At 47.4% G+C, this 144179-nt stretch overlaps 1 long non-coding RNA gene and 3 other non-coding genes across 7 annotated transcripts; 3 read left to right on the forward strand and 1 right to left on the reverse strand.

Moving 5' to 3' along the window:
• Positions 1–16041: 16041 nt before the first annotated feature.
• TRNAC-GCA (transfer RNA cysteine (anticodon GCA)) lies at positions 16042–16113 on the reverse strand. The gene has a single exon. It is a non-coding gene; the product is annotated as a tRNA-Cys (tRNA).
• Positions 16114–17745: 1632 nt separating this feature from the next.
• Positions 17746–17817, forward strand: TRNAC-GCA (transfer RNA cysteine (anticodon GCA)). Its single transcript has one exon. It is a non-coding gene; the product is annotated as a tRNA-Cys (tRNA).
• Positions 17818–24250: 6433 nt separating this feature from the next.
• Positions 24251–105313, forward strand: LOC144891117 (uncharacterized). Of its 4 annotated transcripts, XR_013622710.1 has the most exons (6): positions 24251–24317; positions 24566–24696; positions 44267–44429; positions 93084–93210; positions 104513–104592; positions 105051–105313. It is a non-coding gene; the product is annotated as an uncharacterized LOC144891117 (long non-coding RNA). The 4 variants fall into 4 exon arrangements; XR_013622712.1 differs by lacking the exon at positions 104513–104592; XR_013622711.1 differs by lacking the exons at positions 104513–104592; positions 105051–105313 and adding an exon at positions 96211–97567.
• On the forward strand, positions 96990–97061 carry TRNAC-GCA (transfer RNA cysteine (anticodon GCA)). The gene has a single exon. It is a non-coding gene; the product is annotated as a tRNA-Cys (tRNA).
• Positions 105314–144179: the final 38866 nt, after the last annotated feature.

Raw genomic sequence — 144179 nt, forward strand, 5'->3', positions numbered from 1 at the left:
GAGAGTCAGAGAGATCATTGATGAAGACCAGAAAAAGCACGGGGCCCAGAACACTGCCTTGGGGAACTCCAGCCTGAACAGGAAGAGGAGATGAGAGAAACCCATTCACGGCCACACGTTGACGACGACTAGAGAGGAAGTCCGCCAGCCATGCGTGGAGATTTCCATGGATACCAAAGGAGGAGAGTTTGTTGAGCAGAGCGGGGTGCCAGACCGTGTCGAAGGCACGTGATATGTCGAGGGAGACAGCTCTAATTTCCTGTTTGGCATTGAGGACCTCCATCCATTGTTGAGACAGCAGAAGCAGCATGTCCACAGTAGAGTGACCTGGTCTGAAACCAAATTGATGATCAGAGATCAAGCCATTGGAGAAGAGGAAAGATTTCATATCCGAAGCAATGATGGATTCCATGACTTTGCTGATAATTGGGAGACGGCTGATTGGTCTGTAGTTGCTAGGATCTGTTTTTGCACCTTTTTTGTGCAAAGCGGTGATGTTGGCTGATTTCCAAGCAGATGGCAGTTGACCTTGAGCAAAAGAGAGGGTGAAGAGAACAGAGAGAGGGTGAGATAGAGCGGCAGAGCAGGATTTTAGGACCCGTGGGCTGATGCCGTCGGGTCCAGTTGCAGAATCAGAGTCGAGGGTTGACAGAAACTTTTCCACCTTGTCAGGAGGAAAGGACACAGAGTCCAGGAGCAGCAGGGTACGACTGGGTATGGTGGGTACAGAGAGGGATGGGTTTGGGACACAAGATTTAGAGGCAAACACAGAGTTGAGGCATTCAGCTTTTTCACGTGCGGAGTCAGCTGTGTAGCCGTTTGAGGTAAGGGAGGGGATGGAGGGGGAACAAACACCAGAAACGGATTTGACCAGACGCCACCAGGATTTGGAAGAGGGAGACAGATAAGAGAGAGCTGCCACATTTCGAGTAAGAGCTGCCACATGTTGATGAAAATCTATAGCATTTCGAGCAGAAGTTGCCACATTTTGAAGAAAACCTACAGCATTTCGAACAAGAGGTGCCACATTTTGATGAAAACCCAATGTCATTTAGAGCAAGAGCTGTGTCACATTTTGATGAAACTCGATAGCATTTCGAGCAGAAGTTGCCACATTTTGATGAAAATCGATAGCATTTCGAGCAAGAGGTGCCACATTTTGATGAAAATCTATAGCATTTCGAGTAAGAGCTGTGTCACATTTTGATGAAAATCGATAGCATTTCGAGCAAGAGGTGCCACATTTTGATGAAAATCGATAGCATTTCGAGCAAGAGGTGCCACATTTTGATGAAAATCTAAAGCATTTCGAGCAAGAGGTGCCACATTTTGATGAAAATCGATGGCATTTCCAGCAAGAGGTGCCACATTTTGATGAAAATCGATAGCATTTCGAGCAAGAGGTGCCACATTTTGATGAAAATCTATAGCATTTCGAGCAAGAGGTGCCACATTTTGATGAAAATCTAAAGCATTTCGAGCAAGAGGTGCCACGTTTTGATGAAAATCGATAGCATTTCGAGCAAGAGGTGCCACATTTTGATGAAAATCGATAGCATTTCGAGCAAGAGGTGCCACATTTTGATGAAAATCGATAGCATTTCGAGCAAGAGGTGCCACATTTTGATGAAAATCGATAGCATTTCGAGCAAGAGGTGCCACATTTTGATGAAAATCTAAAGCATTTCGAGCAAGAGGTGCCACATTTTGATGAAAATCGATAGCATTTCGAGCAAGAGGTGCCACATTTTGATGAAAATCGATAGCATTTCGAGCAAGAGGTGCCACATTTTGATGAAAATCGATAGCATTTCGAGCAAGAGGTGCCACATTTTGATGAAAATCTAAAGCATTTCGAGCAAGAGGTGCCACATTTTGATGAAAATCGATAGCATTTCGAGCAAGAGGTGCCACATTTTGATGAAAATCGATAGCATTTCGAGCAAGAGGTGCCACATTTTGATGAAAATCGATAGCATTTCGAGCAAGAGGTGCCACATTTTGATGAAAATCGATAGCATTTCGAGCAAGAGGTGCCACATTTTGATGAAAATCTAAAGCATTTCGAGCAAGAGGTGCCACATTTTGATGAAAATCGATAGCATTTCGAGCAAGAGCTGCCACATTTTGATGAAAATCTAAAGCATTTCGAGCAAGAGGTGCCACATTTTGATGAAAATCGATAGCATTTCGAGCAAGAGGTGCCACATTTTGATGAAAATCGATAGCATTTCGAGCAAGAGGTGCCACATTTTGATGAAAATCGATAGCATTTCGAGCAAGAGGTGCCACATTTTGATGAAAATCGATAGCATTTCGAGCAAAAGGTGCCACATTTTGATGAAAATCTAAAGCATTTCGAGCAAGAGGTGCCACATTTTGATGAAAATCGATAGCATTTCGAGCAAGAGCTGCCACATTTTGATGAAAATCTATAGCATTTCGAGTAAGAGCTGCTACATTTTTATGAAAATCGACGGCAATTCGAGCAAGAGGTGCCACATTTTGATGAAAATCTATAGCATTTCGAGCAAGAGGTGCCACATTTTGATGAAAATCGATAGCATTTCGAGCAAGAGGTGCCACATTTTGATGAAAATCTAAAGCATTTCGAGCAAGAGGTGCCACATTTTGATGAAAATCGATAGCATTTCGAGCAAGAGGTGCCACATTTTGATGAAAATCGATAGCATTTCGAGCAAGAGGTGCCACATTTTGATGAAAATCTAAAGCATTTCGAGCAAGAGGTGCCACATTTTGATGAAAATCGATGGCATTTCCAGCAAGAGGTGCCACATTTTGTCATGGGTGTTCATCTAGTTTGAAGAAAAACATATTCATGGGAGTGCAAAAAAGTGCTAATGTACTCAAACCTTATGCTCTTGTTTGTCCTCTGCTCTTGAATCTGTCTGCCTCTGGCTTCCTTCTTTCTGCCCAAATCCCAGCAACATCACTCCAGAGTCCCAACCAAAAGAATGGTGCAAAAACAAGTTAACTGCAGTATGTATATCATTCGGCTTATTTCCAATTATAAGCGAAATCATGGAATCCATTATTGATGCTGACATAGAGTCTTACCTCTTTTCAAACATCGTGTTGTCTGACCATCAGTTTGGATTGTGTCCTGTCTACTCAACTATGGACATGCTGCTATTCTTCTCTCAGCAATGTTTGGAGGCTCTCAATCTCAAACAAGACTTCAGGACCATCTCCTTGGATATCTCCTGGGCATTCGACATAGTTTGCCATCCTGCTTTTCTTGCCAAGTTACATACAAGGCCACTCTTATACCTGAAATTCTGTCTTCATCCACCCAAGCAGTCAACGCGTTACTACAAATGAAACCCTCTCCTCTCCTCTACCCTCGCAGTGGAGGATGGAGTGCCACAAAGCAGTGTCTTGGGTTCCGTTTTGTTGCTGTAAAACCTCCAAACCTCTCCGACATAAACAACCTTCCCGATGATTTCTTTTCGATGATTGTCGTACACTCTTACAGTGCACCAATCCCACTGATAGGCAGGCAGCAACTCACTGCAGATCTGAAATTGATTAGATGCATATCTGATAAATTGAACACGCCTTTCAATCCAGGTAAATTTCCCAGTCTCACCCAGTCACTCCAGGAAGATCGACAAACGAACCCACCTATGTATTTCCATGTTCCGGCACTGGAAAAGGTTCAGTCTCTTGAACTTTTGGGCCTGATCATCAGCCATGACCTTGCCTGGGCCGACCACATAGCAAAGCTGGCATCCATAACCAACCACAGACTGGGCATCCTCTGTCAATGCAAGTCTTTCCTTGAAAAAAAAATCATAGCTATTCACAGTCTACAAGGGCAACAAGGCCTTTGTCTGTATCTCAATGAAGTACTGTTCTCCCCAATGGGCTGGCACCCCAGCACCACATGTCTCTCCTGAAATGTGTGGAGAGTATTATTTCTCCTGAATTGTTTAAAACTCTCAACCTTATTGGAATCTCCTAAGATGAGGCCGAATCACAAGGTCTGCTGATTTCACATCATGGGCAGGTTGGTGGTCTCTCTGTTTTTTTACCGCCTCTTCTCCAATACTGCTTTCCACTGCTCTTTTAGACGTCCACCCCTCCCTATCTACTCCATGATGCATGCGTTCTTCCAGTAACCCTTCCAGTTCCTGGTTAAACTCACAAAATCGAGCCTTACTGCCCATCTCCACTTAGTTGTTCCTCTTTTCTCCCACTTGTGGAACTGCCTACCTGAGACAGTTCAATTCCTCTCTGCCCTCCAGGGCTCAAAGCAAACGCTGCACAACCATCTCATGCTAGCCCCATCCCTGAACACGATCTTTTCTATTCCAATAACCCACCAAAGGGCATTCGAAGCGAAAAGCGCGGTTAAAGCAATTGGTTCATGTGCATCAGTCCGTCTGTCTGTCTTATCACTTTATGATCGAGGAGCAACTTACTTGAATCAAAAGTTATATTTTGAACACGAATCAGAATGTCACTAGGAAGACAAGTTTCTCGTTTTACAGTACTTTGGCTCTGAATTTGTCCTGACCGCACATGCGCAGAGAGGAGTGAGATAATTTTAAGTGGTGAAGCCGCTTCAATATTTGGCTATGTCTGTCCGTCCATCAAAAATGAAGAAGAAGAACAATTCCAACCCACTGTGTTTAATTATAATGGGTTCCAAAGGGTAATTCTAATGGTTTTCGTTTGTTTCTAGGCTTTGCCTATTTCATATCAAATGTGCCAAACTGAACCACTTCCATGCGATTTCTTTTACTCTGTCTGCCTGTTTGACAGTCAATCAAAATTGAAAATCATTCTAAACTGGAAACTTACTGTTTATAAGGATGTTATAAAGGACACAAACAACAGGCATGAAAAACTAATGTAACGTGTTAGACAGGATGATGTAATAGACACTGGGTAAAAATGGTGCTAAAGCCTGGAATTAATTTATGTATACACCGTTTAAATTGAATTATATACTTGAATACTGCATAACACAAAATCACCTCCATAATACTTCCAAGAACCGTGCAATATATCGATATATAGCTAGAGAGGGCGTGGCATGTTGTATTGGGGTGAAGAAGAGGCTGCTGATTATGGCTGTGTGTGATGCCAATTGACACTGCATTCTCTGGTGATCAATAAAGCCTCCATCTTGATCCTAAACTGTGACTCAACGTCATCGTATTACAGTGTATAAGGGTGATGTATAAGACTGCTTCAGCAGCGCTGAAGTTAAGGAATTTTTAAAACAATCTTTAAAGTTTTCATTTTATTGAAATTGAAGTATATACTTTAACACTGTGAGGGGTATCGTGTTCTATGAACTCTCTAGTTCCCTTTGTTTGGTGTACAAAAAACAAACTTTTTTGTTATTTTTAAATACAGGTAGATATGAGTATTAGAAAGGATTTTTTTACAATACCAATTACATATGCTTATTTATTGAAAAATAATAAAACGTTGACATTTCTTGGACTATTGTGAGTTTTGTTGTCACAGTTTGTTTTGTGGCACCTCTTGCCCAATTCTGTTACGTGGTCCTCCCGGTAATTACCTGGTCTTGGTGACCCCCGGACCGTGGGAGGAACCCCGCCAGAAAGATATATGATTTATACGCTTTCGTAACGCAATCAATATGAAAGACACAACAATGCAAGTCAATAAGAAACCCCCACACCAAGGATCCGGATTAATGGATAATATATTCCCAATCAATCAACAACAATCAACCCTCAATCAACAATATTACTAAGATGTAGACTCATCAACAATAGCTCTAAGATGGCCATCTTATATATTCCTCCCTTGAGCCCCACTCACGGCTCCCTCCATGGTCAATGTCTCTCACAATGTCTCGGGGCCCCTGTAGTTCGATCTCCGCACGCGGGCGGTGGAACGGACCCTTCCTGACGTGCTTCAACCGTGCACGTCCCGTACCGGGAACGGCCGCTGCAGCGGTTAGAACTTTTGTGCATATAAATATAAGCGGTTAGAACTCGTTGGTTAGAACTTTTCTAATTATAATGTATGTTTCTAATAATGTTTCTAATACACTAATTATAATGTCCTGGGTTTAACAGCAAGTCTCGTGGTTGTTTGTCCATCTCGTCCACATGGAATCAGGTGAAATACCCAACGTTGAGCCCCTTTACTCTTCGAATGTCTCTCTCTCTCACTCGGAGAATACAACTTGGTTAATTAGTGCAGGATTGTTTAGAAACAAGAGAAAGATGGTCCAAATGACCTTTTTCTATACAATCTTACTACAATTCACCAAATGTCCGTCTGTCCGTTCGAAGGTACCACAAAAACGGCTCAACCGATCGCAACGATATTTTTGGTGGGTATTCCTGGGACCCCTGGGAGTAAAATAGGCTATATTGTTTTTCCAAGTTTTCCAAGTTTTCCAATTTTCCAGTTTTTCCAAACACGATGGAATAATATTTACCGATATGAACAGTGATGTGGCTTTTGTTGAAATTCTACAAATACTGTTTAGATTTTGATGCCAATTATGAACCTGCCGCGAATGCGGAAGTGGACAGATGACCGCAATGCGCGGGTTTGATAAATATACAAATACAACCGTCATTCAATGGTAATGTTAAATCGTTAAACATTAATCATGTTAATCGTTTTGTTAAAGTATCAATTGATGATTGGAATATTGAGTGAATACAATCACGATTTTGAATTCGTAATTGTGTTCACCCAACCGTACAGAACTTCACATCAGGATTTAAATATTTGTTTATGTCACGAATGTTGTTAAAAGTTTTTTTTAATATTAATGTTATTTCATTTGTGATTGGAGTTATGCTGTTCGGAATGAAAAAAGAGATATGGAGTTCAAGTGAATGACGAAATGCCGTGACGGTTTCTACTTTCTAAACATGAATTCGCGGATCGCCATATGCAGATTCGCCATTGACTGGGTATGGAACAAACGTACCCGTTTGTTTGCCAACGGTTATGTTTTTCATGGAAGTCCTTCACGAACTTGCTGTCCATGTCTGATGTGCGACTGAAGGTGCTACAGGAATGTGGAATTTATTGGTTTCATGCTTTAGCATTCGCCGTTTCTGCATTGTCTGTTTGCTTCTGGCGTCCCACCCGTGCGTAGCACGGGTACCTCACCAGTATTTTTTAATACATTGTTTGTATGGAAAGGAGATTTGAGTATCTGGACTCATACTCGCCGGATTAAAATACGCACCGAGTGTATCTAGATCATAATTTTGATCTCTTGTTGAGTCAGTCCGGCCATAAAACTTGTACTTTTGCCCAGAAGGGGTGTGGTGCATTATGGAGCATGCCGTCTTGTGTATGACATAAAGTCAGGTGTTCAGTCTCGATTTAATGAAAGATTTGTGATAATTTTCAGGGATAAAATATTTTCTAAAAATAAATTTCAGGCTTGTACATAATCCAATAAATGATTTGGTTGAAAGAAATATAATCCTCTTCTTTAATTTCACAATTATACCCACCATTTTGTGTGATCTCCCAGTGCAAACGGTTCTAGCCCAAGTCTTTCACCAACAAGCTGGTCAGGCATGATGTTCTTCTGGCACAACTCCGTAATTTGGCCAGGTAGTTACCAATAACTTACCTACTCTTTGCGAAAGACACGGTGAGATCTTTAACATCCACCATTGGTCATTTCTGGTCGATAGGCCCTCCAGCTTAATATACTTTTGATGGACGGTACACACATTGACGAATCTTCCTGCATGCAAAACACCAGGATCACAATGTATATATATATATATATATATATATATATTGTTGCGGATATGAGGACTGTATTTTTTTGATTGTGTTGTATTGTGGTAAATTGGTGATGAATATTGTTTATTCTGCGCCTCCTGCCTCCGGAGCTGTGTAAAGGTCAAAGGGCATCCCATAATTAGTCCATAAAGCATCCACACCACAGCCAATCATAGAATACCCCTGTTCAATAGTTATATCTTATTATGTGTTTTAGGGTAAGGCTGTGTCTCCCATTAATTGAAATACTCCATTGCACCAGTGAAAGAAATAGATTCCCTTCATTCCCACTCCCAAAACTTCCATTCCCCCTTTTCGTCAATTGCCATTCGCATTGCCAACCAACAATTGCCGCCATTGGCCACGAGGCAGGGTTGGGGAAGAAAGGCAGGTCCCCACCTCGTCATAGAGGGGAGGAGTGAGTCAGCCCCACTCAACCAACCACGAACAAGGGGTTGGACTTGGAGAGGGTGTGGAGAGAAACATCGAGGAGGTTCGCGAAGGTTGAGGGGCGGGGCCTATATAACCCGCAGCTAGGGCGTTTCCCGAGGAGATGAGCTTTTACAGAGAGACGAGAGGGAGTCCAAGCCGTTGAGACGAGAGGGAGTCCAAGCCGTTGAGACGAGAGATGAGCTTTTACAGAGAGACGAGAGGAAGTCCAAGCGGTTGAGTCCAAGAGAGGCGCTTTGGGTTGAGTCCAAGAGAGGCGCTTTGAGTTGAGTCCGAGAGAAGTCCAGAGTTGAGCTGCAGCTCGAGCCACCGAAACTGCATTTACTGCAGCTCGAGCCACCGAAACTGCATTTACTGCAGCTCGAGCCACCGAAACTGCACTTACTGCAGCTGGAGCCACCGAAACTGCAGCCACAGCAGCGTGAGGCCTGGACGGCAGTTTGGAGCAGGGCCGCGAAGGAGCGGCGGCTGCCCAACGAGTCGATCGGTTACAGGACCAGTTGGACCTCCCTATCCCGTCAGCCATCCATCTCCCGCCAGTCCTATCATCATTCCCCGCGTGAGTCTGTCCTTGTTTGTTCTGTCCCTGGGTTAATTAAGACTGTAGGTAAGCTAGCGTTGCACTGTGTATCTAATATCTTCTGTAAATAAACGTGATTGCTTTCTTCCTGCTTATATGTGTAAATAATAAATCCAATTACTCTTCTGTACGTCTTCTTCCTCTTTGTATTCGGTCGCTTTAGAGTTTTCCATATTGAGCAGCCGCGGTGCGATACGGTGAACGTTTGGGTGGAATCGGGTTCTAGTCAGGGAATAACTGTTCGGTCGCGATAATACCACCGCTCGGTAAAATAACATCCTTTAACCGCGTCCGTAACAATATATATATATATATATATATATATATATATACATATATATATATATATATATATATATATATATATATATACATACATATATATATATATATATATATATATATATATATATATATAAATTAATATATATATATATATATATAGGATTATATACTACTCAAAAGAAGTTAAGGGTCAAAAATATTTGTGCATATAAATATAAGCCAACGAGCTAAAATGGTGACGACTAATGACAAAATAATTATTTGATGGCTCAAGAACAGAAAACACAAAACAAAAACTTTTGATGAGACACTAGTTTATTACCCTGATGAAAAAGAGTCATGCACCCCCCAAAATGATGTTCACACAAGTCGCAGAAGCTTCAGTAACTGGTGTAGCCACCGTTAGCATTCACACATTCTTGACAACGTTGGCGCATGCTGTTCATCAGGCGTTGGAAATAACGTTGAGGGATCGCTTGCCATTCTGCGACTAATCGCTGAGCCAGTTGCCGGAGGTTGACGGCAGGGACGTGATGTGATCGAACTCGCCGCCCTAGTTCATCCCACGCATGCTCAATGGGTGACAAGTCGGGTGAATATGCAGGCCAGTCCATGTGCTGAACGTTCTGCTGCTGCAGGAAGTCAGTCACCACCCTGGCACGATGAGGTCTTGCGTTGTCGTCCTGGAACCAAGCTCCTGGTCCAATCCGTTGCAGAAGTGGAATTACCAGAGGTTGAACAATCTCGTTGAGATAACGCTGACCAGTCAAATTTCCGTTGACGACTTCCAGAGGGGTTCTGTGTTTCATGGATATCCCCGCCCACACGGCCATACCATCACACTTCCTCCTCCAAATGGTAGACGTTGAGCAACGTTGAGATCAGCAAATCTCTCTCCTTGACGACGATAAACACGGGCCCGGCCATCATTGAACTGGAGCGAGAAGCGGGACTCATCTGTGAACATTGTCTCTGCCCACTGACCTCGGTTCCACCGGATATGACGTCTGCACCAATCTTGGCGAGCCCTTCTGTGACGGTCAAGTAGCAGTGGTCGGACTGCAGGACGCCGGCATCGCAAACCTCGGTCTCGCAGACGATTCCTAATGGTCTGGTCGAACACGTTGGTGCCTCTGGCAGCTCTGAGTTGATCCCGAAGATGCCATGCGGTCACAAAGCGCTGTCGCAACGCCGTTATCAGGAAGCGGTCTTCTCGTGCTGTTGTTGATCGGGGTCTTCCGGAACGGGGAGAATTGAACAGCATTAGTTGTCCTGAACCTCTGCCAGAGTCTGCCGACAACGCTTTGGCTTACATTTCGACGCTGAACCACAGTTCTCTGAGTTTGGTCATCTTGTAGCCAGCCAATGGCCCTTCCCCTGTCTTGGATGCTGAGTTGTCGTCGAACCATCTTCAAATTTCAAGTGATGATGAATGGAAAATGCTCAGCCATTTTATTGCTAAAATTGGCATGCATGGAATGACACTCATGCAAAACACGTGCAAATGGTGCATGAGGTGTCACAATGGGTGTTTCGAGGCAGTTTGTCAGTTTAGTCTGACTAAGTTCGTGCTTCAAATCCATGAAAAGGAAACCTGGGTTAACTTTAAAAGTTTCTAAAGATAAGTGCAATGATTGCATGTCCCATAATAATGTGATGTCTATAGTCCAAATGACAACCCAAAGGGGGAATATTCTCACCCGATCTGGCTTAAAAAGACATACTTACAAAAATGATCAAAAAATTTCCTTTGACCCTTAAATTCTTTTGAGTAGTATGTGTATATATATATATATATATATATATATATATATATATATATATATATATATATATATATATATATATATATATATATATATATACATACATACATATACTGAACATCAAAATAAATTTATCACTTTCATTTTTTGAAATGTGCAGCTTTACAAACACGTTTCTTCAATTGTAATGGCTGATTATGCAACGGGAACTTCACTTCAATCACCTGGTTGATCAACAATGGCATGCTTGAGTGGTTCTGTATAGGGATCTTTCCCTTTAAATAATGACCCTCATAATGAAATCCTTCAGTTCTCATGGTTAGATATTCATTTACTGCTGTCTGCAATCACTCTGGAGGCTTCTGACAATGAAAACAACAAGAAATTTCAGATGCCACACCTGACATCTGAACAACGTTTGAGGGCAATTGGGATGCTTGAGGCTGGTGTAAGCCAGCGAACAATTGCTCAACGTCTTCGTCCAGATTTTTCCTCCATGTTGCTGATGGGCTTCAACGGGTATGGCGCAGAGGTGGGGAAAGGTATGCATCACGCTGTATTCGCCAGATCAATCGTTGGGGAGGACCCAGTGTGATGGTATGGGCCGGCATTTCCACCCGTTTCAGGACACCTCTGACCGTCATCGAAGGCAATCTCACTCGTCAGCGTTATGTCAATGAAGTTTTGAGACCTCATTTGCTGCCATTTCTCCAGGCTCATCCTGACATCGCAGTTTTCCAGCAGGACGACGCTCGACCCCATGCTGCTCGCCTGACCACCAACTTCCTCCAGGAACAGGGTGTTGAAGTGATGCCTTGGATGCCTTATTCCCCTGACCTCAATCCCATTGAGCATTTATGGGATGAGCTTGGTCGACGTCTTCCATCGAAGAGATCAATGGCTGTCAATCGGCAAATGCTCATTCAATGCTTGCAGGAGAGTGGGACAGACTTCCCCAGAACCGCATCAGACGCCTGGTACAGAGCATGCGTCGGAGGTGTACAGCTTGCATCACAGGTCAGTGAGGACACACGATATTGAGGAATGCTATCATTCTGTCCTTGACTGTTAGGAGTGTTGTGTCCATTCCTGTGTCATTTTGTTTTGACTGTATTCAGGTGATTGCCTTTGTGTTGCAGTGGTGTGACTTGTTGCACCACCCCTTGTGATGTTCATGCTTTTTGCTTTTTTGTTATTGAAGCAGTGAAGCAACCTCTTGTTTATTGGCATGTGTTTAGTAAAGATACATAGCTGAACTTTACCTCTGTGTTCAAATATTTTTCATTTTTGTGTGGAGGATTTCAATGAGTGTCCTTCTAAAGATTTGATAAGTTTCTTTTGATGTTGAGTTTATATATACTAGGGCATGCCCGTACTATATATATGCCCGTACTATATATATATCTAAAATTATATCCCCCCCCCCCCCTCTATTTACATGAAATGGTTTGGTCCATTCGCAAAGCCAAAGCGAACGGCTTGCGAGTTCGGTGACAATCCCCCCCCTCTATTTACATGAAATGGTTTGGTCCATTCGCAACGACCACAGAACCCCCCCCCTCTATTTACATGAAATGGTTTGGTCCATTCGCAACGCCAAAGCGAACGGCGAACGGCTAAATCGCCATAGCTCGGTAACTACTTGTCCGATTAATTTCAAACCTTGAAAAGGCACATCCTCGGGTCCCCAGCAATATACCTGGCAAGTTTCAAGTATATCGGACCGGTAGTTGTCGAGAAAGAGCGGTCGCATACAAACATACAAACATACACACACACACAGATTAGTGGAATTATAGATAGACTAGGGCATTGCCCGTACGTGGGTGCCCGTTCCTTGCCAAAAAAAAAAAAAAACGCTACCCGTACGCTCTACCCCGCCCGTACGCCCGTAAACAAAAAAAACAACGCTCTTCGCTTCCGCCCTTCGCTCTGACTGAATTGGGAGAAATAATGCGCATAAGAAATCGAATTACGTACCGTAATGGCGGTCAGCTCGTAACGCGCTCAGCTCCGCTCGTCTCACATCGGCCACGCCTACGCAACAAAGCGTTCTGTGATTGGCTGCCGGAAAGCGTGCTGCCGGACAGTCTTCACTGTCCGGAAGTTCGCAAATCGCAGTTACGATGAATCGTTTTAATTTAATCGCAGTTTGAATTCGTTTTAAAACATAGTTTAACGGCAACATAGTTTTCCAACGTGAAATAAATGAATACGCTGTCAAATGTGCCGTCCGAGGCAGAGTCTGATCGCCACGTTCGGCACACGTGATAGCTCGCTGCTCTCTGATTGGTTGAATCGTTTTTTGGACATAGCTCGTTAAGTAATTGTCCGATTAATATGAAACCTTGAAAAGGCACATCCTCGGGTCCCCAGCAATATACCTGGCAAGTTAAAAGTATATCGGACCCGTGGTTGTCGAGAAACAGCGGTCACAGACACACAGACACACAGACACACAGACACACAGACACACAGAGATTGCTGGAATTATAGATAGATATATAGTTGATATGTCATGCAATGAAAAAGCAAAACTTTCCTACCTTTAACATCCTACATATCGGTCAATCTACCATATAATTAATCTTTCTTCTATCCATGGATGTCAAGTTAAAGCGCACAGTGAAGGATGCTTGGTCTGATGATCGGGCTCTTTTTTTGCTGGAGAATCTTCAGATGGTAAAACAGTAAGTCTTGTGATGTGTCTGTCTGTGTGCAGAGGAAGCTGGGAAGCATAACCAGTAAACACACAGCTACAGGGAGCCAGGGGAGAGTGATTCAGGCCATGTCTGCGGAAGCATGGGCAATCGTCCGAAATGAGCCAAGGCTTTTGACTGGTAATTGTCGCTCCAGGGATGAAATTAATTTTCCTTTGGGGGCGACAGAGGTTTAAAGTTGCAATAATCGAGGGGCTGGATGGATAAATTGGTTCAGGGAAACCTCATGCAGCCTGGAGGCTGGTTTGTCATGGCCTGGGTGGCTATGGAGAAGCGATGGGCTCGAAACTTCAGTCTTGGTGCTACCAGGTGCACGTCTTGCTAAAAGTACATGAGCAAAAGAAAGAAAGGGTGGGGAATCCTCATCCAAAGTTTGTGAACACAAAAAACACAAAATTCACCACCAATAACTTGTATCAATTTTGAAGATGATAACCTGATGATGGATTCCTACAGTGTAACGGATAAAAACTATGTATCGATACCTTTATACTCTACTTGACTTTTAACCAAGATAACCACAGGAGATATTGGCTGGCAAGGTGTCCATAAGGTGTCCATAATAGCCATAAGAGGGGCATGGGTGTCCATAAGGTGTCCATAATAGCCATAAGAGGGGCATGGGTGTCCATAAGGTGTCCATAATAGCCATAAGAGGGGCATGGGTGTCCATAAGGTGTCCATAATAGCCATAAGAGGGGCATGGGTGTCCATAAGGTGTCCATAATAGCCATAAGAGGGGCATGGGTGTCCATAAGAGCAAAGCATTCACTGCATAAACCACACTGGCATGCCTACAAAGAGCAGAGTGAATTGGCGAACGACAGATAAAGACAAAGGAGAACAGATTGAGATATGGTCAAGAATACAACTTGCAACGTCTACAGTTCTGAGTCTATTGCCACAAATATGACGATGAAAGGGAAAGGAAAAGAAGAGAGAAATAGACAGATGGACAAGCGCAGAGGGAGGAAGACATACGTCGAGATGGAGAGAGACAAACAAATTCAATAAGAAAGAAAAAAAACAACAGACCATATTTGAAGGCCATTGCATACAAGAAGCATCATAAAGAGCACATGAAGTTGTCACATGGCTTTGCTGGAGTGGAGGAACGGACATAGACTGAGACACAAAGACGAACGCTGGCTGCGCAGGAAGCTTAGAAGGAGCCGAGAGAGATTTAGGGAGATTTGGGGAGAGCAGAAAAGGATGGCTGCTATTATTATTTATTTTATTTATTTGGATTTTCAACAGATATATAAAAAAAACTTACTGTTGCCTCCAGCTGTTTTGGTTTGAGACCACCCACAAACCGGGGGGAAACTAAGAGCCGGTAATACCAGGAGGTAACATTTGGAAGCTTAAATAATAGCAGGAGGTACATTATGGAAGCCTTAATAACGATAAAATGACTGTTATGGAGGGAGAGAGGGGGAGAGAGGGGCACTTGCTGTTTTGCATTTCCTTCTCTGTTTGTGCCTCTTGTTTATATTTTTCTGTCTTGGCAGAAAATTAATAAAACTGCATCTGTTGCTTTTGCATCGTCTAATGGCTATTTGTGTTTGTATTTCTGCTTAACCTTCAGACTGTATTCCATGCAGTGATAAATGATGAGGGGATTTGTGGTCACGACCCCAAGCCATCAAGAGGAGCCATTACTGAGCTGTGTCCACTTCCAAGCAGATCTAAGATTTACCTTTCGGATCCAGTTTGGATAAGGTGCAATCATTTTGAATTTTGCGTCTGATACTTTGATGTGCATTTTGGGGGGAGGAAAAGAAACACAAATTGATAACCCACTTTTGTTAAGATTGTTGCAACTTCGGATTGAACGGTCAACTTATTAATATTCATGGTGGACGGGAGTGGTGCAGGCGAGGAGTTGGTGGGCCTGAGAAATATGAAGAATTCCTTTAAACTTAATGACTGCCTGATTCATATTGCGATCGGGATCATTAGCTGGGCATCATCTATCATCGACGTTTGACCATTCAATGGTCATTATGCTGCCGTTCTGGCACATTATGAGAATGAGGTGACGCATCTTGGAGCACGCTGTCCTTCAGATGAAGCCTGAGAGCAGGCTGTCCATTCCGCACTAAGGTGATCGATATTACAGGCATCACGGTATCTCTCGAAAGAGGCAGGCCATTGAGAGCAGGTGCTTTAAGTGAGTTTCACCGATAGTCAGCGACAGTGCTGGCATATGGACGTGGCACGGACTTGATGGGCCAAACGTCCTCCTCCCATGTCTAAACTTCCTTGGACAGTATATTGTGAAACACATTACCTGCACAAGGATGGGGGGATCAGGTAGATGTGGAGACAAAGCAATATACATACAGTGAGTGAAACAGTTAGGATGATCTCATCATGAGAGTCACGTGCATAATGCATGTGATTCCAACAGAGAAAATGACGCCATTTAATTATATTTTCTGGAAAGGAGGGGGAAAAAAAACTAAGGGGGCACCCGGATTTGAACCGGGGACCTCTTGATCTGCAGTCAAATGCTCTACCACTGAGCTATACCCCCACATGCTATTACATCAATTACCTTACTAAGTATACCTGATGCCAAGGCCTCCACCTGCCTGTTGTGCATTCACAGCTTCAGTCGGTCTCAAAATCAACATGCCGAGTTGTGATGAAACTTTCACATTCTGTCAAACATCTTTATCAAAGTTTAACCACAGATGATTCATCTTCGTGTTCTTCTTCTTCTTCAATCAATCAACAGCTTCAGAAAACCCAGGTTCGAGTTGTCGTCTCGGCTTGGCCCTGATTATTTTGACAGTTCGTAATCAGATTTTCGGTTTTCACTTGAAAGCATTCTCTTATTTATCCTTATGTGTAAATGTATTCACTTTTGCATTTCTCTCATAACCCTAGAAAGGTGTACCCTTGGGTATACCCAATCTGTACCTGAGGGGTTGGGGACACAATATTTGGAAGCAAACAAAGAATTGAGGCATTCGGCCTTCTCACCAGCGGAATCGGCTGTGACGTCATTTTAAGAGATGGACGGGATGGAAGGGGAGCACACACCATGAGAGACAGACTTAATAAGGTGTCACCAGGTTCTAGAGGAGGGGCACAAGTTTGAAAGTTCATTCTTGAGAATGGACAAATGGTGTTTTCTGCTTCTCCTGAGAGTGGACACACACTTGTTCCGAGCTTTGTGGAAGGAACTGAGATTCCCTTCGGTTGGATTTGCCTTCCAGAAGAGAAGGCAAGTTGTCTCAGAGGAACCACCTCACCACAGGATCCAGTGTCCCTTGGATGGGAAGAAGGGAAGGACAACTGATGACGAGATGGGGTGGATCTGTGCACGAGAGAGAGCAGGTTTCTGTGGAAGAATTCCCAAGCTGAGTCAACATCAGGGGGCAGTAGATATGGAGGACCAGTCCTGAGGAGAGATGACTGCTTGAAGTCCCGACCAATCTGCTCGAGTGAAATGCCAGACTCGCCGCCATTGAGGCAGCTCTCTGAGAATAGCCAGAGAGTTGTTGACTTTTTCAAGGCTGAATATTGTGAAAATACAGACGGGTTGTCCGTTGACGACCTTTTCTATATTTTGAAACAAATTTTGTCGAAATTATGTTTTGCCTCGAGCTCCACAAGTCAAATGTATCGGATGCACTTCCTGTAAAAACCGGAAACATCGCAAAGGCCAACATCAATTATGGCCGTTGTTATGGCGACCAGTTGCTCTTTAACCCCATAGGATATAGGGAGCCCCCTATATCTATACCCATCCGTACAGAATGGTTACACCTAGGTCCTAGGGGTATACGTACACCTATCTAGGGTTAATGAGAAAAATGGAAAAATGAATACATTTACACATAAGGATAAATAAGAGAATGCTTTTCTTATAAGAGAATGATAAATAAGAGATTACGAACTGTCAAAATAATCAGGGCCAAGCTGAGACGACAACTGTAACCTGGGTTTTCTGAAGCTGTTGATTGATTGAAGAAGAAGAAGAACACGAAGAGGAATCATCTGTGGTTAAACTTTGATAAAGATGTTTGACAGAATGTGAAAGTTTCATCACAACTCGGAATGTTGATTTAGAGACCGACTGAAGCTGTGAATGCACAACAGGCAGGTGGAGGCCTTGGCATCAGGTATACTTAGTAAGGTAATTGATGTAATAGCATGTGGGGGTATAGCTCAGTGGTAGAGCATTTGACTGCAGATCAAGAGGTCCCCGGTTCAAATCCGGGTGCCCCCTTAGTTTTTTTTCCCCCTCCTTTCCAGAAAATATAATTAAATGGCGTCATTTTCTCTGTTGGAATCACATGCATTATGCACGTGACTCTCATTATGAGATCATCCTTAACTGTATCACTCACTGTATGTATATTGCCTTGTCTCCATGTCTACCTGATCCCCCCGTCCTTGTGCAGGTAATGTGTTTCACAATATACTGTCCAAGGAAGTTGAGACATGGGAGGAGGACGTTTGGCCAATCAAGCCCGTGCCACGTCCATATGCCAGCACTGTCGCTGACTCCAGGTGAAACTCACCTAAAGCACCTGCTCTCAATGGCCTGCCTCTTTAGAAAGATACCGTGATGTGTGTAATTTCGATCACCTTAGTGCGGAATGGACAGCCTGTTCTCAGGCTTCATCTGAAGGACAGCGTGCTCCAAGATGCGTCACCTCATTCTCATAATGTGCCAGAACGGCAGTTTTTAGTTAAAAGAACAACTCCAGAATCGACAACTACTTGATGGCGAGTTCACCACCAACCGAAGGATTCTGGTGCCCAGGGTGGAGGCTTTTGTTTGCGAATTGTCTCGCTTGTGTGAAACAGCCACATATTCTGGTCTACCTGGAAAGGTGGTGGCAGCGGAGGGATGGATGGGTTTAAATGGGAATTCGATAGGTAGCTTGATGTATTGGAGACAGAGGCCGCGGGTATCGGGATATTTGCTTGTGTGAATGGTAGGTAGTTTGTGTGTGGATGGGTGACAATACTCGGGTGCAGAGCAGGCACGATGGGCCGAACGACGTCCTCCTGTACCAAAGTACCTTGTGTGTTGTTTTGGTAAATTTTACCGCTTTTTGGAGGAATTTCCCGAAGTACATTGGAGTCAACATCCATGATAACAGGGGTGATGGGATGACAGAGAGGTATGCACACCAGAGGTTCGAATGCTAGAAGTACTCATCCTGCAGGTACACACCCGATAGGTATGCACACTGGAGGTACGTACACTGGAGATATGCATTCTAGAGGTATGCACACTGGAGGTACGTGCATTTTCGAGGTATGCACCCTAGAGGCACGCATCCTACAGGTACACCCCCGATAGGTATGCACACGAGAGGTAGGCACACAGGAGATAATTATGCATTTTAGAGGCACACACACTGGAGATACGCACACTGGAGATATGCACACTGGAGGTATGCACACTGGAGGTATGCACACTGGAGATACACACACTGGAGGTATGCACACTGGAGGTACGCATCCAAGAGGCATGCATACTGGAGGTGCGCATCCTAGAGGTATGCACACTGGAGGTACGCATCCTAGAGGTATGCACACTGGAGGTACGCATCCTAGAGGTATGCACACTGGAGGTACGCATCCTAGAGGCATGCACACTGGAGGTACGCATCCTAGAGGTATGCACACTGGAGGTACGCATCCTAGAGGTATGCACACTGGAGGTACGCATCCTAGAGGCATGCACACTGGAGGTACGCATCCTAGAGGTATGCACACTGGAGGTACGTGCATTTTCGAGGTATGCACCCTAGAGGCACGCATCCTACAGGTACACCCCCGATAGGTATGCACACGAGAGGTAGGCACACAGGAGATAATTATGCATTCTAGAGGCACGCACACTGGAGATACGCACACTGGAGATATGCACACTGGAGGTATGCACACTGGAGGTATGCACCCTGGAGATACACACACTGGAGGTATGCACACTGGAGGTACGCATCCTAGAGGCATGCACACTGGAGGTACGCATCCTAGAGGTATGCACGTTGGAGGTATGCATCCTAAAGGCACGTACTCTGGAGGTACGCATTCTGGAGGTACGAACAATGGAGGTGCACATCCCAGAGGTGCACACACTGGAGATACGCATCGCAGAGGTAGTCCTACGTACACTGGATGTACGCATTGTCGAGGTACGCATTGTAGAGGTACGCACACTGGAGGTACGCACCCTAGAGGTACGGTATGCACACTGGAGGTACGCATCGCAGAGGTACGTACACTGGAGGTACGCATTGTAGAGGTAGTCCTACGTACACTGGACGTACGCATTGTAGAGGTACGTACACTGGAGGTACGCATTGTGGAGGTACGCACACTGGAGGTACACATACATGATTCGAAGCTGTTTCGCTTGGGTTCGAATCCCGACCCAGCAATAAACTGTCATCCCAACGTTTCATTAATCATTCAATGTGTGTGCCGTCCCTCGGATGGACGTCTGCCACCATTAGTTGATGGACGTTAAAGACCCCACGGTGTCCTTCGTGAAAAGTACGGTGGGCGAGCTATCGCCGGTACCACGGACAAATTCCGAATTCCTCCCCAAACAACTGCTACGCCGGCAATGGCAAACCACCCAGTGTAACCCTTCCTCAGGAAGCTCCTTCGGGGGACACCGACGCTCTGTGACGGAGCATAGTCCATTACAAAGAGAGGGAGAGATCCATAATAAAGCTTCCGAACCTCCACTTGCACCGACCATCGATTGGTTTTGATGACGTCAGCACCAGGGATTATTTTTTTCCCTCGGAAAGGTTAAGATTACTCCGCCGTTGTATATCTACACTCTGCGCCACCACACGTCTTCACCACCGTGAGGAAACAATCCCTGAAGCAATACCCTGGTGTCCGTGACAATGAAGCTCTTTATTATTGATGGTACATTTTTTTTAACCCAGCCGCGGTTGGAAATCATTGCTTGTTGGACGGTTCAATGGATTCTATTTCTTGCTTGGACGTCGATGAAAGAACGTCTCCAGGATGGTTGTTGGCGTGATGGTTGTGAGTCCACGTGGTGCGAGCATGTCTTTCAGAGCATCCTCGAAACATTAAAGAGAGAAATTATTTTTTGAAGAATACCATGACAGGCACTAACATCAGATGCGTGCTGGTGCTTCGGGAGGGCAAGAATCAATAAGACAGCCATTTTGAATCGAGATCCAGCGTAATGAGAAATAATTAATTCCACTTACCCTTAATTTCCATTTCACAGGTTGAAGATGAGGTTACCTTCCATTAAAGGTCCAACATGGAAGGCTGATTGCGATCAGGTGTAGCCATTCCAAGAATCTCTAAAAAAAAAAAATGTCTCTCTAACTTCATGATAACTGGTTCAGAAGCACGACGTCTCTAACTCCAAGTCAATGTGCGTGTCATCAACATCAGTTGCACAATATTGTTACAGGTCTGGGTTCGAATACCGACGAGGTCTGCAGGGTGGTCTCCGGACCCGCGGCTTACCCTCTAACCCTGAATTCCATTGCGACAGGTTGAACTAATTAAATCGAAATAGGGTCCTCACACCCACAGTTGTGTTACCTTATTTTAATGATTGAATTTTTTCAACGAGGGAACCACACCCTCAACGCTCTCCCGAGCACCTATTAAGGCCGAGTGGAACCGCGAGTGCACCGTTGGCTAATCGGCGAGCGATCAGTGGGGCATAAACTTCCCATCTATCTATTATGTACGCTATGCCACATGCTTGCAATGCCAATCACGCTATGCCAATCAAATGAAAGAAAAGACACGGTCGAGCAGATTTGAAATTCTTGTTTAATCTTAGTGTTTCCATTGGGAAAAGTGTCAAGGGTCGGCGCTTTAAATAACTAGTGGGACCACAACTATTGAGGATGCCTCTTCGTGGTGGTTGCACCCTTCAACGCAAGTTGGGGACCAGATCTTCCCCATTCTTCTCTGCTGCCCAGATTCATCAGGGCAGCGTGGTCAAGGTCGGAGCACCGATCGGTCCACATGGACCAGCCCTTTCCTTCTTATCTTTGTCTCTTCTCTCTTTTTCTTTCTCTCTCAAACTCCGTCGTGGCTCTGGCTTCGTGAAGGCGGGGGTACACCATCCTGGATGTGGGGGATCTCTGGGTCGCTCCTGGGAGATCGATCGGCTTATTTCTCTGAAATAGATAGAGACTTTATAAGCACCCTGTATTAGTATTGATTCATATTTGCTTTGTTACAATGTTGTCATTATTTTTGTTTTTTATTTTGTAATTATAATGCCATGCCAAGGAAGAACCTGTTAATCTGTTCTATACACCTTAACATGGTGCGCGTTTAGAAACATGGGAATTCTTTCGGATTATTTGTAGTTAATTAGCCTAATCAAGTCAATAGATCATGACGATCATTTTGGTGTCAGATCATCCACATCAGAACGCTCCATTAGAACTCCACAAAAAACATTCCTCACACACACAAACACACACACAATACGTCCATTTATAGTAGATGATCGTGCACATCTCTTTGGGATCATTGCCTTTGGTATTTCATAGAGATATGTCATTATTACTCATTCACCAAAGATGGACAGAGATTAGGTTTTCACCCCTGTTTGTGTGCGGCATACCTCAAAAAGTTGTGGACGGATTTGGACAAAACTTGGTGGACGAGTTGAATAGGTGGCAAGAACAAGCCGATTCGATTTTGGTTCAGGTTCGAATCCAAATCTGGCCTATCAGTGGGATGCAAAACGTAACCTGTTTAGCCTGGCAGAGGTATGCAGTCTACCAAGTGTCGTTCTAGTTCCAACTTTTATTTATTACCTCCGCCACCAAAGGTGGATGGAGGTTATGTTTTGACCCTTGTCTGTCTGTTTGTCCGTTTGTCTGTCCGTTTGTGAACAAAATATCTCAAAAAGTTGTGGACCGATTCGGACGAAATTTGGCAGAGATGTAGCGTATGTGACAAAGACGAATGGATTACATTTTGGTGAAGATCCGGATCCGGATTCGGCTAGTATAATTTTTTAAGTGATTCTTCACCTTTGGGAGATAGGGCCAAAAACAATACATAGCAGGATATCTCAAAAGGTTGTGGATAGATTTGGACGAAACTTGTTGGACAGGTTGTGTGTGTGACAAGGAAGAATCGATTCAATTTTGGTGAAGATCCGGATCCGGATAGTATAATTTTAAGAGTGATTCTTCCCCATTGGGAAATAGGGCCAAAAACAATACATAGCAGGATATCTCAAAAAGTTGTGGATGGATTTGGACGAAACTTGTTGGACAGGTTGTGTGTGTGACGTGGAAGAATCGATTCAATTTTGGTGAAGATCCGGATCCGGCTAGTAGAATTTTAAGAGTGATTCTTCACCATTGGGAAATAGGGCCAAAAACAATACATAGCAGGATATCTCAAAAAGTTGTGGATGGATTTGGACGAAACTTGTTGGACAGGTTGTGCGTGTGACAAGGAAGAATCGATTCAATTTTGGTGAAGATCCGGATCGTATAATTTTAAGAGCGATTCTTCACCATTGGGAAATAGGGCCAAAAACAATACATAGCAGGATATCTCAAAAAGTTGTGGATGGATTTGGACGAAACTTGTTTGACAGGTTGTGTGTGTGACAAGGAAGAATCGATTCAATTTTGGTGAAGATCCGGATCCGGCTAGTAGAATTTTAAGAGTGATTCTTCACCATTGGGAAATAGGGCCAAAAACAATACATAGCAGGATATCTCAAAAAGTTGTGGATGGATTTGGACGAAACTTGTTGGACAGGTTGTGCGTGTGACAAGGAAGAATCGATTCAATTTTGGTGAAGATCCGGATCGTATAATTTTAAGAGTGATTCTTCACCATTGGGAAATAGGGCCAAAAACAATACATAGCAGGATATCTCAAAAAGTAATGGATGGATTTGGACGAAACTTGTTTGACAGGTTGTGTGTGTGACGTGGAAGAATCGATTCAAGTTTGGTGAAGATCCGGATCCAGCGAGTAGAATTTTAAAAGTGATTCTTCCCCATTGAGTGACCAACCAGGCGGAGGGATGTTCGCTACTGAGTGCCGTTCTCGTTTCCACATTTTTTTATTAATGAAAAAAAGCAATTCCACCTTTTATTCATTTATTTATTAGGAAAAAAATAATTATCTGTCATGTCTTTTTGGTGTCTTTCCCATGATGGTCCTGATTCAACGAGTCTGTTTATCTCTTGTCTGCTGGAACTTTCAACTCCTCAAACTTTTTCTTTTTTCACTTCCTACATTGGAGTAGCAAGACTCACAAGGACTTATATTTCATCGATCTCCATCTTCGTGCTTTCTATGTCCAGTAAATCACAAACTTTCCAACCTGAAAGACAAAAGAACATTTGTTCGACAACCGTTTAAGAGCAAGAAAATACAGATGAGAGAGAGAGAGATAAACAGATAAGAGCCGATGAAGTCGAGCAGGATGAAGGTATCAAGCGCATAGCATGAATGAGAAGGTGGTTCCATTCACAAAAATGTCCAGCTGCCCATGGCGGGGCCCGTTTGTGAGTGTTTGAAGCAGCGAGATGTTCGGATGTGGGATCACGTGGTGCCGGCTGGAGGGACAAAGCTTCACGGTCGGAAGAACAAAGCTTGTGCTGCCCTTGGCTCCGGCCCAGCTTGGCTTTCTGCCGGAACAGAAAGCATCTCGTGCACGGAACTGTTATATTTAAGCTGAAGCTTTCTTCCTCTGCGCTCAGGCCCAGGGTAAGCTCGCTATCCGCTTTTTGTAGGGTACAATCGGGCGGGAAACATACATTGGCCGAGTTTGTGCCAGAAGAGGTAAAACTGTCGAATCACGTGCTTTTATCCTATATCCGACCTTTTATAGCTGAGAATTGATGACTTAGGACTGGGAAAGGCTTCAAAGTGGTCCATTTATTGGAAACACACAGATGATCTTTGTGACTCCCTCCCTCCTCATTCCTCCCGTCCCATCTTCACGATACCCGAAGGAGGCTGCTCAGCTGATCATCAGGCGTCGGAAGACGGGAGGGTGGATCCTCCGAAGTCAATGGAGATGCTGGAGGATCAAAAGGAAGTGACGCGGTGACAGTATTCACGACGATGACCCGCGACCCTATTTGTGAGTGAAACCACGTGACTCGCACCAGCTGATCGTGCTCGCCTCATAACCGTGACCGAGTGATATGAAATCGATTACGTTCAGCAAATTGTTGATAGAAGGGGGTTCTTCTTCAATGGGGTCTACTGTACATGGGCGTGCGATGTGCAGGGGAGCAAATAAAACCTGCTTCCTGCGGTCAACCCTTCAGTGAAAGTGTAGACGCTCACAGAAAGCTTTGGCTCACAATATGAATAGCGAGTTGAAGAAGAAGAAGCCTACCTCTTTTCGCAGGCGATTTATGGTGAAGTAAAAACAGGCACAATGCCTCTTCAGGTAATCCTCACTCTGCTTCTAGCTAGGTGGCTAACACAGAAAACCGTCCACATTGCGATGCAAGCATGAAATTTGGCAGTTATGCTCTTATATAGATACTCTAAATCCAGTCGATTCACCAACTCGAAATTCAACATGGCGGCCATGTTTCTTCAAAATGGCCGCCGAAATTGATAAAATCTGCCATGAAAGTTTTTCATATTGAAATTGAGATGTACTAGTATCAACACAATTTATCTTAAATTTTAACTACCTCTTATAGCCGGCGAAGCCGGTGTTGTCAATAAACGAGTACGTATTATGTTGAAAACCTGATTATGCCTTGGCTCGAGAATTCTGAAGCGCAGTGGAGGCCGCCATCTTGCGGATGCGGAAGTATGCATAACAAATTTAAAACGTTCATTAGGAGTTTCTTTCACCCGTCATCGTTTGATTCACAATCTTATGCACCTCCAATGTATTGTTGCGAATATGGAATTTGGCCTCCATATCCGCTTGTAAATATTCCCCTATTTTCTCCGATACTCCCCAACTCTCCCTTACCCCATTCCCTAGTCCCATTGTCTGTAAACAACACCCATTAGAGCCGATCTTCCCCTTCATCCCCCCATTAAATGTCGTGCCCAGGTCCCCCGCACCACACGTAGACAATTATAGGACATCTTGCTAGTTATTCTTAATCTATGTCAGTTAAGGACTTGTTTCCATTAATTATGACTCTTCGTTGCACCAGAATGTGATTATATAGCACCTGTTAGGAAGTTTAGGACCTCCCCATACCTCTCCGCATCTCTTCCCCATGAAGAAGCGCCAACTACAACAACAACAACAAAAGAGGGGGGCGGCGCGGTGACGGCATGGGGAGTGGGCGTCCTCCTTCCGGCTCGGTTAGCCGCCATTGACCACGCGCTCCACGGGGTTACCACGAAGGGGCTCCCTGTCGGCCCCTCGTCAAGGGCGGAGCCGGTAACCCCCGCACCCAATGAGAAGCCATGGGCCGATGCCATCTGGGGCGGCGCTAACGAGCCGAGGGCGTGTCACTCCCCGCCGGATATACGCGGCCCCGCGCCGGACGTGACGTGAGATGCGCCCCGAGCTTGGAAGGACAAGACGCCACCCTCCCGAGCGCTGAGCGACCTCCCCGGCATCTCCACCAAAGTCGCGACCCACGAGCGCTGAGCGACCTCCCCGCATCTGCTGGACACCACCGTACGTGATTCTGTCCCTGAGCCAGGTGCACCTGAGCCATCGACTGCCGCTTTCCTTGCCATCAAATCCCGTGTGAGTCAGCGTTGTCCCGTTTATCTGTGGTCTGTCTAGGGTTAATATAAGAGTGTGTCTAAGTGCCTGTCTTCCTATGCTGTCCCTCTTGTAGTTGTAATCTAACCTTTTTCCGTACGAATATACTTGAGAACTGAACCCCTGGTGTCGTATTGTGTCATTATAATCCAGCCGGGTGTCTTCTTTTTCTTATTGAGCCAGCATAGCGCGATTAGTCAACCCCGGGTGCAATCGGGGTAACTTGTACGGATACGGCGGCCATCCCGCTCGGCCCACCATACCATCAAAGTCGTATCTGTAACAATTGGTGTCGGGAGTGAGATTCGAGGCCCGACCAAATTTGGGAAAAAAAAAAAAACGAATAGAGGAAAAAAAAAATTTGGTCAAAATTTGGAGCGGCCGAAATTTGTATTTGTTTTACGAAACTCGAATTTTGCAAGTCGCGCTATGGCGGATCAAGACAGCTGGGGTCCGGTAAAGGAGAGTGAGGTAGGGTCGATCCAGGACCAAAATGAGGGACAGGAGGAGAGCGAAGCAGTGAGGGCGGCAGGTTCGCAAAATAGCGCCGTCACGCACGAAGAAGCGGGCGCGCAAAATGGCGCCTCGCTGATCACCGCGCCAGCGACCGTGGCAGCGCCCCCGGTGGATTTGAACTTGTTTTTTATACAAATAAAGGCGCTCATGGTCCAGACAAGTGAAGACCTGAGGAATGACTTGGGAAACCAAATGGGGGTAATGGGAAACCAAATGGGGGTAATGAGGGACGAAGCGAGGGCTCGGAGTGAGCAATTGGGGGTAATGAGGGACGAAGCGAGGGGTACCAGTGAGGGGTTAGACAATAATTTTGAGGAGTTAGACAAGAAATTTGGGAAGATAGACAATAATTTTGAGGGGTTAGACAACGGGATAAAAGAAGTGAAAAATGGGTTAATGGGGGTAGAAAATAGAATGGCTGCCCAGGAGAATCAGATAGAGGGAGTGAAAAATGGGTTAGAGGGGTTAGAAAACAGTATGGAAGGCAAATTGAGGGACATGAGGGACCAAGCGGAAAGGGAAGTTAAACAAATGGAGCAGCAGATAGAGGGGGTCAGAATGGGGGTAGAAACCAAACTGGATGCTCACAGGGAGGAAATAGAGCAGATGAGGGTGGCATCTGGGCAGGAGATGCAAGTGATGGGAGAGCAGATCAGAAGAGGAGTGAGTGAGGAGGTCGGAGGAGTGCGCGAGGAGGTGAGGCACTGTAAGGAGCGCATGGAGAAAGAGGTGAGAAAGGGGACTGTAAAATTGCAAGGTGGTATAGAGGAGTTGACGCTGGGAGTAGAACAACTGACAGTGGGACAAAAGGAGCTGGGGGACCAGGTAAAGAAGAACACAGCGGTAATAGAGGGTTTAAAATCGACACAGAAGGAGATGAAAAAGGACGTAGGGGTAATTAAAAAAGAGTGCCAGACGGTACATGAGGACCTGACGAGGAAAATGGACAAGGTGGTAGAGGTAATGGAGGTTAAAGAGCGGGAGGTGCGGGAGCACATAGAAAAAATAAAGTGGAGTTAGAGGAAGAACTTAAAGGGGCGCACGAAGAGATGAAGGAGATGAAGCAAAAATTAGAGGAAGTGGAAGAAGGGGTGAGCGAAATTAAGAAGCGACGGAGAGAGGATAAGAAAGAGATAAAGGAGGAAGTAAAAGAATTGGTCCAAAGTCTGTGTTCGGATCGTGATGATGTGCTCATTAACCGGATGAGGGATTCGCAGGTGATGGAGGAGAAGCGAAGAGAAAGAGGACCCGGTGTAAGTGGTGACCAATATGGTCGTGCGTATGATGCGCCAGGTGATTTAATAAGCTTGGGGGTCGAGATAGACCCGGATGTTCGTGAGAGGCCAAGAGTGAGGTGTATGGCTGGTCCGGAGGGTATGGAACGAGAGGTGCGAGGTGTGGGTGAGCAAGGTTGTGGTGGTATGGAATGGGTAGCGGGTTGCGGAGGTGTGACCCATGCATCGACACCAACAGGGGTAGTTGTTGGAGGGACCGGGGAGGCACGAGAGCCCCTTGGGGGTAGTGTACTGTGGGGGCCCGGCCGGTTCGGCCCCGCGCTGACCCCGCAAGGGGCGACGCACGGGGTCCGGCCGGCGGGCAACGACTCGCATACGAGGTGGTCCCACAAGGTCCCACTCGCGCCGTATGACGGCAAGAGTGATCTACGCGCGTACCTGGCGCAGTTCGACTGTGTGTGTAAGGGTAACGGTTGGGGTGAGGACGAAGGTGGAGTACACCTGGTGGCCGCATTGCGCGGCGCAGCGGCGGAGGTGCTGACGGCATTACCAGCGGGTGCTCTCACCCTGCCAGCCCTCCGCGACGCCCTAATTAATCGATTTGGAATAGAACAGCAGAGCGAGCTTGTTAAAGCTCAGCTCGCGCTGCGAAAGCGCAAGCCCCAGGAAGCCATCGGGGAACTTGCCCACGACATTCGCCGCGCAGTGGGGATCGCACATGCTAGCATGGCAGCGGATTCCCGGGAAAGCCTGGCGCTGGACCATTTTATCCAGGCCCTCCCGGATATTGAGCTCCGGCAACAGCTCGCCATGTGGCGCCCGCAGACTCTGAGCCAGGCGGCTGACGCTGCGGCCCGTTGGGAAGCAGCGAGGCCCCTGGCCCGGGGGGGCGAGCGTCTCGCAATGGCGGTCCGCCAGATGGGACCCCCGATGGAGGGCGGACCCCTTAGGGGGCCCGCCCCCGACGTGGGTCCTGACCTGGCGGGCATGGTCCGGAGGCTGGTGGACCAGCGCCTGGCAGGACCTGGACCATGGCAGGCGGCCCCGGAGGTGGCCCGCGGTGGACCACGAGCGGGTAATCCAATTCGGACCTACAGGGGGGGGAATTTGGAATTCCGGAGGCAAGCACCTTATCAGGTGAGGTGCTATACCTGCAACCGCCTGGGTCACCTGGCGCGGCACTGTCGAAACGCGCGCCGGGATGATCCCCGGCAGTTGAGGTCCTCAACTCCGCCCAGGGGGGAGCGGGTTAGCCGACCCCAGACACCCCCCCGCCAGACCCCGGGAAACTAGAAGGTGTCGGGCACGTAGGGCGGTGTTCGGCAGCAGAGGATGGAGGAGAGCCCTCATTGACGCGACAGGTCATTTATTGTGGCCAAATTGGAACCGGTAGCCTGACAATTAGATGCAAAATTGCCGGCGTGGGGGTAGACGCCGTCGTGGACACAGGAGCTAGCGCCACGATCATCAGCCCTGTGGTCCTTGATTCGAGCGCAGGTGGCTGGGATAAGATCCAGCGCCTGCAAAATTATAGTTTGCAGCTTGCTACCGGGGTAACGGCCCCGATCATAGGGCGTGGTTCTGTGACCCTCAAGTTAGGGTCGGTAAGGAGGGAGATAGATGTTTGGGTGGCGGAGGTGTGCGACCCATGTTTAATAGGGTTGGACCTGTTGACTGCCAGCGGTTGTAAAATCGACTTGTGCCGGGGGATCCTGCAGGTGGGAGTAGAAGAGCTGCCGTTAGGGGGAGTGAGCACGGCCGAGAGAGCGGAGCTGGAGGCTTCCGAGGCCGTGACCATCCCCCCCAGGGCCGAGGCGATAGTGCCGGCCCGGTGGGCAGCTCGCCCAACATGGCAGGAGTCCTGCGGCCTGGTCGAACCGGTGGCAGCGCAGTCCATACCGGGTTTAATCGTGGGCCGCACCCTTGTAAAAACGGACGGACCGGTAGTGGCCGTCCGAGTAGTAAATGTGAGTACAGAACCACGCACTATAGTAAGGGGCACGAGGGTAGCTGGCTGCACCCCAGTGGAGGAAGTCGCGACAGTGAGGGGCGAGAACGTCCAGCCGAGCCGACCCCGGGGGGAGCCTTCAATAACAAGTAGGAATTGGCCCGATCCCATTTGCGAGATGGTAAATCGTAGTAGCGTAGAGTTGGGAGGTACCCAGAGGGAGGCCTTACACAAACTGGTTGGGTCCCATTTGGACCTCTTCTCCCTGTCCACCGAGGATATTGGACGTACGGGCCTGGTGAAACATCAGATCCACACCGGTGAGGCCCGGCCTATTCGTCAGGCCGCCCGACGGCTCCCTTGGAGCAAGAGGGCGGAAGCTGACGAGCAGGTTGCAAAAATGCTCGACGCAGGTGTGATCGAGCCCTCGGGAAGTCCTTGGATGTCACCTGTTGTGCTGGTCAAAAAGAAGGATGGGACCACGCGGTTCTGCGTGGACTATCGCCAGCTAAACAACGTGACACTCAAGGACTCATATCCCCTGCCAAGGATTGATGACACCCTCGATGCCGTTGCGGGCTCCAATTGGTTCACAACTTTGGACCTCAAGAGTGGGTATTGGCAGGTGGAGATGGATAGGGCAGGGAAGGAGAAAACGGCATTTTCCACAGGTAAGGGACTGTATCAGTTTACTGTGATGCCGTTTGGTTTGTGTAACGCCCCCGCCACCTTTGAGAGATTGATGGAGCATGTACTAGGCGGCATGCCATGGCAGTCATGCCTGGTGTACCTGGATGACGTCCTGGTACATGCCCAAACGTTCCCCCAGGCACTAGCTAATTTGGACCAGGTGTTCGGGTGCCTCAGACAGGCAGGGTTGAAGCTGAACCCGAGTAAGTGCACTTTGTTTGCAAGAGAGGTGGCCTATCTAGGTCACGTGATTGGCCGCGAGGGGGTAAAAACAGACCCAGACAAAATTAAAGCGGTAGAGGAGTGGCCCGCACCACGTACCATCAAAGAGGTGCGGGGATTTTTGGGACTCTGCTCCTACTACCGGCGCTTTGTGGCGAAATTTGCGGAGTTGGCCCGTCCCCTCCACCGGCTTACGGAGAAGGGGACGCGATTTAATTGGACACGGGAGTGCCACGAGGCCTTCCAAAAATTGAAGGGGTGTCTAACATCCGCACCCCTTCTAGCTTACCCCACTAGTGACGGGACATTTACCCTGGACACGGATGCGAGCCAGGAAGGATTGGGCGCAGTTTTGTCTCAGACACAGGAGGGCGTGGAGAGAGTGATTGGTTATTATAGTCGGGCCTTAAGTAGGCCCGAGAGAAATTATTGCGTCACTCGCAAAGAGTTATTGGCTATGCTGGCTGCCATGAACCATTTCCACCCGTACTTGTACGGGCGGAAATTTTTGGTTAGAACTGACCATTCCTCCTTGCAATGGCTCCTTCGGTTCAAGGAACCGGAGGGCCAAATTGCAAGGTGGTTGGAAAAGTTGCAGCAGTACGATTTTGATGTGGCCCATAGGGCCGGGAAGGCCCATGGTAATGCGGACGCACTCTCTCGGCGTCCTTGTCTGGGGGAAAACTGTAAATTTTGTGCGAGACACGAGGAGAGGGAGCAATTGGGCGATTCCGCCCCGATTCTCGTCGTCCGGGCAACCCGGGTGAGAGGGCCAATTTTGCCACTAACCGCGGACGAGGAATTTGGAGAGTTGGCTTGGAGCACGGCCCAGCAGGAGGATCCTGTTCTGGGGCCGGTGTTCCAATGGGTCAAATTGGGGCAAAGACCAAAGGGGGAAGAGGTCACCCCCCTCGGGGCGCAGACAAAGGCATATTGGGCTCAGTGGCAGACCCTGGAATTGAAAGGCAACATCTTGTATCGCAAGTGGGTGGAGGTTCCCTCTGATCGAACTTCCTGGCTGGTGATAGTCCCTGACAAATTCAAGAACGTCATATTGCAACAGGTGCATGGTACCCGCTCCGGCGGCCATTTGGGCAGGACAAAGACAATATCTCGGGTCCGCCGGAGGTTCTATTGGGTGAATATGGGGCGCGACATACAGGACTGGTGTCGGAGATGCGACGCCTGTTCTGCCAAAAAGGGACCAGCACGGAGGATGAGGGCCCCCCTTCAATTACATCAGGTGGGGGCCCCCCTTGAGCGGGTGGCTATGGATATTCTAGGACCGCTGCCCCGCACCCGCCAAGGTAATAAGTATATCCTCGTTGTGATGGACTACTTCACCAAGTGGCCGGAGGCCTACGCCCTCCCCAACCAAGAAGCAGGGGTGGTAGCGCAGGCCTTCGTGGAAGGATTTGTGTGCCGGCATGGGATTCCACAGGAGTTGCACACCGACCAGGGACGAAATTTTGAGAGCAAATTACTAAAAGATGTGTGCAGTCTCCTGTCAATTCGAAAAACCAGGACAACGCCTTTAAGACCTCAATCTGACGGGATGGTGGAAAGATTCAACCGAACTTTAATCCAACAACTGGCACTGTTCACCACCACCCGTCAGGATGACTGGGACGAACATCTCCCTTACTTGCTCATGGCCTACCGAACCAGCCAGCACGGGGCCACCGCATGCAGTCCAGCGTTGCTTATGTATGGGCGGGAGTTACGGGCTCCCGCCGACTTGCTATGCGGTCCCGTGCCAGACACAGTGGTTAACCCGCCGAGGGAGGGGTACGCACGTCACCTAGAGGAAGGCATGGAGCTAGTCCATGCCTTCGCCCGCCGCCAACTCCATCTGGCGGGGGAAAAGATGAAGCGCAGGTACGACGACCGGAGCCAGGGGAGTCAATACGCTCCGGGGATGAAGATTTGGTTCTTTAATCCCCGGAGGCGGAAGGGAAGGTGCCCAAAACTCACCTCCCCCTGGCAAGGCCCAGGAGTCGTCCTGTCGCAAATCTGTGACGTGGTCTTTAAGATCAAAATGGGGCCACGAGCCCTCCCTCGGATCGTCCACGCCGACCGGATAAGACCTTACACCGGCGAGCAGGCGCCCCCGTGGATCGCCTCGGCTTTAGATGCCGAGGCGGGACCCAGTACCTCTGAATAAGGGGGGCTTATTAGTGCCAGAGGACTGGGGGATTGAGGAGCGATAGGCCCGGTGGGAGAGGGTGGCATCCCTGCCACCTTTCCCATGTGAGGGGGGCAAAGGAGCACTAGATTATGGGGTGTATGGCAGTGAAAACTAGCCCGGGTGGGTTAGGATATTGTGTGTAGGGATCTAGAAGATGACATTAGGTGACGTTAAGTTTAGTTAGTGACTGATACCTGTAGTAGGGACGCAGGTAGATTAGTGGGGATGATAACGGAGGGAGCGCAATAGTTTAAAGGGACGACTGGGAAGCGCAAGTTTCAGAAGGGAGTAGTTAGCTGAGATGATGCCGTGTGTGTGAGAATTGAACAGGTGTGATTGCACAGGTGTGCAACTGGACAGGTGTGTGGAGCAGTGTATGAGTAGTGAGTGTGTGGATCAGCGCGAATGCGCTTGGGGAGAGAAGGGTGCAGGTGGCACCAGGTGGGAGAGCACAGGTGTGCAAGTACAGGTGTGTGGAGAGAGTTGGAGTAAGTGGTACGGAGTGGTGTGCATGGTGCGAAGGTGTGGATGGGGGAAGAGTGGACCCCCTTTCACGAGTACCCGGGGCGGGTAGTGTAAGTGTTAGGTAGAGGGTACAGGTAAATTGTGGTTGGATATTGGCACTTGTGGTGCGGTTGCAGAATGGTGTTGTGAATGGGTGCATTAGTGTTGTGGAAATGGCTGGGCGTGTAGCCTGTTAGTGCGTGTAGTTGGTTGGGCACTCCACCACTGTGAGGATGTCGGCCAGGTGAGGCCGCAGGTGGGCTCTGGGAGCCGGTAGAGTTGTGGATGGGGCCCGAGGATCCGGAGGATGGACCCGGGTAGCCCAGTGCCAGAGAGGGCACCGAGTGGGGAGAGTGCCAGAGGGCCTTCCCCTGGTAGTTAGGTTAGGGTAAGGAGCAGGTAAGCTCGGAGGCAACTGCAGTGGTGGAGGTGTGCAGGTGGGTAGACCCACTGGGAGAGGTACACGTCGCAGCCCAGAAATTGTACGAGGGCACCGGGAGATGAATCGGGGGAGTGAGACCCCAAATTGAAAAGCACCACAGTTTGGCCAATGGGAATTGGTTTTTAGAACCCATAGTGTAAGAGGGCCAATGGTTTGGCCGGAGAAAGACCCCGGGTAGTGTAAAGTTGTTAAAGTCATTTAGGAAATAGTTAGGATTGAAGAACCTGTCGCACCATACGCAGCCACTTACCTGTGGTGATGATGATGACTCCACACCTGTGTTTTCTTTGTTTGTGTTGCAGAAATGAGAATTGCTGTTGGATTTGTGAGACGCATCACGACGTGGATGAGACATTGGGGTGATTCCATCTCTCCCTCCCTAGGAGGGACTGATGATGAATTGGTGATGGCAAATTTTGATGTTGAGTTGAAAATGGCAAATTTTGATGAGAGTTGAAAATGGCAAATTTGATTGGTTAGGAGGGAGAGAAGACGAATTTGGTATATGGGAGGAACGGGGAAGACAGTAGGGATGTTTGTGGATTTGTAAAGTAGATGTTTATGGGTAGTGTTGTGTTTTGTTGATACAGTAAGGGGTAAGGGAGGGGCCATGTAGGTTACCTGGTGGGGGGGGCGTACGGTAGGAACGTACCTGTCTCACCTGGTTCCCATGTGCCCCCAGTGTGCATCACCTTGCATTGCGTGCACTTTTGCGCCCTTACCACCTTGCTCACTTGTCTTGTTTTTGTCTCCCACCTCCGAGGATCTGGCTTTGGGGTAGAGAGAGAGGAGAGAGAGGTGCTGGCGACGCAGTTGTGGGCCTGCACTTTCGCTGCTTGCTGCCGGGATCGATACACCATATGGACCGCAATGTTTGTGGCCACCCACGATGGACCGCAGTTCGTTTGCGGCCAAGCACCACCCGGGGATGGACCTATGGGTCAACGTGGCACCTATGCCATACAGGTGAACCACTTTTAAGTAACACCAAGTGCACCACAAGAAGAGCAAGAGACACCTGCAGGGTTAGGGGTTGTCGAGTTTATTTTTATTCCAATGAACAATGGTGACTGCACCGATTGGTGGTGGGGTGGTGCTTTTGATGCGCGGGAAGGGTGCTCTGCACGTTATTAAAGGCCGTCGGCCACAGAGCACTCGTGGGTTGGTGTATCGATGTTGGCAAGCGCGCTCTCTCTATGCATAACATCTGCATGTGTTCCTCCAAAAACAGGTCCTGGATCGTAGTGTAAATAGCAGCGTAGTCTTGTAAATAATGCTCCCTACCGGCTGTATGTTTAGTTTGAGAATTCTTTCCGGATTCGGTTATCCTGTGGGTGTGTTTCTGTGAGGAGAAGGGTGCAACGTCGCAGGGGGACATATTTACTCATTTGTGAATATCTGTAAAACTGTCGCACTCAGGGTAGAGTTAATAGTAGAGGGAACTACATTGCGTGCCACACTAAAGTAGGTAAAAATTTATCGGGTCGGGACGCCCCGAGGGTAGAGAAGGGTGCAATGTTGCGAATATGGAATTTGGCCTCCATATCCGCTTGTAAATATTCCCCTATTTTCTCCGATACTCCCCAACTCTCCCTTACCCCATTCCCTAGTCCCATTGTCTGTAAACAACACCCATTAGAGCCGATCTTCCCCTTCATCCCCCCATTAAATGTCGTGCCCAGGTCCCCCGCACCACACGTAGACAATTATAGGACATCTTGCTAGTTATTCTTAATCTATGTCAGTTAAGGACTTGTTTCCATTAATTATGACTCTTCGTTGCACCAGAATGTGATTATATAGCACCTGTTAGGAAGTTTAGGACCTCCCCATACCTCTCCGCATCTCTTCCCCATGAAGAAGCGCCAACTACAACAACAACAACAAAAGAGGGGGGCGGCGCGGTGACGGCATGGGGAGTGGGCGTCCTCCTTCCGGCTCGGTTAGCCGCCATTGACCACGCGCTCCACGGGGTTACCACGAAGGGGCTCCCTGTCGGCCCCTCGTCAAGGGCGGAGCCGGTAACCCCCGCACCCAATGAGAAGCCATGGGCCGATGCCATCTGGGGCGGCGCTAACGAGCCGAGGGCGTGTCACTCCCCGCCGGATATACGCGGCCCCGCGCCGGACGTGACGTGAGATGCGCCCCGAGCTTGGAAGGACAAGACGCCACCCTCCCGAGCGCTGAGCGACCTCCCCGGCATCTCCACCAAAGTCGCGACCCACGAGCGCTGAGCGACCTCCCCGCATCTGCTGGACACCACCGTACGTGATTCTGTCCCTGAGCCAGGTGCACCTGAGCCATCGACTGCCGCTTTCCTTGCCATCAAATCCCGTGTGAGTCAGCGTTGTCCCGTTTATCTGTGGTCTGTCTAGGGTTAATATAAGAGTGTGTCTAAGTGCCTGTCTTCCTATGCTGTCCCTCTTGTAGTTGTAATCTAACCTTTTTCCGTACGAATATACTTGAGAACTGAACCCCTGGTGTCGTATTGTGTCATTATAATCCAGCCGGGTGTCTTCTTTTTCTTATTGAGCCAGCATAGCGCGATTAGTCAACCCCGGGTGCAATCGGGGTAACTTGTACGGATACGGCGGCCATCCCGCTCGGCCCACCATACCATCAAAGTCGTATCTGTAACAGTATTAATAAAATAATTTAAGACCAACATCGGCCCGCACGGGCCTGGTTATCTTCAACGAAACGCGTCACCAAACACTGGACCCAATGAGAGTCGAGCATTTGCAAAAATATTTCTAAAATGAAATCACTCAATGGTGGCCGCCATCGACCGGATGCGGAAGTTTGCATAAAACAATTGCGAAAAAGTTCAATAGGAGTTTGTTTCACCCGTCGTTCTTTGATTCACAATCTAATGAAACCTGTAATTAGTATTTAAAATACGTTAAGACCAACCTCGTTATCTTCAACGAAAATCGTCATCGAACACCAGAACCAATGAGATTCGAGCATTTGAAAAAATATTATTACGTGTTTCGGAGGGTGAAAACAGCGTCAAATATTCTAACATTGACGAAGAATTATTTTTTAGAAATCTCGCGGCCGTACGGGATAGTTTTTCACGGCCAGAAATATGGTATAAGCGATTTACATATTTAGTTTAGAAATACGGATAGTTTTTCACGGCCGGAAATATCCGAAGTTGAGACGGAATTCACCGAATTAATCACTGCAAGCTAACGTCTTCTGGTGGAGGAAGCTGCCGTGCCCGGAGAGAACCAGTCCTGCCAGCAACTGAAGTTAGAAGACTACACACATACTGGGAAAACGTATGTTAAGCCCAGTAAAAATTTCTTAAAATAGGCCTTAAGCTAGCACATCGTATCGTTACTTCCTTAAGCTTCTTGTGACATTTATTGTATGCAGGTATTGGGGAGGACTGTCTGCTCTTCTCTTTTACCAAGTCTTACCAGGTGCGGTACCTACTACACCTACCTACTACCAACTACCTACCTACCGACTACCAACTACCTAACCTACTGATGCCATGGTGATGGGTAAAATAGTGGCAAGAGGTATGCAGGTATTGGGGAGGACTGTCTGCTCTTCTCTTTTACCAAGTCTTACCAGGTGCGGTACCTACTACACCTACCTACTACCAACTACCTACCTACCTACTACCAACTACCTAACCTACTGATGCCATGGTGATGGGTAAAATAGTGGCAAGAGGTATGCAGGTATTGGGGAGGACTGTCTGCTCTTCTCTTTTACCAAGTCTTACCAGGTACGGTACCTACTACACCTACCTACTACCAACTACCTAACCTACTGATACCATAGTGATGGGTAAAATAGTGGCAAGAGGCAAGAGGCAAGAGGGATCCAGGCTTCGCCGGCTCATTGCGGCTTTGCAGTCGGTACTAGTAGCCGGCAAAGCCGGTGTTGTCAATGAACGCGTATTATGTTGAAAAGCCAGATTTTTCTGGATCCTTTGAGAATTTCGAAGCTTTGACGCACCAAATCGCTCCATGGAGGCCGCCATCTTGCGGATGCGGAAGTATGCATAAACAATTGCGAAAAAGTTCATATAGTGGGGCGGCTTAGCCCAAATATTCAAAAGAATTGTGCATTTTGTGATACAAGCACCAAATTTGGCACAAATGTACATTAATATGTTGCGAACATTTTCAGATATTGGGCCACTTGAAATTCCGTAATTTTTTTTTTCAATTTTTTTCAAATTTCGTAATTTCAAATTTTTCGGGTGACACCGTCACAATTTCGGTCTTCGAGGCCGGCCGATAGGCAAAGTGTGACCGGAAGGGACGAGGTTCTCCTGACCACGTGGCCCTCGATCTGGGAAGCGAGAGGCGTTCCATTAGTGGACGCGCCCCTCACGCCCGACTTTTGGGCGGCCCCGGCAGGCCGTTTGTTTTGACGTTCCGTGACAGGCCCCGCACCCCCACCTCCGGGCCGACCGGAAGCTTGTGCTGAGTACATCATACCTGAACAACTCAGTGAGGCAGAACACAGCAGTGCACACCAGGGTGACCCCTTCAGTGCATAAACCAATTAACCTGTCCACTGCAGGGCATATAGAAATGAAGTTATTTTCTGCATATAATAATAATATAAGTTCAGTTCTATATAACAATTTCTGTTATCACCACTACCACTACAACTACCACTACTACAAGCTTTGTCTGGAATTTTGTGGACTAACAGACAAACAGACATACAGACAAGCTGGGATCAAAACATTACCTCCTTCCACCATTGAGTGTAGAGGTAAACATCATGGAAATTATATCATGCCCTAGATTTAATTCATGCTTACCCGTGTATTTGCTTCACTGGTTCACAAGGTCTTTTGCATACATGTAATTCAGACTCTCGTCTTCATTGCTGACCACACAATGTTCGCAACATATTAATGTACATTTGTGCCAAATTTGGTGCTTGTATCACAAAATGCACAACTCTTTTGAATATTTGGGCTAAGCCGCCCCACTATATCGGCCGGCCTCGAAGACCGAAATTGTGACGGTGTCACTCGAAAAATTTGAAATTACGAAATTTGAAAAAAATTGGAAAAAAAAATTACGGAATTTCAAGTGGCCCAATATCTGAAAATGTTCGCAACATATTAATGTACATTTGTGCCAAATTTGGTGCTTGTATCACAAAATGCACAACAGGTTTGCTATGCTGCTACACTAATAGATAATATGTAGTTCTGTGATTTTGTGTTGATACTCATCTATATATATATATAAAACACAGTTTGTGTGTGTGTGTGTGTGTGTGTGTGTGTAATGTTACCGATAGACTCCTAAACGGAGAGGCTTACGTGCTTGATATTTGACATAGACATTGCCATTGAGCGTGGGACGAACATGGCCGAACTCAAAATATTTGACGATCCATATTTTTTATTCATATTTACCTCAGCGCATTTCAGCGAAGTACCCGCTAACCCGCAGCGAAACCCCACCCTCCCCCCTCCCCTCCCCCTTCCCCCCCTCCCCTCCCCCCTCCCCTCCCCCCTCCCCTCCCCCTCCCCCCTTCCCCCCTCCCCCCCCTTCCCTCCCCCTCCGGCCCCTCCCCTCCCCCCTCACCCCCTTCCCTCCCCCTCCGGCCCCTCCCCTCCCCCCTCCCCCCTTCCCCCCTCCCCCTCCCCCCTCTCCCCCCTCCGACCGCCTCCCATCCCTCACCCTCCCCATCCCCCCCTATTCTCCCCTCTCTTCTCCGAAGCTGCCGGCTGAAGAACACCAGCGGTTGCCAAGCACCACGCACCCATTGCTCGTGCACCGCGCCCACCGCGTAGTCCGAGGCATCGGTGGTGAGGGCGATCGGTGCATCGGGCGCCGGGTGCGCGAGCATGGTGGCGTTAGCCAAGGCGAGCTTCACGCCCGCGAACGCCGCGTCCATCTGCTCGGTCCAGGTAACGTCGCCTTTGCCCGGCTTCCCTCGGAGGGCCTCGTGCAGGGGGTGCGGGAGCTGGGCGATGCGGGGCAGGAACCTATGGTAAAAGTTTACCATGCCCAGGAACTCCTGGAGCCCCTTGATCATGCGGGGGCGCGGAAACCCCTTCACCGCCTCCACCTTGGCCGGTAGGGGGACGGCCCCGTGCCTGGTGATGCGGTGCCCCAAAAAAGGCGATGTCGGCGACGCCGAACCGGCACTTGGCGGGGTTCACGATGAGGCCGTGCTGGCCCAGACGTTCGAAGAGCGTGCGGAGATGGTGTAGGTGCTCTTCGCGGGACGCGCTGGCGACGAGGATGTCGTCCAGGTAGACGTACACGAAATCCAAGTCGCGCAAGATGCTGTCCATTAGTCGCTGGAACCCCTGAGCTGCATTCTTCAAACCGAAGGGCATCCGAAGAAATTCGAAAAGTCCGAACGGCGTGATGACCGCCATCTTCGGGATGTCCTCCGGCCTGTCGGGGACCTGATGGTAGCCGCGTATGAGGTCCACCTTCGAAAAGAAGGACAAGCCCGCCAACCGGGTGGAGAAGTCCTGAATGTGGGGGACGGGGTAGCGGTCGGGGGTGGTGGCGTCGTTGAGGCGCCGGTAGTCCCCGCACGGTCGCCATCCCCCGCCGGGCTTTGGCACGATGTGAAGCGGCGACGCCCAAGCACTCTCGGAGCGCCGCTCGATGCCGAGCCGCTCCAGCGTAGCGAACTCCGCTTTAGCTACCGTGAGCTTCGTCGGTTCGAGGCGGCATGCCCGGGCGTAGACCGGTGGCCCGGCGGTGGGGATGTGGTGTTCCACCCCGTGCTTGACGGCCCCTGCCGAGAAGGTGGGCCGCGTGAGGGCCGGGAAACCTGCGAGGAGGCGGGTGAATTCGTTCGCTGCTGGAAGCGTACAGATGAACCTGGCCGGAACCGAACCGCTCAGCAAGCCGCTCGGTGAGCCGCTCGATGAGCCGCTCCGGGAGCTGCTCAACGAGGCGGGCAGCGTGCACGCGAGCGAGCTGAACGTCTCAACCTGGACAAGCCTTCTGTGCTTGACGTCCACCAGTAGACCATTGGCACACAGGAAGTCCGTGCCGAGCAGTGCCATAGGCACGTCGGCAGTGACGAACGACCACCGGAAGACCTGCCCTCCGAACCGCAGAGAAAGGCAGCGTTTTCCATACGTGCGAATGGACGTACCTTTGGCAGCAAGCAGCGCGGGGCCCCGGCCCGCGGACTGCTTGTCGGACATACCGGCGGGAACGACACTCACCTGCGCTCCCGTGTCGCACAGGTAATGGCGCCCGGATAAGGTGTCCGTGATGAACAGTAGGCTGTTTGCACGGCCGGCGCTCAGTGCCACTACCGAGGGCCGGCCGGGCGTTTCCCGACCTGCCGAATGAGCATGGCAGGCGACATTGCCGAGCCTTGTGGCCGAACTGGGCGTGGAAAAAAACACCAGGTTTGCGGCGAAGGTGGCGGAGGCCGCGGTTTTCTCCGCGGCGGCGGCGGTGGGCGGGGCGTGGCAGCGGACACGAAATGCGCATCAGCCTCGAGATCCACGAGGTGTGGTGCATCAGCATCAGGGTCAGCCCCGAGAGCCGCGACGGCCGCACCAAAACTCGCCTGGGTGTCCAAAGCCGCGAAGAACCTGTCGGCCTCGGCAGCGAGAGCTCGGGGTTCTGTCGTCGCAGAACCGGCCAACGCGAGGCGGACTCGTGCCGGCAGCTGGCATTGAAACAACGCCCGGAATAGAGCGTTCGGGGTTTCGTCGCCCAACAATGACAGCATATGGTCCATGCGGACCGACGGTCGCGTGTCACGGAGCTCGGGGAGGTCCAGGAGGCGGTCGGCTCGAGCGTCCACCGTGAGGCCGAACGTGGCGAGGAGGAGACGCTTGATCGCCTCGTACCTGCCGTCGGCCGGTGGGTTTCTCAGGACCGACACGACACGGGCGGCCGTGCCGGGCCTGAGGGAGGCGACCACGTGGCAGTACATGGTCTCGTCCACCGTGATGCCTCGAAGTCGGAACTGGGCTTCCGCCTGCAGGAACCATACTTCAGCTTGCGCCTCCCAGAACTCGGGGAGTTTGATCGTAACCGCGTTGTTTGCCATTGCGATGGCGTATTCGGTCAGTCAGCGACGGCTGATCCAACGTCGGAGGGTCACCAATGAAGCGCGGTGCTACGCGCGCTTACTTGTATAACAAGAAGGAAGCCGACAACGCGGTAAGTTTAAGAGTCTTTATTATAAGAGCTCAACTGTAGCACTGGAGCGTTCCGGGCTGCGTGCCCGGTGTATATCCCGCGGCCACGCCTACCCCTCGGGCGTGGCCGCTGCCCACTTGGTGCGCGGAATGATGCCCTCATGCCGGTGAGCTTTCGTATCCACCACACTCGTATCACAATGTGAACGATTCACCCTAAGCTACCTAGGTATTTGCGGTACTTCGTTTGCACTCACAATTGAGCAAAGTGTGGAATCTGATGTCCTCATTTGTTGTATATCTGGGTTTTATTCGACCTGTTCTGCCAAGGGAAGTGTATATTTATTACGTATGCAAAAAAGCAGAACTTTTGATTATTACCTCCCACCCCCTTTCCACACCCCCATGATGTTATTGATCTCATGAGTTACAACTACTATCTTGTGTTTATCTCTATTAGCTAGAACTACCAACTCCTCATCTCTCTTCTCCCACACTTCCCTCCCCTTCATTGTCTCTTCTATATCCTTCCTTTTCTTCCTTTCTCAAATTTTTATTTTATCATTGTCGCCCTCCCCGTGTGCGTACGCAATGCGTATATGATCCCCATCCTCCAATTTCTATCTTCTGGTCCTATATGCGGGTTTGCTTGATGACAAAGCACCGATGCCTCATTTGAAGCGATAGATGGCGCTCTTCTACCGATCTGTTGTGAGGCCTCATCGAGTACATCGGAGTTGAATGCCTAGAAGGGTAAATGAAGGGGATGAATCTGTGTGGAGTGGTGGATCATGATACTAACCTGGGGAGGGGAAGATTCTTTCACTATCTTTCTGCCCGATTGGATGCCCTTCGGATACAACTAAGGTTGTGGACCCAATGTTCTGAGAGCTTCTGGGATCAAAGTAGCCAAATGTTGACTATGGACGGTGACCAGCTGATCATATTTGCATTGTCATTGAATTAGGCACTCAATAAGCTTAAGGAATTCTTCAGATCTCTTTAAATTTAAAGTTGAAAAAGTGAGGGTGGAAGAATAAAAATTGAGGGCTTCGACCGACGTTCCATAACACGGTCAAGGATGTGGTTGTGGACACCTACTGTAATACTCGTAGTTTGTCTTTTTTGTATTAAAAAGTGTTTTCTTTTTCAAAAAGAGAAAAACCAAGTGTATCTTGCAAGACCATGGATTTTTGCTTTAGGACCAGGAAGCATGTGTTTATTACATGAGCCTACATTTATCCAGCATTCTTCTTCATTTGATACTTGTTTGTTCTGTTCCACTTTTACAAAGAGAACATCCTATGAATGTATTATTTCATTATTAAGAAAGCAATCTTGCTTCTACAAACTATCTATATTGGTATTTGGTGCTGACAATCTGCCAGTGCTCTCAGAGCTGTTTTGTGATATTGTGATGTATATTCACCGACAAAATAATACAGTAACTACGTCTACTCGTGCATGTCTCATATAAACAGGTTTAGTATGCGAGAGGGCATTGTACAATAATTTTGGAGCTGAGATGCTGATCTTAACTTAAGCAATGAGTTGGTTAGATCTCTGTCATGCAACAAGACAGTTGGTGGGAGAATTGGAGGTCACGTATGAACCTGGTCTATTACCGAGACATTTGTCGATCATTATGAAGGCGTGGAGAGAACGATAAGACCGGACAACTTTGAAGAGTTGGTTTTGTACATGTAGCTTGGATGATAGGCGTCTGAAGAGCTTGTGGATGAAGAATTGCAATACGGAGGAGGTCGAAAGGGATGCTGATAGCAGACAGAGGAAGTTGTGTTAAGCAGAGCCAGATTAACTAAAAAGAAAATTCCTCGGTTTTAAGCTTTTGTATCTCGGCACTAACACCCATTATGTGTAGTCTGCGCAAACATAGTGCATCCATCGCAGTTACCAAAGCTCCAGCCCATTGAAGGCAATGTGTTGTCCATAAAACGTATTATTCAGGTGCCCGGTTAATGAGCGCTGTTTGGTAGTGCATGAGGTCTTCAACAATAATACCTTATACGGTACTTATACCTAGAGATTTCAAGATATACTCATGATAAATTTACTCGGACTGCAGGTACACGAGGATACACAAGGGACCTTGGAGCAGGAGGAAGCTATTCGGCACATCATGCCTGGGTTGTACCAACACCAGATACCATCATCCATCCACAGAGAAGCACTACCGACAAGTCCTGCCTATATCCCCATACCCAACTACGTATCTCTAATGAATCCAGGTACCTCTCTAATTCCAATCTAAACCTATGCACCTCCTCCAATGCCACTACCTTTCCGGTTAGACAAATCCATGCATTGATCACTCTGACTGACAGACTCCTGCCTTAAAACTGTCCTCACTCTCATATTCTTTACCATCAAGCTGTGCCCTCCCCCCCCCCCCCCCCTGGTCTTATCACTGCCCACTCTGCTGGGAAAATGTCCAGCTATTCTTGTCGTGTCCTCGTCAAGGAGACGTTTAATACTAAGTCGGCTTCTCCGGGGCCAGCTAAGACCACTTGACCAGCAGCAGGTCCTCCTAAAACGCTTCTGAAATTTTCACGCGCATGAAAAACAAAATTTCTCTACCATGCAAATAATATAATCCACAACCAGCAGCTCAAAAAAGAGGAAGGACAAGAGACAAAAAACGAACCTACTATGCACACTTCCGAGACAGTCACAAATAATCGCTCATGTAATCAATAGCAGCTGTTAGGAACAACGACAGACAAGTCTGAACAGCGCTTATGATCAATTATCTGGATTGAAGTCACGGGGTTAATGAAGCCGGGCGGCGAGAAAGCTGTGCTACGCTAAACATGAAATGAAAGATCGATATGGAAACAAGAACTCGCGACAGAATGCAAACGGGTAACGAGACACTAATATTATCGCAATACCATGATGATTGAGCAAACACTCGGGCTAGCAATTAAGTCGAGTTAGCTTTTTGGGAATTGCTAATGATAATACTGTTTACTCTTCCTGAGCCTGCCTTCAGTCCAGTTCTGGAAGAAGACTCGGATGGAGAGATTTCTGCAATTTCTGCAAACCCATCTCTCTCTGTTCCCACATTACCCAGTCGAACCCAACTGCTCCTGGACTCTGTGTCCTTCTCTCCTGACAAGGTGGAGAAGTTTTTGTCAAACCTCGAATCTGATTCTGCAACTGGACCAGATGGCATCAGCCCACGGGTCCTAAAATCCTGCTCTGCCGCTCTATCTCACCCTCTCTCTGTTCTTTTCACCCTCTCTTTTGCTCAAGGTCATCTGCCAGCATCTTGGAAATCAGCAAACATTACCGCTTTACACAAAAAAGGTGCAAAAACAGATCCTTGCAACTACAGACCAATCAGCCTGCTCCCAATTATCAGCAAAGTCATGGAATCCATTATTGCTTCGGATATCAAATCTTTCCTCTTCTCCAATGGCTTGATCTCCGATCATCAATTTGGATTCAGACCAGGTCATTCTACTCTGGACATGTTGCTTCTGCTGTCTCAACAATGGATGGAGGACCTCAATGCCAAACAGGAAATCAGAGCTGTCTCCCTTGACAAAACACATGCCTTCGATATGGTCTGGCACCCAGCTCTGCTCACCAAACTCTCCTCCTATGGTATCCATGGAAATCTCCACGCATGGCTTGCGGACTTCCTCTCTGGTCGTAGTCAACGTGTGGCCCTGAATGGATTTCTCTCATCTCCCCTTCCTGTTCTGGCTGGAGTTCCCCAAGGCAGTGTTCTGGGTCCTGTGCTTTTTCTGGTCTTCATCAATGATCTCTCCAACTCTCTGGAAAATCCTCTCTATCTCTTTGCTGATGACTCCACTCTCTGCCGCTCCATTCCTCATCCCTCAGATCGGCAGTCTGCAGCCTCCTCACTCTCTGCAGACCTGGACAAAATCATAGACTGGTCAAACAAGTGGAACATGTCTTTCAAGCCTGACAAATCTCACACTCTTACTATGTCTCTCCAAAAAAACAGACTGGAAAACCCTCCCATCTACTTTCTCAACAATCCTCTCCAAGAAGTTCTGTCGCTCAAGCTTTTGGGTCTCACTATCTGCCATGATCTTTCTTGGGAAAACCACATTTCCAAGCTGGCCTCCAAAGCCAGTCGCCGACTGGGCATCCTCCATCGTGCAAAGTCCTTCCTTTGCACACCTGAGCTCCTCACCACATACAAGGCTTTCATCTGCAGCTCAATGGAATACTGTTCTCCCCTATGGGCTGGTGCTCCTGCCTCGCACCTTGCTCTGCTTCACGCTGTTGAAACCAAAGCTTTCAGAATCATTGGATTCTCCTACGATGAAGCTAACTCCGAGGGCCTTTCACTCACTCACCGCAGGCAGGTTGGTGGTCTTTCTGTCTTCTACTGACGGCCTTGCTCCCCCAGCTCTCTCTGTGCTCTGTCCCCCAAATATTCCTACAGGTCGCACAAGATCTGCCAGTAACCCTCTGATGGTTAAACTGCCAAAATCTAGGCTCTCTGCTCACCTTCACTCTTTCATTCCCCTTTTCTCCCGCCTCTGGAACAAACTCCCCCCACTCCCTTGAATCCCACTCCTCCCTCCAGGTCTTTAAAACAGCTGTTCACCACCATCTCTAATCTTCCCCCATCCAAAACCTTGATCTTTTCTACCCCTGCTAATTCACCTCAGATCCACTTTTTTGAAATTCCAACTTCTTTCCTGGAAGTCCTTGCCATGTCCACATGTTTTATCCCTCTCCCACCTCCCCCCAAGCCCTCTCCCTCCCACAGTTCTCTCGATGTCCCTGCTCTCAAATGTTGTGTTTGTGTCCTTCCCCCTCTCTCCCCATCTTGTCTACCGCTCCCCTTATTTTGTGTTTTATGTGTCGGTTTGACTTTTTGTGTGATTAATTTTAGCTTTCACGAGCCTCGATCTTGTATACAAAAAAAAACAACCCAAAAAAAACATTGGCACCCATCGCATGCCCTCTAACTGTGACGCAAACGAGCGGGTACCATTCGAGGAATATCTGATGCTCGTACACCCTCGATGGTACGAGCATCAGGTAAACTGCAAGGGCCTAACACAACTACTCCAGGAAGCAAACCCTCATGGGGTCAAATATCCTCCTCTTTGCATTCTCATAATTGGACAATTCACCCTCATGCGTTATTGATGACGTTTTGTTTTGTTTATTTATTGATGACTGCCGTTCATATCGATTTTATCTTTTAACAAATTCAATCACAGCCTTAACTTAGTGCCTTTTCCTTCTCTTGTCACGTCAACAAATTAATGCGCAATTCTTCACTTCCAGGTGGACTCTATTCCTGAACTTCGTTACTCTCGGATGAAGCATCTTGTCGCTCCGAACTGTTTTTAAGGCCGAAACAATCATCAAAGTGGACTTGAGTTACCCTAACCATGAAATAAATGCGGTATTGAGGTATCCTGATATTTGTTATCATATTGCGCATGTTATTAACATTTTGCACGAACAGTCTATATCGGCCCGATGAGGCGCAGGAAGGGTGATGCAATTTCCACGAATCTCTCTCACGTGAACACTAAACAGTGCTCCTTTTGTGTGGTGGCCCTGGAGATGTCTCATTTGCTCATTATCTGTCAACTCGCTGAGGCAAGCAATAATGGAACCCGATAGACATGTTCCGTCGACGTTAATGTTCGGTTTGGCACATGTTCTATTCCCAACTTGCCCAACTGGATGTTTATTTATTTATCAACTTCTGGTGGTGAAAGATCAACACCTCTCTACCTAATGATGTATGTGGCTCCGAGCGAATATTCCATGAACTTATGAGAATACCATGGAATTATTATATGTTTAGGTATAAAAGATAGGAATGAAAAACAAGAATTACCTTCCTGACAGCTCATATGTCAACGAGGAAAATGAACCACAGGTAAAGTCTGTCACCTATGAGCGTCATACTGGTTTACTGTAAGTTCACTGCAAAAACACTAAATAGGTAGAAAAGTGAAAAGTGTAAACTTTTATGAATAAAATAAGTCTTCATTGTACCAGAACGCTGAAAATTCAGCAACTCTAGAGGTTTTTCGGTGTCTCTTTACCTCCGCCACCGAAGGTTTGTAAAATGGTATCTGGTTATGTTTTCACCCCTGTCTGTCTGTCTGTCTGTCTGTCTGTCTGTCTGTCTGTGAGCAGGTCATATGAAAAAGTTGTGGACGGATTCGGATGAAATTTTGTGGAGAAGCTGCGTGTTTGACAAGGACGAATTGTTTCGATTTTGGTGAAGATCCGATAATTTTATTTTTATTTTAAAGTAATTCTTCACCATAGAGCCATAAACGATACATAGCACGGGATGATATTTCAAAACGTTGTGGACAAGTTATGACAAAACTTGGTAGATGAGTGGGTTTGGCGACAAGAACAAGGTTTGAATCAGGTTCAGGTCGGAATTTGGTTCAGGTCTGAATCCAGATCCGGCCTATAAGTGGGATACAAAAGGTAAACTGTTCAGCCTGGCGGAGATATGCGCTCTACCGAGTGACGTTAAAGGTTTAAAATATATCAGACCCATGGAAGACCTGACACAGGGTATGATGATTACATACGGACAGTGGAGTAGAAGGGAACAGGCTGACATGGAACGTGTCAACAAATATAAGATCGGCAGGCAGCAGCCTCCTCACTCTCTGCAGACCTGGATAACATTACAAACTGGTCAACCAAGTGGGACATGTCTTTCAATCCTGAAAATCTCACACTCTTACTATGTCTCTCTGAAAAGACCGACTGGAAAACCCTCACATCTACTTTCTGAACAATCCTCTTGAAGAAGTTCTGTCACTCTTTCTGTCTGTTTCTGTTTGTCCAGTTTCTGTCTGGGTCTCACTATCTGCCCTGATCTTTCCTGGGAAAACCACATTTCCAAGCTGGCCTCCAAAGCCAGTCTCCGACTGGGCATCCTCCGTCATGCGAAGTCCTTCCTTGGCACACCTGAGCTCCTCACCACATACAAGGCTTTCATCCGCAGCTCAATGGAATACTGTTCCCCCCTCTGGGCTGGTGCTCCTGCCTCACAACTAGCTCGGCTTCACGCGGTTAAAACCAAAGCTTTCTGAATCATTGGAATCTCCCGCGATGAAGCTGATTCTGAGGGCCTTTCTCTCTCTCTCACCGCAGGCAGGTAGGTGGTCTTTCTGTCTTCTACCGACTCCTCTCCGGCCTTGCTCCCCCCCCCCCCCCAGCTCTGTCTCCCCAAATATTCCTACAGGTCGCACAAGATCTGCCAGCAACCCTCTTCTTGTGAAACTGCCAAAATCAAGACTCTCTGCTCACCTTCACTCTTTCATTCCTCTTTTCTCCCGCCTCTGGAACAAACTCCCTCACTCTCTTCAATCCCACTCCACCCTCCAGGTCTTTAAAACAGCTGTTCACCACCATCTCTTATCTTCCCCCATCCAAAACCTTGATCTTTTCTACCCCCGTTAAAACACCCCAAATCCCCCTCTTTTCATTCCCCAACTTCTTTCCTGAAATTCCTAGAAGTGTTCATTTGCTTTATACCGTGTACCCCTCCCTCCTCCCCCCAAGCCTTCCCCCTTCCACAGATCTCCCGATGTCCGTGTTCTCTACTGTTGTTGTGCTTGTGTGCTTCCCTCTCTCACTCTTGTCTCCCGCTCCCTTCATTCTATGTTTTATGTGTCTGAGCATCCTTTCATGTTCAATGTGTTAGCTCTTACACGAGCCTCGATTCTGTATGTATATATATATATATATAAAGATTGGTGAAATTATTAATTAAAGGTCTTTGGTCGGTTTTTGGATCAGTGATGTTCTACCTTGGAGGATGGAAGAAAAGTCATTTCACAGACAGGTGAAAAGGGGGACAAAGCGGTGAAGGAACATGGAAAGCCTGGACTTTATGGGTATTGACAGGGTTGAAAAGGTCAATGAGGTATGGCATTTGAGTTACTTTTATACCTGTGTGTTTGAGTGAGCCAGATGTTCATAAGTAATGATGTTCAAATTCCCATCAAGGACCTATTGATACCACTTTTGAATGGACTCCTATTGATACCACCTCCAACTATCTTATATCCAAAGGTCCATAACATATATCACCAAGTAGCAGGAGATAGAAGCTTTGCTTCAAATTCTAAAGATGCCAACCCACCAATCTGACTCTTCATTTCTCACCTGATGTAAATCATTTTTCTGGCCTGTTGTCAGTCGATTGCCCCTTTAATGTTGAGGCTATTAACTCCACCCTGAACCCTAACTCACTTACAAAGATTGACTTGTAGCTTCCTGTTTTACTTGCTGTGACACCGCTCGCTGTATGTTTCACATGTAATGATCTTCCAAAAGTCCATGTCGTGTCACCTGGCTGGTCTTGACTCATACAGTTCTCCAGGTTGTCAGGGACACTGGGTGTTTCGGCACTAAAGCATATTTGCTTTTGGGGTGCACGATGACCATAAAGAATACGCAGGAGGCAAGATGTCATGGTGGTGAACGGAGGAGTATCAAAGTCAGCAGGTGTGGTGGTTGTGGTCAGGGTGTGGCGGTTTGCCGGGTGAGGTGAAAGCAGCTCTTTTATAGGTCAGGAGGGTCAAGAGAGAACGGAATGAGATTGTGGTAGGTTGCGCAGGGGGCGGAGGGCCGTGGGTGGGAGATGGCGGGTGCTATGTGAACCAAGAGGTGAAGGTTAAAAGAAGGGCAGGATGAGGTGAGCAAAGAGGGAGCAGAATGGGAAGTCTGGTGAGTTAGGGTTAGGGGGGCATGGCGGGGTGAGCGGGTGAAAAGGCGAAGTTGGGGTTTTAGAGGGAAATAGCTCCAGGCAGATATCAGGTATCCCTGCAAACAATACGACAAACAACGGAAATGAAGAAAAGGAGCCGACATAGATTAACCAATCAGCCTTCTTGTTAAGGTTGACACAAAATAAGAGATTATATTTAACGATCACACTCGCACCGATTAACGGCCGGTTCAGCCTGCGGCGACGGTATCGTGTTTCTCTCCGTTAACGCTCATTTGCTGAGCTAACAAAGCCGCCATGGCGAATTACACGGAGGGGTAAAGGCAGAAAAAGGAGGACCTTCGGCCAATTATGACCAATTAAGCCCCGCAGCCACGTGCCCGGGCAGAGCGCGCGCGCAGCGCACCAGATCAATATTTGCGCAGAGGCCGAGCGATTGTGCCCGACATGAGCACGCGAGGCAGCTGCTGCTCCCAGTGCTGTTAGTTTATTTACTTAGTCTTGTTATTCTCCTAATATCAGCTAAAAGTACGTATAACTGCACGTGGGCACTCGGATTGTTTGGAGCTTCAAAACGAGAAGGTCAAAAATTTCATTTAAAATGTATGTGCAATAATATGTGTTTCTATAATTGCAATTGATGACGTCACACACGATGCATCATTGTACGAGTTCAACAGACACTTGTGTTTTAAAATGAAATTTTAAAAACTAGCAACGGTACCCGACCTACGGGCGGAGCTTCAATTGGGAGGCCCAAATGAAAAGGCAAAATATCAGAAATTGAAGGCTTTTTTTTATTTTAAACGATTTATATAAACATCCGTTGAATCATATCACACGCAAATCATCAAAATGTAAACAGTATTTGTAGAATTTCAAAAAAAGCCACATCACTGTTCATATCGGCAAATATTATTCCATCGTGTTTGGAAAAATTGGAAAATTGGAAAAATTGGGGAAAAAAATTGGAAAAACAATATAGCCTATTTTACTCCAGGGGGTCCGAGGATGAACCACCCAAAATTTCGTTGCGATCGGTTCAGCCGTTTTTGCGGTACCTGGGAACAGACGGACAGACAGACATTTGGTGAATTATAGTAAGAAGAGGAAACTTTAGTTTACGTCAAAGAACGATAATGCTCTAAGTGCCTTCTCGTACCATCACGTACGTGCACAGATGGAAATCGGAAAAGGAAAATCATGTTTTGAAGGTGGAACTACAAACATTGCGCAAGTGAAGAAAACAACAATAAATAGAAAGCATCTCAAAATGCAAAGCCCGTCCTCGTCCACTTTGTACAAAAACTTGAAAACAACAGCAAAAATTTTTTTCTAATTTCATTCATCGGTGTTCAACATATTCGCAAGGCTGGTGTTGGCTAAACCGTTAAGGTAGATCTCAAGGTCCTGAGTTCAAGGCCCTGTCAGCCATTGAATTAACACCAGGTGTGTTGACTCAGCCTGTCATCCTTCCAAGGTTGGTAAAATGAATACCCGCTTGCTGGGATGAATGAGCCATTCGAGTGTCCTGCGTTGGAGTGGCGACCCATCCAGGATTGTGCCCAATAGCCAAGAAACTGCTTCGGCATCTCTATGCATCTGAAGATGGGAAAAGGAGTGGTCTTCTTCTTTTTCAACATATTCTCATCATAAAGGTTTGCTGAAAATTTGATGACAAAACCTCAAATGGTAAACTGGAAAACATCGCAAAATGGAAGTGGACAAAATAAAGAAACAGAGAAGTGAATAAAAAAACTCGGCCGTCTCACGCAGCGCAGTGGCGGACGGGCTAATGAGGCCTATTTGTACTTACTTTGACTTTGCCTTTTGACATTTTGACCCAATTATTAATGAGTGTTATCCATATTCTCATAATAAATGTTTTGTTGATAATTTGATGACAAAAGCTCAAATGATAAAACGTTATGACCTGGACACACACACACACACACACACACACACACACACACACACACACACACACACACACACACACACACACACACACACACACACACGGATACTTTGAGACCTGGTAGGTCTCTGTCATTGGGTTATATGGTTCGTGTGGTTCGATAACATTGGAGTTTGTCAGGAATCACCGGCATCTTTTAACAAATTATCAGTTTCTGCTACCTTCAGTCAAACGTCGGGCCTGGCCAGCTAATTCACAAGGACACAAAAATAACTTTGGTGCAGGAGGAGGCCATTCGGCCCATCATGCCTGTGCTGCACCAAACCCTTTATCTGCAGTTGTGGCCAAAAATATTGGCACCCTTGTACCTTTTTCAAATAACTCACAATTCTTTCTAAAAATAAGTTGAAATTGACAAAAGTATTTGGTCTCCACAATTCTTTATTTCACTGTTGATGTTACAGAACCTTTGTTTTTGATTCAGAACTTAATATATTATTTTAAATCAGAAAAAAAAAAAAAATGGCATTGACAAAATTATTGACACCCTAGACTTAATATTGGGTAGCACGGCCTTTGGACCAAATAGCTGCAATTAAGCGCTTCCTATAGCCATGAATGAGCTTCCTCCACCTCTCTACTGGCAGTTTGACCCACTCTTCTTGTGCAAACTGCTCCAGTTCTCCCAGATTTGAAGGGTGCCTTCTCCCAACTGTTGTTTTCAGATCTCCCCACAGGTATTCAATGGGATTTAGATCTGGAATCATTGCTGGCCACTTCAGAGCAGTTCAGCGTTTTGTCTTGAACCATTCCTGGGTGCTTTTTGAAGTGTTTGGGGGTCATTGTCCTGCTGCAAGACCCATGACCTTCGACGGAGACCCAGCTTTCTGACACTGGGTCGAACATTGCGCTCCAAAATGCCTTGGTAATCTCCTGTGCTTTACCAAAAAGCTCTAATTTTGTCTCATCTGTCCACAGGACATTCTCCCAGAAGGGTTTTGGCATGTTTAGGTGTGTTTTGGAAAACTCCAGTCGGGCTTTCTTAGCAGTGGGGTCCTCCCGGGTCTCCTACCATAGAACGTAGGAGTTTATGACGGATGGTGCGAGTTGAAACTGTTGTACCTTGTGTCTGAAGTTCAGTTTGAGTCTGTTTGGCAGTTGATCGAGGTGCTTTCTCCACCATTCAAACAATCCTTCGCTGCAATCTTCGATCAAGTTTACTCTTGCGGCCACGTCCAGGGAGGTTGGCTACAGTGCCATGGGCATTAAACTATTTTTTACAAATCTCACACTCTCACTATGTCTCTCCGAAAAGACCGACTGGACAACCCTCCCATCTACTTTCTCAACCATCCTCTCCAAGAAGTTCTGTCACTCAAGCTTTTGGGTCTCACTATCTGCCATGATCTTTCTTGGGAAAACCACATTTCCAAGCTGGCCTCCAAAGCCAGTCGCCGACTGGGCATCCTCCGTCGTGCGAAGTCCTTCCTTGGCACACCTGAGCTCCTCACCACATGCAAGGCTTTCATCCGCAGCTCAATGGAATACTGCTCTCCCCTCTGGGCTGGTGCTCCTGCCTCACACCTAGCTCGTCTTCACGCTGTTGAAACCAAAGCTTTACCACATCTTTGGGCCACTTAAAGAGGTGCTTGGTGGAAGCACTTTCAGATCCGACAAAGAGGTCCAAGAGGTGGTGCACGAATGGTAACCACGAATGGTAATGGTAACAAGCAGCTCCAAAAAAAATTTCTGGAGGAATCAAGGTCTTAGTAAAGTGCTGGAAAAAATGCATTGAACGCAATGGAGATTATGTTGAAAAACAACACAGTTGTTACACACAAGCAAATAGATGTTACATATAATGTTACATATAATTATTGTTATAATTGTTACATAATGTTACATATATTATAATGTTACATATGCAAATCATGTTCAAATTTCAAGTCAATCGGATGAAAATTGAGGATTTTAGAAACTTCACCTAAGTTGTTGACCTGTGGCCTATGTTGACCTTTTGGTCTATGTTGGCTTCAAAAATAATTTGTTTATAAACCATTATACTGCTTATCTCATATACTGCATGTGGTTTGTCTTTCGTCCTGGTTGGCTTCGTCCTGGATGTACGTACATCCTGCGTGGTATTTTAAATGTATTTTATTGTTTATTTTACAATCTTTATGGTTTATTTTACAATCTTTATGGTTTATCTCACGTAATGAAGTTCAGTTTGTACAGGCCAGCAAATAGATGGATGGCGTTTGACATTTTGGAATTTGCACAAAACGAACTCGTTAAGATTAATGATGTAACGAGATCCAGCGAGAAAAGCACTGTACAAGGTAAAATAGGTGCAACTTTGTCAATGACTGTTTCTTTGTTTGCTCACTCAATTATTGGTGATAGTTTTTACCTTAATGGCCGACATCATCTTAATCATAGAAATGCCAAACAGACCGTCATAGACAGAAGCTGTTTTCTTGTTTAAATATGTCAAAGTCACGTTTTGCACTCCACTTTTACTCCATTTTCGGTGGGGGATGTAAAAATTTAACAGTGAAATAAAGATAAAGCTGTGTAATATGATGCAATATAGAAAACAGTAAAAAGTTATTACAAGTGCGAGTCATAAAATCGGTACAAAAAAGGGAAATAATAAATACAAAAAGAAAAGGAAAGAAACTCCTTTGTGGTTTGGATAGGGAGGAAGAGAGTGGCCGCATCTGCGAATTTTCGTGAAAAGCAGGCTATGATTCCATCCCACCAAAATAATAACAAGAAATATGTCATGCAGAGCACTACACTTGCAAGATCCCTTAAATAAGCTGTTGACCTTTGGCCTACGATGACCTTATGACCTTTTGACCTGAAAAATAATTGGTTGTTGAATTAAGTGACCGGATATGCAAATCCTGTTCAAATTTCAAGTCAATCGGATGAAAATTGAGGATTTTAGAAACTTCACCTAAGTTGTTGACCTGTGGCCTATGTTGACCTTTTGGTCTATGTTGGCTTCAAAAATAATTTGTGGTGGAATTCAGTGACCTGATACGCAAATCCTCTTCAAATTTCAAGTAAACTAGGGCATGCCCGTACCTGGGTGCCCGTTCCTTGCCAAAAAAAAAAAAAAACGCTACCCGTACGCTCTACCCCGCCCGTACGCCCGTACGCCCGTAAACAAAAAAAACAACGCTCTTCGCTTCCGCCCTTCGCTCTGACTGAATTGGGAGAAATAATGCGCATAAGAAATCGAGAAATTATTATTTTCTCCGGAAGAAATCGAATTACGAACCGTAATGGCGCACGCGCTCGGCTCGGCTCGTTCTGTGATTGGCTGCCGGAAGTGAAGTCTTCACTGTCCGGAAGGTCGCAAATCGCAGTTACGATGAATCGCAAATTAGTTTTAATTAGTTTTAAAACATAGTTTAACGCCAACATAGTTTGCCAACGTGAAATAAATGAATACGCTCTCAAATGTGCCGTCCGAGGCAGAGTCTGTTCGCCACGTTCGGCACACGTGATAGCTCGCTGCTCTCTGATTGGTTGAATCGTTTTTTGGACATAGCTCGGTAACTACTTGTCCGATTAATTTCAAACCTTGAAAAGGCACATCCTCGGGTCCCCAGCAATATACCTGGCAAGTTTAAAGTATATCGGACCCGTGGTTGTCGAGAAACAGCGGTCACAGACATACATACATACATACATACATACATACATACATACACACAGAGATTACTGGAATTATAGATAGATTAGATGAAAATTAAGGATTTTGGACCTCAAAATCTTTTTAGGTAGATCTGCATAGGAAGGTGTCCCTATGTCCGATTGTCTTAATATGTCCGATGGAGGCAAAACTTTCAGGGTAGGAGTGACACCCATGCAGAATGTTTTTATGATAATTGTGATGTCATAGATCACGTGGTATGGCAGCCATCTTAGATTAAAAGCAAATTTAAAAAATATATTTTTTGGAAACTGCTGAATAGAAAAAATTGAAACTTGGCACATTTTCAAGTACTCCCAACTGTGAGCAAAAGCTTGATAATGATGACATCATAGGTGAAGTGGTATACCAGCCAAAAATGTTTTAATCGAAATCCTTATCCTAAAAACCTGAAATTACATGCATATGATCTGTGACCCATTTGTATTGAAATATTAAATTTATGACATCATAGGTCACATGGTTTGGCAGCCATATTGGATTGAAGTAAAATATTAAAAATTATATCTCTGAAACCGCTCACCCTATCGATGCGAAATTTTACAAATGTCATCTAACAGCACTGTTGCATATAGTTTGAAAATGATGATGTCGTAGGTCACGTGATTTGGCAGCCATATTGGATAGAAAAACGAGCCTTATCCGATCAACACAATACTTCACACACGTGCTCCCCTACCCATACATATGCAAAGTGTATATTTTTAAAGGTCATATGACATGTGGTATGGCAGCGATATTAGCTCGAAAGCTGATATTTTTAAAAAATCCCTTCTCTGAAACTACTTCACCAATATATGTGAAACCTGTCATGTCTGGTAAAAATGTGATAATTGAAAACAGCTGACGGGATTTAAATCAAACTTGTTTATTTTTTAGGACAGTGAACGATGGATGGCATCTACCCGTTGTGGGACTATGCGGAGGCACATGGCGACGCAGTCGCATTGTTCTCGTTTACAACTTTGATCAGATCGCAAAATAAAGTGAAGTGCACGTATATGCCATCATGTGCTGTGCTTGTGCCAAGTTTGAACAAAATTGGGCCATGCACGTTCAAGAAATTGCTTGGGGTCAGGTTTATGTAACAAAATGGCTGCCAGTCAGTCATCTTTGATCTCATCTCGTAAGAAAATGACGTACATACGTAAGCTTTCGTTCATTAATCTGTGTGCCAAGTTTCAACAAGATTGGTAAATGCATGTTCAAGAAATGGTGAGGGTTCAACATTGGGGTTTTTTATGCCTCCGCCAACAAAGTCGCCGGAGGCATTGTGTTTTCAGGTTGTCCGTCCGGCTGTCTGTCCGTCCGTCCGTCCGTCCATCCATCCATCCATCTGTGATAGGTTTTCGTTACCGCGATAACTTGAGAATGACTAAAGGGATCTTAGCCAAACTTGGCACAGGTATGTATAATGAGGTAAAGATTAACTGATTAGATTTTGGGGTCATGAGGTCAAAGGGCAAAAGTCAGAGGTCATGTTAGGTAAAAATACTGTTACCAGAATAACTTGTGAACCAGTGATGGGATACTGACCAAATTTGGTACACTTATGTAGAATGATGTAAAGATGAACCGATTAGATTTTGGGGTCAAGAGGTCAAATGTCAAAGTCTGTAATAGGTCTATAACTTTATCACAGCTGAAGTGATCTGATTCAAACTTAGTACAGGCATGTATAATGATGTAAAGAATAAGTGATTAGATTTAGGGGTCAAAGGTCAAATCTGTAATAGGTCTATAACTTGAGAACAGCTGACGTGATCTAATTCAAACTTGGTGCAGGTATGTATTATGTTGTAAAGATTAAGTGCTTAGCTTTTAGGGTCAAAGGTCAAAGGTCAAATCTGTAATAGCTCTATAACTTGAGAATGGCTGAAGTGATCTAATTCAAACTTAGTACAGGTATGTATAATATTGTAAAGATTAAGTGATTAGATTTTGGGGTCATAGGTCAAAGGTCAAAGTCTGTAATAGGTCTATAACTTGAGAACGGCTGAAGTGATCTAATTCAAACTTAGTACAGGTATGTATAATATTGTAAAGATTAAGTGATTCGATTTTGGGGTCATAGGTCAAAGGTCAAAGTCTGTAATAGGTCTATAACTTGAGAACGGCTGAAGTGATCTAATTCAAACTTGGTACAGGTATGTATAATATTGTAAAGATTAAGCGATTCGATTTTAGGGTCATAGGTCAAATCTGTAATCGGTCTATAACCTGAGAACAACTGAAGTTATATAATTCAAACTTGGTACAGGTTTGTATAACGTTGTAATGATTAAGTTATTAGATTTTGGGGTCATAGGTCAAATCTGTAATAGGTCTATAACTTGAGAATGACTGAAGTGATCCAATTCAAATTTGGTACAGTTATGTATAATATTGTAAAGATTAAGTGATTAGATTTTGGGGTCATAGGTCAAAGGTCAAAGTCTGTAATAGGTCTATAACTTGAGAATGACTGAAGTGATCCAATTCAAATTTGGTACAGTTATGTATAATATTGTAAAGATTAAGTGATTAGATTTTGGGGTCATAGGTCAAAGGTCAAAGTCTGTAATAGGTCTATAACTTGAGAATGAATGAAGTGATCCAATTCAAATTTGGTACAGTTATGTATAATATTGTAAAGATTAAGTGATTAGATTTTGGGGCCATAGGTCAAAGGTCAAAGTCTGTAATAGGTCTATAACTTGAGAACGGCTGACGTGATCTAATTCAAACTTGGTACAGTTATGTATAATATTGTAAAGATTAAGCGATTAGATTTTAGGGTCAAAGGTCAAAGGTCAAATCTGTAATAGGTCTATAACCTGAGAACGACTGAAGTTATATAATTCAAACTTGGTACAGGTTTGTATAACGTTGTAAAGATTAAGTTATTAGATTTTGGGGTCAAAGGTCAAAGGTCAAATCTGTAATAGGTCTATAACTTGAGAATGGCTGAAGTGATCCAATTCAAATTTGGTACCGGTATGTATAATGATGTAAAGATTAAATGATTAGAATTTGTATAAAGGTGAAAACAACCTCAATCCACCTTTGGTGGCAGAGTACAGAGGTAATAATAATATAATCAGACAAAGAAATAACTTGTAAGAGAAAGAGAAGAAGAAGAAGTAAAGAGGAAGGGAAAATACATGGTTAAGGTATTGGGGATGAATGAAGATAGGGTTCATGAGAGGAAGAAGAAGAGGAAGAAGCATGATGAGGATGTGCAGGAAAGATGAGAGAGAAGAGGCTGACCGGAGCCCGACTGGCTTGGCCGCTGGCAGGGAGGGAGGGGGTTCTCTTCTTCAAAGCAAGCTCCTGGGCGGAAAAGCGCTTTCAATGTCCCCAATTGCAGGCGTCTGGCTGTGCGAGAGGCAAGGGCTCCCACCTGGGCGGGTTTCCCACTCAATGTGGCCACCCCTGAGCGAACCGTTTACTCGAAGCCTCAGCTCAGGATGGGGTTCAGGAGGTGAATATGGAAATTTGGGGTTACCGGTAACATTAGCGATAATGGCTTACAATCACGAGTCTTTGATGAAAAAACTGGATCCGTATTTTTGGTGAGTCGGTTTAAAATTATGACGTCATGGCCGTGACGTCGAGCGACACCTCGTGTATATCCGTGAACGTGTATTTCTGATTTTGTGTCAACAACACTTGAAGCAGCCGCGGGATGTGGAGGATTTGTGACGTAATGATAGGGTTTGTTTGAAAAGAAGGGCGGGTTATGGTTGGAGAAAACGCTGATGCTGGAGGAGAAGGAAAATAACCCATTAGCTTATAACAAGATGGTGCTGTAACATCCACTTAGGGTTTGGCTTCAGGTTAAAGGTGTGTTCGGATTAGGGCGGATTCGGATCATGGTTATGGTGAGGAATGCCAGGTAGGAGGATTAAAATGCATGGTGCTTTATGGTTAAGGTTAACAACGAGTTAACATTAGTGCTCATGGTTAAGGTTAACAACGAGTTAACATTTGGGTTCATGGTTATGGTGAGGAATGCCAGGTAGGAGGATTAAAATGCATTGTGCTTCATGGTTAATGTTAACATCGAGCTAACCTTAGGGTTCATGGTTAAGGTTAACAACGAGTTAACATTTGGGATCATGGTTATGGTGAGGAATGCCAGGTAGGAGGATTAAAATGCATGGTGCTTTATGGTTAAGGTTAACAACGAGTTAACATTAGTGTTCATGGTTAAGGTTAACAACGAGTTAACATTTGGGTTCATGGTTATGGTGAGGAATGCCAGGTAGGAGGATTAAAATGCATGGTGCTTCATGGTTAATGTAACAACGAGTTAACATTGGGGTTCATGATTAAGGTTGACAAGTTAACATTTGGGTTCATAGTTAAGGCTAACAACAAGTTAGCATTTGGGTTCATGGTTAATGTTAACAAACAGTTAACATTTCAATTCATGGTTAAGGTTACCAACGAGTTAACATTTCAAGGTTCCGGTTACCAACGAGTTAACATTTCGGTTCACGTTTAAGATTAACAATGAGTTCACCTTCGGAGTCATGGTTAAGGTTATCAATGAATTAACATTTTGGTTCATGATTAAGGTTAGCATTGAGTTCACCTTCGGAGTCATGGTTAACAATGAGTTCACATTTGGGTTCATTGATAAGGTTAGCAATGAGTTCACATTTGGGTTCATGGTTAAGGTTAGCAATGAGTTCACATTTGGGGTTCAGTGTTAAGGTTGGCAATGAGTTCACATTTGGGTTCATGGTTAAGGTTAGCAATGAGTTCACATTTGGGTTCATTGTTAAGGTTAGCAATGAGTTCACATTTGGGTTCATGGTTAAGGTTAGCAATGAGTTCACATTTGGGTTCATGGTTAAGGTTAGCAATGAGTTCACATTTGGGTTCATTGTTAAGGTTAGCAATGAGTTCACATTTGGGGTTCAGTGTTAAGTTGGCAATGAGTTCACATTTGGGTTCATGGTTAAGGTTAGCAATGAGTTCACATTTGGGTTCATGGTTAAGGTTAGCAATGAGTTCACATTTGGGTTCATGGTTAAGGTTAGCAATGAGTTCACATTTGGGTTCATTGTTAAGGTTAGCAATGAGTTCACATTTGGGGTTCAGTGTTAAGGTTGGCAATGAGTTCACATTTGGGTTCATGGTTAAGGTTAGCAATGAGTTCACATTTGGGTTCATTGTTAAGGTTAGCAATGAGTTCACATTTGGGTTCAGTGTTAAGGTTGGCAATGAGTTCACATTTGGGTTCAGTGTTAAGGTTAGCAATGAGGTAACATTTGGGTTCATGGTTAAGGTTAGCAATGAGTTCACATTTGGGTTCATGGCTAAGGTTAGCAATGAGTTCACATTTGGGTTCATGGTTAAGGTTAGCAATGAGTTCACATTTGGGTTCATGGTTAAGGTTACCAATGAGTTCACATTTGGGTTCATGGTTAAGGTTACCAATGAGTTCACATTTGGGTTCATGGTTAAGGTTACCAATGAGTTCACATTTGGGTTCATAGCTAAGGTTAGCAATGAGTTCACATTTGGGTTCATGGCTAAGGTTAGCAATGAGTTCACATTTGGGTTCAGTGTTAAGGTTAACAATGAGTTCACATTTGGGTTCATTGTTAAGGTTAGCAATGAGGTAACATTTGGGGTTCAGTGTTAAGGTTAGCAATGAGTTCACATTTGGGTTCATTGTTAAGGTTAGCAATGAGTTCACATTTGGGGTTCAGTGTTAAGGTTAGCAATGAGTTCACATTTGGGTTCATGGTTAAGGTTTGCAATGAGTTCACATTTGGGTTCATTGTTAAGGTTAGCAATGAGTTCACATTTGGGGTTCAGTGTTAAGGTTAGCAATGAGTTCACATTTGGGTTCAGTGTTAAGGTTAGCAATGAGGTAACATTTGGGTTCATGGTTAAGGTTACCAATGAGTTTACATTTGGGTTCAGTGTTAAGGTTAGCAATGAGTTCACATTTGGGTTCATGGTTAAGGTTACCAATGAGTTTACATTTGGGTTCAGTGTTAAGGTCAGCAATGAGTTCACATTTGGGTTCATGGTTAAGGTTAGCAATGAGTTCACATATGGGTTCATTGTTAAGGTTAGCAATGAGTTCACATTTGGGGTCATTGTTAAGGTTACCAATGAGTTCACATTTGGGTTCATGGTTAAGGTTAGCAATGAGTTCACATTTGGGTTCATGGTTAAAGTTAGCAATGAGTTCGCATTTGGGTTCATGGTTAAGGTTACCAATGAGTTCACATTTGGGTTCATGGCTAAGGTTGGCAATGAGTTCACATTTGGGGTTCAGTGTTAAGGTTAACAATGAGTTCACATTTGGGTTCATGGTTAAGGTTAACAATGAGTTCACATTTGGGTTCATGGTTAAGGTTAACAATGAGTTCACATTTGGGTTCATGGTTAAGGTTAACAATGAGTTCACATTTGGGTTCATGGTTAAGGTTAGCAATGAGTTCACATTTGGGTTCAGTGTTAAGGTTAACAATGAGTTCACATTTGGGTTCAGTGTTAAGGTTAGCAATTTTTTCACATTTGGGTTCAGTGTTAAGGTTAACAATGAGTTCACATTTGGGTTCAGTGTTAAAGTTAGCAATGAGTTCTCATTTGTGTTCAGTGTTAAAGTTAGCAATGAGTTCACATTTGGGTTCAGTGTTAAGGTTAACAATGAGTTCACATTTGGGTTCAGTGTTAAAGTTAACAATGAGTTCTCATTTGGGTTCAGTGTTAGGGTTAGCAATTTTTTCACATTTGGGTTCAGTGTTAAGGTTAGCAATGAGGTAACATTTGGGTTCAGTGTTAAGGTTAGCAATGAGGTAGCATTTGGGTTCAGTGTTAAGGTTAGCAATGAGTTCACATTTGGGTTCATTGTTAAGGTTAGCAATGAGTTCACATATGGGTTCATTGTTAAGGTTAGCAATGAGTTCACATTTGGGGTCATTGTTAAGGTTACCAATGAGTTCACATTTGGGTTCATGGTTAAGGTTAGCAATGAGTTCACATTTGGGTTCATGGTTAAAGTTAGCAATGAGTTCACATTTGGGTTCATGGTTAAGGTTACCAATGAGTTCACATTTGGGTTCATGGTTAAGGTTAGCAATGAGTTCACATTTGGGTTCAGTGTTAAAGTTAACAATGAGTTCACATTTGGGTTCATGGTTAAGGTTAGCAATGAGTTCACATTTGGGTTCAGTGTTAAGGTTAACAATGAGTTCACATTTGGGTTCAGTGTTAAAGTTAGCAATGAGTTCTCATTTGTGTTCAGTGTTAAAGTTAGCAATGAGTTCTCATTTGGGTTCAGTGTTAAGGTTAGCAATTTTTTCACATTTGGGTTCGTGGTTAAGGTTAACAATGAGTTCTCATTTGGGTTCAGTGTTAAGGTTAACAATGAGTTCACATTTGGGTTCAGTGTTAAGGTTAACAATGAGTTCACATTTGGGTTCAGTGTTAAGGTTAGCAATTTTTTCACATTTGGGTTCGTGGTTAATGTTGGGGTTGATTAGGTGTTTTTTTTTGTATTTTTTTTTTTTGTATACTGAATCGAGGCTCGTGAAAGAGCTAAATGGACAAGGTAAGCAATAAGTTTGCATTCGAGATCATGGTTGAGGTTCAGGTTGTTTTCCCATCTCGTTGTGGTTATGGTTGACTTTGTTGTCCTTAAAAAGTGTGATTATGTTCGACCTTATGCTTTCATTTTTAGGTTTGATTGGATTCTCGATCAGAGGAGGAATTGAGCAACAGCATATTTAAATAAGACTTCACTAGCAAGTTAACATCATTATGGTTCATAATTTCAAATGTATTACAAACAGTTTACATCATAATTACAGATTATTAAATTGAAAAATCTATGATACCTCTTTGACAATGAAAAGATCATATTGGAATAACAATTTCCAATCTGGCAAAGCATTTGTGTCATTCTGCGCAGCATCGCTTCCAGGCTTTCCACGTATCATGGAATTTATTTCCCCATCCATCTACTTCCAACCTTATCTTAATTTTCATTTGTTAATTATTTCAGGTTATTTGTCATTTTTCCTATACATCTCAGCGTTTGCTTTCCACCCATGACTGCCTGTTCTGGTTTGCATGTAAAAATCGATGTGCTTTGTACATCTACCTGATACATCCGTACCTTCGTCTGCCTACCTGAATGCACCACCTCGGTGTTATGTTACGCAATACAATATTTCCTGGGGATGGCAAGGTATTACTGTAGGTGGTCTGAGTTCGTGTCCAAGATATTAGTTTTCTTCATTTAATTCTGGTTCAATTTGAGGGATCCCTTTGTAGATCAGAGCAGGTTATCCATAAGATGGTGAGTTAAGTCCCATGATGAGCCCCAAATGATGAGTGTTTCCATATAAATTGGATTGTTACCCTCGCCAGAGGAGAGGGTATTGCATCTGACTCCGATTGTTACTTGCCGAAAAAAATTCCGGCAAGTATGTTGGTTGGTCTGTCTGTCTGTCTGTTTGTTTGTGCGCAGTACTACGTCTACATCGTTGAACATAGCATCGCCATACTTTACACACATATTTGCCTTGCCCTGGAATGGACTGTGCCCAATTTTTAACTCTCTAGGCCCAAGGTCAAGCTCAAGGTCACCCAAAACGTGAAATCAGGGGGGTCGAGTTTTCATTTAAAATATATTTCAAACCACATTTACTCTAAAAGTACAAGAGATATGCATACACTTACTGTTACTGACATATAGGAAGTCACATATGACATTTCATTTGGCACCATAACCTTTGACCTTGAGTGACCTTGAAAGGTCAAACTCAAGGTCAATAAAAAAAAGTATATTCGGTCGGTCTCTGACCGATTTCTCGTCTGTCTGTCTGTTTGTTTGTTTGTCCGCACAGAATAAATATGATTTTCTCTGCAACCGTTGGTCCAATTGACAGGAAATTTTCACCATAGGTCCAACTCCTGCAGAATTTTTTAAATGATAATTATGACGTCATAGGTCACGTAGTACGAGCGCCATCTTGGAAAAACGGAAAAGCTTTGCACCTCTATATCTCCGAAAGCGCTGCATAGAAAAAATTGAGACATGGCTCATTGTAAATAATTCTCCATGGGGAATAATACATGTTAATGATGATGTCATAGGTGCCTCCATTATGACGTCATAATTCGACAAGTAAAAATCTTTATCCGATCAAGATGAAATTTCTTGGGCATAATCTATTGATAAATTGGTGGAGAAAGAAAAATGATGATGTCGTCAGTCACGTGGTTCGGCCGCCATGTTTGTTTTAACACAAAAGCCTTAAAAATCACTAAAAACACGTCCTGGCGAGGGTCTGCAATCTCTGATTTCTCTTTCTTGTTTACGATTTGTTTTACTCACTGTGGTCATTGCCTACATCATCTCTCATATGTATGTATGTATGTATGTATGTATGCATTGTTCATTTACAATATTCATGACCTGAAGCACAGGGCTTGCACAATGGTCGATGGGTATGTACACTCGCCATTAAGTTGTCTAGCCTGAGTTTGAATCCCGATCCAGCTTTAAATAGTCATCCCAGTGTTTCACAGGCAGGGTTAGTCATCAAAGTGTGTTCAGTCCCTCGAATGGACGTTAAATAGGAATCCTGTCTTCCAGCATTAGTTATTGGACCTTAAATATCCCACGGTTCCCTTTTGCGAAGAGTAGGCAAGCCATCGCCGGCACCCTGAAAAAATTGAAAAATGCCTGCCCTTTCCTTCGTCGAACGTCAGGCCCGGCAAGCCAGTTCGTGAAAGACTTGACCCAAGCTTCCCTGGGCTAACCCCACAAGAACGTGAGAATAATTGTTTCCATTCGTAAAGAAGAAGAAGGGAAGAAAAATAGAAGAAACGACCTGATGTACATGTCTATAACTTTTGGGAAATATATATATTTTTCATGAAATTCTTTTTTTTCTCATAACGACCACATGTGGTGTGTGGTTGACCTAGTAGTTAGATTAAGCTATCATGATTAGACTCAGTGACAAATTTTAACAACGAAAATAATGGTAATCATCATAAAATGAATAACAATGGTCCATTATTGTATTATATTTGTTGTTTTGATCAATTTAAAAACGTTTTTAAATTTAACTTTTTGAACAATGATGTGTTCTTTTACCTGATATATGCAAATGAAAAACGTATTTTGTTATTAATTCGTATTATCGTTCTGATCAAGTGAATAATGTATTATTATTCCTTATTAAAATGTCTTGTCCAACTCCAGTCACGTGAAAAAGTAAGTACACCCCATGTAAAGTTTTGACTTTTTCAACATATTTCAACAAACAGCTATTTGATCTTCATTTCAACAATATTGATAGATAAAGGTGATATAATATAACAAATATCATGAAACATTTACATTTTGTAGTCCATTGTATAATTTAAATAAACATAAATGCAAATTTCGCATGTGGAAAAAGTAAGTACACCCCTACATTTATCACTACTTCAAATACCTAAAATTAGAATCAGGTGCACCACCTCAGGTGCAAATGATTAGAACATCGTCAGAGAGGATCTTGGAGGAACCTGTCTTATTTAAACCTCAGACATTTAGTTTGGTTTGCTCTTTGTTGTTGAAGTGTGCGTCGTCACCATTTTTTTTTTTTTTTTTTTTTTGTATACAAGATCGAGGCTCGTGAAAGAGCGAACATTAATCACACAGAAAGGCAAACCGACACATAAAACATATAACATCGGGAGCGGTAGACAAGATGGGGAGAGAGGGGGAAGGACACAAACACAACATTTGAGAGCAGGGACCGAGAGACATGGAGACATCGAGAGATCTGTGGGAGGGAGAGGGCTTTTGGAGGGGGGGAGGCATGGGAAGGGCGGGGGGGGGGGGGTGGGAGAGGTATAAAACATATGGACACTGCCAGGACTTCCAGGAAAGAAGTTGGAATTTCAAACAAGGTGGATCTGGGGTGAATTAGTGGGGGTAGAAAAGATCAAGGTTTTGGATGGGGGAAGATAAGAGATGGTGGTGAACAGCTGTTTTAAAGACCTGGAGGGAGGAGTGGGATTGAAGGGAGTGAGGGAGTTTGTTCCAGAGGCGGGAGAAAAGAGGAATGAAAGAGTGAAGGTGAGCAGAGAGCCGAGATTTCGGCAGTTTAACCATCAGAGGGTTGCTGGCAGATCTTGTGCGACCTGTAGGAATATTTGGGGGACAGAGCACAGAGAGAGCTGGGGGAGCAAGGCCGGAGAGGAGTCGGTAGAAGACAGAAAGGCCACCTACCTGCCTGCGGTGAGTGAGTGAAAGGCCCTCAGAGATAGCTTAATCGCGGGAGATTCCAATGATTCTGAAAGCTTTGGTTTCAACAGCGTGAAGCCGAGCTAGGTGTAAGGCAGGAGCACCGGCCCATAGGGGAGAACAGTATTCCATTGAGCTGAGATGAAAGCCTTGTATGTGGTGAGGAGCTCAGGTGTGCCTAGGAAGGACTTCGCACGACGGAGGATGCCCAGTCGGCGACTGGCTTTGGAGGCCAGCTTGGAAATGTGGTTTTCCCAAGAAAGATCATGGCAGATAGTGAGACCCAAAAGCGTGAGCGACAGAACTTCTTGGAGTCCATGCCTAGATCAAAAGAGCTCACTGAGGCCTTCAGAAAGAAGGTTATAGATGCCTACGAGTCTGGGAAGGGATTTAAAAAGATGTCCAAACAATTTGAAATCAATCATTCGACTGTCCAGAAGATCATCTACAAGTGGAGAAGATTCCAAACAACTGCCAACTTTTTCAGGCCAGGCCGCCCCAGCAAGTTCAGCCCGAGAGCAGACCGCAAGATGCTGAAAGAAGTCTCTAAGAACCCCCAGAATGTCATCATGGGACCTACAGGTAGCTCTTGCCACTGTTGATGTCAAAGTGCACGAGTCTACCATTAGAAAGAGGTGCACAAATTTGATCTACATGGGAGGTGTGCCAGGAGGAAACCTTTGCTGTCCAGAAAGAACATCAGGGCGAGACTAAAGTTTGCCAATGAACTGACATTTCGGAAGTTCGCCCCGCCCGTACCGTGCTGTTCGCCCCGCCCCCATTAACTCCTTGCCATCCACCGTTTGCCCTTCACGTGACTCGTGGTGGTCTCTCTCGGCTCTCCCCCCGTTGGTATTTTTGTGCACATAAGATTGTTCACGGTTCTGTTTAAATATTATTTAAATATGTATAACCTTTCCCCTTCAGTGTTTTACTCAGTGGTATTTTACAACACGCTGTTTTTCTTCCTATTTAAAAGGCTTTTCTCAATTTCCTCTCCAACTCATTCCACCTCAAAAAAAAGAAATTCAATATCTTATACGTCTCCCTCACTACATGGTCTAAATTCACATTCATTCCATCCCTCCTCCGTCATTCTGAACCGGATTGCTAACTTGAAAATCACAACAAACCCAATTTGTTTTCAATGTTCGTCTTTCATTAATCATCCACTTTCTAAACTCCCCTCTTGCCCCTCCCATCCAAATCCCTCCCCTTGCACCTACACTCCTAAACTCCCCCCTTGCCCCGCCACTCTTAAACTCCCCCCCTACCCCTCCACTCCTGAACTCCCCCCTTGCCCTTCCACTCCTGAACTCCCCCCTTGCCCTTCCCCTCCTAAACTCCCCCCTCACTCCTCCCCTTCAAAACTCCCCCCCAACCCCTCCCATTCAAATCTCCCCCCATACCATTCCTCTCCAATTCTCCCTCCTCCCCCCTCCTCCTCAAAGCTGCCTCCTCCCCACTTCGTCTCCCTTCTATCTCATACCTCCACCCCCCCCAACCTTCTTCTTTCCTCTGCCCCCCCTCAAACAACCCCTCTCTGTGCCTCATCCCTTCACCTTCAAACCTTTCATCCTCCTCATCCTTCCCTTTCTTGGAACTCTTCTGCAATCGCTGACACACTAACAACTGCTCTCCCTACCTCCCCCTCTCATCCTTCATCTTACCCTACTCCTCCCCTCCCCTGTCCTGTACCCGATGCTCCCCCTCTCTCTTCATTAACGGTATGGACCTCAAACATCCGGGGCCTTCGCTCAAACCTGACTGATCTCTCCATACAGGTTGCTTCTGACAATCCAGACTTGAGCTGCTTAACAGAGACTTTCCTCCTTCAAGATGTCTCTGATTCCTTAATATCTCTTCCTGGTTACTCCCTCCTCCGGTATGATAGACCTGAGCCTCGGCCTGGTGGTGGGGTGGCTATCTTTATCAAAAACTCTCTTCCTCACTCTCCTTGCACTGCCCTCTCTCCTCCTCACCCCCAGGAGTACCTCTGGCTACGGCTTCCTCTCCGCTCCCACCTTTTGTTCATATGTGTTCTGTACCGTCCCCCAAACAGTGATGACTCCATCTACATTTCACTGTCTGACAACATGGACCAACTTCTATCCACTCATCCCAACTCTCTCTTCCTCATATGTGGTGACTTCAATTGTCATCATGCCACCTGGTTGGGTGTGGGTTCCTCTCTCACCAGTCATGGCACCTCAGCAAAGGACTTCTGTGACTCACTGGGATTGACACAATCTGTCAATTTCCCGACCCGGATCTCAGCCAATGGAGTATCTTCTCTTCTAGACTTGGTTATGACTAACTTCCCTGCTAATGTCTGCTGCTCTTCTTCTGCTCCAATCGGTTCTTCTGATCATGTGCTTGTCAAAGTGGACATCTCTCTGGCCATTCTCAGAGAGCCTCCTCAGCGTCGACGAGTCTGGCATTTCACTCAGGCCGACTGGGACGGTCTTCAAGCAGCCATCAATCGTCTGGATTGGTCTCCCATCTCCACTGCCTCTGACATCAATTCTTCCTGGGAATTCTTCCAAAGCAAACTGATCTCTCTCATGCACAGATTTATCCCATCTCGCCTTCAGTTGTCTTACCCTTCCTCCCATCCATGGTACACTGAATCTTGTGGTGAGGCAGTTGCCCTGAAACAACTTGCCTTTGCCTCTTGGAAGGCTAATCCAACTGAAGGAAATCTCAGTTCCTTCCACCAAGCTCGGAACAAGTGTGTGTCTACCCTCAGGAGTGCCAGGAAGCACTATCTCTCCTCACTCAAGAATGAACTCTCAAACCTGTCTCCTTCCTCCAAATCCTGGTGGCGTCTGGTCAAATCCGTTTCTGGTGTTTGTTCCCCCTCCATCCCCTCCCTTACCTCAAATGGCCACACAGTTGACATCGCACGTGACAAAGCCGAATGCCTCAACTCTGTGTTTGCCTCAAAATCCTTAGTCCCAAACCCATCTCTCTCTGTTCCCACCTTTCCCAGTCGAACCAAACTGCTCCTGGACTCTGTGACATTCTCTCCCGACAAGGTGGAGGAGTTTTTGTCAAACCTCGACTCTGATTCTGCAACTGGACCAGATGGCATCAGCCCACGGGTCCTAAAATCCTGCTCTGCCGCTCTATCTCACCCTCTCTCTGTGCTTTTCACCCTATCTTTTGCTCAAGGTCATCTGCCAGCATCCTGGAAATCAGCAAACATTACCGCTTTACACAAAAAAGGTGCAAAAACAGATCCTTGCAACTACAGACCAATCAGCCTGCTCCCAATTATCAGCAAAGTCATGGAATCCATCATTGCTTCGGATATGAAATCTTTCCTCTTCTCCAATGGCTTGATCTCTGATCATCAATTTGGTTTCAGACCAGGTCACTCTACTCTGGACATGCTGCTTCTGCTGTCTCAACAATGGATGGAGGTCCTCAATGCCAAACAGGAAATCAGAGCTGTCTCCCTTGACATATCACGTGCCTTCGATACGGTCTGGCACCCAGCTCTGCTCACCAAACTCTCCTCCTATGGTATCCATGGAAATCTCCATGCATGGCTTGCGGACTTCCTCTCTGGTCGTAGTCAACGTGTGGCCCTGAATGGATTTCTCTCATCTCCCCTTCCCGTTCAGGCTGGAGTTCCCCAAGGCAGTGTGCTGGGCCCTGTGCTTTTTCTGGTCTTGATCAATGATCTCTCCGACTCTCTGGAAAATCCTCTGTATCTCTTTGCTGATGACTCCACTCTCTGCTGCTCCATTCCTCTTCCCTCAGATCGGCAGTCTGCAGCCTCCTCACTCTCTGAAGACCTGGACAAAATCACAGACTGGTCAAACATGTGGAACATGTCTTTCAATCCTGACAAATCTCACACTCTTACTATGTCTCTCCATAAAGATCGACTGGACAACCCTCCCATCTACTTTCTCAACAATCCTCTCCAAGAAGTTCTGTCGCTCAAGCTTTTGGGTCTCACCATCTGCCATGATCTTTCTTGGGAAAACCACATTTCCAAGCTGGCCTCCAAAGCCAGTCGCCAACTGGGCATCCTCCGTCGTGCGAAGTCCTTCCTAGGCACACCTGAGCTCCTCACCACATACAAGGCTTTCATCCGCAGCTCAATGGAATACTGTTCTCCCATATGGGCTGGTGCTCCTGCCTCACACCTGGCTCGGCTTCACGCTGTTGAATCCAAAGCTTTCAGAATCATTGGAATCTCCCGCGATGAAGCTATCTCTGAGGGCCTTTCACTCACTCACCGCAGGCAGGTAGGTGGTCTTTCTGTCTTCTACCGACTCCTCTCCGGCCTTGCTCCCCCAGCTCTCTCTGTGCTCTGTCCCCCAAATATTCCTACAGGTCGCACAAGATCTGCCAGCCACCCTCTGATGGTTAAACTGCCGAAATCTCGGCTCTCTGCTCACCTTCACTCTTTCATTCCTCTTTTCTCCCGCCTCTGGAGCAAACTCCTACACTCACTTCAATCACACTCCTCCCTCCAGGTCTTCAAAACAGCTGTTCACCACCATCTCTTATCTTCCCCCATCCAAAACCTTGATCTTTTCTACCCCCACTAATTCACCCCAGATCCACCTTGTTTGAAATTCCAACTTCTTTCCTGGAAGTCTTGGCAGTGTCCATATGTTTTATACCTCTCCCACCCCCGCCCCCCTTCCCATGCCTCCCCCCCAAAGCCCTCTCCCTCCCACAGTTCTCTCGATGTGTCCATGTCTCTCGGTCCCTGCTCTCAAATGTTGTGTTTGTGTCCTTCCCCCTCTCTCCCCATCTTGTCTACCGCTCCCGATGTTATTTGTTTTGTGTGTCTGTTTGTCTTTCTGTGTGATTAATGTTCGCTCTTTCACGAGCCTCGATCTTGTATACAACAACAACAACAACAACAACAAAAAAAACAAAAAACAAACAACAACAACAAAAAAAAAAAACAAAAAAAAAAAACAATGTGCTCTAGACAGATGAGTCAAAGGTAGAGCTATTTGGCCACAGTACCAGAAGACAGCATTTGACCACAAGAACCTGATACCAACTGAATATTATGGTTTGGGGCAGCTTTGCTGCATCAGGGCCTGGGCAGCTCACCATCATAGAATCCACTATGAATTCTTCATTGTACCAGAGGGTGCTTGAGGATAATGTGAGGCCATCTGTCAGAAAGTTGAAGCTCAACCGAAGGTGGACCTCGCAACATGACAATGACCCTAAACATACCAGTAAATCCACCAAGGAATGGCTGAAAAGAAAGAAATGGAGGGTTCTGGAATGGCCAAGTCAAAGCCCGGATCTAAATCCAATCGAGATGTTGTGGGGGGATTTGAAACGAGCTGGGCATGCAAGAAGCCCCTCAAACATCGCACAGCTGAAAGAATTCTGCATGGAGGAGTGGGCAAAAATTTCTCACAGTCGATGTCAGAGACTGGTAGACAGTTATAAGAAACGCCTACTTGAGGTTGTTTCTGCCAAAGGGGGCAATACTACCTATTAGAGCCAAGGGTGTACTTACTTTTTCCACATGCGAAATTTGCATTTATGTTTATTTAAATTATACAATGGACTACAAAATGTAAATGTTTCATGATATTTGTTATATTATATCACCTTTATCTGTCAATATTGTTGAAATGAAGATCAAATAGCTGTATGTTGAAATATGTTGAAAAAGTCAAAACTTTACATGGGGTGTACTTACTTTTTCACGTGACTGTAGAACGGCACTCGGTAGATCGCACACCTCTGCCAGGTTGAACAGTTTGTTTTGTATCCCACTGATAGGCCGGATCTGGATTCGGACCTAAAACAAAATCTAATCGGCTTGTTCTTGTCACTTACCCAACTCGTCCAGCTAGTTTTGTCATAATTCATCCACAACCTTTTGAAATATCATGATATATATCGTTTTTAGCCCAAACACTCAATGGTGAAGAATCACTTAAAAAAAAAACAAGAACGGCATTCAGTAGAGAGCATACCTCGACCTGGTTGGTCATATCACTCAATGGTGAAGAATCATTAAAAAAAAACAAAAAAACTAGAACGGCACTCAGTAGAGAGCATACCTCCACCTGGTTGGCCATATCACTCAATGGTGAAGAAGCACTTAAAAAATTAAATAATTCTCATATCCGAATCCATATTCAGACCTTCACCAAAATTGAATCGATTCTTCCTTGTCACACACAACATGTCCAACAAGTTTCGTCCAAATCCATCCATAACTTTTTGAGATATCCTGCTATGTATCGTTTTTGGCCCTATCTCCCACTAGTGAAGAATCACTTTAAAAATTCTAGTAGCCAGATCCGAATCCGGATCTTCACCAAAATCTAATCATTTTGTCCTTGTCATATATGCTACATCTCTGCAAAATTTCGTCCGAATCCGTATTGTCATGTGGACAACTCTATTAAGACAGAGCATCCATGGATGGAATCGAGCTTAATGAGGTGACAATGAATTCAATGGCGGATCATACACGAGAGGGGGGGGGGGGGGGGGTTGGGGGAGAATGCCGCATACCTTCACGGTCCGACGATGTCTTCTCCCTGTGGAAATTAACTCAACCCGAGACGGTGTGAAATGTATGAACAGAAGGAATATTTATTATGGAACCTGAGAACAATGAAACACGCCGATAAATAGCTATGATTCCTAAACTGGGATCCCGCACACCTCACTTCAACAACAGCACAGGGGAAGGAATTAAATAAAAGAATCGTCGTGTTGTGTTCTGTGGTGCGTCTTATCTATCTGGATGTGTGATGTTGGTCAGGCTCCATCCGGCGCCGATGTTGGTGCAAAGCAGGCTTCTGTCCGCCTCGTTCGCGCTCTGCTAGGCCCCGAGCCACCCACTCGCCCTGGTCTCGTCTGCTCCAGTGGCAAGCCTCGCTCGTACACTCGCACAAGGAGAGGATGTTCGTCGGCACCCCAACATCTCTCCAACGTCCACCACACAAAAGTCCAAATGGGAACGAGAAGCAAGGGCAGAAGGGAGGTCCAAGCAGGAGGGCAGTCAAAACGAGAAGGACAAAGGGAAGAAAGGGAAATGCCGGCGAGCGAGAGGTTTTACTGGTGGTCTTCTGACGTCAGCTCGCTTTCCCTCCAACCAGTATGTCGCTTACTCGTAGCCTTTTGCGCCTTTTCACTTCACCGGTGCTTCTCCTTCAATCAGCAACCTGCTTCTAGGTAGTCATTTTGCGCCTTCCGCACTGATTGGCCATGGTGTCATCGGTCGGTGGCCAATCAGTGTGTCGCTCCTTCACCTTCCTTACCCCCAATCACGGGGAAGCTTTCTGCCCTTCCCCTGACCAATCACATGTCCTTCCCTACTCTCCAATAGGTGCTCTGGTTGTTGCTCGCCCCTCCCCCCTGTCAATCAAGAGTCCTTCTGGGCGTGGCCCTCGGCCCTTCTGTGCGCTGTCTTCCTGTCATGGTGTACCACTGTGCGGCCGCTTGCCGTCTGCTCTTCCGGTCAGTTTTATCGTCTTGTGGCGGAGGGGGATTTAATTAGCGTGTGCGCTATTGGACCTATTATTAGTATATTAGTACATTATTAGCGCACATGCTTGGGCAGAACTTATTACAGCTGAGGTTCCCTATCATGACAGCCGGTCACCTACCTATGCAGATCTACCTAAATCTATATATGCCCCTACCCCAAAATTCATAACTGTATTTTGAGATATTTTAAGACAAAGATATTTTGTTCACAAACAAACAAACAAACAAACAAACAAACAGAAAAACAGACAGGGGTGAAAACATAACCTCCATCCACGTTCGGTGGTGGAGGTAAAAACAAAAAAATTCGTATCCGGATCGGTATTCGGATATTCAACCAAATCGAATCGATTTGTCCTTGTCACACACCCAACCTGTCCACCAAGTTTCATCCGAATCTGTCCACAACCTTTTGAGATACCTTGCTATGTATAGTTTTTTGCCCTATCTCTCAAAGGTGAACCATCACTCAAAAAAATTTCAGATCCAGATCCGGATCCGGACCTTCACGAAAATCTAATAATTTCGTCCTTGCCATCTACCCAACCTCCCCACCAAATTTCGTCGGAATCCCTCCATAAATTTTGGAGATATCTCAGATCTTCACCAAAGTCTGATCCTTTAATCTGTGTCATATACCAAACCACTCCAGCAAATTTCACCGGAATCCGTCCACAACCTTTGGAGATATCCTGTTCACAGACAGACAAACAGTCAGACCAAGAGACAGCCAAACAGGGGTGAAAAATATCGTCCATCCACCTTCGGTGACGGAGGTAATAACTCACCTTTAAAGACAGGTGTAACAAACGAACTCTCAGCAAGAAGGTGAAGACCATTACCATCATTAGGATATCAGTAATAAAGTCAAATGTACGTGATATGCTCATACCTAATGGCCAGTAGCTCACTTATAACAGGTAATGCATTACATGGTGAAATATTTACTCATTATGAGCATTCATTGCCTGTTCTTTTCAAAGTGGGTGTTTGCAGGTTTTCACATGAACCCACTGTGATAAAGACATTTGTGATGTGGTCGTTTGTGAAGGTATGATAGTTGTTATTTCAAAAAGATATCATAGATATAATAAATACATAGATATATTAAATAGATATAAATTATTATAGATATATAAAATTATACATAATATATAATTCTAATGATTATAATATATAATTATAATAACATAATAATTATATTTTATTATAATAAAATTATAATATTATATAATTACATATATATTATATAATTATATATATTATATAATTATATTATTATTATTATTACATATAATAAATAATATTATTATATTATTTTTATATTATATATTATATAATTATATTATATTATTATTATTATATTATATAAAATATATTATATCATTATTATATATAATAATATTATATAATATTATATAATTATAAATTATAATCATTATTATATTATAATAAAATAATTATCATATTATATATAATTACAATTATATATAATTTATATTAAATATAGATATAGATATAGATAATATTTAAAAATATAATAAAATGATATAAGAAAAAAAAGACATTTCAAAAAGTTGTGGCTTAGATCATGTCGTTTTATAATGTAACCGCAATAAGGAAAATAACAATAATATAATTGTCGACAGTAATAAGCTCATGATACTCCTGTAATAACAATGCCATTATAAAGCCACTATTTGATTTTCCTTGCGGGATGAGGTTCATTTTGTCACTGGTCGTGATCTAAAACATCTTGCTGGACCATTTAATTGTGAAACTTGAAAACCGTCCAATCAAAAAGCAATGACACAAATGTGGATGCTTGTAAGTGGCCTTTGCTTCTCCGACACTACTGCCTCTGTGCCCTCTACAAACTCAGTAGCTGATCTCTCTCTCTCTCTCTCTCTCTCTCTCTCTCCCTACCTCCTCACCCAACCACATCGGCTGCCATTTGTACCTGTCAGAAGCATCGGCGCCGGGCGCAGGAGAGATGGGAGCTGGCGGAAAGCTTTCAAACGAATCAGCGGAATTGAGTTAGCATCAATCGCTGCTATTAGCAAAAGCCATTTGGGTGATGGAGAGTCCGCTTGCTATTAGGCTGGATATACATTTGGAATTTGTCTCCATAACTCAGCGAGAAGCGCTTGGCGAAGCCCGTGAGACGGAGGGCCCGATTCAGGATGCTGGGGGAACAGGGACTGGGGAATACAGAGCTCTGAGATGCAGGCCTCGGAAGTTATGGAGGTAGTGAGAGTTGTGAATCATCTGGGAGCCTTTAGTGCTGTGGGGATGGGAGCTACCAGGATAAGGACCCCAAAGGAAGTGCCTTAATTGGAATATTCATATTGAGAGTTCGCAGCCAAGAATGCCAAGTTTGATTCTGCTTGGGAAGTTAATATATGAGTGATCTTAGATAACGAGTGTTATTAATTTGCAAGTTGGAAGAGATTCAGGGCCTTGGAAGTTATGGAGGTAGTGAGAGTTGTGAATCATTTGGGAGCCTTTAGTGCTGTGGGGATGGGAGCTACTAGGATAAGGACCCCAAAGGAAGTGCCTTAATTGGAATATTCATATTGAGAGTTCGCAGCCAAGAATGCCAAATTTGTTTCTGCATGGGAAGTTAATATATGAGTGATCTTAGATAATGAGTGTTATTAATTTGCAAGCTGGAAGATATTCAGGGCCTTGGAAGTTATGGAGGTAGTGAGAGTTGTGAATCATCTGGGAGCTTTTAGTGCTGTGAGAATGGGAGCTACCAGGATAAGGACCCCAAAGGAAGTGCCTTAATTGGAATATTCATATTGAGAGTTCGCAGCCAAGAATGCCAAGTTTGATTCTGCTTGGGAAGTTAATATATGAGCGATCTTAGATAACGAGTGTTATTAATTTGCAAGTTGGAAGAGATTCAGGGCCTTGGAAGTTATGGAGGTAGTGAGAGTTGTGAATCATCTGGGAGCCTTTAGTGCTGTGTGGATGGGAGCTACCAGGATAAGGACCCCGAAAGGAAGTGCTGTAGCGGCTACCGCTGGGTTTTCACAATCGCCTTGCACCTATCAAGGACGCGGAGCGATCACCATGCCGGGCTCGTCCAGGACGCCCGGGCAGGCCCGCGCTCAACTTGCCAGGCCTCGGTCGGGACGCCCGGGCATGCCCGGGCAGGCTCGCCCTCAACTTGCCAGGCCGCAGCCAGGACGCTGGGCCACGCCCCCTCTCGCCTTTCCTGGGCAAACGCTCCGGGATAATTTGTATATATATTGCTGCCCGATAAACGGGCTTTTCAGAGTGCCTGAGTGTTTGGTTTGATTAAAGCAACTCGGATGAATTCCAGCTTTTTGTCGCGTCCATTCTTCCGATCGACGTGGGAGCCCCAGCTCCTTCATTGGTGACCTACCGACATGGACACGGCAGTCGCCCTTAAACTGCCTACCTTCTGGGAGGCTCACGCGGCGGTTTGTTTCGCACAGGCGGATTCCCTGTTCGCCCTGCAAGGCATCACGGCCGACGACACCCGCTTCCACCATGTGGTAGCAGCGCTCAGTTCGGCCACCGCGGCCCGCGCCCTGAGCCTCCTCGAGAGCCCGCCAGCCGCTGACAAATACGGCGCGATTAAGAAGCTTCTCCTCGACGCTTTCGCCCTCCCATCGGCGGAACGCGCACGGCGCCTGCTCGACCTGCCCGAGCTCGGCGACACGAGCCCTTCCGAGCGAATGGACTACATGCTTTCACTGCTCGGCGAGCACTCTCCGGCATTCCTGTTCCAGGAGCTGTTCCTCCGTCAGCTGCCTAACCCGGTACGCCTCGCCCTGGCAAGCACGACGATCACAGATCCCCGGGCCCTTGCCAGAGAAGCCAACAAGATCTCCGCCGCAGGACAGCGCATCGCAGCGGCGACATGGGACCCACCGCCGTCCGACGCAACACCCATGGCGCCCGAGCACCCGGCACGGTCGACGACCGAACTGCCGACGCAATTGGCGGCCGCTACACCGAGCCGACCACCTCCAGCACGACGACCGGGGCCTCCACCTGACCAAGCGTGGTGTTACTATCATGCCAGGTTCGGACAGAAGGCCCGGACATGCCGACCCCCGTGCACCTTCGGCAGGCCGGGAAACGGCCGGGCCGGCGTTCATTACCAGTCATGAGCGCCGGCCACACGGGCAACTTACTGTTCATCACGGATAAAGCGTCCGGACGGCGCTTCCTGTGCGACACCGGCGCCCAACTGAGCGTCATACCCACCTCTGACCAGGACAGGCAATCGCGGTTTGCGGCCCCTCCTTGGTTGCGGCCAACGGATCGACCATCCGCACCTTCGGCCCGCGCAACGTCACCCTCTGCTTCGGCGGCCAACGCTTTGCTTGGACGTTCGTAACCGCAAACGTGCCCATGGCTCTGCTAGGCGCCGACTTCCTCTGCGCACACGGACTGCTGGTGGACGTCCAACGGCGTCGTTTAATCAACGCCGAAACCTTCAGCTCCCTGGTATGCACATTGAGCAGCTCCGCGCCGACCGAGCTGGCATGCGCCGTCCCGGCGGCGAACGAGTTTGCTCGCCTGCTCACGGAGTTCCCGGCCCTCACGTGGCCGACGTTTTCGGCCGTCGCAGTACGGCATGGGATCGAGCACCACATACCAACCACGGGCCCGCCGGTCTACGCCAGGGCCCGCCGCCTCGACCCAGCCAAGCTCGCCATGGCGAAGGCCGAATTCGACGCGTTGGAGCACCTCGGCATCGTGCGGCGCTCCGATAGTGCGTGGGCCTCGCCACTGCACATCGTGCCAAAGCCGGGGGGTGGATGGCGCCCGTGTGGCGACTACCGCCGTCTCAATGACGCTACCACCCCCGACAGGTACCCGATCCTGCATATCCAAGACTTCTCCGCCCGTCTGGCGGGACGGGTCATTTTTTCGAAAATTGATCTCATACGGGGATATCACCAGGTACCTGTCAGGGCGGCCGACGTCCCTAAAACGGCAGTCATCACGCCGTTCGGCTTATTCGAATTCTTGCGGATGCCGTTTGGTCTCAAGAACGCGGCTCAGGCGTTCCCGCGCTTGATGGACGGCGTGCTGCGTGACCTGCCGTTCCTTTTCGTTTACCTGGACGACATCCTCGTCGCCAGCATGTCCCGGGCCGAGCACCTCCTCCACCTCCGAACACTGTTCGGGCGCCTCAGCGAGCACGGCCTCATCGTCAACCCGGCCAAATGCCACTTCGGCACGACGGCCGTTGATTTTTTGGGCCACCACATCACCAAGAACGGGGCCGTGCCGCTGCCAACCAAGGTCGAGGCCATCACCACGTCCCGCGTCCCCGCACCATAAAGGCCCTGCAGGAATTCCTGGGAATGGTGAATTTTTATCACCGCTTCGTGCCCCGCGCTGCTCAACTCATGCGGCCCCTCTATGAAGCCCTCCGGGGCAAGCCGGCCAAGCACGACATCGCCTGGTCCGCAGCAATGGATGCGGCCTTCCAAAGCTCAAAGCGGGCCCTCGCCGACGCAACACTGCTCGCTCACCCGGTGCTCAACGCTCCCATCGCCCTCACCATGGATGCCTCCGACTACGCGGTGGGCGCCGTACATGAGCAATGGATGAACGGGGTTTGGCAGCCACTCGCTTTTTTCAGCCGGCAGCTCCGGCCGAACGAGCTCAAATACAGCACGTTTGACCGGGAGCTCCTCGGTCTACACCTGGCCGTCCGCCATTTCCGCCACCTCCTGGAGGGCCGACCTTTCACGGCGTTCGTCGACCACAAGCCGTTGGTTTACGCCATGGCCAAGGTCACGGAGCCGTGGTCGCCCCGCCAACAGCACCACCTCTCCGCCGTGTCGGAATTTAACACGGACATCCGGCACGTCGCCGGCAAAAACAATGCCGTGGCCGACTGTCTTTCCCGGGCCAGCGCGAACGCGGTCCACCTGGGCGTGGACTTTGCGCTTATGGCGGCGGACCAAACCACCGACACCACGGTGCAAGCCCTCCGGGCGGCAGACACGGGCCTCTGCCTGGCCGACATCCCCTTCGCGGACACTGTCCTGCTCTGCGACGTCTCCCAAGGCCAGCCTCGCCCCATCGTGCCCGTCACCTGGCAATGCCGCATCTTCGCCTCCCTCCACGGCCTTTCCCACCCGGGCCGGAAAGCTTCCCAGAAGCTGGTGTCGGCGCGATTCGTCTGGCACGGCCTTCGTCGGGACGTCCGCGATTGGACCAGCACCTGCACGGCCTGCCAACGGGCCAAGGTCCACCGACACACCCAGGCCCCGCTGGCACCTTTCACCATGCCCGAACGACGTTTCGACCACGTCAACGTGGATCTGGTGGGCCCCCTCCCCCCGTCACGGGGGTTCACACACCTGCTCACCATGGTGGACAGGACCACCAGGTGGCCGGAGGCCGTTCCCCTCGTCTCCACCACCACAGCCGACGTGGCGCAGGCTTTCATCGCCACCTGGGTCGCCCGCTTCGGCGCACCGGCAGACATCTCGTCAGACCGCGGACCACAGTTCACCTCCGAGCTGTGGGGCGCGGTCGCCCGCAACCTGGGGGTCAAGCTCCACCGTACTACGGCCTACCACCCCCAAGCAAACGGGTTGTGCGAGCGATTCCACCGCTCCATGAAGGCCGCGCTCATGGCCGGCCTTCAAGATGGCGGTTGGGCCGACCGGCTGCCGTGGGTCCTTTTGGGCCTCCGCACGGCCCCCAAGGAGGACCTCCAGGCATCCACCGCCGAGCTTGTCTATGGCCAGGTGCTACGCGTCCCGGGCGAATTCGTGCCCGACGCTACCAGTCCCTGGTCCGCAGCTCACCAGCGCTCGGACCTCCAGGAGGCCGCCCGACGGTTTGCCCCCGTGCCAACATCCCACCACGGTGACCCCCAGTCCTACGTCCCCCCAGCACTTCGCACAGCGGAGTATGTTTTTGTGCGTCACGACGCACATCGGGGGCCACTCCGGCCGCCGTACAACGGGGCCTTCCGGGTGCTGCGACGGGACGACAAGTCGTTCGTCATCGACATCGGCGGCAGGTCGGACCGGATTGCGGTGGACCGCCTCAAGCCGGCGCACGTGGACGTCGACCACCCACCACGGGTGGCCCTTCCGCCGCGGCGAGGCCGCCCCCCGTCCACGGTGCCCCCCACTCGACCGCCCACCACCACACCGGACCCCCTCCCACGACCCGCCAGGGGTCGCTTCAGCCGGGTCATCAGGACCCCCCTCAAATTGACCCTGCCGTTGCAAGTCGATTCTGGGGGGACGTGTGTAGCGGCTACTGCTGGGTTTTCACAATCGCCTTGCACCTATCAAGGACGTGGAGCGATCACCATGCCGGGCTCGTCCAGGACGCCCGGGCAGGCCCGCGCTCAACTTGCCAGGCCTCGGTCGGGACGCCCGGGCATGCCCGGGCATGCCCGGGCAGGCTCGCCCTCAACTTGCCAGGCCGCAGCCAGGACGCTGGGCCACGCCCCCTCTCGCCTTTCCTGGGCAAACGCTCCGGGATAATTTGTATATATATTGCTGCCCGATAAACGGGCTTTTCAGAGTGCCTGAGTGTTTGGTTTGATTAAAGCAACTCGGCTGAATTCCAGCTTTTTGTCGCGTCCATTCTTCCGATCGACGTGGGAGCCCCAGCTCCTTCAGTGCCTTAATTGGAATATTCATATTGAGAGTTCGCAGCCAAGAATGCCAAGTTTGATTCTGCTTGGGAAGTTAATATATGAGTGATCTTAGATAATGAGTGTTATTAATTTGCAAGTTGGAAGAGATTCAGGGCCTTGGAAGTTATGGAGGTAGTGAGAGTTGTGAATCATCTGGGAGCCTTTAGTGCTGTGAGGATGGGAGCTACCAGGGTAAGGACCCCAAAGGAAGTGCCTTAGGTTTAGTTAGGACCTTCATATTGAGAGTTTGTAGCACAGAATGCCAATTTTGTTTCTGCTTGGGAAGTTAATATATGAGCGATCTTAGATAATGATAGCAAGTTGGAAGAGATGTAAGGAACATCATCTGATTAGTCTATAACTGGAATAGTGATCTTAGCAGCTGATAATTTGCCATTTGGTGATCTTACAAATAGAATTGGGTCGTTAAACCATTTGAGGTGTTCAGCTGGTGAGCTCTAGGGCATTGCAAGTTTAGAACCATTGTCTCGATTCCAGAACCTCCTAAAGCGTTAATGCAATATTTATTGAAGGTTTAATGAGCAGGAAAGCTCAAAGATAAACAGACAAGAGGTATGAACAGTAGGAGGTGATGTGCTAATCGTTCAGTGTCCACCTGTTTAACTCAAGTTAAAATGGGTCAGTACACTGCACCCATAACTGTATACGTCACAGTCACAGTCACAGTCACTGCATAGTTTGTAAAGGGAGAATAGACATTTAAAATCGAAACCACATACATTGTTACCACTGCCACTGAAGGTGGATGGAGGCTGTTTTTACCCCCGTCTGTTTGTCTTTTTGTGAACAGGATATCTCAAAAAGTTATGCATGGATTCGGCGAAACTTGGTGGACGGGTTCTGTGTGTGACAAGGAAAAATTGATTCAATTTCGGTGAAGATCCGGCTCTGGATCCGGATACGATAATTTTTTTAATTCTAAAGTGATTCTTCACCATTGAGTGATAGGGCCAAAAACGATATATAGCATGATATATTAAAAAATTGTGGATGGATTATAACAAAACTTGTTGGACGAGTTGGTTAGGCAACAAGAACAAGCCGATTCGATTTTGTTTCAGGTTTGAATCCATATACGGTCTATCAGCGGGATACAACATGTAAACTGTTCAGCCTGCAGAGGTATGCTCTTACTGAGTGCCATTCTAGTTATAATATTGTTATGTTTGTGGGGGTAGTGATATGTAGAGTCAGGTAGATTCGTATAGGTAGGTGCTCCGGATGTCGGGAATGAACCATCCACATGTAATAAGTTCTGTTTAGCTGAATGTCGGAGTAACGTGTATCTTCGTCCCTGCCATGAGGGGGCGGGGCATGTTAACTAGATTAGGGCATAAGGATAAATTATCTCTTGTAAGTCTTACCCTATGTGATCTATCCTTTGGCTCTTTTGGCACTGCACCGTAGACAAGAGTGTGAAAGGCCCATTAATTGCACTAAATAATAACCATAAAACCAACCAGAAGCCGGTTCTGAACACTTCCATTTGGACGCACCAGCTACATCGCCATGGAAGACAGGCAGGCCGAAGACACGCCCTGAGGAGCCGTGATTGGTCAGGGCGGAGCAAGAAGCGACTTGCTGTTGGGCGGGGGTCGACCAACGGGAAGGCCGAGGAGGAAGCCGAGCGCCGATTGGCAAGGACCACCGAGGACGTCAGAGGCGAGCAAGAAGCGGCGCGCTGATTGGTGGAGAAGCGCTGATGACGTCACGACACGACGTTAAAAGAACTCGAAGACGGACATTTTCTCTTTTGCTCGCTGACCCTGGACACTTGTTCTTGCCCTCCGCTCTTACCCTGGACTCTTGTTCTTGCCCTCCGCTCTTACCCTGGACTCTTGTTCTTGCCCTCCGCTCTTACCCTGGACTCTTGTTCTCTGACCCTCCGATCTTGCCCTGTTCCTGCCCTTCTCTGGTTCCCTTGTTCTTCTCCCTCGCGCGTTTGTGCTTGGACCGGTCGTGGTCAGAGACGCCACCGGGAGACGTGCAGAGTCTTGCAGGCGGAAACGATGCACGGCTTGCCGCTACAGTGCGCGAGTGAGACCTGTTTCCCAATAACATGCGCGTTTCGCGCGCAACCCCGGCCGGACCTCCAGAGTCATGAATTCCTGGTGAGACCCCCCCCCCTTTCCCTCCCCCCGCCGAGGTTATCAGAGCTAAGTGCACGATAAACCACACGTTATTATTTTCCAGTTCATTTTCTTCCTGTGTCTGTGTTATAAGTCTGGTGTGGGGATGTTTAAATGCCAGGAACAAACTTTGGTACAAAACGGGTGATTAAGTTTGTGGTCAAGTTTCATCAGAATTGCATGTGTAGTTTCTGAGAAAAAAAGCAAACACCGATTTTTGGGGGAAACTCCCCCATAGACCACCAAAGCGACAGATTTTTTTTAATGCCATGAACAAACTTTGGTACAACACGGGTGATGAAGGTTGTGGTAAAGTTTCATCGAAATATGGTGCGTTTGTTCATCAAAACATCGAAATAATGTTTGTTCTTGGCATTAGAAAAATTGGGGTCTGAGGAGGTATATGGGGTTGGGGGAGAGGGGGGGTTGCCCCCTAAAATAGGTATTTTTTTGTTTGTTTGTTTAAGGTCTTATGATTATGTTAGTATGATTCTACATGTTGCCCTGTCTTCTAGCAACCATTGAATTTGGTTTAAAATACCCTTAGTCAGTACAGTATACTGTTTATTCTACCAGGTGAGTGACAGGGGTATTGCCCCTATGTTTTCAATACAATATTACCACGTCTGAGGCTCATTAACGTGATAAGCCTCAGTGCTGGGACCCTTTGTCCCAGGAAACAGCTTATCGGTTTCTAACCTACCTTGCTCAGTTATTCCTTAATCTTTACCGTTCTTCAAGGTCGCCCAAATGAGCTGAAATTGATGGCACACGCACAGGAAACAGATGAATCGAACACGCTTCTTATCTTTTTAAAAGTGAAAAAAAAATGAACCAGTGCGGATCGACTTGCTTCGCTCGCCTAACCACACTATCGCTGCAGAGCCATGGGCTTCTTTTAACTGCGGATAATGCCCTGACTGAACTTGAGTTGCTGTATTGTCATGATTTAAACCAATCATAATGCAAACATTTCTTTCGTACAAATTTATTTGTAATATTGGTGATATTATTTATTTTAATTTTTTTATAATCTAAAAAGGTCCAAGTGGTCTAAAGCTCTAAATAAATGGTCAAGCGTCCAAACTGGTCTAATGGGTCTAAAGCATCTTATGGGTCTTTGGGGTCTTCGAGGTCTTTAATGGTCTTTGGGGTCTTCAGGGTCGATAAGCATCCTTGTGGTATTTTGGGTCATCGAGGTTTTTAGGGTCTTCAGGGTCTTCAGGGTCTTTTGGGTCCTCTGGGTCTTTTGGGTCTTCATGGTCCTTTGGGGTTTTGGGGCATTTTGGGTATTTTAGATATTTTGGGTCTTTTGGGTCTTGTGGGTCTTGGGGGTCTTTTGGGTCTTTACAGGTCTTGTGTGACTTACAGGGTCTTCAAATGTCTTAGGGATCGCAGCAGTCTAAAGAGTCAAAAGGTATATTCCAACAGTACGTAATTAATACACAGGATGCAACTGACATTCAAACAGTAAGTAATTAATGGATATATAGTCACACAGCTTCACCGCCCCATCACCTCACCACCTCACGGACCGTGTTTTTTGGTTTTACATCTACTAGTACACCCACTCACTAAGGGAGCAGTAGGGAGTCATGTTATTATCCTCATTATTATTGCCAATTTTATTATTACTATTACTTATGTTAGATCAGGTCATTGAAAAGATCAGACCGTGCCTCACCATTCTAAATTCCCAATGATAAAAATTTACTTCCGTAAGAGTGTCAGGGGTAGGGAGAGGAGGTGCGGGGGGCAATATCGCAAGTCAAAAAACCAGTTGGGGAGTGGGAATATTGTTTAGTAATAGCATTAATATTATGCTATTGTCATAAGGTCATAAGTGTTGTTATTACTTTTGTAATTAGAAGCGGCTTTGGAAAAACGCCACGAAAAACTCCTTGGAAGAACCCCACGGAAGTGCCAGGAAGGGTGGTGTTATTTACCCAACCCTTATGGGGTATATAGAGTACCGTAGATCTTCGCTCAGTTCTGTAAGTAAAACTTACCTCACGGATGTCAGGAATCCTCCAAATTTCTTCATTTAGTGTTATAAACAGCATTAGCGACTGTTTAAAATGCTAATCATACGTGTTTGTGGCTTGTAATATTTTTACTTCCAGTAGAGGCCGTTGCACCCACGAAAACGCCATGATAAGCTATTTATAAACGTTGACTCGAGGTTTGTTCAAGGAGGAAAAACCCCTTGGGGAGGTGGGATATTATTGGTATTAATATTGTCTTGTAGCGGCTGCCGCTGGGGTTACACAATCGCCTTGCACCTATCAAGGACGCGGAGCGATCACCAGGCCGGGCTCGTCCAGGACGCCCGGGCAGGCCCGCGCTCGACTTGCCAGGCCTCGGTCGGGACGCCCGGGCAGGCTCGCCCTCGGCTTGCCAGGCCGCAGCCGGCCCGCGGGGCCACGCCCCCTGGCGCCAGGCCTGGGCAAACCCCCTGGCGGAATAGATATATATTGCCGACCGTAAAACGTTTTTCCCAGAGTGCCTGAGTGTTTGATTCTAATAAAGCAGCTCAGATGAATTCAAGCTTTTTGTCGCGTCCATTCTTTCGATCGACGTGGGAGCCACAGCTCCTTCATTGGTGACCTATCGACATGGACACGGCAGTCGCCCTTAAACTGCCTACCTTCTGGGAGGCTCACGCGGCGGTTTGGTTCGCACAAGCGGAGTCCCTGTTCGCCCTGCGAGGCATCACGGCGGACGACACCCGCTTCCACCACGTGGTCGCTGCGCTCGGTTCAGCCACCGCAGCCCGCGCCCTGAGCCTCCTCGAGAGACCGCCAGCCGCGGACAAATACGGCGCGATTAAGAAGCTTCTCCTCGATGCTTTCGCCCTCCCAGCGGCGGAACGCGCACGGCGCCTGCTCGATTTGCCGGAGCTCGGCGACACGCGCCCTTCCGAGCGAATGGACTACATGCTTTCGCTGCTCGGCGAGCACTCTCCGGCATTCCTGTTCCGGGAGCTGTTCCTCCGTCAGCTGCCTAACCCGGTACGCCTCGCCCTGGCAAGCACGACGATCACAGATCCCCGGGCCCTTGCCAGAGAAGCCGACAAGATCTCCGCCGCAGGACAGCGCATCGCAGCGGCGACATGGGACCCGCCGCCGCCTGATGCACCATCCATGGCGCCCGAGCACCCGGCGCGTTCGACGGCCGAACTGCCGACGCAATTGGCGGCCGCTATACCGAGCCGACCACGTTCAGCACGACGTCCGAAGCCTCCACCCGACCAAGCGTGGTGTTCCTATCATGCCAGGTTCGGACAGAAGGCCCGGACATGCCGACCCCCGTGCACCTTCGGCGGGTCGGGAAACGGCCAGGCCGGCGTTCATTACCTGCCATGAACGCCGGCCACAGTCACACGGGCAACTTACTGTTCATCACGGATAAAGCGTCCGGACGGCGCTTCCTGTGCGACACCGGCGCCCAAGTGAGCGTCATGCCCGCCTCTGACCAGGACAGGCAATCCGCGGTTTGCGGCCCCTCCTTGGTTGCGGCCAACGGATCGACTATCCGCACCTTCGGCCCGCGCAACGTCACCCTCTGCTTCGGCGGCCAACGCTTCGCTTGGACGTTTGTAACCGCCAACGTGCCCATGGCTCTGCTCGGCGCCGACTTCCTCTGCGCACACGGACTGCTGGTGGATGTCCAACGGCGTCGTTTAATCAACGCTGAAACCTTCAGCTCCCTGGTATGCACATTGAGCAGCTCCGCGCCGACCGAGCTGGCACGCACCGTCCCGGCGGCGAACGAGTTTGCTCGCCTGCTCGCGGAGTTCCCGGCCCTCACGCGGCCGACGTTTTCGGCCGTCGCAGTACGGCATGGGATCGAGCACCACATACCAACCACGGGCCCGCCGGTCTACGCCAGGGCCCGCCGCCTCGACCCAGCCAAGCTTGCCGTTGCGAAGGCCGAATTCGACGCGTTGGAGCACCTCGGCATCGTGCGGCGCTCCGATAGCGCGTGGGCCTCGCCACTGCACATCGTGCCAAAGCCGGGGGGTGGATGGCGCCCGTGTGGCGACTACCGCCGTCTTAATGACGCTACAACACCCGACAGGTACCCGATCCCGCATATCCAAGACTTCTCCGCCCGTCTGGCGGGACGGGTCATTTTTTCAAAAATTGATCTCATACGGGGATATCACCAGGTACCTGTCAGGGCGGCCGACGTCCCTAAAACGGCAGTCATCACGCCGTTCGGCTTATTCGAGTTCTTGCGGATGCCGTTTGGTCTCAAGAACGCGGCTCAGGCGTTCCAGCGCTTGATGGACGGCGTGCTGCGTGACCTGCCGTTCCTTTTCGTTTACCTGGACGACATCCTCGTCGCCAGCACGTCCCGGGCCGAGCACCTCCTCCACCTCCGAACACTGTTCGGGCGCCTCAGCGAGCACGGCCTCATCGTCAACCCGGCCAAATGCCACTTCGGCACGACGGCCGTTGATTTTTTGGGCCACCACATCACCAAGAACGGGGCTGTGCCGCTGCCAACCAAGGTCGAGGCCATCACCACTTTCCCGCGTCCCCGCACCATAAAGGCCCTGCAGGAATTCCTGGGAATGGTGAATTTTTATCACCGCTTCGTGCCCCGCGCTGCTCAACTCATGCGGCCCCTCTACGAAGCCCTCCGGGGCAAGCCGGCCAAGCACGACATCGCCTGGTCCGCAGCAATGGATGCGGCCTTCCAAAGCTCAAAGCGGGCCCTCGCCGACGCAACACTGCTCGCTCACCCGGTGCTCAACGCTCCCATCGCCCTCACCACGGATGCCTCCGACTACGCGGTGGGCGCCGTACATGAGCAATGGGTGAACGGGGTTTGGCAGCCACTCGCTTTTTTCAGCCGGCAGCTCCGGCCGAACGAGCTCAAATACAGCACGTTTGACCGGGAGCTCCTCGGTCTACACCTGGCCGTCCGCCATTTCCGCCACCTCCTGGAGGGCCGACCTTTCACGGCGTTCGTCGACCACAAGCCGTTGGTTTACGCCATGGCCAAGGTCACGGAGCCATGGTCGGCCCGCCAACAGCGCCACCTCTCCGCCGTGTCGGAGTTTACCACGGACATCCGGCACGTCGCCAGCAAAAACAACGCCGTGGCCGACTGTCTTTCCCGGGCCAGCGCGAACGCGGTCCACCTGGGCGTGGATTTTGCGCTCATGGCGGCGGACCAAACCACCGACACCACGGTGCAAGCCCTCCGGGCGGCGGACACGGGCCTCCGCCTGGCCGACATCCCCTGCGCGGACACTGTCCTGCTCTGCGACGTCTCCCAAGGCCGGCCTCGCCCCATCGTGCCCGTCACCTGGCAACGCCGCATCTTCGCCTCCCTCCACGGCCTTTCCCACCCGGGCCGGAAAGCTTCCCAGAAGCTGGTGTCGGCGCGTTTCGTCTGGCACGGCCTTCGTCGGGACGTCCGCGATTGGACCAGCGCCTGCACCGCCTGCCAACGGGCCAAGGTCCACCGACACACCCAGGCCCCGCTGGCACCTTTCACCGTGCCCGAACGACGTTTCGACCACGTCAACGTGGATCTGGTGGGCCCCCTTCCCCCATCACGAGGGTTCACACACCTGCTCACCATGGTGGACAGGACCACCAGGTGGCCGGAGGCCGTTCCCCTCGTCTCCACCACCACCGCCGACGTGGCGCAGGCCTTCATCGCCACCTGGGTCGCCCGCTTCGGCGCACCGGCGGACATCTCGTCAGACCGCGGACCACAGTTCACCTCCGAGCTGTGGGGCGCGGTCGCCCGCAACCTGGGGGTCAAGCTCCACCGTACTACGGCCTACCACCCCCAAGCAAACGGGTTGTGCGAGCGATTCCACCGCTCCATGAAGGCCGCGCTCATGGCCGGCCTTCAAGACGGCGGTTGGGCCGACCGGCTGCCGTGGGTCCATTTGGGCCTTCGCACGGCCCCCAAGGAGGACCTCCAGGCATCCACCGCCGAGCTGGTCTATGGCCAGGTGCTACGCGTCCCGGGCGAATTCGTGCCCGACGCTACCAGCCCCTGGTCCGCAGCTCGCCAGCGCTCGGACCTCCAGGAGGCCGCCCGACGGTTTGCCCCCGTGCCGACATCCCACCACGGTGACCCCCAGTCCTACGTCCCCCCAGCACTCCGCACCGCGGAGTATGTTTTTGTGCGTCACGACGCACATCGGCGGCCACTCCAGCCGCCGTACGACGGGCCCTTCCGGGTGCTGCGACGGGACGACAAGTCGTTCGTCATCGACATCGGCGGCAGGTCGGACCGGATTGCAGTGGACCGCCTCAAGCCGGCGCACGTGGACGTCGACCACCCACCACGGGTGGCCCTCCCGCCGCGGCGAGGCCGCCCCCCGTCCACGGTGCCCCCCACTCGACCGCCCACCACCTCACCGGACCCCCTCCCACGACCCACCAGGGGTCGCTTCGGCCGGGTCATCAGGACCCCCCTCAAGTTGACCCTGTCGGTGCAAGTCGATTCTGGGGGGACGTGTGTAGCGGCTGCCGCTGGGGTTACACAATCGCCTTGCACCTATCAAGGACGCGGAGCGATCACCAGGCCGGGCTCGTCCAGGACGCCCGGGCAGGCCCGCGCTCGACTTGCCAGGCCTCGGTCGGGACGCCCGGGCAGGCTCGCCCTCGGCTTGCCAGGCCGCAGCCGGCCCGCGGGGCCACGCCCCCTGGCGCCAGGCCTGGGCAAACCCCCTGGCGGAATAGATATATATTGCCGACCGTAAAACGTTTTTCCCAGAGTGCCTGAGTGTTTGATTCTAATAAAGCAGCTCAGATGAATTCAAGCTTTTTGTCGCGTCCATTCTTTCGATCGACGTGGGAGCCACAGCTCCTTCAGTCTTGTAATAATATTAATATTATGCTATTATCGTTAGTTTTGTTATTAGAAGCGGCCTTGGAAAAACGCCACGATAAAGCTAACTTAACATCGATATACACCTCAACACGCAACCCTATTGATGGCAATGGCGGGAAAACCCGCTCGGTGGAGAAAACCCCCTTTGGGAGGGCTGAAAATGAATGCAAAGCTTAATTATGTGACCCTTGGTCATCCTGTCAGGTTTCGTTGAGATTGGATATATTAACGATGGAATGTATCGCGGTCAAAAAATCATCAGACAGACAGATGGATGCCAGATGCCTCCCCCCAAACTCCGCCGCTGGCCAAAACTATGTATTTCAAAAAAAATTTGTGTTTTGTTTATATACTGTGTTTTGTTTATTTAGTACCATGTGGTAAAGGCTTGTCTTATTGTCTAGAGATACACACACTCACCTCTAAGTTGTCTTCTCTGGGCCCGTGGTTGGACGATAAGCTAGGTATCCGGTCTGCTGGCATTATTTGTTTAGTTTGTTTCTTTCTTGGAATTGACGAAATAAGATAAATCTCTGGGGCCGGGTAAGCATCCGAGAGTATTGAAGGAGATGTCAGAGCAGATCGGGATGATGTTAATATACAGTATATAACATCATGCTTACCTGCTCTGCCAACATGAGTCTGTATCATTGTTATATTACCGTGGCCTACCTTTACTCTTAAAACCTGATAGCCATTCATCACAAGAACAGCCACATTACTCATCCACCCAGACTTCAACTAGTTGTAGGCATCCAAACTTTTCCATGGTGTCATGTCTTCCAGGGTATAAATACTTTTTGTAAACATAAGATGATTCATGAAATCTGGATATAAAATGATTGGAAAGTTCATCTTGCTTCTGGACCTTGCTTTATTTAGTAATTCATCCGGGTCTGTGTTGCCTATAACCAGTATTATAATATCAATCCCTATAGACAGTGTCCAATGTATCGACACATCCAAGGTTTGATCCCCATTATTTGGCCATGAAAGCACACAAATAACAATAACTCAACCGATCTGAACATGGCTGTTTATTGTTATTTGTTTTCTTAACTGTTGCTTATCTCAGCTCTGCCTTTGATGGATTGACGTGCCGCAGCGCCGCTCCAATGCGTTCCTACTGGACTACTCTTCTGTGTGGAAGGCGATGATGCGGCCTGCTCTTGAAGCCAGCAACGAAGTGAACCAGCGACGAGGTAAGCCAGCGATGAAGTAGCCAATTATGCCTTTGTGTGGCACCTCAGGACTTGCACCCTGAACCAGTTCTCTCCTCCTGCATGCCAGAAGCTCTGGTGTCTGCATTCTCTGACGTGTCGTTTCTCTCCGCTCCCCTTCATCCTTCTCTTTCCCCGGGAGTTCTGGATTCTCCGTTCTTTCCTCTATTGATCCTTCCTGCTTCTACTTCACATTTCTTTCTCTCCTCCTGTAGGCGGAGCTCAGGGGTGTCCTTTCTTTCCGCTGCAGGCACTTCTTCCTCTCCCCTCTATCCTCCTGGGCGAAGTCCTCATCTGGCTCGTCCGGCCCATGGGGCGGCCCCAATAAAAATAAATGCATTGCCAGCTTTCGGTCCCTACAGCACATTTCTCCACGGTGGCTGGCACACACTGGCGACACACAGATCGTGACGACCTTTTTGACATGTGTGAAATATGTGCCTCTGTGATGGGAAGTACTCACCTGGCCCTGCCTTCAAACAAGAGGTGTTTACGCATACCATTTTTTACCCTGACTATCCTGTCTATAAATTACATACGTTGCCCCCTCGGCATCATGTGCAGCAAAATGACATACTCTGGCCAGTCTGGTCCCTGTTATATGGCAGTCTAACCTACTCGAAACACACAGATCATGTTACACTTACCACTGTCTAGCTATGGATACCCACCTTCCAAGTAACATAATACAGGTACTGTTTTGTTAAAAGGTGAGGCTGAAGGTAAATGGATCCTGAATTATTTTGGAATTAACTATGTGATGGACATGGACCATGACATGTTAACCAATGTTAACTGTAACACTTAGACGAATTCGAATTAATAAATAAACAAACTTAAGTGACAGACACACTTAAGTGACGTGTTTCCTTTAAGCAACTTTTCCTTTTTTTTATTCATGTCTTGTGCTCATCCAATGAAAATTTGATGGAAACAAAATGGCGCCCATGACTAACGTGACCAGAAATTTCTGGGATGGGCACCATGTCGGTAATCTTAGGGACTCTCCCTCTCCCTACCCTGTGTGCATGTAATAAACATATTCCTTATAAAGGGGTCACATGATCACTTATATTTACATCAGGAGGACGTACTGCACAATTTGCATGAACAATAGTACACATACGGTATATGGAAAAGTAAATTTAGAATGCTATTTTCAATAACTGGCGTGATCCGCTGTGAACCTCAATGAAAGCATCAGCAGACTGTTCTAGGCCCTTTTCCTTAGTAAATTAGGCATTCTCTCATACCTTACAATCCATGTGACCTTGCAATTCATGACAGAGCCTTTACGGGAGAGTTTCTCACTCTGAGCATGCGTAAATGGCGTTCAACATGCTGTGGTTTAGTATGGTTGTATTATTTATTGAAATGAGATTTAAAAAGTTGTTATGGTATAATAACCAAGAGGGAATGTCACTTCCTTCCATTGGAATCATTGTAATTGCTTCAGCCGTTATTGTGCTCGACTGGATGTCATTTATCAACAATTATGTGGATGAACAATTCGGCGATCTTACGCTCTCAATTTGGTTCTTTAGAGATGTATTTTGTCGTCCTTTTCATTCTTATTAGTTATGAAAATGTTCAATAATAAAAGGTATGGCTTTTAAAGGCTAAAAGTTCACACTACAGTAGCTTTTCAGTATATCATTTTGTACACATTTGATGAGGTGGCCATTTTGTATGCCTCAGCCGACAAAGTCTCCCGAGGCATTATGTTTTCGGGTTGTCTGTCCGTCCGTCCGTACGGGCTAAACCTCGTTTTTCTCAGCAACCATATGTCCGATTGAGACTAAACTTCCAGGGTAGGAGTGACACCCATGCAGAATGTTTTTATGATAATTGTGATGGCATAGGTCACGTGGTATGGCAGCCATCTTGGATTAAATGCAAATAATAATAAAAAAATTTCTCGGAAACCGCTGAATGGAAAAATTTGAAACTTCGTACATTGTCAAGTACTCCCAATGGGGAACAAAAGCATGATAATGATGACATCATAGGTGAGGTGGTATACCAGCCAAAAATGTTTTAATCGAATTCCTTATCGTAAAAATCTGAAATTGCATGCCCATGATCTATGACCCATTTGTATTGAAATATTAAATTTATGACATCATAGGTCACAGGGTTTAGCAGCCATATTGGATTGAAGGAACATATTAAATAATTATATCTCTGAAACCGCTCACCCTATTGATGCGAAATTTTGCAAATATCATCTAACAGCACTGTTGCATATAGTTTGAAAATGATGATGTCGTAGGTCACGTGGTTTGGCAGCCATCTTAGATAGAAAAACGAACCTTATCCGATCAACAAGAAACTTCACATACGTGATCCCCTAATCATACATACGCAGAGTGTACATTTTTTAAGGTCATATGTCATGTGGTATGGCAGCCATATTAGCTTGAAAGCCGATATTTAAAAAAATCCCTTCTCTGAAACTGCTTTACCGATCGATGTGAAACCTGTCATGTCGGGTAAAATTGTGACACTTGAGAACAGCTGAAGGGATTTAAATCAAACTTATTTATTTTTTAGGACAGTGAATGATAGCATCTACCTGTTGTGGGACTATGTGGAGGCATATTGGCGACACAGTCGCATTGTTCTAGTTTCCAATGGCATCCCTACATATGGAGTATTTCTATATTCCATCATGATACCGCACTTTATGATAAGATGATGGATAATTTGTATTACCAGATACCACTGGGTGACGCTACGCAATACACATTTATATAGAGAGAGTTGGGGTCTTCCCCTGCGGCCCTCCACCCACCCACACCCCTCAACGCCCTCCGCCAGATATGCTGTCCTGACAGAAACCATTCTTGGGGTTCCCTTAGGAAACATACAAATTTGGTTGGATTTGGCTTGGTAGTTTTTTGAAGCACATATAAACAAATAAACAACACAAATTGGGCTTTATATATTGATGATGATGGCCACTCCTTTTCCCATCTTCAGATGCATATGGCTGCCGAAGCAGTTTCTTGACTATTGGGCACAATCCTGGATGGGTCGCCACTCCAACGCAGGACACTCGAATGGCTCATTCATCCCAGCAAGCGGGTATTCATTTTACCAACCTTGGAAGGATGACAGGCTGAGTCAACACACCTGGTGTTAATTCAACGGCATGATAGGGGCTTGACCTCGGGGCCTTGTAATCTCAAGCCAACCACCTTAACCGTTAAGCCAACACCAGGCTTACCTGAGTTACTGATTAGTCATTACTCATCTCAAGGATATACTGTATTAGGATTAATGGTCATACAAGTAAACATATAGACACAGCAACGTCCCATTTGCCCCATCATGCCTGTTCTCAATTGACTTAATCTCACTATGTACTATCTTCTATGTATTAACCCGATTCTTATCATTCACGGAACCTAACCGAATGCACATCCTGAAATTTTGTTTAACATATCACATTTAATCTCAAGGTGAGAAACTCAGCCAGGAGACTGGCACACAATGGCCTACTCTTTTTGAGAGATGCTTTGACTTCCCCAGCCTGAATGCGGAATGGGAAAGCATCTTTAGAACTGAACCCCATTCTAAGGACAGCATACTCTGAGATGCAGCACCACATTTACACCATAAAAATGTTTATCAGAATGCGTTTCATATTATTACTCGGAAAACTGTATATTGATTTGCTGAAGCTGGGAATACACAACAGGCGGGTGCAGGCCTTGGCATCATGTATACTTAGTAAGGTAATTGCTTTAACAGCATATGGGGGTATAGCTCAGTGGTAGAGCATTTGACTGCAGATCAAGAGGTCCCTGGTTCAAATCCGGGTGCCCCCTCAATTTTTTTTCCTCTTCATTCACCGAAGATAGTTTTATAATTCATAATTTACTCTGTTGGTATCACATCCATTTTAAGTCACAGGCATCATGACGTCATTTTTTATCAGTATGTAACTTTCTTTGTCTCTATATATACACGAGTTAATATGTTATCCTTGTGTACACCTTTGGAAATACAGCTTCAAATGCCAATTGAGAGTCACGGGAGGAGCCCATTTTACGCGACAATACTGAGTCATGTCCATATCCCAAAGTTTAATTACTTTGTGTCGTTTGCACTAATTATAGAGCAAACCTCAAACAGAAAACTTAGTCCAGGTACTGGCACACAATGTTCTCATTTAAAGGGACACTATCATATCATTCAATGTCCCCCGAATGCAGATTGAATATCTGGCTAATTTCCATTCCATCCGAAAGACAACCTACTTTGGGGGGCCGCAACCCCTACCAGGACCAGGAGGAGACAGCTCACATGCAAGACCTCTACCACCTGAGCCAACCTGCCCCACCTTCAAATGGATCTCTGTTGTCAATTCATTTTGAGTTTGTTGTTCATCTATCTATAATTCCAGCAATCTCTGTGTGTCTGTGTGTCTGTGTGTCTGTGTGTCTGTGACCGCTGTTTCTCGACAACCACGGGTCCGATATACTTGAAACTTGCCAGGTATATTGCTGGGGACCCGAGGATGTGCCTTTTCAAGGTTTTAAATTAATCGGACAAGTACTTACCGAGCTATGTCCAAAAAACGCTTCAACCAATCAGAGAGCAGCGAGCTATCACGTGTGCCGAACGTGGCGATCAGACTCTGCCTCGGACGGCACATTTGACAGCGTATTCATTTATTTCACGTTGGAAAACTATGTTGCCGTTAAACTATGTTTTAAAACGAATTCAAACTGCGATTAAATTAAAACGATTCATCGTAACTGCGATTTGCGAACTTCCGGACAGTGACGACTTCACTTCCGGCAGCCAATCACAGAACGCTTTGTTGCGTAGGCGTGGCCGATGTGAGACGAGCGGAGCTGAGCGCGTTACGAGCTGACCGCCATTACGGTACGTAATTCGATTTCTTATGCGCATTATTTCTCCCAATTCAGTCAGAGCGAAGGGCGGAAGCGAAGAGCGTTGTTTTTTTTGTTTACGGGCGTACGGGCGGGGTAGAGCGTACGGGTAGCGTTTTTTTTTTTTTTTTGGCAAGGAACGGGCACCCACGTACGGGCAATGCCCTAGTCTATCTATAATTCCATTAATCTCTGTGTGTATGTGTGTGTGTATGTATGCGACAACGATTTCTCGACAACTACCGGTCCGATATACTTGAAACTTGCCAGGTATATTGCTGGGGACCCGAGGATGTGCCTTTTCAAGGTTTGAAATTAATCGGACAAGTACTTACCGAGCTATGGCGATTTAGCCGTTCGCCGTTCGCTTTGGCGTTGCGAATGGACCAAACCATTGCATGTAAATAGAGGGGGGGGGGGGGGGTTCTGTGGTCGTTGCGAATGGACCAAACCATTCATGTAAATAGAGGGGGGGGATTGTCACTGTACTCGCAAGCCGTTCGCCGTTCGCTTTGGCGTTGCGAATGGACCAAATCATTTCATGTAAATAGAGGGGGGGGATATAATTTTAGATATATATATAGTACGGGCATGCCCTAGTAAATAAAAATAAAATAACTTCTTACAATACAGGCTTTTTGATGTCATACTTAATTTACATATCCCATTTAATCTCATGGAAAATGGAAAGTTGGACGCATCAAGCAAGTGAATAAATGAAGAAGAAGAGGAGAGAGAAAGAGGATGAGAGAAACACAGTAACCTAGGTTAATATGGGTAGAAGGTATTGACGCATCAGAGGGTCCGCTAATGCAGACCATCTGAGCCGGAGATCTTCTAACTCCGTGAATGGCCCCACCCAACCCTAAGACGTCAATCTTCTTCCCACTCCGAGCCGTCAAACCCCCTCCCCACTCCCCTCATCACAACTAACACCGCTCCCCCCATAAAGTCCTCAACCCTCCACCCTCCCCCCCAAAGTATCAACCACCCCCTCCCAACTCTGTCCAAAATTTGCTCCCCCCCCCCCCTCCCCCAGTCCTCACCCTCCCACTCCCAACCTCCCCACTGCTAAAGTATTACCTCCGCCCCACTGCAAGCCTTCAAACCCATGCCCCACCCCCACTGCAACACCTCCCCCCTCATCCCTCACTGAAAGTCCTAAACCTCCCCACCCCAAATCCCCCACCTCCTGATGCTGACTCTGTCCCATGTTCGCACTCACCCACCCCCCCCCCCGCCCCCCAATCCCAATCCCAATCCCAACAACATCCTCCCTCCTCATCCTCCTCCCGCTCATGAAAGCAAGCGGGTGTTCCCACATCTATATAATAATAGCGTAAGGACTCGACTTTGTTATCCCTTTTACGCCGCACCCAGTGACCCGATGCCCACGGCACTAATGGATTTACGATCTACGAACCGCGCTCTTTGTTTATCACGTACAGGCATACTCGAAAAATCTGAATTAGCCGACGTTGGCGCCCAAAAGCATCCGATTAACTGCCGATACGACGCCATCTTACGACGCCATCGTATTGGCGTCTGCTGGGCGAAGGTGAAGCAAGCCGTCCGCTGATTGGACAGTCGAAGGCGACAGCAAGCCGTCCACTGAGTGGACAATCCCAGAGTGGTGCTACGCCGATTCCTATTACGAATCCATTCATTTTTCAAAAGTATATCGTAGCGTTGTCATTTAAGTAGATTGCAATAAATACGTTGTTCATATACGCACTCTTCATTCTCATCTTTCTTCCTAACTCTTACTCGGACAAGCAAATCCCCTATGCCATCCATAATGGTACACTCTATCCATACACCACATCCTCCCTTTCGGTCCATACATCTCCAAGATATGGTTGCAGACGCATGCACTGACGGACGGACGGACAAGACCCAATCCATAAGGCCCAGTTTCGGACTAAGTCCAACGGGGATAATTCACATACGTGATGTATGACAGGTCACGACCCCTAATATGCATAACATGTCCGTCCGTCCGTCAGTGCATGCGTCTGCAACCATATCTTGGAGATGTATGGACCGATTTTGTCCCTACTTGGCAAAAAGACAGTACATGAAGGTATACATATGTACATCATTTTGTTTCGCGATGCGACCATAGATAGCCAGCTGGCGACCATTTTAGTTACAAAAACCCCGATGTTGAACATGTCCTCAACCATATCTCAGAAATTCATTTACGAATGTTGTTCAAACTTGGCACAAAATTTGAATCATGGCTGACATATGCACGTAAGTTTATTTTCCAGATGAAATCCAAGATGGCCGACTGGTGGCCATGTAGTTACTTAAACCTGTCTCCAACAATTTCTCGACATGCATGGTCCATTTGTTCAAACTTAGAACAAGCACAGTACATGAAGGCGTGCACCACACTTTCTTTTGCGATCTGATCAAAGATGGCTGACTGGTAGACTGGCAGCCATTTTAGTTATGAATATCCATATATTGAACACATCCTCAATCATTTCTCAGACATGCATTTACCGATCTTCTTCAAACTTGGCACACAGATAGGGAATGGTGGCTTATACATTCATGTCATTTATGTACGAAATCATATCCAAGATGGCTGACTGGCAGCAATTTTGTAACTTAAACGTGTCCCCATCCATTTCTCGGACATGCATGGACCGATTTTGTTCCAACTTGAAACAAGAACAATCAATACATGAGTGTACATATGCAGAAGATTTCATTTTGCAATCCGACTAAAGATGGCTGACTGGGACTGGTGGCATTTAACTCTGTATAGCAAAATTACTAACTTACTGGGGCTATGATATCTTATGTCTTTTTCTCCTTTTTGTATACAAGGTCGAGGCTCGTGTAAAAGCTAAGCTCCTTGTTAGTGTGTAAGAGCTAAGCTCATATATATATATATATATATATATATATATATATATATATATATATATATATATATATATATATATATATATATAATATATATATATATATATATATATATATATATATATATATATATATATATATATATATATACATATATATATATATATATATATATATATATACATATATATATATATATATATGTATAACATGTACACATACATATATGTATATATATATATATGTATAACATGTACATATATATATATATATATGCATAACATGTACACATACATATATGTATATATATATATATATATGTATAACATGTACACATACACATATGTATATATATATATATATATATGTGTGTGTGTGTGTGTGTGTACTAATGTAAATGTTTGAGTGATACAATATTATGTAGAGATATTTGAAGATATATATATACAAAGAGAAATGAAGGCATAAAGCAAGAGTGAAAGATCAACAGCTCAACCAACTGAACCATCTTGCAGGCCAGGGCCTCGCCCATCAACGCGGCTGAAACCAGAAATCGATGCCCCTTAATATTTCATTAGCCTTCCTTCCACGACCCCTAATCAATGGAGGTCAAGAGTAACTGCTGATCTGGGCAGTGTGGGTGACAACGGCAGTCGGCGGTGGGGGCTCGATTGACTTGGACTGGCCATGTGCCCGAGACCCCGAGGCCTGGCTTTAAGTGGGATACGATAGAGGCCTTCGATTGAATGGACGTTGGTGGACTAATTGGCATGGTCGTGGTTGCGCAGGGCAAGAACGCAACCGTTTATAACCCCATGGGCTTTTGGGCTTGGTTTTTAGTGCTTAGTGTGGAGGAAGTCACTGTCAACATATATGTCTAAGTCCATCACCATGTATGTCTATCTCCATCATGTCCACTCCTTCACCCTGTATGTCTGTCTCAATTATGCACGTCCAACTACATTCATATGTATGTGTATAACTCCACTATGTACAACCAGCATCACCCAAGTATGTCCAACTGTACTAGCATGCACGTCCAACTACATCCACTATGTACAAACAACTCCAACAACATGAAAGTTGAACTCCATCTATGTCCACCTGCATCACTAATTATGCCAAAATACACGAAATAAAAATTCCATTTGCGAAATGTTTTTCATCTTGTTACCGAAGCTCTTAAAGATTATTAAGAAATGCATTGTTGTTTGTTACGTCATTGTACCATTGTTCTGTTGACAAATATTCGTTGTTAGGAATTTATGTTACGAGTCGTCAAAGCATGAATTCCAGATTAATGAGTAAAAGATTCTGTATATAATGTCGACATGGGGCCGACACACGACACAGCAATTCAACTTAAAATAAAAACAAATTAAAATCTCATCACATGGGTGGGGGACGGGGGAGGAAGGGGGATGGGGTGTCACACAGCACAGGAAAGTCTAAATGACCATTTCGGATATGGAGTGTTTTTTTTTTGTTTTTTTTGTATACAAGATCGAGCGAGGCTCGTGTAAGAGCTTTTTTTTTTCTTTTTTTTTGTATACAAGATCGAGGCTCGTGAAAGAGCGAACATTTATCACACAGAAAGACAAACCGACAAACCGACACATAACCGACAAACCGACACATAAAACAAATAACATCGGGAGCGGTAGACAAGATGGGGAGAGAGGGGGAAGGACACAAACACAACATTTGAGAGCAGGAACCGAGAGACATGGAGACATCGAGAGATCTGTGGGAGGGAGAGGGCTTTGGGGGGGAGGCTAACATTAATGACAAAAAAAAACAATAAGAAAAAAACAAAAACAATAAAAAACAAAACGGCGGTCCAATAAGAACCTTTCGCCATTCCAAAAAGTGAATAAAGTCCAACGATTGACCCTTCCCTGGAGTAGTTTTCATTTCTACCATTCAGCCAGTTATAAAATAACTAAAACACATTATAACATTACAAACCTTCTTACACCAACGATTCAATGCTTGTAACAATACATTTGATTAATTATTAACGTTTTTCACTGACGAAGGAATTTCAAAAATATGACGTCATTGTCGGTAGTAAATGCTATTTTAGTGAATCTTCCGGCATTTTCCATGGATGGAGCCGCGTTTTACCTTCGCAGGTCCCACGATTAGCGGTGAAAAGGCACGTGATGTTTTACAGCCAATCGTAAACCCACAAAGGCCAGACCCGGCCCCCTCCACAGAAAATTCTGGGAAATTCACTGAAACAGCATTTTCTGCATAATTGAGCTATTCTTATTTTTATTTTGTTACCTCCGCCACCAAAGGTGGATAGAGGTTATGTTTTCACCCCTGTCTGTCTGTTTGTCAGTTTGTCTGTCTGTGCGTTTGTGAACAAAATATCTCAAAAAGTTGTGGACGGATTCGGACGAAATTTGGCAGAGATGTAGCGTATGTGACAAGGAGGAAATGGTTCGATTTTGGTGAAGATCCGGATTCGGATCCGGCTACTAGAATTTTTCAGTGATTCTTCACCATTGGGAGATCGGGACAAAAACGATACATAGCAGGATATCTCAAAACCTTGTGGACGGATTTGGATGAAACTTTGTGGACCGGTTGTGTGTGTGACAAGGAAGAATCGATTCAATTGTGGTGAAGATCTGAATGTGGATTCGGATATGAGAATTATTTAATTTTTATGTGGTTCTTCGCCATTGGGAGATAGGGCCAAAAACTATACATACCAGGATATCTCAAAATGTTGTAGACCGGTTTGGATGAAACCGGTTGAGTGTGTGACAATCAAGAATCGATTCGATTTTGGTGAAGATCTGAATATGGATTCGTAAATGAGAATTATTTAATTTTTAAGTGATTCTCCACCATTGGGAGAAATGGCCAAAAACGATACATAGCAGGATATCTCAAAAAGTTGTGGACGGATTTGGACGAAACTTGTTGAATAGGTTGTGTGTGTGACAAGGAAGAATCGATTCAATTTTGGTGAAGATCCAGATCCGGATCCAGCTATTAGAATTTTTAAATTGATTCTTCACCATTGATTGATATGGCCAACCAGGCGGAGGTATGCTCTCTACTGAGTGCCGTGGTAGTTTTTATGTATATATTTATTTTTAATTTCATTTTATTATTTTATTTGCTAGTTAATTGAAAGAATATAGATTAAATCTAGTAATTCTGGATTTTTGAAGTTCGAATTTAGTTTCCCTTTTAGGAACCGGGCCTTTTAGAAGTGTCGGAAGGGTTTCATTTGTGGGACTGAGGCAACATCCTGTTTTACGGTGCGCTCGTCGGACAGTAAACGTACGCCTGAAAAGTGTCACAGAATCTGGCTCCTCACGCACATCTCTAATACTAATAGGTTATTCATAACTCATTTAATGCTAACCGCATCTCAATGTCCACAACTTAAGGGATTAGGAATTGTTCTTTAAAGGTGGGTTGTCTTTCAGCCTTGGAACATCCTTTCATAAGTATCTCTCATACACTACCTCCCTCAGGAGATCCAGCACGACAATGGGAAGGAAGCATGGAGGTCTCAGTGAAGATTTGTCTCCACGAATCGGAATGTCCTTCTCCGGTATACCAAACACTTCCCATTTACAATAACTGTTCCAGGTCCAACTCCACCTTTTATAAATGGAGGACATTCATTATTTTTTGTACACAAAGTCAAGGCTCATGGAAGAGCAGGAGCATAGATTGGATGAGGAATAATAGATGCAGGGAAGAATGAGGGGGTAGGAGAGGATGCATAGGTTTGACAACATGGATGCAGAAGCAAACTCTCAGGAAGGAAACACTGGGAATTTGGAAGGAGGTGGGCTAAAAAGATCATGGTTTTAGATGGGGGATGATCTGAGATGGTGGTGAACAGCTGTCTTGAAGACCTGGAGGGAGGAATGAAAATGAAGAGAATGTGGAAGTTGATTCCATAGGTGTGAAAAAGAGGAACGAATGAATGGATGTGAGCAGTGATCCTGGATTTTGTGAGCTTCATCAGATGAGGGTTGATGATGAACCATGTGCGCCTTGCAGAAACCTTGGAGAAGTGGGGGAGTGGATGAAGCACGAAGAGAGCAGAGGGAGCAAGACCAGAAATGAGGCGGAAGAAGATGTAGAGACCACCGACCGGCCTGTGATGGCGATGTGAGAGGCCCATAGACTCGGCTTCATCGCGGGACATTCCAATACTCTTAGAGACCTTGCTTTCCACGGAGTCGATTCATATTAATGTGTCCTCTGATTTTGGATGTTTAATCCGTTCCACCATTAGGGGTTTTTCAGCTATCTCATGTTAATAAAACCTAAAGATGTATTGTGTGGTTCTACTCTCCATTCAATTTCAAATTACGCTATCACTTTAAACATCCTTCCCTTCCTCCTCGAGCCTGACTAATTCCTCCCTCTTTATTGATCTCTGGAAGTTATTTTCCTATACTTGATGTAAGGCTCAAGAGAGTGCTTGTACGCACGAGCCGGACAAGCGCATTGACAGACACCGCCATGCTTTAGCACGGATTCTAAGGACATTAGCAGACAACTTTACCGACTTCTTTCCTGGAAGTCCTAGCGGTGTCCATGTGTTTCATACTTCTACCACTCCCCCACCCCCTTCACACGCCTCCTCCCCCCAAGCCCCCTCCCTCCCACAGATCTCCCGATGTCCCTGCTCTCAAATGTTTTACGTGTGTGCTTCAATCTCTCTTCCCATCTTGTCTCCCGCTCCCTTTATTATGTCTTATGTGTCCGTTTGTTTTTTTGTCATTATTGTTAGCTTCTTGTATACAAAAAAACAGCAAAAAAACTGTTACCAACACTGTGAGTTGTGTGGGTCTTGAACCAGGAGGTACCGGCATCATGAGGCCAAATAGACCAACAATCACTTTAGAGAGACAATTGCCTTTGATTTCACATTTGTTCACATATTCACTGAAATTATAGGCAGTTTAACGGGTTTGCTCTTTGCATTTTTCTCACGTGTGTGAACATGAAAAGAACATCTCTCCATTCTAACCTTTGACCCCAGTTCACCTCCTGAAATTCTGTTTCCCATCTCGACCACGTCTCCCTCGGCTCGTCTTGCGCGACACAAAGGACGAAGTGCGACGCGTCGCAGGAAAAGTACTGCAGGGGTGGGTACAGGGAGAACAGGGGGAGATAAAATGAAAAAGATGAAAGATGTGATTTCATAACAGAGGATAAAACAAGCAAGAAAAAGAATAACCGGATTACTTTGACCTCAGCGACCCAGCCCTGGTAGCCGATCGATGGCCCGGTACAAAAAGGCCGCTCGCTTCTCTCCTGTTTCTGAGCCTGAACAATTCCATTTGTTGTCAGAGACATTGAGAGACAACATATGTATGAGGGGCTGAGTGAACGACCCCATTTCATCAATGTGAGCCGCCAAGTAGTTGAGATGAGAATGCCGGACATCAGTTGCCTCTCTTCTATTGAAAGCTCACTTTGTGCCTGCATTCTCAATAGACATCTTAACATACTTAAAAATACAACTTAAAAAGGGAAACCCTTTAGAGCACAATTTTGTATTACTACATGTAGGATTACATTTAATGTGACAGCAACTGGAATATCCCAGGTCCAAGGTCGAAGGCCACTGCTCAAGAATGTGGTCCCTCACTAAAAGAGAACATTTTTGGATGAAAGAATTTGTTTGCGCATGGCCGTGTATTTGTCTGTGACGTTTTGTGTCATTCCTCGCTAAACAAGGAAACACGATGAAAGGCCAATCTTGTGACATCATTGATGTTCAAAGTTCCTTGACTAGTGACCTGAACATGGCTCCAAAGAAAGTCTTCCATCACTGTTTTCGGTATCTCTAGGCATGCTACGTTTCCTCAACAAGGTTCACACTTGGAAGAGAAAGGAGTCCACCCGTCCTCCAATAAGAGATGTTATCCTGAACTTTATTGTCTCCCATTTTCAGGAAGCTGATTGGTTGTTCGGTCCATATTGGTTGAAGACTTCTTTCGTTCGATTTGATGCTAGTCAAAACTGCTCACTCGCACCAACTAACACTTGGCAAGCGTGGCTGCGATTTTTCTTTATAATGTACAAGGCATATCTACAACCGTTCAGCTCTTTTAGGCCATCCCTCCTCTAGAACTATAGACATTCACTTTAGCCACCTGACTCATGGCTCTACCAAGACTAGGAAATGGAATCCTTTCCCCCATATAACTTACTGTCTCACATTGACAGTCTCAAACTCTTTGATCCAGACTTCCTGCAAGAAGGCTTTCCACCAGTGTGTTGCGTATGGAGGCGAGATAGGGGCAATATGTCCTTGCAACAGTATGATTTGTGAGATTGTGATCCATTGTGGTGTTGCGTCTCCGACTCTCTCTCTGCACTGTAAGACCTTAGAAAAGATTATGAGTATGGATGGGGGGGGGGGGGGGGGTGGAGGACCTTCATGAGGCTCAGGTGGCGGTGAACAGCCATCTTGAAGCCATGGAGGGAGGAATGGTGTTGAATAGGTTGTGGAAGTTCATTCCACACATGAGGGAGAAGAGGAATGAACCACTGGAGGTGTGCAGTGAGCCTGGATTTTGGGAGTTTCGCCAGACGTGGGTTAGTGACAGACCGCATGCCCCTTGAAGAAACCTGACGGTAAGGGGCACAGGGGGACAGAGAATGAGAAATACAGGTAGTGCAAGACAGGAAGTGGGTGGTAGAAGACAAAGGCCACTGACCTAACAAGCCCAGAGACTCGGATTCATCGTAGTACATTCCAATGGCTTTGAGAGCCTTGGTTTCCATGACATCAATAAGTGGAAGTTGTGAGACAGGGTAATAGCCCAAAGGGAAGGGCAGTACTCCATCAAACTGTGGATTTTAGCCTTGTAAGTAGATAAAAGTGAAGGTGTGCCAAGGAAAGACTTTGCGCAACGGACAATGTCCAGCCTGCAGCAGGCTTTGGAGGGCAACTTAGATATGTGGTTTACCCAAGAAAGGTCACGGCTGATGGCGAGGTCCAAAACTTAGAGTGATTGCAATTATTCAAGAGGTTTGTTAAGGAAGTACACTACCGGTCAAAAGTTTTAGAACACCTCAATTTTTACAGTTTTTATTGAAATTTACGCAGTTTAATGTCCAGTGAATAACCTGAAATGGTACAAAGGTAAGCAGTAAACTGCTCAAGATTCAAAAAAAAGTTTAGGTTAGCAAAAACGGGAAAATAATGTAAATTTCACAGTTATATTGCAAAAAAAAAGGCCTTCTTCAGGGAACAAGTAATGGGTTAACAACTTACAGCTGTTCTGCAGTAATGTAAGTAAATTAAGCATTGAACGTTGATGCAAACAATTCCTACAGGTGTCCCAACCTCTGCTGATTACTTGATTACAAACCCCCTGTCTGTATAAAAGCAGTATTGGAACAGACTGTTATTACACCCTCTGAAGCATTATTTGGACTATATTGCACTGCAGGAAGTAGTATATTGGAAACTGGAGGAAACTCTGAGAGGAAGAGGTCTGGCAGACCCAAAGCCACAACAGAATCAGAAGACAAGTTTGTGAGAGTCAACAGCTTGCATGATAGGCGGCTCACAGGACAACAGCTTCAAGCACAGCTTAACACTGGTCGAAGTAAGCAAGTCTCAGTTTCAACTGTGAAGAGAAGACTTCGAGCTGCAAGTTTGACAGGTCGAGTGGCAGTAAGAAAACCATTGCTAAGACAGCAAAATAAAAAAGAGGCTTGCCTGGGCCATGAAGCACCGCCAGTGGACTACTGAAGACTGGAAGAAGGTCTTATGGACTGATGAATCAAAATGTGAAATCTTTGGTTCATCACGCAGGGTTTTTGTACGCCATCGAGTAGGCGAAAGGATGATTCTTCAGTGTGTGACACCAACTGTCAAACATGGAAGAGGAAGCGTGATGGTCTGGGGCTCTTTTGCTGGATCCAGAGTCGGAGACTTGCACAGAGTGACTGGTACCCTGAACCAAAAGGGCTACCACAGCATTTTGCAACGCCATGCAATACCCTCTGGTATACGCCTAGTTGGTCAGGGGTTCATCCTACAGCAAGATAATGACCCTAAACACACCTCCAGGCTATGTCAAAACTACCTTCGAGGAAAAGAACAAGACGGTAGGCTTCAAATCATGGAATGGCCAGCACAGTCTCCAGACTTAAACCCCATTGAGCTGGTTTGGGATGAACTGGACAGAAGGGTGAAAGCAAAGCAACCTGCAAGTGCAACACATTTGTGGGAACTTCTGCAACAGTGTTGGGAAGAACTTCCCGAACAATATTTGATTTCCATTGTAGAAAGAATGCCACGGGTGTGTTCGGTGGTTATATCTGCAATAGGTGGCTACTTTGCTGAGTCAAAATTGTAAATTAAATTTTGTTAAGCAAAATGATTCTATGATTTCTTTTTTTATCTCCAATTGTTTATTTGTTATATGCTTAATTTCAGAGTACATTGAGACATTAAACTGCGTAAATTTCAATAAAAACTGGAAAAATTGAGGTGTTCTAAAACTTTTGACCAGTAGTGTAGATGAGAAGGTGATGTCAAAAATGGAGCAATTTTGTTTGCCAAATGGTTATATCTCCATTTCAATGGCATCAAACTCAATGGAGTTGACTTTTAAGGATCTCATCTACCCCCATTTTACTCCTTTTCATTTTTACCCCTCAGCCCAATGGGCTAAGGGGTATTGTCGTCACGGGCGTCGTCCGGGCGGGCGGGCGTCCGGGCGTCCGTCAACTTTTGGTTTCCGTCAATTTCAAGAAGAACGGCTTTTCCGATTAAATCCATTTTTGCAGTGTGTGTTGCGGTTGAGTAGAGGAAGGTTCCTCTCGAAAATGGGCGTGCTGCGATTTTCAATATGGCCACCACGGCAGCCATCCCGGCTTCCGTCAACTTTTGGTTTCCGTCAATTTCGAGCAGAACGGCTTGTCCGATTAAATTCATTTTTGCAGTGTGTGTTGGGGTTGAGTAGAGGAAGGGTCCTTTCGAAAATGGGCGCGCTGCGATTTTCGATATCGCCGCCACGGCAGCCATCTTGAAATTGGTTTCCCTCAATTTCGAGCAAAACGGCGTGTCCGATTAAATTCATTTTTGCAGTGTGTGTTGGGGTTGAGTAGAAGAAGGTTCGTTTCGAAAATGGGTGCGCTGCGATTTTCAATATGGCCGCCACAGTAGCCATCTTGAAATTGGTTTCCATCAATTTCGAGCAGAACGGCTTGTCCGATTAAATCCATGTTTGCAGTGTGTGTTGGGGTTGAGTCGAGGAAGGTGCCTTTCGAAAATGGGCGCGCTGCGATTTTCAATATGGCCGCCACGGCAGCCATCTTGAAATTGGTCTCTGTAAATTTCAAGCAGAACGGCTTGTCCGATTAAATCCATTTTTGCAGTGTGTGTTGGGGTTGAGTAGAGGGAGGTTCATGGGTGCACTGCGATTTTCAATATGGCCGCCACGGTAGCCATCTTGAAATTGGTTTCCCTCAATTTCGAGCAAAACGGCTTGTCCGATTAAATCCATGTTTGCAGTGTGTGTTGGGGTTGAGTCGAGGAAGGTGCCTTTCGAAAATGGGCGCGTTGTGATTTTCAATATGGCCGCTACGGTAGCCATCTTGAAATTGGTTTCCGTCAATTTCGAGCAGAACGGCTTGTCTGATTAAGTCCATGTTTGCAGTGTGTGTTGGGGTTGAGTAGACGAAGGTGCCCTTTCGAAAATGGGCATGCTGCGATTTTCAATATGGACGTCAATTTCAAGCAGAACGGCTTGTCCGTTTAAATCCATTTTTGCAGTGTGTGTTGAGGTTGAGGTTGAGTCGAGGAAGGTTCATGGGTGCGCTGCGATTTTCAATATCGCCGCCAAGGCAGCCATCTTGAAATTGGTTTCCGTCAATTTCGAGCAGAATGGCTTGTCCGATTAAATCCATTTTTGCAGTGTGTGTTGGGGTTGAGTCGAGAAAGGTGCCTTTCGAAAATGGGTCCGCTGTGATTTTCAATATGGCCGCCACGGCAGCCATCCTGACATTGGTTTCCGTCAATTTCGAGCAGAACGACTTGTCCGATTAAATCAATTTTTGCTGTGTGTGTTGGGGTTGGGTCGAGGAAGGTGCCTTTCGAAAATGGGCTCGCTGCGATTTTCAATATGGCCGCCACGGCAGCCATCTTGAAATTGGTTTCCGTAAATTTCAAGCAGAACGGCTTGTCCGATTAAATCCATTTTTCAGTGTGTGTTGGGGTTGAGTCGAGGAAGGTTCAAGGGTGCGAAATGGGTTAATGGGTTAATGGCCGAAAATTTCTTTACTTGCAGTTCCTACTCGGTATACAACTTCGCTTCAAATAACAAATGATCATCAATGCTTCCTTTCACCATGCATGGGCTGAGGGGTTACGCCCGCTTTGCGGTGCTATTTATTATCTCTCCCATGAGCCTAGATTTCTGCTTCAAAAATTGAACTTCCATTCGGGCACCTTTGTTGTTTCGGATTGAACATTCTTGGCAGACATTGTGCAGACACCTTGTGGAGGCAAATATGTTGATGGAGAATGTTTTTAACAGATCACTGGGGTATTCTATCAGTGCAGACAGTGAATGAATGGGTCACTAACTGTACTTAAGGAAAATACTAATACGATACTACTACTTCTTTAACAGCCCTAATGATTCCTACCTTATTGGTGTATCGGCCAGGGGAGGTCTTTGGCCCAAATCTTTCTTGAACTGGCTGTCCAAATCTGGCAGGAATTAGTAATTTGTTAAGGAGGCTGGAAGCAACTCGCCAGCTCTTCACACAGAAGAAGTCATGTGATCTTTGAAGTTCACCAGATAATGCTAACAGACTTCCTGTTTATCTGAAGTAAACTCCGTGATGTAACCTCCGCCCGGAGAAGCACCAATCCCACAGTTTATAGTCGGGTCGGGAATCAAACGCAGACGAGACAGCACAAAGGTAAGTTCTTTCTTGTCGAGCAAAAGTATTCAATCTGCAATTAGGAAACTCCTCCAGATTCTCATTAACACAATAAACATGGTAAGGTTTGAACCTGTGCTGAGCTCTAATTTTTGTTGGAAAATCTGGAATTCGAGTTTATGAAAACCTTCTTGACATCATATCTGTAGTTGTTAAAGACTAAGTATCTTGCACTATGTATGATAAATATTTGGCAATGTCTCCTGAATAAAGAATCAAGGAAAAGAAGTCATGTGACTGGCAATTTTATTTATCAGTCCGGATGCCAGAATCGAATTAAGGAAATCAATTTGGTAATTAAAACAATTCCATAATAACGAGGATAATAGGAGGAGAGTCAGGAGCCAAGGCCGAGGCCGTTGACTGACCGGCCGGGAGTGACGAAGTACTCCCACCTGAGCATTCTGGCCCGGTGCATATTGTGATCATTCGTGACACGTAATGACTGATGTAACCCTAACCGTGTTACAAGCCGTTATTTGTTTATTATAATTGTCTGTTACGTGGCCTTGTTTATAAACTTTAGCCTTGCATACAATTGCGGCTTTCCTGTGTAATGGAAACACAGGGTGATGGATTTGCACAAAGAACAACAAAGACCATAACACGACACCCTTTCTCCCACCTTCTGCCCGCCTGGGCACTTAGAGCGAAAAAAAATAAGGAGAAAGCGAAAAAAGAAGACGCGACATAACAATACACTGGGCATCGGTGTCGGGCCACTGTGCCGCGGTCCGGGTAACCTGTTGAACCGTAATGGAATTAGCCATGGCCGCCGTGACCGCTGTGGCCATTCCTGTGGCTTATGCTGGGGCGAGCGCGACGTGAAAGGCCCTCGTATCGATCGGGCTCCGCCGACTGCTGGGCGTCCCGCACTTTCGGAAAGACGCAAACGCGCTCCTGCCCATGCACTTTGCCCAGATAACAGACGTTCTTGTTTTGTCACCCCCCCATTTCCCCTCCCTGCTGTGCGGCTCCAATCTGCCTCGTGATCCCACAGTGAGAGACCAGCTCTGGCATACACCTGTCCACCTGTCCGCTCCTATTAGCATGTCTCCACTGTTTGCCAGCTGCCTCTCTTGGACGGCTGTCTAGCTGTCCTAGCTATTCCCATCTTGCAAGTTATTGAGGAACAAATAAACCTGAAATGTTCATGTGAAGGTTGCCCATGAAATGTTTTCCTTGCCAGTTGGTAAGCGGACATTGGCAATGCCAACACATTGTATTATACATCCAGAAAATCATATGGAAAAGCTGTTTTATACCTGGTCTTATTGGACGCATATTCAGAATGACCACAGCGCAAAGTTAGCCAGGTATCATACCATACCACATGGTATAAGGGATTAAACACAGACATTCTGTGGGTCAAGCAACCTCGTGCCATCTCCCATACTGAGAGATCTTGGCTCTTCCAGAAAGTCAGTCTTTTGGGACTGCCACTGGTAACATGTAACCCAGTGCTACCTGCCGCATGGTCGGGTTGTCGGCGACTAAACCGACACCCCTCACTGGCTTCGCTAATGGGGAGGGTGACTGTGACTCCCTGCCAGGACCAAAAACAACACCTGGCAAAGGGCGGATGAGGTCCCATAGGGAGCCAACGACCATGCAGTAAGGAGATGGAGTCTCCTAAAAAACACCCATCCGGTTTGGACTGGTTCAAGTGATACCAAAGACTTTAAAAATGGTACGTCCTGCTTCCATGCGTGTAAAGGAAAGAGCACGGACAATCCCCATCGGTTGGCATCCATGGGGAGGAGGAAATGTCCTGCTGAGTATGGTGAGAAAAGCAGCGCCATTGTTATGACGTTGCTGGTACCCAGAGTATCCCAGGAAGTAACGGTAGTGATGTCACTTCCCCCAAGCTCATGGCTGTGCTAAGTGTTTGCCTTGTCAGTGTGTGTGTGTGTGTGTGTGTGTGTGTGTGTGTGTGTATGTATGTGTGTGTGTATGTGTGTGTATGTGTGTGTGTGTGTGTATGTATGTGTGTGTGTATGTGTGTGTATGTGTGTGTGTGTATGTGTGTGTGTATGTGTGTGTGTGTGTGTGTATGTGCGTGTGTGTATGTGTGTGTGTGTATGTGTGTATGTGTGTGTATGTGTGTGTGTGTTTGTATGCGTGCGTGTGTGTGTGTGTGTGTATGTGTGTATGTGTGTGTATGCGTGTGTGTGTGTGTGTGTGTGTGTGTGTGTGTGTGTGTGTGTGTGTGTGTGTGTGTGTCAGTTCTATTACGAGCCTTAGCCCAAGTATAAAAAAAAATTTACTTGAAGATTTTCCTCGAATTCATTTTTGCATCATTTCCCTTACACCTTCAGACAGGTACCAACGTGGAATAAGATGGGCAAGACATACCTGGAGACGTTTGTGGAGTGAAGTCTTTCCTCAAGAAGTTACAAACAAGACCTAAAGTCTAACAGCGGCGTAGCTGGGCTTGTAAAATATTATAAACCACAAACACGCATGATTAGCTTTTTAAACAGTCGTTAATGTTGCTTATAACATTAAACAAACAAATTTGGAGGAATCCCGACATCCGTGAGGTAAGTTTTACTTGCAGAACTGAGCGAATATCTACTGTAATCTATATACCCCACAAGGGCTGGGTAAATAACACGACACTTCTGCTGCTAAAGTGGCGTTTTTCCTAGCGTCTTTTTGAAACCCACCAATTAAGGTTTTGTTTTGAAATCCACCAATTAATCCCAGTTTTCCTGCTGTTTAACACAAAACTGAAAGGGAGGAAGACCGGGGTGTGCTCATTTACCAAGCAGCTAGCTAGCACTTGCCAAGCCAGCCGTTCCTTAACGGTTTTGAATGGAGTGCTTGCTCGAATGCTTCAAACAAATGTCGATCTCTCCACAAGAAACTTGGTAAATGAACACATACCCAATGTTCTTGAGACCCGACCATAGATCGACTGTAATCTGTATAACCCAAAGAGGAATGACCCTTTCTGCAGCTCCCATAGTGAGCGGGTGAATGAGTAAATTAAAATGTCGGTGTTCGGTGGAGTCAGCCGTTGTAATGACATCAGAGACGTAATGACGTAGCGTGACGGCCGGACACAAAACTGCCGGTACTTTAATATATAGAAGATGACATATTTTAACCTGCCAGTAACTTTGCAGTCATTATGAAGTGATTAGTGTTACGATTAGATTTACTATAATATTAACGTTACGTTATCATTATTCTGAAAATGATGTTACTAAAAAAACCGAGGCGAATTCATTACTTCTGCGTTATTTGTACGGTACACCGCTTATCATTGATTCATATACACCGCTTCACTCGAGAAACTTTGCAATAACGACAAAGGGATTGCAGTGTTACGATTATATATTCACTATATTATTAGTATTAACGCTATTATCATTATTTATCATGATTACAAAAACAATACCACTGTATTAAGAAACTTGGGCTAATTTGTCCGAAGCAGCCTGAAGGTGAGGCATGAAGGCATGAAGCCTAAGGCCTATACGTATTGCGTCGTGGCGTTGGAAGATCCGTAACACCGATGCTTTCGATATTTGATGATATTTTAACAATCGGTTTTTTTTATGTTTCACACTGAATGAAAAACGTAAAGGTAGAGCATGGTGATTGTGATATATGACAGGTTCGACGATATGCTCGGCCTGAACGGCATTGAAATCAAAATGCCAGAGTATGGAGTCAGCCGCCGTACCTCCGTAATGACATCAGACACAATCACATCACCCTGTCATGTGACCAGATCCTCAGCTCTGATTGTTATACGTTTGAGTGGACATACATACATACATACATACATACGGATGTACAAACAGTTCCAGACAGCTTTGCCCTATGGGTTACGCCATAAAAAAAAAAAAAAACTTGTCTAGCTGAAGGTAAAAATTATGGAATTCTGCAGCTCAATCGACAAGGCCTCGTGTTGGAGAATAGTGATGAATTTAATCAATCGGTTGGAATGTAATTAATTAATTAATTAATTAAGCAACCCTGTATTTTGTGCACAGTTAGTTGAAATAATACTTTCTCTGTTCCTAAGACAAGATCCCAAAGGTGTCCAGATAATGGAGACGACTTGTCCTGCGATATGGATTGCTGTATGCTCCGGGGACTCTGGCCATGTGGATGGCATCGCAATCTAATAACATCACATGAAAAATGCGATGTCCTGATAAAATTAACAGTTAATTTCATTTAATAACATTAATTACAAAGTAAGGCTCCATGTTCGGCACTCCCCGCGTGTCATTGTCTTCCCATTTACCTTGCCAACTGCTGTCACATCACAACATGCTGCCAAGTTGCGAATTAATCACAAAGGCGTGACGCTTTTCGCAGAAAATCTCCAGGGCACAATGTGTGGTCTCAGTTTATTCACAAACAAGTTGAGCCCCACATGTGCACTCGTACAAGAAGAAGCTTTCCCTGCTCGTTTCCCAGCCAAGGCGGGTGTGGTGCCGTTTCTTGGTGCCAGGAGTGCGGTGTGCCGGTTTCATCCCTAATAGTGAATCCAAAACCCCCTGAAGTCATCAGACAGTCCTCAATGTCTTCGTAACGTTTCTTACAACTTCTTCCAGAGTACTCAAATTTATTCTGGTTTCACCTCTTTATGTTGGTAGGGCTCACAACATTTTGGCAATTCATTTGGCAATTCAATTCATTCCGCTCCATTCCTCATCCCTCAGATCGGCAGTCTGCAGCCTCCTCACTCTCTGCAGACCTGGACAAAATCACAGACTGGGCAAACAAGTGGAACATGTCTTTCAATCCTGACAAATCTCACACTCTTACGATGTCTCTCCGAAAAGACCGACTGGACAACCCTCCCATCCACTTTCTGAATAATCCTCTCCAAGAAGTTCTGTCACTCAAGCTTTTGGGTCTCACTATCTGCCATGATCTTTCCTGGGAAAACCACATTTCCAAGCTGGCCTCCAAAGCCAGTCGCCGACTGGGCATCCTCCGTCATGCGAAGTCCTTCCCTGGCACACCTGAGCTCCTCACCACATACAAGGCTTTCATCTGCAGCTCAATGGAGTACTGCTCTCCCCTCTGGGCTGGTGCTCCTGCCTCACACCTAGCTCGTCTTCACGCTGTTGAAACCAAAGCGTTCAGAATCATTGGAATCTCCCGCGATGACGCTATCTCCGAGGGCCTTTCACTCACTCACCGCAGGCAGGTTGGTGGTCTTTCTGTCTTCTACCGACTCCTCTCCGGCCTTGCTCCCCCAGCTCTCTCTGGGCTCTGTCCCCCAAATATTCCTACAGGTCGCACAAGATCTGCCTGCAACCCTCTTATGGTTAAACTGCCAAAATCAAGACTCTCTGCTCACCTTCACTCCTTCATTCCTCTTTTCTCCCGCCTCCGGAACAAACTCCCTCACTCTCTTCAATCCCACTCCTCCCTCCAGGTCTTTAAAACGGCTGTTCACCACCATCTCTTATCTTCCCCAATCCAAAACCTTGATCTTTTCTACCCCCGCTAATTTCACCCCAAATCCATTTTTTTGAGGTGACTTTTGTCTTCTTTCCTGGAAGTCCTTGGCGTCCTTGCGTTTTATACCTATCCTGCCTCCCCCCAGGCCCTCTCCCTCCCACACATCTCCCGATGTCCCTGCTCTCAAATGTTGTGTTTGTGTGCTTCCTCCCCTTCTCTCCCCATCTTGTCGACCGCTCCCCTTTTTATATACTTTGTTTGCTTGTTTGTTTGATTTGTTTATTTGATAAATGTTAGCTCTTTCACGAGCCTCGACTCTGTATACAGAAAAAAAAGAAGAACAAAAAAGGCAGGCCTCAGGCCAAATTCCAGGCCACCTGAGCAGTGGGGAAGAGTCTGTCAGTTTGTTTGTTTCAGTTTGGTGGCAAAAGCTATTTTCGGGATATCTAGGACTCACTGTCCTCCTGTGTTTATCCTGATCATGCTCATAGTTTCATAATGTGCGCAGATCTAGAATATGCTTCTGCAGTGGCTCCTGCACGGTGGAGCGAGAGTTTGGCATACTGCAGCAAAATGTCCTCTGCGAGGAACATTGTTGGTTATCTTGTTTGCACTCACCTGTGAGCAATAAAACGTAATTACCTTTGCAGTTTGAACGAGCTCTGGTGCAATTCTAAATTCCTTCTCCTGAGAGAGTCTGATTGCATCAATTTCAAAGCAAACTCTAAAAAAAAATTCGACAAGATGGCGGCTCATGGGAGAGCAAGGGATGGTGAGCATGGAATGAACTCACAATAGGGCAGCGGGATAACTCGGGGATACAATGACCAAGGGAATGAATGAACAGGACAAGAGAGAGGAAGAAACACTGCAATCTGCAATCAAGAGGGCTGGGTTATGATGGGTTAATGGGGGTAATAAAAATTGTGGGTAAGAATGGATGACGGTGCACCACCTGTTTAAAGCCCCAGAGGGAAGACTGGAATTCAACATCCTCTTGAAGACGGTTCCACATTCGGGAGAATCGAAGAACACAGGAGTTCAGGTGTGCAGTCATCCTGTATTTTGTAAGTTCAACCAGGTGGAGGTTACTGGAGGAACGTGGAGATCCTGGAATAGATGGGTAGGGTCGGAGGTGTGAGAGAGCAGAGAAAGCTAAACCATAGCATTTAAATTAAATAATTAAATACCACCCTCATCCTCCCATCTCCATGTCTCAGATTACTTGCAGATATTTGTCGTAACTCGCACTTGCTTCCACCCTCCCTCCATCTCTCATTGTGTCATGTTTGCTGTGTCTCCAGCCGTGTAATTGTCTGTATAACATGTTTGCTTTCCTCTCTCATTGTCCTCCTCCATTTACTTTTCATTCCCCCCCAGGCATGCCCACCCTTTCTCCTCCAATGTCTAAGTCTTTGTCTATCCCTATCATTATCTCGTTTTATTTGCTTGTCTCCAGATAGAGTGCTTTGATTCAGAAAAAGTACACAATCAAAGTCGGCTTGGATATTGGCCTCCATCGTGAATAAGATTTGTTATGCACTTAGCAATCAATAAACTGACTTTTTGTTAAAGGTAGTTAAGGACATTAAATATATCAGCAAAGTTGTACACACACACACACACACACACATATATATATATATATATAGTTACGGTTCGCGGTTAAGGATGTTGTTTGCCGAGCGAAGGCACCGCGACCTAACAGTTTTCCCCGATTCACCCGATTCACCCAGACGTTGGCCGTATCGCGCCACAGCTATTCAATATGGAAAACTCTAAAGCGACCGAATGTAAAGAGGGAGAAGAAGAAGACGTACGGAGGAATAACATGTTTTATTAATTATTTTCACAAGCCAAAGCAAACAGAGCAGTTGGTTATATACAGAAAATGGAAGGAGCAGGCACACAGTGAAATCTTTAGCTTACCTATACAAGCTTAATTAATAAACCCCAGGACAACGTTAAAGACAGACGGACGATCACACTTACACGGGGAAATGCAGGTCGGAAGGAATGGCTTGGAGATGGGTGGCTTTTAGAGGCAAGGAAGGTTCAGCGGGTACTGGGCACGGTCGGGCCAGAAGGCACCGCCATCAAGAAGCCGAGCTTTGGTCCCAAACTGCGCGGGCGAAGTTCCTTTCTCTGTACTGCTGCCTCGTGCGCTCCTTGCGTTGCTCCGGTCCGCTTTTCCTGCAGCGCGGCACGTTTCACGGCGGCTCGGTCACACCTGCTCGTCTCCAGCGCATCACCTGGACCCATCTCCGTAAAAGCTCATCTCAGATCTCCTTTTGGGAGCGTCCCGCGGCGGGTTATATAGGCCCCGCCCTTCACCCTTTGCAAACCTCCCCCAAACGTTCTCTCTCCGCCCTCTCAAGCCAAACCCCTCGTTCTGGGTTGGATGAGCGGGGCCGACTTACTCCTCCCCTCTATGACGAGGTGGAGACCCGCCTTTCTTCTTCGGCGTTACCTCATGCGTAATGGAGTCAAATGCAGCAAAGTGGACGGCAGATGGAAATGCAGCAAAGTGCCTAAAGAGGCAATTGCACCAAAGTGGCGAACCTGGCACTTGGAAGCTGCCATGGGGCGTCGGAGGGCCTACTCTTATTTAATTCGGTGCAATGAAGAGTCAAACTAGTGGGAAACACATCCTTAGCCTACACAGAGAATAAGGGACTAACTATTTAAAAGGATATATCGTGTCCTGTGTGTAGGTTTATGGAATTAACTAAGAGGACGAGCTGCGACCATTCTTTACATTACGAGGGTCAGTTACACACAACAAAACCATACTTTTCACATTCGTTACACTTTCTCAAAATTGTTACACTTCTCAAATCCGTTACACTTCTCAAATCCGGTACACGGCACCCTCCTTTCTTCAGGCCCGGGCTCGGGCCTACAAAACTTTAACTTAGTGTGACACGTAGGTGTAATTCCCTCTACAATTAACCTGACCCTGAGTGTGACAATTTTAAAACACAAATAAATATGTCCCCCTGCTGCATTGCACCCTGCCTAACAGATTTGCGCCCACAGGATAACCGAATTACGGAATTGTTTTCAAGCTATACATTTACGGTGGGGAGCATTATTTACAGTGACGTTATTTCTTATTTACAACGGAACCCAGGACCTGTGTTTTTTTTTTCTTTTTAGGGAAACAAAGAGAATGAAATTCCTGTTGGGAGGGAGGAGACAGCACGCATTGCATCGATGCACCAGTACCAATAACACCAAAGCACCCAAAAGCACCAACCAGTGCACAGTCATTACTGTTTGTAATAAACACACCAAAAAACAACTGGTGGTGGTCTTCTTCTTCTCTGCTGGGCCGATGTTCTTCAGGATGTCTTCTTGCTTCATGCGGCCTACTTGAAAATATAAAAAGCACAAACCGTGTCCATTTTTATTTAGGGCCACAGGGGCCAACTAAGGGTGGTCCACCTGTTTGGCATAGGTGCCACCTTACCGAGGTCCGCAAGCAAGATTCCCTGGCCACTATGGCCGGTCTCCAACAGAGGTGCCCTGCCCCAGAACCTGGGGTCCATCAAGTGGTACTTGGCCGCAGAACAGCGGTCCATAAAGTGGTACATCAATGCAATGCATGCTGGTTGAGAGGGTCCTGGCACACAAGACGACCTCCGCACGCTCCCCTCAACACCCAGTGGCGCACAGTCCTCAGGTGGGAGACAAAAGGGGGGGAAATAGATTTTTTATTTTTTTATTTTTTTTGTATACTGAATCGAGGCTCGTGAAAGAGCTAAGAGCGAGGGGTAAGGTCACAAGGGTACACATTAATAAGGCAATGCAGGGCGAAATGCGTACGGAGAGCGAAGTGAGAAAGCTCGTCCCTACTGTACATCACCCCCCCTGTCACCTACTCTACCCTTGCCCTTACCCCATATTTACAAAATCTACACCTTTACAAATCCGTCGCTACCGTCACATCTTCCCCATATTTCCCTTACACCAAATTCGTCTCCACAATCCCTCTATCCAAAATTTACCATCACCCAATTCATCATCAACCCTCATAAGGAGGAAGAGATGGAACATCAAGGCACAATGTCACACCCACGTCATGATGCGTCTCACATTCCAAACATTTGCATCAATGAAAATAATAAAAACCACCTGGCATGGTGTGGAGTACCTGTCACCTCAGGTGAGTGGATGCAGATGGTGCAAGGAGATTTTCATCCTAACTACTTTCTAAATGACATTAACACACTTTACACTACCCGGGGTCTTTCCCTGCCAATCCATTGGCCATCTTACACTATGGGTTCTAAAAACCAATTCCCATTGACCAAACTGTGGTGCTTCTCAATTTGGGGTCTCACTCCCCCGATTCATCTCCCGGTGCCCTTGCACAATTTCTGGGCTGAGACGTGTAGCTCTCCCAGCAGGTCTACCCACCTGCACACCTCCACCACTGTAGTTGCCACCCGAGCTTACCTAGCTCCTCACCCTAACCTAACTAACTGGGGAAGGCCCCTCCTGGCTCTGTCACCCCTTGGTGCCCTCTGGCACTGGGCTACCCGGGTCCGTCCTCCGGATCCTCGGGCCCCATCCACAACTACCGGCTCCCAGAGCCCACCTGCGGCCTCACCTGGCCGACATCCTCACAGTGGTGGAGTGCCCAAACCAACTACACACACTAACAGGCTACACGCCCAGCCATTTCCACAACACTAATGCACCCATCCAAATACCATTCTTCCACCACGCACCACAGATGCCAATATCCAACCACAATTTACCTATACCCTCTACCTAACACTTACACTACCCTCCCCGGGTATTCGTGATGGGGGTCCATCCTTCCCCCACTCACACCTTCGCACCATCCACTCCACTCCATAGTTTCCACCATACTCACTCCACGACCATCCATTCCAATACTCCATAAACTCCACACTCCATGTATTCCACATCCCATGTATTTCACACAACCATTTATTCCATACACCTGTTGGTGCACACCTGTGCACTCACACCTGGTGCCACCTGCACCCTCCTTCCTTCCTGGACCATTTGGTCAACACCACACGCAATCACCACTACTCCCTCATACACTGCTCCATACACCTGTTCAGTTGCACACCTGTGCAATCACACTACTACTCACAATCACAATCAGTTACTCATACCCTGCTCAATACACTTTCGATCCTCACACCCACGTGTGAGGTACACTCATACACTCTCTCATCTAACTACTCCCCTCTGGAACTTGCGCTTCCCAGTCGTCCCTTTAAACTATTGCGCTCCCTCGTCATTATCATCCACACTAAACTACCTGCGTCCCCACTACAGGTATCATTGTCACTACCTAACCTTAACGTTACCTAATGTCATCTTCTAGGTCCCTACACTTTATCCAAACCCTCCCTCGGCGAGCTTACACTGCCATAAACCCCATAAATCTAGTGCTCCTTTGCCCCCCCTGTGAGGGATGGTGGATTGGCCATCCCATCACATGGGGCATCTCTTACTATAAATTTTGCTCGTCCAATTTCCACAAATCAAAATTTTGCCAATCATCTGCCAATCACTGTACCATTACCAATCATCACTCTGCCAATCCTTTGCCAATCATCAAATTTTGCTTTGCCATTTCGGGTCCAAACCACTATTCTCGTCATCAGTCTTCTCACTAGTGCCTCTCGGTGCGCCAATTCACTTCTAAAGCTCGGCTTCGTAAAGCCGAGCAATGAATGCGGGTTGTTTGGTGCCAGTGGCTGGATGCGTCCGGCACTCGGTGCAGGGAAGGACGCTTACCCGGGCCGAGATCCCACGCACCACCTCGGCACGGAGGCATCCCATGGCCCGATCTCGACCTGCCGGAACGCCTCAACAAAAAGGGGTCGCCATGACGACCCTTCCTATCGGGCTGCCCGCTCCGCCTAGCGGAGCACGGACGCGGCCGTTCCAAACGCGGCCCAGCGTGGATCACGTACGGCGGTCCTTTTGAACCCGCCGTGGTTCGGATCCCCGCTGGTCCTCGCAGCACGCGAAGCTGCCCGACGCGCGCCGAGGGCCTGATTCAGCTAAATGTCGTTCTAACCGCTAACCCGGTTACCGTCGATGCCTCACCTGCATGCTTACACGCATACGCTACCCCTTTCACCCTCACTGAGCTCGATGCTCCAACGCCGCCCGTACACCCCGCATACTTCGTCATTGCATTCGTTCTTTCGCTCACAGACTTGGTCACACACCTGACCACCGAACACCTTGGCACACACTCGTCGTTCGCACACCTCACCAACACACCTCTTCGCGCCCCCTTCTCGGTCACCTCCTCTGTGACAACCACAGGTGTGCCCTCACTCACACACCCAACCATGTGCCTCACTACCAACTCAAGTGTGCATTCCCACACACGCTCTACCATTCCAGGTGTGCATCCTTCCATTCCAGGTGTACATCCTCTCTCACCTGTCACAACCAACTCACGCTCCATGTCACTCGCACTACTCTCACCTCCACTCTTGACAACGCACTCACCCTTACTCTCGACAGCGCACTCTTTCCTCATGCACCTGTCCGTTACACACCTTTCTCGCGCACACTCTTGCGCACACTCTCCCGTTACACCCTCTGTAACACTCACCACAGGCGTGCATTCTCCCTTACTCTTGACAGCGCACTCTTTCCCCATGCACCTGTCCGTTACACACCTTTCTCGCGCATCCTCTTGCGCACACTCTCCCGTTACTTCCTCCGTAACACTCACCACAGGTGTACACCCTTCCGTTACATCCTTTGTAACACTCCCCACTACGCGCTTCCATGTGCTCCCTCACACACGCGCTACGACCGACTCACTCTCGACAACACGCTCACTCCTCGGCGCGCACTTTTTCCTCACACACCCCAGAGTCGGACATTCTCGCACACCTCCTCCTTCGCACACCGTACCTGTCGCACACTTCACCAACGGCCTCTCACGAACACCCGGGTCCACAACAACCCCCAAGCCGGCTGAAGCTCCCCTCACATCATATACATTTCCACGTATATCGCCACTTACCTCGGCACCTCGTCTCTGCACCTCCTTCGCCACCTGAAAACTCTTTATTTGGTTAGTAAGCACCTCATCACGATTTGAGCACCGACCTTGCACATATTCCATCACCTCCTCCTGTATGTCTCTCTTAGTTTCCGTCCGTCTCTTCTTAATTTCACTCACCTCTTCTTCCACTTCCTCTAATTTTTGCTGCACCTCTTTTATTTCCCGGTGCGTCTCCTCAAGTTCGTCCTCTAAGGCTATTTTGACCGTCTCTATGTGCGTCCCTACTTGCCGGTCCTTTGTCTCCATTACCTCTGTCACCTCATCCAACCTCATTGTCAGTCCCTCATGTACCATCTGACATTCCTTCTGTGTCGCTATTAATTCGTTCTTAATGTCTTTTTGTGTCGTTTTTAACCCCCCGATTATTGCAGTGTTCTTTTCCACTTGGTCCACTAGTTCCTTTTGTCCCACTGTCAGCTGTTCTACTCCCCTCGTCAGACCCTCTATGCCCCCCTGTAACCTAGCCGTATTATTCCTCACCTCTTTCTCCATACGCTTTTCACCTCGCTTTACTTCCTCGCGTACCCCCGAGACCTCCTCACTTACACCTCGTCGTATCTCCTCTTTCATCTCCTCCCTCTCTTTTGTAGATGCCGCCCTCATCTGTCCCAATTCATCCCTCTGAGCATCCAATTTGGTTTCTACCCCGATTTTTACCTCCTCTATCTGCTCTCCCATTTGTTTAATTTCTCGGGCGGATTGCTCCCCTATCTCCCGCAATTTGTCTTCCATCCTATCTTCTAACCCCCTTAACCCATTTTTCACCCCCTCTAACTGATTCTCCTGGGCAGCCATTCTATTTTCCACCCCCGTTAACCCATTCTTTACCTCTTTTATCCCATTGTCTAACCCCTCAAAATTTTTTTCTAATCCCTCACCGGTACCCCTCGCTTCGTCCCTCATTACCCCCAATTGCTCACTCTGAGCCCTCGCTCCATCCCTCATTTGGCCCTCTAATCGCTCTCCCTGAGCATCCATCCGGTTCCCCATTTGTCCCATTTTGGCTTCTAGCCTGTCCATACTGTCGTTCTTTTTCTGTACTTCTGCCATGAAATGGGACATGAAGGCTCGCATGTACCCTGGCATCTCTGGCTCAGCTGCCGCGACCACGGGCGCGGCTAAATTTGGTGCCGCAATAACCATGTGCGCGAGGACGCCATTTTGTGCGCCTGATACCTCCTCAACCACATTGCCAATGTTCTCCTCTACTTGGTCCCTCTGATCCTGGGTTACTCCTAACCCCTCCTCTAGCTCACCCACCTGCATCCGATCGCCTTGACCAGCCATGGCGCGATTTCAAAATTCGGGTTTTTCTTTAAAACAAACCAAATTTCGGCCGCTCCAAATTTTGACCAAATTTTTAATAGATGTTTTAAAAATTTGGTTCAGGCCTCGTATCTCACTCCCAGACACCAATTGTTACGCCAATTGTACAATTGTGTCCCAAAATTTGGGCTAAATTAATTTAGTCCCAGGTCCGAATCCGACACACCTGACACCAATTGTTACGGTTCGCGGTTAAGGATGTTGTTTGCCGAGCGAAGGCACCGCGACCTAACAGTTTTCCCCGATTCACCCGATTCACCCAGACGTTGGCCGTATCGCGCCACAGCTATTCAATATGGAAAACTCTAAAGCGACCGAATGTAAAGAGGAAGAAGAAGAAGACGTACAGAGGAATAACAGGTTTTATTAATTATTTTCACAAGCCAAAGCAAACAGAGCAGTTGGTTATATACAGAAAATGGAAGGAGCAGGCACACAGTGAAATCTTTAGCTTACCTATACAAGCTTAATTAATAAACCCCAGGACAACGTTAAAGACAGACGGACGATCACACTTACACGGGGAAATGCAGGTCGGAAGGAATGGCTTGGAGATGGGTGGCTTTTAGAGGCAAGGAAGGTTCAGCGGGTACTGGGCACGGTCGGGCCAGAAGGCACCGCCGTCAAGAAGCCGAGCTTTGGTCCCAAACTGCGCGGGCGAAGTTCCTTTCTCTGTACTGCTGCCTCGTGCGCTCCTTGCGTTGCTCCGGTCCGCTTTTCCTGCAGCGCGGCACGTTTCACGGCGGCTCGGTCACACCTGCTCGTCTCCAGCGCATCACCTGGACCCATCTCCGTAAAAGCTCATCTCAGATATCCTTTTGGGAGCGTCCCGCGGCGGGTTATATAGGCCCCGCCCTTCACCCTTTGCGAACCTCCCCCAAACGTTCTCTCTCCGCCCTCTCAAGCCAAACCCCTCGTTCTGGGTTGGATGAGCGGGGCCGACTTACTCCTCCCCTCTATGACGAGGTGGAGACCCGCCTTTCTTCTTCGGCATTACCTCGTGCGTAATGGAGTCAAATGTAGCAAAGTGGATGGCAGATGGAAATGCAGCAAAGTGCCTAAAGAGGCAATTGCAGCAAAGTGGCGAACCTGGCACATGGAAGCTGCCATGGGGCGTCGGAGGGCCTACTCTTATTTAATTCGGTGCAATGAAGAGTCAAACTAGTGGGAAACACATCCTTAGCCTACACAGAGAATAAGGGACTAACTATTTAAAAGGATATATCGTGTCCTGTGTGTAGGTTTATGGAATTAACTAAGAGGACGAGCTGCGACCATTCTTTACATTACGAGGGTCAGTTACACACAACAAAACCATACTTTTCACATTCGTTACACTTTCTCAAAATTGTTACACTTCTCAAATCCGTTACACTTCTCAAATCCGTTACAATATATATATATATATATATATATATATATATATATATATATATATATATATATATATATATATATACACACCGTATGGGCAAAAGTATGTGGACACCCAAACATCACACCCGTATGTGCTCGTCGAACATCTCATTCCAAAATCATGGGCATTAATATGGAGTTGGTCCCCCCATTGCTGCTATAACAGCCTCCACTCTTCTGGGAAGGCTTTCCACTACATGTTGGAACATTACTGTGGGGATTTGCTTCCATTTAGCCACAAGAGCATTAGTGAGGTCGGGCACTGATGTTGGGTGATTCGGCCTGTCTCGCAGTCGGCGTTCCAATTTATCTCAAAGGTATTTTATGGGGTTGAGGTCAGGGCTCTGTGCAGGCCAGCCAAGTTCTTCCACACCGATCTCGACAAGCCATTTCTGTATGGACTTCGCTTTGTGCACGGGGGCATTGTCATGCTGAAACAGGAAAGGGCTTTCCCCAAACTTTTGCCACAAAGTTGGAAGCACAAAATCCTCTAGAATGTCATTGTATGCTGTAACGTTAAGATTTCCCTTCACTAGAACTAAGGGGCCGAGCCCGAACCATGAAAAACACCCCCAGACCATTATTCCTCCTCCAACAAACTTTACAGTTGGCACTATACATTTAGGCAGGTGGCTTTCTCCTGGCATCCGCCAAACACAGATTCGTCCATCGGACTGCCATATGGTTAAGCGTGAGTCATCACTGCAGAGAAGGCGTTTCCACTGCCCCAGAGTCCAATGGCGGCGAGCTTAACACCACTCCAGCCGATGCTTGGCATTGTGCATGGTGATCCTAGGCTTGTGTGTGGCTGCTCAGACATAGAAACCCATTTCATGAAGCTGCCAACAAACAGTTCTTGTGCCGACGTTGCTTCCAGAGGCAGTTTGGAACTCGGTAGTGAGTGTTGCAAGCGAGGACAGATGATTTTTATGTGCTACACGCTTCAGCACTCGGTGGTCCCGTTCTGTGAGCTTGTGTGGCTTATCACTTCGCGGCTGAGCTGTTGTTGCTCCTAGACTTTTCCACTTCACAATAACAGCACTTACAGTTGACCGGAGCAGCTCCAGCAGGGCAGAAATTTGATGAACTGACTTGTTGGAAAGGTGGCATCCTATGACGGTGCCACATTGAAAGTCACTGAGCTCTTCAGTACTGCCCATTCTACTGCCAAAGTTTGTCTATATTGCAAGTACCTGCAACTCATCACAGGTGACTTCAATTCCCAAAGTAAAGAAGAATCACCTGCTTGAAATCTAATTATTTCTAACAACTTCTAAAAGGTGCCAATAATATTGTCTGGGCCATTTTAGGATTTCTGTGTGGAATAAGCTAGGATTTTGTAATTTTTTCAGCTTTTTTGTTTTGTTCCACTGCTAACCAAAGAAATACATATGTGAATACCAACATATTTTTTAATTTCAACAATTTTCTGGAAGAAATGGTGCATTATTTGAAAAAAGTTCAAGGGTGCCAATATCTTTGCCCATGTATATATATTTATATACCGTATATAATTTTACGTGTATGGGGATAGGCAATGAAATACCTTAATCCAGATAGGATTGTATCGAGTAATGTGCTCCGAATGTCGCGAAGAAGAAACCTTCCTGGAATTAAGTCAGGCCCGGATGTCCGTGTCAGCGTTATGTGTCTCCATGGCGAGGGGTGGAGCTATGATAATTCGTTTGGGTATAAGGGTAGATTTTGCTGTGTGTAGTTGCCTCTGTAGTTTTCCATTTGTTCTTATAACACTTACACCACCAGCCATGCGATCAGCACCTAAATTAAAGAACATAATCGCCAACGATACCAGGACACCACTACACCACTTAGCCGGATCTTCTCGATGGGCGCCAAGTGTGACCGCGAGGCCACGCACTGAAGGACAATTGGTTGGGGTGATGCTATGGCACTGCACGATTGGTGAGAGTGTGGCATCGGAGAGAACATTCGAGACCTCGGAGGAAAAAGGAACACGTCTGCCATTTTCTCCCTCTTGGTCCTGACTTTCATCGTGAGCAGTCACACTTTCTCTGGTGCGCTGGGTTTGATTGCGAGCGGACGCACTTTCTTGCTCTCTCTCTCTCCCGGCATTCATGGCAGGCGGTTGCAGTCGCACTTCTCTCTCTGGTCCTGGCATTCATCGCGAGCAGTCAGACCCTTTCTGTCCCAAGCTGGTCACAGGCAGTCGCAGTCGCGTGCTCTCTCTGTTCCGGCGTTAATGGCAGGAGGAGCTCTGGCCTGTTCACTTTGCATCAGCCGCTGGCGGTCGGCGGCTGGCGGTGAACGTGACTTTGCGCCAATGCTTGTTTTCCCACACAGGGACGTGAGACCTGTGACGGCCCCGGACGATCAAGAACGCCAGGCGGAATATCAGCCAACACACCACACTACACTACGCATTTATTGTCCCCCGTCGCACCGCGGAGCGAAAGGGGGACTATGGTTTTCCCCTCCGTCCGTGTGTCCATCCGTCCGTCCATCCGTCCGTCCGTCTGTCCGTCCGTCCGTGCATGCAGGCATGCGTGTGTGCGTGCATGCGTGCGTACGTGCATGCATGCGTGCGTAAGCGAAGGACCGCATTCGAATTTGGTGTGTGGGCGCAACCCACGTCAAAATCCAAGATGGCCACCGCCTGTATGTCTGACGCCATGTATGTCTGAACCTTGTGAGCAGAAAATCTTGAAAAATAAGCGAAGTACCAACTTCTAATCTGGTGTGTGGGTGTATCTAGGCATAAGGAAGGACGCTATTGAAAAGTGGGTCGCCACGTCAAAATCCAAGATGGCCGCCGCCATGTATGTCTGAACCTTTTGAGCGGAATATCTTGAAAAATAGGTGAAGTACCAACTTCTAATCTGGTGTGTGGGTGTATCTAGGCATAAGGAAGGACGCTATTGAAAAGTGGGTCGCCACGTCAAAATCCAAGATGGCCGCCACCATATATATGTCTGAACACTGTGAGCGAAATATCTTGAAAAATAAACGAACTACTAACTTCTAATCTGGTGTGTGGGTGTATCTACGCATAAGGAAGAACGCTATTGAAAATTGGGTCGCCACGTCAACATCCAAGATGGCCGCCGCCATGTATGTCAGAACCTTGTGAGCGGAATATCTTGAAAAATAAGCGAAGTACCAACTTCTAATCTGGTGTGTGGTTGTATCTCGGCATAAGGAAGAAAGCTATTGAAAATTGGGTCGCCACGTCAAAATCCAAGATGGCCACCTTGCGTCTTCCACTTTGTCAACTAACATCACTTCACCGATGGGGGACCTAGGCGTAATGCTTGTTTTCATTTATAATCCTTTGTGTGGTAATTGTGTGTGAGTGGAGGATCCTCATTTAGGAATTAGATTTTACAATACGTTCATTTTTCTGTTATCCTGCATTTATTTTTATTAAACCATTATTTGTTGCATGTTCATTGTTGTATCACTGATTGGCCCGTCTTGTACGTTTATTTGTTGTGGGGATTGGATAACCCCTGTGCCGCTTCCGTCTGTGCAGGTAAGTCCTCGCTGCCCTCCACTAACCCCCGCGCGTGCACAAGGTACCACCATAGTTGGGTATACGCCTCGGAGTTAAAGCTCGTTTGGTCATCTGTCGCCCTGAGGTCTTCATTACATGGTGGACACGACAATACATATATATATATATATATATATATATATATATATATACAGTCACGTGAAAATGTAAGTACACCCCGTGTAAAGTTTTGACTTTTTCAACATATTTCAACATACAGCTATTTGATCTACATTTCAACAATATTGATAGATAAAGGTGATATAATATAACAAATATCATGAAATATTTACATTTTGTAGTCCATTGTATAATTTTAAAAAGCATAGATGCAAATATCCCATGTGGAAAAAGTAAGTACACCCCTACATTTATCACTACTTCAAATACCTAAAATTAGAATCAGGTGCACCAGCTCAGGTGCAAATGATCAGAACATCGTTAGAGAGGATCTTGGAGGAACCTGTCTTATTTAAACCTCAGACATTTAGTTTGGTTTGCTTTTTGTTGTTGAAGTGTGCGGCGTCACCATGCCTAGATCAAAAGAGCTCTCTGAGGCCTTCAGAAAGAAGGTTATAGATGCCTACGAGTCTGGGAAGGGATTTAAAAAGATCTCCAAACAATATGAAATCGATCATTCGACTGTCCGGAAGATCATCTACAAGTGGAGAAGATTCCAAACAACTGCCAACTTGTTCAGGCCAGGCCGCCCCAGCAAGTTCAGCCCGAGAGCAGACCGCAAGATGCTGAAAGAAGTCTCTAAGAACCCCAGAATGTCATCACGGGACCTACAGGTAGCTCTTGCCACTGTTGATGTCAAAGTGCACGAGTCTACCATTAGAAAGAGGCTGCACAAATTTGATCGACATGGGAGGAGTGCCAGGAGGAAACCTTTGCTGTCCAGAAAGAACATCAGGGCAAGACTAAAGTTTGCCAATGAATACCTGGGCAAAGACCAGCACTTCTGGAACAATGTGCTCTGGACAGATGAGTCAAAGGTAGAGCTATTTGGCCACAGTACCAGAAGACATGTTTGGCGAAAACCAAAGACAGCATTTGACCACAAGAACCTTATACCAACTGTAAAGCATGGTGGTGGAAATATTATGGTTTGGGGCAGCATTGCTGCAACAGGGCCTGGGCAGCTCACCATCATAGAATCCACTATGAATTCTTCATTGTACCAGAGGGTGCTTGAGGATAATGTGAGGCCATCTGTCGGAAAGTTGAAGCTCAACCGAAGGTAGACCTTGCAATAAGACAATGACCCTAAACATACCAGTAAATCCACCAAGGAATGGTTGAAAAGAAAGAAATGGAGGGTTCTGGAATGGCCAAGTCAAAGCCCGGATCTAAATCCCATCGAGATGTTGTGGGGGGATTTGAAACAAGCTGTGCATGCAATTGTGCATGCTGTGCAACAATTTTTTGTTGAATAAATTATTGCAAAGTCAATTTGCATTGTTTTTTGTTCAATTAGATCACCTTTATCTATAGATACTGTTTAAATGAAGAGCAAATATTGATATGTCCAAATATGTTAAAAAGGTAAAAAACATTTTATGGGGCGTACTTACTTTTTCCACATGCGAAATTTGCATTTATATTTATTTAAATTATACAATGGACTACAAAATGTAAATGTTTCATGATATTTGTTATATTATATTGTAGCGGTTACCGCTGGATGCACACAATCGCCTTGCACCGGCCAGAACACGGCCAGACGCGCCTCTCCCGGGCATGCCCGGACTCACTGTTCCCGGGCACGCCCGAACCTCCCGGGCACGCCCGGTCTCGTCTTTCCCGGGCATGCCCGCTCTCGCCTTTCCACGGCTCGCCCAGAGCATCCGGGCATGCCCGCTATCGCCTTTTCAGGGCTCGCCCAGAGCGTCCGGGCATGCCCGCTATCGCCTTTCCAGGGCTCGCCCAGAGCGTCCGGGCATGCCCGCTATCGCCTTTCCAGGGCTCGCCCAGAGCGCCCGGGCACGCCCAGCCTCGACTTGCCAGGCCGCAGCCAAACACGCCCGGGCAGGTCCAGACTCGCCTTTCCAAGGCTCGCCCTTGACACCCGGGTATGCCCGGTATAGCTTTTGCCGGGCAAACTTCCCGACATAAATGTGTATATATATTGCTGCCCGATAAACAGGCTTGTCAGAATACCTGAGCTGTTTTGTTTCAATAAAGCAACTCGGACGAATTCCGTCTTTGGTCGCGTCAATTCTTTTGACTCGCGTTGGAGCGCAGTTCCTTCATTGGTGACCTACCGACATGGATACGGCAGTGACGCTTAAACTGCCTACCTTCTGGGAGGCTCACGCGGCTGTTTGGTTCGCTCAGGCGGACTCTCAGTTCGCCCGGCGAGGCATCACCGCGGATGACACCCGCTTCCACCACGTCGTGGCAGCACTCGGTTCCGCCACCGCGGCCCGCGCCCTGAGCCTCCTCGAGCACCCACCGGCTGCTGACAAATACGACGCGCTGAAGACACTCCTCCTCGATGCTTTCGCCCTCTCACCGGCAGCACACGCACGGCGCCTGCTCGCTCTGCCCGAGCTCGGCGACACGCGCCAGTCAGAGCGCATGGACTATATGCTCTCGTTGCTCGGTGAGCACTCTCCGGATTTTCTGTTCCGCGAGCTGTTCCTTCGCCAGCTGCCTCACCCGGTACGCCTCGCCCTGGCTGGCACGTTGATCACGGATTCCCACGCCCTCGCCAGGGAAGCCGATCAGATCTCCTCGGCGGGCCAGCACATCGGCGCGGTTACCTGGAGCCCGCCGCCGTCCGAGGCGACGCCCACGACGCCCGAGCGCCCTGCGCGGTTGGAGGCCGAACTGCCGGTGCAACTGGCGGCCGCCACGCCGCACCGCCCGCTTCCGACACGACGGCCGGGGCCTCCACCTGATCGTGCGTGGTGTTATTACCACGCCAGGTTTGGACACAAGGCTCGGACGTGCCGGCCCCCGTGCACTTTCGGCAGGTCGGGAAACGGCCGGGCCGGGGTTCATTCCCAGCCATGAGCGCCGGCCACTCGGGCAACTTGCTGTTTATTCGGGACAAAGCGTCTGGGCGGCGTTTCCTGTGTGACACCGGCGCCCAACTGAGCGTCATACCCGCCTCCGAGCAGGACAGGCGGGACGCCGTTTGCGGCCCCTCTTTGGTCGCTGCTAATGGCTCGGCCATACGCACTTTCGGCCCACGCGTCGTCACCCTCTGCTTCGGCAGCCAGCGTTTTCAATGGACTTTTGTGACCGCCTGCGTCCCCATGGCTTTGCTGGGCGCCGACTTCCTCTGCGCGCACGGGCTGCTGGTCGACGTCAAACGTCGTCGCCTTGTCAACGCCGAGACCTTCCGCTCCCTGGCGTGCACGATGAGCAGCTCCGCGCCGACCGAACTGGCGTGCGCCCTCCCGGCAGCGAACGAGTTCGCTCGCCTGCTTGCGGAATTCCCGGCCCTCACGCGGCCGACGTTTTCGGCCGTCGCGGTGCGGCACGGGATCGAGCACCACATACCCACTACGGGCCCGCCGGTCTACGCCAGGGCCCACCGCCTCGACCCGGCCAAGCTCGCCATGGCGAAGGCCGAGTTTGACGCGTTGGAGCACCTCGGCATCGTGCGGCGCTCCGATAGTGCGTGGGCCTCGCCACTGCACATCGTGCCAAAGCCGGGGGGTGGATGGCGCCCGTGTGGCGACTACCGCCGTCTCAACGATGCTACCACCCCCGACAGGTACCCGATCCCACATATTCAGGACTTTTCCGCCCGTTTGGCGGGACGGGTCATCTTTTCGAAAATTGACCTGATACGGGGCTACCACCAGGTACCTGTCCGGGCGGCCGACGTCCCGAAGACGGCCGTCATCACGCCGTTCGGCCTGTTCGAATTTTTGCGGATGCCGTTTGGCCTCAAGAACGCGGCCCAGGCGTTCCAGCACTTGATGGATGGCGTGCTGCGCGACCTGCCGTTTCTTTTCGTTTATCTGGACGATATCCTCGTCGCCAGCACGTCCCGCGCCGAGCACCTCCTCCACCTCCGAACACTGTTCGGTCGCCTCAGCGAGCACGGCTTAATTGTCAACCCAGTCAAATGCCACTTCGGCGCGACGACCGTTGACTTTTTGGGCCACCGCATCACCAAGACCGGGGCCGTGCCGCTGCCGACCAAGGTCGATGCCATCACCACGTTCCCACGTCCCCGTTCCATCAAGGCCCTCCCCTCGGCATGGTGAATTTTTATCACCGATTCGTGCCCCGCGCTGCTCAGCTCATGCGGCCCCTTTACGAGGCCCTCCGGGGCAAGCCGGCCAAGCATGACATTGTTTGGTCCGCGGCCATGGACGCGGCCTTCGCCAGCGCCAAACGGGCCCTCGCCAACGCAACGCTGCTGGCTCACCCGGTGCTCAACGCGCCCATTGCCCTCACTACGGATGCCTCCAACTACGCGGTGGGCGCCGTCCATGAGCAATGGGTGGACGGGGTTTGGCAGCCACTCGCTTTTTTCAGCCGGCAACTCCGGCCGAACGAGTTAAACTACAGCACGTTCGACCGCAAGCTGCTCGGGCTACTCCTGGCCGTTCGCCATTTCCGACACCTCCTGGAGGGCCGCCCGTTCACGGCTTTCGTCGACCACAAGCCATTGGTCTACGCAATGGCTCAGGTCACGGAGCCGTGGTCGGCCCGCCAGCAGCGCCACCTCTCCGCCGTGTCGGAGTTCACCACGGACATCCGGCACGTCGCCGGCAAAGACAACGCCGTGGCCGACTGTCTTTCTCGGGCCAGCGCGAACGCGGTCCACCTCGGCGTGGACTTCGCGCTCATGGCGGCCGACCAGACCACCGACGCCTCGGTGCAGGCACTCCGTGCGGTGGACACGGGCCTCCGCCTGGCCGACATTCCCTTGGCGGGCACCGTCCTGCTCTGCGACGTCTCCCAGGGCCAGCCTCGCCCCATCGTGCCCGTTTCCTGGCAGCTCCGCATCTTCGCCTCCATCCAAGGCCTTTCTCACCCGGGCCGGAAAGCTTCTCAGAAGCTGGTGTCGGCGCGTTTCGTCTGGCACGGCCTTCGACGAAACATCCGCGACTGGGCCAATGCCTGCACGGCCTGCCAGCGGGTCAAGGTCCACCGCCACACCCAGGCCCCGCTGGCACCTTTCGCCGTGCCTGAACGGCGTTTCGACCACGTCGACGTGGACCTGGTGGGTCCCCTGCCCCCCCCCCCCCGCGGGGGTTCACCCACCTGCTCACCATGGTGGACAGGACCACCAGGTGGCCGGAGGCTGTGCCCCTCGCCTCCGCCACCACCGCCGGCGTGGCGCAGGCGTTCATCGCCACCTGGGTCACGCGCTTCGGCGCACCAGCGGACATCTCGTCCGACCGCGGCCCACAGTTCACGTCTGAACTTTGGGGCGCAGTCGCCCGTTCGTTGGGGGTCACGCTGCACCGCACCACGGCCTACCACCCCCAAGCCAACGGGTTGTGCGAGCGGTTTCACCGCTCCATGAAGGCCGCACTCATGGCCGGCCTTCAGGACGACGGTTGGGCCGACCGGCTGCCGTGGGTCCTTTTGGGCCTTCGCACGGCCCCCAAGGAAGACCTCCAGGCATCCGCCGCCGAGCTCGTCTACGGCCAGCCGCTCCGCGTCCCGGGCGAATTCGTGCCCGACGCTACCAGTCCCTGGTCCGCCGCTCGCCAGCGCTCGGACCTCCAGGAGGCCGCCCGACGATTTGCCCCCATGCCGACGTCCCGCCACGGTGGCCCCCAGTCCTACGTCCCCCCGGCGCTTCGCACAGCGGAGTACGTCTTTGTGCGTCATGACGCGCACCGGGGGCCACTCCGGCCGCCGTACGACGGGCCCTTCCAGGTCCTGCGACGGGGCGACAAGTCTTTCATCGTCGACTTCGGCGGCCGGCCGGACCGGATTTCTGTGGACCGCCTCAAACCGGCGCACATGGACGTCGACCGACCACCGCGGTTGGCCCTTCCTCCGCGGCGAGGCCGCCCCCCATCCACAGTTCCCCCCGCTCGACCACCCACCACCACGTCGGACCCCTCCCCATGACCCTCCAGGGGTCGCTTCGGCCGGGTCATCCGGACCCCCCTTAAATTGACCCTGCCTGTGCAGGTCGATTCTGGAGGGGCGTGTGTAGCGGTTACCGCTGGATGCACACAATCGCCTTGCACCGGCCAGAACACGGCCAGACGCGCCTCTCCCGGGCATGCCCGGACTCACTGTTCCCGGGCACGCCCGAACCTCCCGGGCACGCCCGGTCTCGTCTTTCCCGGGCATGCCCGCTCTCGCCTTTCCACGGCTCGCCCAGAGCATCCGGGCATGCCCGCTATCGCCTTTCCAGGGCTCGCCCAGAGCGCCCGGGCACGCCCAGCCTCGACTTGCCAGGCCGCAGCCAAACACGCCCAGGCAGGTCCAGACTCGCCTTTCCAAGGCTCGCCCTTGACACCCGGGCATGCCCGGTATAGCTTTTGCCGGGCAAACTTCCCGACATAAATGTGTATATATATTGCTGCCCGATAAACGGGCTTGTCAGAATACCTGAGCTGTTTTGTTTCAATAAAGCAACTCGGACGAATTCCGTCTTTGGTCGCGTCAATTCTTTCGACTCGCGTTGGAGCGCAGTTCCTTCAATATCACCTTTATCGATCAATATTGTTGAAATGAAGATCAAATAGCTGTATGTTGAAATATGTTGAAAAAGTCAAAACTTTACATGGGGTGTACTTACTTTTTCACGTGACTGTATATATATATATATATATATATATATATATATAAAATTATATATACAGTATATATATATATATATATATATATATATATATATATATATATATATATATATATTTTGTAGTTCTAGCACTGCACAAAAATTCCCCATCACCTCCTATATGAACTGCAAATCTACATGGGTCATATACCTAATCACTTGCCAAAAGTGCAACAAACAATATGTTGGAAAAACTGAGAATACACTCTACACACGATTTAATAACACCCGGTCAGAAATCAATAACTTCCACACCAGTCAGGGCAAATCTCTACCTTACACGATACACTTCAATCAACCGGATCACTCCATAAATGACATTCAGATCTCTGCCATTGAATCAATCACAAATCGATCACACACCACGATTCTGAAACGTGAGTCCTTTTGGATACATAAACTTCGGACAAAAATCCCTCATGGCATAAATTTTGATGATTAAAGCATGTTCCTACATCAACCCAATCAAATTGTTAATCGTAACCCATTCATTCATTCATTCATTCATTCACCCATTCATTCATTCTACCTTTGTATGTCATCTATCTATAATTCCAGTAATCTCTGTGTGTATGTTTGTATGTTTGTATGTTTGTATGTTTGTATGTTTGTATGTCTTTGACCGCTGTTTCTCGACAACCACGGGTCCGATATACTTGAAACTTGCCAGGTATATTGCTGGGGACCCGAGGATGTGCCTTTTCAAGGTTTGAAATTAATCGGACAAGTACTTACCGAGCTATGGCGATTCAGCCGTTCGCCGTTCGCTTTGGCGTTGCGAATGGACCAAACCATTTCATGTAAATAGAGGGGGGGGGGGGGGGGGGGGTTCTGTGGTCGTTGCGAATGGACCAAACCATTTCATGTAAATAGAGGGGGGGGGCGATTGTCACTGTACTCGCAAGCCGTTCGCCGTTCGCTTTGGCGTTGCGAATGGACCAAAACATTTCATGGACCAAACCATTTCATGTAAATAGAGGGGGGGGGGGGGATTGTCACCGTACTCGCACCCACGTACCCACGTACCCACGTACGGGCATTGCACCCACGTACGGGCATGCCCTAGTCTATCTATAATTCCAGTAATCTCTGTGTGTCTGTGTGTGTGTGTGTGTGTTTGTCTGTGACCGCTGTTTCTCGACAACCACGGGTCCGATATACTTGAAACTTGCCAGGTATATTGCTGGGGACCCGAGGATGTGCCTTTTCAAGGTTTGAAATTAATCGGACAAGTGGTTCCCAAGATATGGTCACCGTACTCGCAAGCCGTTCGCTTTGGCTTTGCGAATGGACCAAACCATTTCATGTAAATAGAGGGGGGGGTTCTACCGTACTCGCAAGCCGTTCGCTTTGGCTTTGCGAATGGACCAAACCATTTCATGTAAATAGAGGGGGGGGGGGGTTCTACCGTACTCGCAAGCCGTTCGCTTTGGCTTTGCGAATGGACCAAACCATTTCATGTAAATAGAGGGGGGGGGGTTCTGTGGTCATTACTGCCACGTGGTTTCAAAGTTTTTTTTTGTTGTTGTTGTTTGCACGCATGTTTTTTTGCACCCAAGTACGGGCACGCCCTAGTTTATATAAATATATAAATATATTATATGAATATAAATGGCATATGAATATATGCTTGTATGTTTATGTATGTATGTATCCCTATATTTGATATGCACGTGCACCGGAAATGTAACGCAAACCGTAACTGTAAGCTGCGCTTCACTTCCGTTGAACTTGGGGCCGGTGAGTGAGCTTTGGCGTGGCTCTTCCTTCTGTATGCATTTTCTACACATATCACACATCTTACACACATACCACTACACATACTTACTGATATACATGCCTGCTGTTTTTGTAGACTCAGAGAAGACCTTTGTTGGTCGAAAGCTTGTCGAATTAAAGATCGAAGCCCTGAAGCTACGTCCGCGTCTTATTCAATCTCCCGATATATATATATATATATATATATATATATATATATATATATATATATATATATATATATATATATATATATATATATATATATATATATTGTTACGGACCGCGGATAAGATGTTAATTTGCCGAGCGGATGGCGCCGCGGCCCGAACCGTTAACAATGACTAAGACCCGATTCCTTAAACGTGGGCCAAATCGTGCCACAGATATTCAATGGGGAAAAGACCAAGGCGACATGGAGGTGAAGAAGAGGAAGACAGGAGTAGGAAATACGAATATAATTTATTTGTTATTTACAACCAAAAGTAACCAAGGAGAAGGAAGGATAATAAAATAATTTACAGAAGAAATCAAGGAGACACAGTGAAATGCTAGCTTATCTACACAGGCTTAACTTATACCCTGGACAGAACAAACAAAACAAACTCACGTACACAAAAGGATGGAAGGACGAATCGTTTGGAGGGATGAGCAGGTGGAATCACAGGGCACAGCGAGCAGGTCCACTCCAGGCGGGAACCGAGGAGCCGGCAGCTCCTTGTTTTCGGCTTTACACCGCACACCGGCAGGGTCACTCACTGCCCCATCAGGGCTTCACGCGGCTGGTTGAAGCGGCTCTCTGCAGAACTCTTTCTTTGCACTTCTGGACTTGGACTCCTCTACCGTCTCTGGCGCACTTCTCCTTTCGCACTTGTGGACTTGGACTCCTCTGGCGCACTTCTGGTTTCGCACTTCTCGCAACCCTTTCTTTGCACTTCTCACTTGGCCTCCTTCTCATCACTCCTCTCAAAGGCTTCCGCGTGCGCTTTTTATAACGCCCGCGGGCGATGAAGCCGCCGGCCGCTAGAACACGCCCATCGGTGAGCTCACCTCGGCCCTGATTGGTCGGCACGGGCCCTCTGGCTCCACCCTTGATGACGATGGGTGGCACGCCCAGGATTCGGCAGCTCCTCCCCCTTCTTCTCCAAGCCTACCTCGTGGCTAATGGAGTCGCGGTGAATGCAGTTGGCAATTGAGGCTTTGGGAATGGGAATGAAAGGGGCTCTATTTATTTGAATTCGGTGCAATGGAGTGTCAATTAATGGAAGACAAATCCTTAGCCTAATACACAGAATAAGGAAATAACTACCAACAAGGAGGAAATCTATTATTGCCTAATCGTGATTGTATATGACCTAACTACGGGACGCCCTTTGACCTTTATACACAACTAGAGGCAGGAGGGTCCACAATAAAGCAATAAAAAAAACACAAAAAAAACACAATCCTCATATCCACAACACTGCACCCTCCTCCTCTTAGGCACGTCCCGGGCCTCTTACCTTTACTTTTAGTGTGGCACGTAGGTGTAGTTCCCTCTACATTTAACCTGACCCTGAGTGTGACAGTTTTAAAACATAAATAAATATGTCCCGCTGCTCCATTGCACCCTACCTAACAGACTCACGCCCACAGCTAACCGAATTGCGGAATGGTCTTCAAACTATACATTTACGGTGGGGGCGCATTATTTACAATGACTCTACTTTATTTACAAAACGCAACCCAGGACCTGTGATTGTTCTTTTGGGGGGGGAGACAGACTGCTCTGCATCGACGCACCATGAAGCACCCAAAAACGCACCAATACACCCTCAAGCACCAATCGGTGCACAGTCAGTGCAGTTCAATAATAAAAATAACCAAACAAACCCTGGTGCTGGACTTCCTCTTCGGCTCCCTCTGCTGGCTATTGTTATTTCCAGATGTTGTCATCTTCTTTGCTGGCGGCCTATTTGGACATAATAAAAGTGCACAAAATGTGTCCATTGCTTCTATTTATGGCCCACAGGGCCGACTAGTGTGGTTCACCTGTGGGGCATAGGTGCCCTGTGGCCAAGGTCCGCCAGCAAGATCTCGGGCCTTCATGGCCGGTTCCAGCAGAGGGGCCATGCCCCAAACCCACCATTAGCCATGAGGTAAGGCCGGGGAAGAAAGGCGTGTCTCCACCTCATCATAGAGGGGAGGAGTGAACCAGCCCTTGCCGACCAACCCAGAACGAGGGGTTGGCTTTAGAGGGCGGAGAGAGAACGTTTAGGGGAGGTTCGCAAAAAGGTCAAGGGTGGGGCTTATATAACCCGCGAGAGACGCCCTGAAGGGAGTAGAGGAGGGAGGAGATCAGATGACAGACAAGCCTGAAGAGGGTCCTGAGAGTTTGTGAGAGAGGGAGAGAGAACCCGTCATGCCAGACCCCGCACCAGCAGCGTTGGCTCCACCAGGCAGCTCCGACCCGTTACCCCATGCACACCACAGGATCGGTGGCATTGGCGGCCATCGAGGTCCAGCCCGACTTCCCGTGAGGGATCAAGCTCCAGCCAGCTCCGTGCCTTCCTCCCCTTCTCTGCCGTCTCAAACCATTCCAGTCCTTCCATTCCTGCCTGCAAATTCCCCATTCGTGTGAGTCCGTCTTTTGTTTGTTCTGTCCAGGGTATTAATTAAGACTGTAATAGGTAAGCTAGAATTTTCACTGTGTCCTTCTGGTCCGTCCCTCTTTCTGTCTTTATTTTATTATCTTTCCTTCTTCCTTGGTTTCTTTGGTCCTGTAAATAGTAATAAATTATAATCGTATTTAGAACCTTTTTTTTGTCTTCTTCTTCTTCTTCTTCTTCTTCTTCTTCTTCTTCACATCCGCGTCATCTTTGTCTTTTCCAAATTGAATATCTGTGGCACGATTTGGCCAACGTTCAGAATCGGGTCTAGTCATTGTAAAAACGGTTCGGGCCGCAGCGCCACCCGCTCGGCAAATTAACATCTTATCCGCGGCATGGCACGATTCAGATCGGATTGCACCCTACCTAACAGACTTACGCCCACAGCTAACCGAATTGCGGAATGGTCTTCAAACTATACATTTACGGTGGGGGCGCATTATTTACAATGACTACTGGTATTTTATTTACAAAACGCAACCCAGGACCTGTGATTGTTCTTTTGGGGGGAGACAGTCTGCTCTGCATCGACGCACCACGAAGCACCCAACAACGCACCAATAAACCATCAGCACCAATCGGTGCACAGTCACCACAGTTCAATAAAAATAAAAACAACAAACCCTGGTGCAGGTCTTCTTCTTCGGCTCCCTCTGCTGGCTATTGTTATCTTCCTGATGTTGTCATCTTCTTTGCTGGCAGCCTATTTGTCACAATAAAAAGCACAAAACGTGTCCATTTTTATTTATTTATGGCCCACAGGGCCGACTAGTGTGGTTCACCTGTGGGGCATAGGTGCCCTGTGACCAAGGTCCACCAGCAAGATCTCGGGCCTTCATGGCCAGTTCCAGCAGAGGGGCCATGCCCCAACCCATGGGGTCCATCAATGGTGCTCAGCCACAGACATGTGGTCCATAAGGTGGTGCATCGATGCAGACAGCTGGTTCTGGGAGTTTCGGGCGCACAATGGCGGACTCCCGCACGCTCCCCTCGGCGCCCAGTGGCGCACAGTCCTCGTGTGGGAGAAAAGGGGGGGGGGTGGAAGACAGGTGAGCGAGGGGTAAGGTCACAAGGGTACACATCAAACAAGGCAATGCAAGGCGAAGTGCGTACAGAGAGCGAAGTGAGAAAGCTCGTCCCTACCGTACGTCAACCCCCTGTCACCTACTCTACCCTTGCCCTTACCCCATATTTACAAAAATCTACCCATTTACAAATTCGTCACTACGTCACATCTTCCCCATATCTCCCTCATAACAAATTCGTCTGCACTCCCACTAATCCAAAATTTGCCATCACCCAATTCATCATCAATCCTCATAAGGAGGAAGAGATGGAACATCAGCACAATGTCACACCCACGTCATGATGCGTCTCACATTCCAAACATTTGCACAATAAAATAATAAAAACATGGCATGGTGTGGAGTCCTGTCACCTCAGGTGAGTGGATGCAGATGGTGCGAGGAGATTCTTAATCCTAACTATCTTCTAAATGACATTAACACACTTTACACTACCCGGGGTCTTCCCTGCCAATCCATTGGCCAACTTACACAATGGGTTTTAAAAACCAATTCCCATTGACCAAACTGTGGTGCTTATCAATTTGGGGTCTCACTCCCCCGATTCATCTCCCGGTGCCCTTGCACAATTTCCGGGCTGAGTCGTGTAGCTCTCCCAGCAGGTCTACCCACCTGCACACCTCCACCACTGTAGTTGCCACCCGAGCTTACCTAGCTCCTCACCCTAACCTATCTAACTGGGGAAGGCCCCTCCTGGCTCTGTCACCTCTCGGTGCCCTCTGGCACTGGGCGACCCAGGTCCGTCCTCCGGATCCTCGGGCCCCATCCACAACAACTCTACCAGCTCCCAGAGCCCACCTGCGGCCTCACCTGGCCGACATCCTCACAGTGGTGGAGTGCCCATTCGACTACACGCACTAACAGGCTACACGCCCAGCCATTTCCACAACACTAATGCACCCATTCAACCATCATTCTTCCACCACGCACCACAGATGCCAATATCCAACCACAATTTACCTGTACCCTCTACCTAACACTTACACTACCCTCCCCGGGTATTCGTGATGGGGGTCAATCCTCCTTTCCCCCATCCACACCTTCGCACCATCCACTCCACTCCACAGTTTCCACCATACTCACTCCACGACCATCCATTCCACACTCCATATATTCCACACTCCATGTCTTCCACACAA

The sequence above is a fragment of the Myxine glutinosa genome, chromosome 3, assembly GCF_964187855.1.
Source record: "Myxine glutinosa chromosome 3, kmMyxGlut1.1, whole genome shotgun sequence".
Classification (NCBI taxonomy): domain Eukaryota; kingdom Metazoa; phylum Chordata; class Myxini; order Myxiniformes; family Myxinidae; genus Myxine; species Myxine glutinosa.